The 144,179-nt window shown below is 32.6% G+C and overlaps 7 protein-coding genes, 4 non-coding genes and 1 pseudogene across 14 annotated transcripts; 4 read left to right on the forward strand and 8 right to left on the reverse strand.

The window, feature by feature from the left end:
- Positions 1–20,509: 20,509 nt before the first annotated feature.
- Positions 20,510–21,587, reverse strand: LOC126670063 (lipid transfer protein EARLI 1-like). The gene has a single exon (XM_050363718.2). It carries the CDS (start codon positions 21,476–21,478, stop codon positions 20,687–20,689), a length of 792 nt encoding a protein of 263 aa, XP_050219675.1. The 5' UTR covers positions 21,479–21,587; the 3' UTR covers positions 20,510–20,686.
- A 1,409-nt stretch (positions 21,588–22,996) lies between these two features.
- On the reverse strand, positions 22,997–23,193 carry LOC126670871 (U2 spliceosomal RNA). Its single transcript, XR_007638863.1, has one exon. It is a non-coding gene; the product is annotated as a U2 spliceosomal RNA (small nuclear RNA).
- Positions 23,194–24,339: 1,146 nt separating this feature from the next.
- Positions 24,340–24,458, reverse strand: LOC126670883 (U5 spliceosomal RNA). Its single transcript, XR_007638872.1, has one exon. It is a non-coding gene; the product is annotated as a U5 spliceosomal RNA (small nuclear RNA).
- Positions 24,459–28,143: 3,685 nt separating this feature from the next.
- On the reverse strand, positions 28,144–28,318 carry LOC126670873 (U2 spliceosomal RNA; annotated as a pseudogene).
- A 1,225-nt stretch (positions 28,319–29,543) lies between these two features.
- On the reverse strand, positions 29,544–29,662 carry LOC126670878 (U5 spliceosomal RNA). The gene has a single exon (XR_007638868.1). It is a non-coding gene; the product is annotated as a U5 spliceosomal RNA (small nuclear RNA).
- A 1,420-nt stretch (positions 29,663–31,082) lies between these two features.
- LOC126670815 (U1 spliceosomal RNA) lies at positions 31,083–31,243 on the reverse strand. The gene has a single exon (XR_007638811.1). It is a non-coding gene; the product is annotated as a U1 spliceosomal RNA (small nuclear RNA).
- A 2,386-nt stretch (positions 31,244–33,629) lies between these two features.
- On the reverse strand, positions 33,630–35,853 carry LOC126668278 (uncharacterized). The gene is made up of 2 exons (XM_050361482.1): positions 34,391–35,853; positions 33,630–34,299 (listed from the first exon to the last, which is right to left on the reverse strand). Exons 1-2 carry the CDS (start codon positions 35,851–35,853, stop codon positions 33,630–33,632), a joined length of 2,133 nt encoding a protein of 710 aa, XP_050217439.1.
- Positions 35,854–45,994: 10,141 nt separating this feature from the next.
- On the forward strand, positions 45,995–49,143 carry LOC126669035 (malate dehydrogenase, mitochondrial). The gene is made up of 7 exons (XM_050362312.2): positions 45,995–46,368; positions 46,527–46,700; positions 46,836–47,004; positions 47,278–47,339; positions 47,471–47,592; positions 48,265–48,382; positions 48,737–49,143. Exons 1-7 carry the CDS (start codon positions 46,105–46,107, stop codon positions 48,872–48,874), a joined length of 1,047 nt encoding a protein of 348 aa, XP_050218269.1. The 5' UTR covers positions 45,995–46,104; the 3' UTR covers positions 48,875–49,143.
- Positions 49,144–53,102: 3,959 nt separating this feature from the next.
- LOC126669565 (tRNA dimethylallyltransferase 9) lies at positions 53,103–61,550 on the reverse strand. 3 transcript variants are annotated; one of them, XM_050363065.2, is made up of 12 exons: positions 61,213–61,546; positions 60,449–60,502; positions 59,917–59,959; positions 59,650–59,758; positions 59,199–59,231; positions 58,488–58,686; positions 57,851–58,076; positions 55,667–55,761; positions 55,149–55,240; positions 54,781–54,856; positions 53,610–53,743; positions 53,103–53,527 (listed from the first exon to the last, which is right to left on the reverse strand). In XM_050363065.2, exons 1-12 carry the CDS (start codon positions 61,456–61,458, stop codon positions 53,446–53,448), a joined length of 1,389 nt encoding a protein of 462 aa, XP_050219022.1. In that variant the 5' UTR covers positions 61,459–61,546; the 3' UTR covers positions 53,103–53,445. The 3 variants fall into 3 exon arrangements, with proteins under 3 accessions (XP_050219022.1, XP_050219023.1, XP_050219024.1); XM_050363066.2 differs by lacking the exon at positions 59,199–59,231 and having other exon boundaries at positions 61,213–61,545; XM_050363067.2 differs by lacking the exons at positions 53,103–53,527; positions 53,610–53,743 and having other exon boundaries at positions 54,782–54,918; positions 61,213–61,550.
- A 24,590-nt stretch (positions 61,551–86,140) lies between these two features.
- Positions 86,141–95,331, forward strand: LOC126670681 (uncharacterized). 2 transcript variants are annotated; one of them, XM_050364491.2, is made up of 2 exons: positions 86,141–86,740; positions 94,899–95,331. In XM_050364491.2, the coding sequence occupies exons 1-2, from the start codon at positions 86,684–86,686 to the stop codon at positions 95,163–95,165; spliced, it is 324 nt and encodes a 107-aa protein (XP_050220448.1). In that variant the 5' UTR covers positions 86,141–86,683; the 3' UTR covers positions 95,166–95,331. Both variants share the same exon structure in this region; 1 of them encodes a protein (XP_050220448.1).
- An 18,334-nt stretch (positions 95,332–113,665) lies between these two features.
- LOC130015099 (ankyrin repeat-containing protein NPR4-like) lies at positions 113,666–121,281 on the forward strand. The gene is made up of 2 exons (XM_056104639.1): positions 113,666–114,253; positions 120,580–121,281. The coding sequence occupies exons 1-2, from the start codon at positions 113,666–113,668 to the stop codon at positions 121,279–121,281; spliced, it is 1,290 nt and encodes a 429-aa protein (XP_055960614.1).
- A 15,222-nt stretch (positions 121,282–136,503) lies between these two features.
- On the forward strand, positions 136,504–141,273 carry LOC126670680 (ankyrin repeat-containing protein ITN1-like). The gene is made up of 2 exons (XM_050364487.1): positions 136,504–137,133; positions 140,496–141,273. Exons 1-2 carry the CDS (start codon positions 136,546–136,548, stop codon positions 141,195–141,197), a joined length of 1,290 nt encoding a protein of 429 aa, XP_050220444.1. The 5' UTR covers positions 136,504–136,545; the 3' UTR covers positions 141,198–141,273.
- The last annotated feature ends 2,906 nt before the right edge of the window (positions 141,274–144,179 follow it).

Here is a 144,179-nt window from a genome sequence, read left to right on the forward strand (position 1 = left end):
GTGCAACGTGCGAGATATTCACGGATCATAAAAGTTTGAGGTATATCTTTGACCAACGTGAATTGAATCTCAGACAAAGGAGATGGCTAGAGTTGCTTAAGGATTACGATTGCACTATACAGTATCATCCGGGTAAAGCCAATGTGGTGGCTGATGCATTAAGTAGGAAGTCTGCAGGAAGTTTAGCACACGTTACAACAGAGTGGCGAAGGCCATTGATCAAAGAGATCTATACAATGTTCAGTCAGAACATCAGATTTGAAGTTTCTTATCTTGGAAGCTTGATAGCCCAACTAAGTGTGCGACCAACTCTAATCGACAGGATTAGGGAACTACAAGGTGAAGATCCTCAACTAAAGCGTGTAATGGATGAGGTAGAGAAAGGAAAGTGTCAAGACTTCAGTGTTGTTAACGGAACACTGAAGTATGGTACCAGATTGTGTGTACCAGATGTTGAAAATCTAAGGCAAAAGATCATGGAGGATACCCATGGATCAACTTATAGTATTCATCTGGGTTCTACCAAGATGTATAGAGATATTAAGGAGATGTACTGGTGGAACGGAATGAAGCGAGATATTGCGGAGTTTGTAGCAAGGTGTCCAGTGTGTCAGCAAGTTAAGCTTGAACACCAAAGGCCATATGGATTTTTACAACCCCTACCCATTCCAGAGTGGAAGTGGGAGAGGATTATAATGGACTTTGTGGTTGGATTGCCTAAGACGCAGAAAGGTTTTGATTCTATATGGGTTATAGTGGATCGTCTGATGAAGTCGGCCCACTTTATACCTATTAAGATATCATATACTGCGGCGAAATTGGCACAAGTATATATTGACAAGATAGTCAGTTTACATGGAATTTATGTGTCAATAGTTTCAGATAGAGGTTCGGTATTTACCTCTAGATTTTGGGGAAGTTTGCAAGAAGCGATGGGAACGTGGCTAGATTTTAGTACCGCATTTCATCCGCAAACTGATGGACAGTCTGAAAGAACTATTCAGACTTTGGAAGATATGCTTCGACTGTGTGTACTGGATTTTGGAGGTAGATGGGATGTGTATTTGCCATTAGTAGAGTTCTCATACAACAACAACTATCATTCCAGTATCGAAATGGCTCCATATGAGGCACTATATTGTCGTAAGTGTCGATCTCCTATCTGTTGGGAGGAAGTAGGAGAAAGAAAATTGACAGGAGCAGAGATTATCCAAATTACCTCAGAGAAGGTACCATTAATTAAGCAGCGATTGGAAACTGCTTTTAGTCGCCAGAAAAGTTATGCGGATCCAAAGAGAAAAGAGATAGAGTTTCAAGTTGGTGACTATGTCTTTCTGAAAGTATCACCAATGAAGGGTGTTATTCGTTTTGGAAAGAGAGGCAAGTTATCTCCCAGGTATGTGGGACCTTACGAAATTATAGAGCGCATCAGAACGGTAGCATATAAATTAGATCTACCGCCAGACATGTCACAAGTTCATCCGGTGTTTTACATATCGATGCTGCGAAAGTATGTCGCAGATCCTCATCATGTGATTCATCCACAAGCTGTGGAGGTTAACGAGGAACTTTCTTACGAGGAGCAGCCTGTTGAGATAATAGATACTCAACTGCGAAAACTTCGTACTAAGAAGATTCCTATGGTGAAAGTGCCGTGGATGAATCATTCTGTGGAGGAATGTACGTGGGAGACGAAGGCGGATATGCGTCAGCGATATCCTTACCTATTTTTACAAGGTACGTAGTTCTTATTGAAATTCGAGGACGAATTTTAATAAGGTGGGGAGAATGTAATACCCCGTAAAATTAAAGGATTAAATTATTCCACGTGAGGAATAATTTATAAGACCGGGAGAACGTAAATTAAATTTAAGGATAAATTTAATTTATAGTATTTTCGAAAATATAAAATAGTTATAGAAGTTAAAATATAAAATTTGGATATTTATATTTTAACTAACGGGAATTAAGAAATGTATAAGTCCCGTGTGAATATTGTTGGAGTCAATATTCAATATTTTTAGAAAGTTACCCCTAAAATTTTATAAAATTTGGAGATAGAAATTTTATTAAGTGGGTCTAATTTAGCCCTAATAAATCTTTAATAAATTATTAAAGATAAAATATAAGTCTCGTGACAATAAAAATTAAGTTTTTATTCTAATTACGAATTATGAAATTCGTGGTTAAAATTTCATAAAATTTGGAGTTCGTTGTCCGTTTTAGTTACGGACGAGTATTTAAGAATTTGGATTAAAGTAACGCGTGAATACCTAGAGACTAGTTTGGCTTTTAGCCAAACTATATATACAAACATTTCAAATGAAATGTTTCATTTGCACCAGAAATCAAAAACCTTAGGTTTTTGAATACAGAGAATGGCAATTGCGACTGCGACGGTAGGTTCGACGATTTTGATCCGATTTCTCGTTTCTAACTCAAATTTCTTCGGTAATCCATTAATAATCGAAGTTATAAACGTTATTTTGAATTTGGATATATAGAAAATGGATTATATTCGAATATATAACGGTTACCGTATCGAATCGAACGTATACGTAATGATTTTACGTTGCGATAGTGAAAATGGATAGATTGGTGTTTGTATATGCGTTTTGGATCGAAAAATGGGTGTAGCTCGATAGAAATCGGCCCGGGAATGGAGTTCCCGTGGCTGTGCGGCACAGCCCGACTGTGCGACCGCACAGTCACCTGTGCGGACGCACAGGGACACTGTGCCGGAGCACAGTGTCCTGTGCGGGCGCACAGGGCCTCGCGCTAGCGCGCGTTTCCGACGTGCTTTCGCACGTCGGGTTCCGAACCGACGAGTTTTGAACAATTCTGAACGGTACGTTCAATAAGGACTAAAAAGAACTTGGACGTTTAAGGAAGTTCGATTAATTAAAACTTAGAGACGTTTTAATTAGATTCTCTATTAATCAAAGTGATTAATAGTTAGAGAACTATGAGTTGAGATTACGAATGAATATAGACTAGATATGTTATATATCTAGTAATGTCAGTGTAGTCTATTCTTTAGAGTTAGAATTCATATTGCAATTGTGTTTAATAATTTTTTTTCTAATTAGATCCAACGAGCAAGCAAGTTACCGGAACAGGAGAGTAGAGGGTGATCGAGAACTATTTTGTGGATAACGGTTTTGTGAGTTCGCATATTTACTTTTGAATATTGATGCCAAAACATTTATAACTAAAAAATGTGTTTGAAATTGCATTGCATAGAGTCGATTTGAAACCAATATATAGATCCACTAGAACGTGCTATTTATTGGGCAACAATAGAACTGTGTGATCACCGATATTAATAAATCATTGCATTGCATACTAGTTGGGTTCTTTGGCCAGATGCTTGCAAAGCGGCCTAGACCTAACAGGTTATCCCGGGGAGTCAGTAATTCAGTTTACGGCCCAACAAACCTTACACAGAGATAAGATGATTTTGATAACATGAGTTCACATTTCATCCTGTGTTAAACGAGAGAGCATGTACTGTGGTATTAACCACAGTTAACCAAATAGGGTTTCTCTTAGGGTTTCATTTGGATCGGTTATTTGGCTGCACAAAGTGCGTTTACATGCGATTTCTGCTTTTATTAATAAGCTTGAGTAACTATGTGAATTCACTCATATTTGACCCCCGTTGATTTCCCTTTTCACAGGTAAATGATATTTTGACGTGACAAGACTTCTAATTCTTTCTCCGGAAGTTGTAGCTAAATAAAGGTCACTCTAGAGCTGCAGAGTAGTTCTAGCTCTGAGCAGTAGTTCAATTGTAAATGCTTAAACTCTGATATAAAAGTACTGTCATTATCATTTTGGGACAAAAGCATGTTTCATACAAAAAGGGCTTTTACCAGTTGTTTATATGAAACCTGGTTTTGATAAAAGTTTTGTGATTAATTATTTGGCATGCTTAACCCGGTTATATAATGTGATAACTGGTTTACACCGCTGGCATTGTTTTTGGACAGGGTTGTGACAAGATGTGTGCAGTGTACACGTATTACTCTGAGTCCAGAAATGCAATTGCATGGTTTTGATTACACGTTTATCTGAAGGTTTTCAAATACTTACCAAAAGAGATTGAGACCTTTTATGTTTTCAAAACGCGAAAAGTTTTTACTGTTTTTCCTAGGCTTGCCACGGGTTTCGAAACAACCATTCCCATTTCCTAGCGCCGGTCTCGACACGAGTTTCTAGGCGGAAATCGGGTCGTGACAAAATATTAATAATGGAACTTAAAAAAACATAAAAAGTAAGAAAAAGGTTTCAAACAAAGAAAATGTATCAAATACGTATCAGATATGTATTTGATATTTATTGGAGATGTATCAAATATGTATCGGATATTCATCAAATATATTTTTCAAATACAATTTGTATGTATCTTATATGCATCGGTTGATTCAATTAAAATTTTGACAAGTCGCTGATATGTATAAAAATATTATTAATAGAACTTAAAAAAAACATAAGGTTTCAAGAATATGTATCAAATATGTATTGGAAATATTTTAAATGTCTTTTGTATATATCAAATTGTAATACCCCAAAAGACTCAATTATCCAATTGGGCCACGTGTCCAGCTTTGAGTCGCTGGAGTGGCGATAACGAAAAGATTTTTCGAGAAATTTAGATAAATAAAATTTTAGTAGGTCGGTTTTGGGAAAGTAATTATGCGGAAATTAATGTTATATTTCAATTCTAAAGTTGGAATTAGAATTAAAAGGAAAAATGTCAAGAAAAGTCCCAAAATGAAGTTCAGGGACTAAAGTGGTAATTTAGCCACTACGTCTCAAAAATAGAAATTTATAAGTTTTGAGGGAAAATATTAGTATTGGGATTCATATTGTTTATTGGATATAAATAATACATATACGTTACGATTAAAGTATTAACCGATTTAGTTATGGACGAAATTGAACAAAAAGAAAGTTTAAAGAACATATTGTATTCATTAAAGAAAACAAGGATTAAAGTGTTCCATTAGCCATGACATATAAGATATTCATTTGAAATGAAGGATCAGAAGAAGTAAGAAAGAAGAATCCAGAAGATCGTTTCATTTTCACCGATCAACTATGGCAAGTCGCCGTTTCTTCGTTCGACGTCTGTTTCGAGCGATTCTTGCGCCCATCTCTCCGGAATTGACTGCTCTACTGATCTTAAGCATCATATCAAGGTAAGATTTCAGTTTTTGGTGGTTAAATGGTGTTTTTGTGGGCTGTTTCGTTTGAAAAGTTATGTTTGAATCGTTCAGATAAAAATCGAGTTGTTCTTGATGCGTTTGAGGTGTAAAATGATAAGTTAAGTGTTTATATGAGTTGGATATGACTTGGTATGAGTTTTGGATGATTTGGGGCCCTGGAAACGGTCCGTATACGTCAAACACGCCGCACCCGAAGTGGGCACGACGTGCTGCACTTCAGCACGTCGTGCTGGTGCACGACGTGCACCACCAGGGGTGCACGACGTGCACAAGGAAGGGAACGAAGTGCCCTTCACGGAAAATGAAGGGCACGACGTGCCCTACTTCGATCGTGACCTTCGGGGGACTTCCGGGAGTGAAAATTGGCTTCTGATGGCATGGTACGGGTGTAGAACTTTGACAAATGTCTTAAAATGAATATTAATAAGACATTATAACAATGAACATTAGCATGATGAGTAATCAAGATATGAATAGAGATCTATAGAGAAAGATACGTTTAGAGCACGACGGTTATGTTTCGTGCTTTTGCCGTGTTAGGTATCTAGTGCAGTTTTTAAGAAAAGGATTCTCTAAGTATATGTTTTAACGATAGAATCCTATGATAGATGTGACGAACTATCGAGCTACGAGTATGACGAACCAAGAAGCTCGACGAGGATTGACGGACCAGTCTCATGGAGCTTACGTTCGGATATAAGGAATAGCGGTCATTGTGAGTGGCAAATTTACTTTCGCGTATTATTATTATAAAAGTTATTATCATACGTTATGAATATTATTATCAATACATCCGTGTATATGATTTTCTCGTATAAGATGTTATGTTGGATGAATTTGATTGTATGAATGCTCTTATGTTCTTTGTTTTGAATTTGAGTATCTAGTGTGCGATCCAAAGAAACCAACTACCTATTGGGTGTCAATAGGCTGTGTGATCACCAATAAATGAGTCAGTCTAGCGTGTCTATATTGTCTTTGAGATTATGAGATGCGCATATGACACGAATGCGATACGAGAGTGAACTCGGTTAGAGTAACCTGAGCCCCGTATCTAGTGGGTTGGACCCACCAGTGAGTTGGACTCACATTTTAGAATTAAGAGATTGGTCGAGGTTGACGTGGTTGAGTGTGAACACTCCCGGATCGGACCATTGGGATTAAGTTGATTTGCTTGTATACATTTAGCAAGTCAAGGATTAGAGTTTCGATCAGGTGTGTTACTTAAGAATGTTTGATGTTTGCTTATATCATGTATGGAATTTACATGAGTATTAAGCATGCGATGCTATATTTTGATAATACCATTAGTAATTCGCAAACTCACTCAGTATTTTTCCAAATACTGACCCCTCACTCTAATGTTTTCAGGTAGCCGGAGTTGGATCAGACAAAATATCTTCGTTGTGCCAGAAGTCGTTGGACTTGCACAAGGTCGAGTTCTTAGAGCTGCAGTAGTCAGTAGGCATCAATAGAAGATTTATGAATTGATTTCAAATAATTGATTTTTAATGTAAACTCTGATATAATATTTTAATATCTATAAATATATTATTTAAAAGAGTTTCCTGAAAACGTTTTATATAATATATTATGTTTTTAATTGCGTAAAATTTATAATTGTTTTAGGCTTGCTACGGGTTTTGGAGCTACCACTCCCATTCCCTAGGGCCGGTCTCGGCTCAATAATTTGGGTCGTGACACAAATTGATTAAACTTCAATTTACTACATATAATTCACTTCTTGATCCAAGATTTTTTAAAAAATTAATATTAGTATTTTTTTAATTAATTCAATTATTTACATTTGTTAAATTAAATTAATATTAATATTTTTTAAATTTATATAGAACAAATTATTTTCGAGTTTATGAGATGTATAAAAATATTAGTAATATAATTTTTAAAGACATAAAAAATAAGAAAATATAAATAATGTTTTTGAATTTAAAAAGACATATTAGTAATAGAATTTTAAAACATGTTATTTTTCAATATAATTTAAATAAATAATTATATTTAAGAAAAAATATATAAATAATATTTTTAATATATATATTAAAACAGAATAAATATTTGTAATGTGTTTTGAATTGTTCATTGAACAATTCAAAAAAGGACATACCCTTTGAATTGTTCAAGGAACAATTCAACCAAACTGATTTGCGCATCATGCGAGTCGGTGTGCTAGTACACCAGCTCTGCTGGTGCACTAGCCAGCGTGACACGCGTCAGGCCTCTTGACGCGCGCTGATGTCAGCGCATAGTGATGCGCGCTGACATCAGCAAAATAGGTAGTGATTGTAATAATTTGGCGTTTTTGGTACATATGTAATACTTTTGAGAAATAAAGTAGTCATGTAATTTGGGCCCAAAAATGGCCCATTTCTCCTAGTTGTTTCCACCGGCCTAAAATGGCCCATTTCAGAGTGATATGGACAACCCAGTCCAAGACAATTCAGAGTAATGGGGTAGTCTAGCCCAAGGCGGGACATTTTACAAGCTAATATGAGAAGTTGAAGCTCCATCGAATTTAAGTTAAAATAGATCAGTTAACTTTCATGATTATCCCAATAAAAAAAAACTCTTATTAGGAGTTGGATTCTTGATTTAATTAAGACTCTAGGTAGGGCTATGTATAGAAATTGGACTAATTGCACTGTTTTAGAAGTTTATGGGTTAATTTGCAAGTTTTATGGAGTAAAATTGACAATACCCAAACTCATAGGGTCCCAAGAGTCGTTTTTAATACTTTCGAGCACCAAAACTAACTTTTAGCACCTTTTTGCTTAGCCACCAAGTGTAAATACGAGTTTGATATTTACAAATCTAAAATAAATAATTTAAACCTAATCCTGATCCTAATAATCTATCACTTAATACTTTTTTAAGTTTAAAATAAACTCTAACTCGGTAAATAATAATTTAAAACTAAATGAACCTCTAGCTAACCTTAGGTCACCCCTAACCACTATAAATAGAACCCCTAATCATCCTAGCCAAAGGTCGGCAATTAAACACCAGAAAAAGCATAGAAACCATAGGAAGAACCCTAACCTGGCCGAATACAACACACACACACACACACACACACACACACACACACACACCAAATCGCGCCAGTTTCAAGTCCTAGATCACCCTAGTACGTGTCAATTCTCCAAGAACGCAGCGCAAGCACCAGATTCGAAGCTGGATTCCGCATCCACTTCGCCAGCAAACGAGCCAGTGACTCATATCGGTAATTTTGAGAACCCTCTAATTATTTCCTTTGATTTTTATGTCTGTGTATTTGCCATGACCAATTAGGATGCATGTTAGATTTAAAGTTCTTATTTTGCCATAATTGCTATCAAATTGCCATAATTTACTATATAATTGCCATAATTAAACTTTATGTCTTTGCCATGAAATCGTTGATATGTGTGTTAATTAGCCATAATTAATCATTTTTATCCTTAAATCCAGAAATTCAATTAATTACAGCCTTAGCATGCATGTTTCTAGGTGTTCTTAGAGTGTTTTTGCCATTAAAACACCCTAAAAATAGTTGTTGTCCACATATATAATTTTGTCCAAATCACGTTGAATCACTTCAATAATGTTTTTTAGATTCCTTGTTCGGTTTTATGCGCTTTTGACTACTTTTGCATGAAAAACGGAGCCGAAACGAGTGAGAACGGACCAAAAAACGAATTCCCTTACCTACTGCCCATAACCGCCGCAGCCAACTACAACTGGTGGCGCCGCCACTCCAACCTGTCGGCGCCGCCACCTCCTCTTGGCACCGTGTTCTTGATGAATCTTGTTTCCAAATTGACTCCCAGATCTTCCAAATCTTCAACTTAGATTTTGCGGGCTCATTTGAGCTCGGAATTAGATTCTGTTTAGACCTAGATTTACTGATTTCATGTATCTATGTTGCTTCTTTGTAACGGGACAAGCCCGATATAAAACAGACTCAGAAGTCCCAAAATGTAACATAGTGTATATACCGGGCACACGAGTCCGAGGCCCAGTAAACCAACAACTTCTAGAGCCGATTTTGGGCTAACCCGAACTCGGGATCAACCCCAGATTAAACCAGTAGAACCGGATCGACGAGACGCACAACTCTCATGGTCTAACAGAGAGCCCATTCCGACCAGACCAAGTCAAAACCCGCGCGAGTGCCAGGCACTCAAAGTCAACGAGGTTAAAAAGTATCCCTAAACTTGTATGTATATGTAATACCCCGTATTTATTTTTACATTCCTCCGTATTTGTTAGTAATAAGAATAATAATAAGAATAATAATAGATAAAATAAAGTATATTATTAAAACTAAAACCCATGCAAAACCCATTCTTTTGATTATAATTTTTCCCACGTTTTAGTCGGCTATTCATTGTTTTTATTATTTAACCAAGCCCATGTGTATTATGTGGGCCATGAATTAAGTAAATTCATGATATCCCCATGCATTTTTTTTCTTTTGGAATTTGGCATTTGGAAATAGAAGCAAATGTTGCGACAGTTTCTTAAATTCCCTTACAAAATACGTTTCTTTTTCTATTAACCCTAAATCATTCTTTTATTCCTCAAAACCCTATCCGTCATCTCCTTTGATAATTCTCTGAAATTCGTTGCTCATCCTTCCTCCTAAACTTCCAAGAATTATGTAAGTTTCCGTTCTTGAAATTCTGTTTTGAGCTTATAAGCGGCACTTCCGTAATTTGGATCGTTCTCTTTTATTTTAGCGTTATTTTCAGTTCTGTTTCGTCCCGGCGATTGTAGACTCATTTATCTTCAAGACCGAGCTTCGTTTTCGTAAAACGGTACGTTATCTGTTCCGTCATAGCCGCCGCCGTTTTACCGTTTTCAAGTTATTTGTTGTTTTGATTTTTAAAACGATACCTTCGTTTTTTGATCCGTTCGTAGTCGTTTTTAGATCGAATTCAGGTTCGTCTAGTCCTCGTGGAAGTAGACTCATTCCTCTACAACTTTGCTTTTCATTTTTCGCCAAACGGTACGTAATTTACTCCGCTAGAGTCGCCGTCGTTCCATTGTTTCTATGCGTTATTGTTTGGCTCTGTTTGTTAAGGAAGTTTCTGCCAAATTGTTATGTTGATTCTTTATGTTCGTTGTCTTATTATTTCAAAAGGGTTGTTGATTTTCTTATGGTCATGGTACATGGGACTTGCTAAGTGTTTGGTTGTTCCTTTTATGGTCACAGTTTGGTTGTTTGCTACGAAACTGTGATTTTTCTCTTGATAATGTTACTGTGTCTTCTTAATGGCCATTTGGGGAAGACAAATATGTTGGCTCATTGTTTGAATTTGGGCGTTAAAATTGTGTTAAATGTGTTGATAAATGATTTCCTTCTTGACCACCAATTATATGATTCTTGGATTGAAAATTGTTAATGATTTTAATTATTTTTGGTTTCTGGGTTTTTTGTCTATGAAAGTTTATGTTTGTGATTTTGGTTTGAGGTGGCGGGCTCAAACATTAATTAAATGTTAGTGTTGGTTAAATGGCCATCATGGTCATGTTTTATTTTTCCCTAAACAATTGAATCATTGTATTATTTTAAATTAATAAATTGAATTCTTTAAATTTATTTCTAACTGTTCACATTTTACCTAACGATAATGAGTTTTAATTTTAATCTACGGATTCAGTTTCGACTTATAATTTGATAATTTGATAATATTATTATTTATAGTTTTAAATTACTTTGGTAATATTATTTTTAAATTTAGAAATAATATTACTCCTATCATAATTTAAATGATTTTAGTTTAAATTATTTATTTGATTTATTATAAAGGGGAATTTGATATTTTTATCTAATGTATAATTTTAGAGAATTTCGCTTAGCGTGCCAATTTAGCTAAATTTATAATTTAGCCTTTTATTTATTTATTGATTTATTTAATGAGATATTTTGCCGGTAATTTATAATTATTTGGGTTTCAAGCTATTGAGTTACATTTTGATATTAATTAATATTTTATTTATTTATAATTATAAACTGTGGTTTATAATTCTGGATTTATGGTTGGGTCGGGTTAGACTTGGGCGCCCGACATGTGGGTTTAGCTTGATAGTTTTAGAAACTCGGCTAACCCACTATTTGAGGAACTGATTTTAATTATCATTAAATATTATTTAAATAATATTTTTGAATTGGATTTTAAAGTGTGAACTCAATAGACTTTAATTATTTTTACGGCATTATAATTTATTTGAGAATTGTGTTCTCAGTGTGACCTTTATCTGTGTGATTATTTGTGCTAGTCCTACGTGGTGTCTAGTATTCTTAGAGTTAGGGGTTTGAGTGATTTTAACTTATGATTTATTTTTAGACTCTTCGACTACTCGCGCTCCGAAGTCGAACCAGGGTTAGCTGCTTGTCAAAGTTTCATGTGGATAAGCAAGCAGTGAGTTTGTAGTGCTATTTACCGCTTTATTAAGTACCGCATTATATTTTAATATTATAAATGCTTTTGAACTGTTGTAAGCGATTATGGATCTGGATGCGAGCTACTCGATAGGCTTGTATCGAGACTGTGTGCACCGGTAAGTACTCTGGGAATCGGCAGACTAAAGTCATGCTTACGCTGGTATATATATGACGAGGATTTGTTCCCGCCCACTCTGGGTTTATCAGTATGCTATGTCATACTTACGCTGGGATCATTTCAATACTGTTTTTCATAATCATATTATAGTATTATAAAATGTTTTGATTTAAGGGTTTTAAACTTAATAAATATAAATAGTATTGCGAACTCATCTCAGTATATCTGACCCCGTTGTTTTCCCAAATTTTCCAGGTTTATGACTTGAAAGCTGGTCCACTCCGATTCTTTTGATTCATCGGAGGTTTTTATGTTATTTAAACTAGTTACTGTTTTCGAACTCTTAGACCACAGTAGAACTAGTTTATATATTACATTTGTTATTGCACTTCGGGATTATCGATTTGATCGATTAATTATTGTTGGCGTGTTTACTCTGGATTATTTTGATATTATATTCAAGGCATGATGTTGAGCATTGTGGATATTTAAGTTATTTATATTAGAATTGTAATATAAATTGCTATACTTAGGTTGGAGTCTCGTGCCCCCGAGCAGTTTCTGCAGGTTAATGTATTTGATTGATTCCGCGAGGCTTGCTACGGGTTTTGGTACAAATTAATTACACTTTACTTATCATATTTTCTAAAAACAGAAATTATTATTCTCTCTTTTTCTTTGAAGTAAAAGATCAACTAAAAAATAAAAAGTCTCTTTCTTCTTCTTCCTCTTATAGCCGAACCAAAACCCTAGAGCAAACACCACATTTTTTTAACTCAAGCTTTTTAAGGTAAGGGTAAAAACTTGTTTTAGTTGTATTTTTGTGAAAATCCTTGATTTGGGATGTGTTATTTTGTATTTTTGTGGTTTTTGTGTGTGATTTTTAACATGTTTAAAAAGTTAATTTTTCTTACCAAATATGAGTTTTATAATGATCAAAATGAGGTGATGGGTGTTAATTAATTTGAGGAGTTTTTGGATTTTAAATAAAATTATGATTTTTATGGTTTAAAATAAACATGCAAGTGAAGATTATGATTTTGGAGGGTAAGATTAAACTTGGGCAGAAAGTATTTTTTAAAGAATGAAATTTTTTCATGAGGTTATGTTTTAATGATTTTTATACAACTAGGATAATTTTTAGTGTTTAAATAAAAACTTAAATGGATAAGTTGGGGTGTTATAAGATGATTTTTGAGAATGATAAATTATTTTGAGAAATAAATTAAGAGGTTAAATTGATAAAATTTAGTGACCGAATATTTTTATAAATATTCAAGAAATAGATCTTGAAATTTTATATCTTAAATTGATAAATTTCTTAAGAAAATTTATGGTTTAAAATTAAGGTTTGAAAGTTGATATTTTAAATGGATCCGAAAATAATAAGTTAAAGGTATTCACAAATCATATAATTTTGGCTAATAAAAATATAAAGTGGAAAAGATTGAATTTTTGTCTAATTAAAATAATTACCGAAATAATTAAAGAAGAATTAGTTTGTTTGTTAAACTATGATTTGGCTTAAAAATGTGTTATTTGGTTTAAAGTTCTCAAAAATAATTAAAGGGTGAAATTTTGCAATTAGGACATAAACATGTGGATTAAAGGTTGAGAATTTTGTTGAAATTTTAAATTAGAATTATTTGGTGTTTTGTTTGAAAAATGCCGACATATATATACGATTTTTCTATGATTATTGTGGTATATTTTATGTAATTTTACATGCAATCTAAACATGTTAAATTTGGTTATATGATATTATAAAATGTGATTGGTGTTAGAAATGTTTTAAGATTGTTTTGATGTTATTTATGTGTAGCCAAATATGTTAGAGAATTTTCTTGAATATATTTGAAAAAAGTTCTATGTTAAATAGTGATGTATGATTTTGTATAACATTCATAATTTGCTTAATATTTAATTGATTATAAGCATGTTGTATGTTGGTTAGGGGTGTACATTCGGTTTGAACCGAATCAAACCGAACTGAATTTTTGGTTTTTTAAAAACCGAACGGATTGAAAATTTAGAGGAAGAAAATATTTTGAACCGAACCGGTCGGTTTGGTCGGTTATTTTGGTTCGGTTCGATTATTTTGGTTCGGTTCGGTTATTTTGGTTCGGTTTACATGTAAAACAGTCCGAAATTTTTTTACACTCAAAACCGAACCGACCAACCAAAATTTATGTCCAATTTCCAACCAAATCAAACCGAATTTGTCGGTTCGGCTTGGTTTTTCGATTTTTCGGTTCGGTTTTGCACACCCCTAATGTTGGTTACAAAATAGAAATTAGTCCAATGGTAATTTTTATGTGTTGGCCGAATATGATTGGGGTAGATTTTATAGTTTGATAAATGATTTGGTTATGTACTTGTCACGATCCAATTTCATGGATCGCGAAGGGTATGGATATGGTCGTACCAAAACCCGTAGCTAACCTCGCGGATAACTTACATTCAATATAAACTTGCAATAAAACCAATGCTCGGGGCAACCGAGACTTCAGCCTAAGTCTAGCAGTTCATATATCAATCCTAATATAATCATTTGATAACAATTCAAAATTAAAAAACATGCCTCATATATAATAATCCAATGTAACATGCAAAAGTCATAATATAATAGTCGTACCAATACGGCAATCCAAAGTATGAAAATCAAACACTAAACTAGTTCTACTGCGGTCTAAGAAGTAGAATAGTTGACTGGTCTAATAACATAAAAAGACCTCCGAGGAATCAAAAAACGGAGATGAGCAACGCTCTCAAATCATAAGCCAAAGTGAAAACCAGAGTTTAAAACCAATCCTTAAATAAAACCAAAGTCATTTGAAAATAAGAACTCAATCCACAGCTTAACAATGCCAACCTTAAAAGCAATAAGTCATATAGCTTGCCAACGCTTGGAAAGTTTCACCCAAAGTATACATCACTTAAAAATGACACCTTAAATGCAATCAATAAGATTTAAACACCTTTTAAAGGTTTAAACTCAAATCTGAAATATTAACTTAGATCGCCATAACACCTTTGTAAAAATTCACCATAACTTATATACCATTTCAACCATCGATTACCAAACAACATAAGGTAAAACTAATATTTTATAAATGTCCAAAATAGTTTATAAAACGTATCTCCAGTCATAAACAATTTGATCGAAACCGAAATTAATCCAAAGCACTCAAATAATCAAATTTGGCAATTTTACCGAAAATTGCCTAAACTAGCCAAACGATTCCAAAACCAACAATCGATGAACCAAAGTATTTTACTACTGATTTTAAAAACATCAAAACATCATATATAAAATATTAGATCAGTAGATATATCATTTGAAAACCATTTTGCAATCGTAGCGTTTAAATTTTGTAGAATTGTCAATTTCGCAAATCGTAGAGATTTTTACAACATAGATCAAACCCAATTCTCACTTCTAAATCCTAACTCATTAGATCATTAGCCATTGTAGCACAAACACATAATATCCCAAATAACTCAGATTCAACATTTTAACAAATCGCTAAACGAATCAATTTCATACAAACCTAGAATTAGCCAATTCGTTGTTTAAATCATGAAAATCCAATTCCAATAATAATAAATCATATTATAATCATATTAAACTCCATTTAAAATATAATATTCAAATCATAAATCTCAGACCATCAAATAATAAGTTCCAAACTCCAAAACACCCTAAATCATGTCATTCTACGCAAAACACATGACAACGATTCACCAATACATAAGAGATGGAAATCTTTACCTTAGAATGAAGAATAACAAGATTAAATAAGTATTAAACCCTAGGGAAGGATCTGGGCCAGAAGCAACAAGAGTCACAATCACACCAACAAAGAACACCACAAGCAAATCGCATAGAAGTCGCAAAACAGATAAACAATCACCAATCAATTGTTAAAAACCATCAAGAATCATAAAGGAATGATAAAATAAGGTTTATCTGAGTGTAGGGTCGCATTAGGTCTGATAGGGTGAAAAAGGGCTGAAAGAATCGAGTTAAGGAGCTATTTATAACAAAACAGCGAACCCTACAGTGCTGCGTCGCGCCCGAGATGAATGAATCGCGCCCGTGATGGTGTATCACGACCGTGATGGTGTATCACGACCGTGATGCTCCTGTCACGCTCGTGATGCATCCACTGCTTCCAAAAATATTGTTTTTCAAGGTCGATCCACACGGCCCGAACCACTCTAAAAAACAAGCCCAAACATCGAAATAACTATTGTGCAACCCAAACCAAAGTTCCAAGAAACAAAACCACCAAAGATCAACCCAAAACACATCAAAAAACTCATCGAAACAATTCGGAAAAATACGGGGTGTTACAGTGCTTGAGTGATTATCCATGTGTGGATTAATTTATGTGATCTATGGCAATTAGATATTGTAGTATTAATTTTTATGATTTTTATTAATTCGATCTTTAGTGTTTAGGTGGTAGAGAGCGGGGTAGTGGTCGGCGAACCACTACCGGCCGGTGAACGGAGCACGGTGGCTATGTTTTACCGAGCCATGACTCGGTTAGATTAAAAACTAAACCGATAAGGACCCGGAGCCAAATGAGGCCAAAACCGAATGAGATAGATCCCGAAATTAGGACTTTGGACTTTATGACTTAGACTTGAACTAATTAAAGTTTGGACCCAAAATTTAAAATATGAGTTAGTAAATTAAAATTTGGTTATAAGATTAAAATGAAAAAGTTAAAAGTTACAAGGACTAATATGTCTTAAATGGAATTTTAATGGATTTGGAAGAAATTTTAGGCCTTAATGTATTTAAATTGAAAGTTTTAAGTGTTTAAATTTTTAATTTGGGCTTAGACCCAAAGGACTTTATTTTTTTAAAAAAATGGGTATGTATTAATTAGTTGGATATAAACTAATTAATTATTTAATTAAAAATTTGAGAATTTTAATTAAAGGATATATTTTTATAAAAGAGGGATTAGAAATAGTGGTAAATTATAAGACGAAAAAATTGAGGAATCCGATGAGATTTTTTTTAAATAAAAAACTTTTCTAAAGGGTAAAATGGTAAATTTGCCTAAGAATGTATAATGGACTAAACTTTGATTTTAAATTGGATTCCTAGGATTGGACCCGAATTGTTGAAAGATTTTCGTATGTGTGGGTTACGATGAATATCGTATTAACCGTAAGAGTTTAGAGGTAGAAACGTGAAAAACGTTCCCTTCCTACGAATTAATCGAACGTTAAAAGATTTGACGAAATGTCAATCTTTGATGGAACGCATCTATGGAGCGTTGGGTGAGAACACCGAGGAGCTAAAAGTGGAATATCGCGACTTAAAATTATTTGTGGACGACAGTCTGTGAGTTTGCATTTTTACATGCATATATTAAAGTAATAAAATTACTATTATTACTTTAATGTGAAAATTAATATCATAAAGCATTTTAATTATATCGTATATTTATTTTGATTATATAAAATAAATATGGAATGAGTCTACGAAACGTGTCACCCTATTGGGCGATAATACGACTATGTGATCACTAGTTAAAACGTGCATATTTATTTTTGTATGAGTAAAGTGGATAAAGTGGCAAGTCTGAGGCGACGGCCCAAATATAGCGGGAGAGTTCTGAGACGACGGTCTAGAACCCCGAACAGATTGATGGCGATGGAACGATAAAGTTCGGCCGATTGATATAAGGACTAACGACGTCATGGAACGATAATGTTATCGGTCGTTAGGTCTATGAGATAAGTTGGGAACAATCCAAAGAACGGTTTAGAGCTGTAAGGATGTTTGGCAAGTAAACTAGTAACGCGAGAATGTACGGATTTTGCCGACTAGTTTATTATGCTCAGTCTGTACGGAGACTTGGAGGAAAAGTGAGAATTGCGATAATTTAAATCATTACATTTTTGTGATTGAACCATTATTATATATTTTAATATAATTATTTTATAACGTATTAAATTATTTAATGTATGTTTGTAAGTTGTAAACTCACCAGTTAATCTAACCTCGTTGTTGTACCATTTTTCAGGTTCGTAGGCTGTCTTTTTGGTGAGACTTCATTTTTTGATCCGTGAAGTATCTATTTTGGTGTTGTGGTATTATGCATATTTTCCTATCGTACCACTGAAGTAGAACTGTCTATATACCTAAACTTTTAGCATGCTTTTGATTTTGCGATGGATTTCCACGTATTATTTTCATCGCATAATATTGTGTATATGTATGCATGCTTGTGGTTGTTTATTTTGCGATGCCTCTCGTGTATATGGGATACCGAGACTTATGTGGAAAACAGTAATGAAACTGTTGGCATCGAAATGATAAGTATAATGTGGGCCCAACGTGGCATTATGCGTAAATTGCATGTCTTACCCTAATGGCGGTTTTGAAAAAGGGTGGCGATAAAGACATGTTTTAAATTGATAAAGACGGTTTTTGAAACGAGTTGATTTACTGTGAATATTTTACAAGTTGAGAAAAGAAATATTTTATTTAAGCGAAAAATTTATAGTGAGTTTTGAAACATTTTAAAATAAGCGAGCTTTTATAGCTAAAAGTTTAACCGTTTAATTAATAAAGTGGATTTTATTTTAAGGCTTGCTACGAGTTTCGGAGCAAACACTCCCATTCCCTAGCGCCGGTCTCGATCCGAGAATCGGGTCGTGACACATGAAATGAGTAATAACGTGTGTATAGGAGACTCACTAATAAAATCAATCAATCAAACGTTTACATCGGGTTTAGACTTTGTGCATGTAAAATAACCAAACCAGGTAGACTTATGCTATTTGCTAGAAACCTCTAAGGTTAGATGTATGTTTAGGAGTACCTGCTACTTGCCTCAAATGCCGATCCAGATCGGGTCATATGCGCGTCAAACGTGTTTACTGCTTTCATACATGTTTATTTACAGCTTTCCTATCCCGTGAACTGCATATTGTTGACATGAGAATAAAACAAATATGTCAAGTGCATAAAACCGGTAACAGATAAGGCAAGCATAAGAGTTTCGGAGAGGTACACAAATCCTAGTTTTTGGTCCAATGCATGGTAATCTTACCCATAAGTGAGTAAGGTTACCTAGTCGGTTAAAAGGCATTTCCTGGTTGAACAAGGTGGTGATAAGTGTTTTTACAATACTTATTTAGGGTTTAATTAGTTTAGATTTTAGATTAATTATTTTACATTTTCAGTTATTTAATGCTCTATTTATGTGCATTTTACCTTTTATGTTTTAGTTTACTTCTTGTGCTTTTGTATAAGAATTTTGGGTTTTAATTTGTAATTTCGGACCTGCTCGACCTCACCTAAGTATTTGGACCATAATCGGAGCTACAAAAGTTGAAATGACCCAATTCTAAAGCCCACGGTTAAAGGACGCAATTGCCTACAACTCTTATGAAGGAAGTTATTTCAGATTCTATCATTTCCAATTCTAATTTCTGTTGTAAACAGGAATACGAAATCTGCCAAGCCAAATCTAGTTTAAAAATTGAATTCTAAACTATCTCCTAGGTTGTAAGATTGATCCTTATTGGATGTCAATAGGCTGTGTGATCACCAGTGTCGGGTAAGTCTTGGCAAGTAACACTAGACTAACTTATTTGTGATTGTGATACGAGTTCAGCATGGTTGAACTATCCCGCGGCATGTATCTAACGAGTCGCCATGGTTGAATTATCCCGAGACTCAGATTGATTGATTGTTGGATTTAAGATGGTATGAGGCATGTTGGTTGAACTATCCCGGTGCCCGACCAGATGGTTGGTTGACATGGTTGAACTATCCTGTAACCTACCATCAGGTTTAAGAAATTGTTATCGTTTACGAATACTAGGAAATGACTAGTTCACGATCGTTTATAAGATTAGGATTTCGATCGGATCGGATGTTTGTTTTGTTTTGTTATATGTTTTGATATATGTTTATGCGATTTGTATTTATAATACCTTGTGTAAATACGAACTCACTCAGTATCGACTGACCACTCCACAATGTTTTCTTTTCAGGCTTTGAGTAATTGAGGAGGTCGAGCTTCCATTCTTTGATCCGGAAATCTCAGTTGAAAGCTTTGGGTATTATTAGCGCTGCAGTAGTCCGTAGATGTTAAAATTACTATGATGTTTATGTATCGAATATATTTCTGTATTGTACTATGTATGTTGATATATACATAATTATGTTTTTGCTTTTGATCGATGTATGTTTGATCGTATTAAGTAAAGTTTCTTTGATCTTAGGCTTGTTACGGGTTTCGGAGCTACCACTCCCATTCCCTAGCGCCGCGGGTCTCGACCCTCAGATTTGGGTCGTGACAGAAAAATCGGATGATACGATTTGTAAAACATCACTCCCTTGCAATAAACTGACAAACAATGTTCTCGATTTAATCTCATTCTTGAAAACTCTTCTATTTCATGCCTTCCACAAATCTCAAACACCAAAGAACCAAACTAATTGATAAAACTCTCAAATTCTTTTCTTCGAATGACTAGACCATTGAATGTAATGTTTTATTATTTTTGCGACTTAAATGTAGCTGGTACAATTCACAAAATTAATAAATCAAAATGATAAAAAAATTAGTCAAACTTTTCTTGTCAATTTCGTCATAATTTTGGATATATCAATATGTACAATGATTTAATACTGTAAGAAAAGATAAGAATGAAATTGAACTTAAAAAAATATTTAATCAAAAATAGAATTCATTCATAAATCAAAAGGCATACAATTCAATTGAGTAAAAGATAATAATTTTAAAATGGATAGAGAAGATGCTTCAATCTATCACCGGAAACAAAATGAAAACTAAATGAACTTATGGCATAATTAACCAACAAACACACTCGAAAGAAAAAGTTAACTTAGGCACATTGAAATCCTTCCGGCAACTGTTTGCCACAATAGTTGAGCAACAAGCTCAGGTCAACTGGAAGTGTCAAATTAATTCCCAAAAGACTAGATTTAATAGTTGTGCAAAGGCAAACAGCAGCTTCAAGATCAACAAGATCACCAATAAGACTACAACAAGGAGTATGTGGTGGAGTACCAACTGTAACACCCAACAAACTTTTCAATAAGTTGACACATATACCTAATTTAAGGGTATCCCTTGGGCATTTAGCAGGTTGGGCATACGAGTGGCTAGAATAGTTGGGTTCATAGTTCATTGGCTCTGACGTTGTTGATGATGGGTGACTTGAGTAGTCAGGCGTAGAGTCCATTGGCTTTGGTGTTGCTGATGATGGATTGCTTGTATAATCAGGTGCATATTCTACTGGCTCGGGCGTTGATGATGGATGGCTAGTGTAGGTAGGTGTATAGTCTATTGGCTTTTGTGTTTCTGATGAGGATTGGCTATAGTCAGGTGCATAGTGTATTGGCTTTGATGTTGATGATGGTTTGCTAGTGTAGTCAGGCGTATAGTCTTTTTTCTTAAAAGTTGTTGATGATGGGTTGTTAGTATAGTCTGGTGCATATTCTCTTGACTTTGGTGTTGCTGATGATGGTTTACTAGTGTACTCAGATGTATAGTCTTTTGATTCTGATGTAGACTGACTAGTGTAGTCAGGCGTATAGGTAGAGTTAACCAAAGTGAAAAAGAGAAGATTGAGGGAGAAGAGGAGTGCCCCATAAGCTACAACTCTTAAAGCCATATCTAAAATAATTTGATGGGGTTTGTTTTATTTTCAGATAAAACTTTTTATTTGCTTCGAGGGGTGATGAGAATTGGCACTGAGGGTTAGGGATTTTATAAATGGAGATTAAGTGCAACATGCAGTTCTTTAAGTTTGGAAATGTAGTGGGTTATATTCAAAATACATAGGTAGTAGTGTGCACAAATTAGTTGCTGATGAGGATTATAAAATCATGTCCATTTTTAGTTTACGTGCTGGCACATCTTTAATTTAACACTATAAAGTGAATATTTAGAATATATGTACATATTGTTATATTCGACAGATTAGTTGGCACGTTATGGAGTCTGAGGAAATTGTTTTTTCGGGTGTAATATGATATTTGATAATAATTGTTATAATATAATTTAAAGAAAATAAAGTACATATTCAAAATCATGATTAAATTGATCAATATATATTAAATAAATAATTTTTGTAATTTAGTTCAATAAATTTATATTTTAAATAAAGGGCTATTTTTTTTTAATGCCAAATTTTTGCGGGTTTTTTCTGTTATAGCCAAATCTTTCAAAATCGTTAGGATTACTCAACTTTGGGATATTCAAAACCTTTTCTAATCATCTAGGCTAATCCTGCATGTAATAACTTAGGGTTAAATTCAAAAAATAGCTAAAAAAGATTCTGAATATTCTAAAATGGGCTAATCTTGACGATATTGAAAGGTTTGTTTATAATTGACAAAATCCGCAAAAATTTTTTACTAAGAAAAAGATTAGCACTTGAGTAAACTATATCCAAATAATAAATAAAAGATGATAAATTTAAGGGATAATTTGTCAAATTTATTATTTTGAAAAATATTTACCACTTTGTACACCATCTTTCCATAATTTCTCACTCTACACTAATAATAAACATATTTACAAAAATATCTTATTATATATAGAAGTTTTATCTCATTCTAGGTTAAAAAAATTCAATCCTTCAAGATTTTTGTTGTACATCGATCTAATCCACTTGATTTTAGTAACTTTATATGGACTTTATTGAAAGAAAAACAAGTTCAAGGTTCAAATTAAACTTTATTTTTGAAAAATAAGTATAAGGCTCTTTCATTAATACTTGAGTTCGGCTGGAAATTAAATTCCAATAGTTTGAATTCAACTTAAATTTCTTAAACTGATCTTGCTGATTCCGTAGAACTCGCGAATTGTTCAAGTCGTTTATGCTCCTACACACCTCTTCTCTTCACTAGTGATTTTGAGAGAGAGAAAATGATTGAGTCCACCATTTGCTATAATATGGCCACAAAATTGAGCTGCTCATCATATAACGATTCTTGCAAGAATAGAATAAGAAAAAGGAGAATGTTTCCATAACTATTGCTGTTAGCAGGAGTGTGCTGTCTTAAATTTACACTGTAAGGTTAGTTAAATTGAAGATACATTTTTCTTTATAATGGAGACAACACTGGATCACAGAAGGCATACAAATAATGGAGAATTAAACAGGTAAATTAAATAACTTGAATTGGTGGGGTGAGCCAAGCTAGTGCAATAGTGCAACACACAAGCGACTCATGAGGAGCTCCAATAGCAAGCTATTGTGATGAGTTCTACCCCTAGAAAAATAAATTTAATATCGTGTGGGCCGATGACCCACATATCAGATATTAAACTGATAAGAACAGATACTACACTTGATCTTAGCCAAAAGGCCGAGAAAGGTATGCTCACTAACTCATTGCAATTTTACTTTTATAGGCGCTCTTACCAGTCACTGTTTCGTTGGTTTTCGATGTGGGATTCTATAGCTGTAATTCTGTCATCTCATCTCTTTACCAGTATGAATCATTTCAACAATAGAATGGAACTGAAAACAAAATCTGGAACTTGGTCTGTTTCTTTTTGTGAATTTATTAAGATAGCAAACAGCTCCCGCATGAACACTGCTTTATCCAAAGGAGAGAGACTAGCTACTTCAATTGATACTAATTAAGTATGTTTATTTTTGTGTCCTTTATTCATGATCATGAATTCCCACAGGTGGAAATTTATTCAACTAAGTGTTCGAAAAACCGGACAATTGGCTGTCGATAATGAAAACGAGCTGGTTTTCACGGTTTAGCTGTTTTTTGTGATTTTTTGGTTCAAAGCAGTGGAGCTACCTTTTTAATTTTTATAAAAATCGAATTGGACCAGCCTCTAGTTCACGGTTGAACCACGGTTAATAACCAATCCAACTTACAATGAAAATGGAATGTACTCTGCAATTTGACTGTATGCACTGCTCGAAAGAGCATGTAAGAAAAAGATTCAACAGAATCCATTAAGTGCTCTACCAAGACTTAATTCTTATATGAAAACATGATGACAATATTGAGATATATTTTGAGGGCATTAGCAAGTTCTATTATCCAGTCTACCTCTGCAAAAGAACGGGAGACACCTCGTCGAGTTGCTGAATATTATCTCTCAGTCTGTATGAATGTGCGTACAGTAAGCTTGTGACACTACATGGAGCTTTGGCAGCAAGAAATCCACATTATATGAATCAAAACAGGAAAAACATCGAATATCAAAGCCACGGTGCGATGCAGAAAATGTCTGGTAAGTCTCGGTCATTCTGCTTCGGCCTTATCAAACCTTTCTTTGTTCTCTAAGGCATTAAAGACAACACAAACAAATTATCATCCATTTCCTCTTCATAATGAATTCATTTCCTCTTCGAAGAGGACATTAGCCACCACTTGCAAAACAACGTAAATATATGTGAGCTGGAAAATTTGTATCTGCCTTTGATACCAGTTCACTAATGATTAGATGATTTAATTAAAACAAAAATAAAAGTAACTTATACTTGATTTGATAAAGGGTGTCCTCCAGTAAAGGAGAGACCCTTACAAAAATGAGTGTATACCATTATAGGCGGCAAGCACACGGTATTCTTTAGTAAAAGGCGAAAGAATAGTTCGCTGTGTGCTTACCGCATGGCTGCATGAGATCTACAGGAGTGTTCTGCCAGCTATTTTAAACAATAGAAACAATTGGTTTGAGCTTTTAAAGTCGATGTGGGAAATAAAATCTGATCTACAAGACTACAACAGCCTATCGCTGACATGATTTTCATATCCTTGTATCTGCGACTCACTGCTTAATGGTCGTTGTAATAGACTGTTGCTAAAACTCACTTTTCTTGTAGCCGGCGTTTTTGTTCGGATGAAGGCGCGAATGTAACGTTTGCTTTTCAGATGTCAATGAAGAGTGTGTAACATTTTTTTAATGAATACTAACAATTACTCTGAAGAAAAAGCAGTTAAAGGAGCACAACAGAGTGCCTAAGCTTTTTGAAATTTTACAAGTCCACAAGTCCATGCGGCAAAATAATAAAATGTCATTTGTTACATTTGTTTCAAAATTATAGTATGGTATAGATATAGATATAGATTACTTAGTTCCTTCACGACTTAAAAAGAGTCAATTGTTTGCTCTCTTATGTTTAATTTAATTAAATGTTATCCTCTTTTTTTGTTTTGCTTAATGCGTCATTTTGTCAAACTTAAAACTTAATTTCACCTAGGAATTTATTTTTCTTTCAAATAAAATCATAAAATCATGAAAAAGTCCAAATAAAATTTTACAGTTTACATATTATGAGCAATTGATGTTTTTAGGACCCAACTCGCTCATGCTTATGGCACCCATAGTAAAAATGTAGTCTCCATCCAGCTAATTTAGGAAATATCTTTTCTACTTATCGGACGTCCCTCCCACTTATGGATGCATAGGACGTCGTGCATCGAACCAAAAAATTCGAATTTATGAATATAATTAATTCTTGTACTTAATTAATTTTTCGATCTATCAGGCATAGTCCAAATAAAATAACTCATGTTATACAGAAAATAGAAATCGCATCAAAATAGGGCGTCTGGAAGTAAATTCTGAAAAATAAATAACTGAAAAGTATAAGCAGAAATAAAAGTAAACATGCATTACTGCATATGACTCGACTTGGATTGCCATGGTGAGCGCAAAGCAAATATTCCTAAACAAGCATCTAATCTTTAGAGTTTTCTAACACATAACAAATAAAAGCAGATTTTATTCAAATTACATGCATAAAGCCTAGCTAAACTGGATGTAGAAGTGAGGTTGATTTTATTATTTACCATCTTGAAAGCCTATGCAACCATTAAATTACAGATTTCATGACAATCCAAGGGTTTCTATATGATTTGATTAATTTTGGACTTAAATTAACATGATTATCTAATTTCATGTTCATAATGGATATGAACATGCATTAAAAGTGATAAAAATTAACAACATACTCAAAATAGTAGTTGATATACAAAGTTAGATACTTTTAAACCTCTTTCTGGATGCTTGGTGGTCGTCTATCATTTATCGGCCAATACATTCAAAATCGGGATCTGGTCACACACGAAACTTGTTCCTCTAGTCGACATGAGTCCATTGGATAAAACTGGAGTCGATCCCGAGTCCGAACGAAGTAGAAAACTCCAAGTGAAGTTGCTAGATCAGAGATTTGACATCGAGGCCCATGATACCATTGATGACAATGGCATATGGTGCCATAGCTAATGTGGTGGCGGCATGCTGACTAGGATAGGTTTAGAAAGTTATAAAAATAAACATACAACTAATTACATGTTTTATGGTTCGATCAGGGGTGATTTCGACTTCGAATGAACTTGGAACCATAAAAACAAGGTTCAAGATCAATGATCTGGAGAGCTAGCAAAGCAGGGACCATGACGCCAATTTATCTGGTGGCGGTGGAGCCACAACAAAATGGCGCTGGTGCCAGAACTCCGGGGCTCACTCGGGTTCGGATCTCGACCAAAAAATATGCAAAACGATGAAAAAACACACAATTAGACTTCCGGAATCGACATTAAATCAAAATAACATATAAAAAACACCCTAAATATGGATTTAGAAGCAAAATCAATGACAATCATGGAAAAACATGGCAAATTATTCAAGAATGCTAAAAAATCTAATCATGCATACTAATGAATTTTAATAAAACATAATTGCATAAATGACAATAGATATGTATATAAGGACTGATTAGGGTCTTTAGAAGTACCGTTTTAAGACCTGAGGTCGTTTTTTGGTGATTTGGATGTAGAATCCACTATAAATCGTTGTGCAGCAATAAATCTTTAAAAATCTAAATCGTAAGAGCTTGATTTGATTCGTATTTAGTGGGTGGAAATTGCGTGTAAGGTGGCTGAAAATTGGGGTTTGTGTGTGCAAGCTAGGGTTTCGGTGTTTTTGTGCCCCCATTAATTATTGTGTTAAGGTGGTATCTGAAGAGGTTAGACTTAGGTTATTGTCTAGATTAGATTATAATCCTATTTTAGGTTATATGATTATTTTTTTTGGAATGTACAATTTGTGCATGAAAAGCAGTGATAAAGTGACTGTTTTCGTCCCTAAAAGTGTCAAAAAGGACTTTTAGGGCCGCTAGGGTTAGGTTTTGCGCAATTTAATCCGTCACACCTGGCATAACTTGTACGGAATGATAATTAGTCTAATTCTTTAGAATTCTATCATAATATTTTTGGAATTCATGGGTTATTTGCAACAATTGCGCTTCAGTCCTTCAAGTTTGTCGTTGTGCATCAATCTAGTCCACTTGAATTCTGACAAGCGAATTGCTAGCTCGTCACCCGAACGGGTGTCTTTAAAAATTATCATTGGACGCTTCATTCCCTTATCACTTTTCCACCTGTACGAAAATAGGTGTCTGCACATATAATGATTTGATAAATCATAATATTTATATAGTTATTTTAAAATATGTTTAATGAAAATTCAAAATTAAATTCAATTATATTTAAAAAATGAATCACAAATGTGTTGTTCTTTAATTCTATTTACAAATTATATAGTGCAATATGTTTTTAATATGACTTGATTTTGAGTCATAAAATTTTTATATTTTAAACTAAACAAAATAAATAAATAAATTGTAAAATTTATATGAACAAAATTACATTAACTTAATTATTTTTTTAATGTTTTTAAATTTATTTTCATATTTCTTATTCTTATTTTAAATAATTAAAATATTTATTTAAATATTATGGTTTGATAAGCAATTTGAAATTCTTTTAAAATTTATTTCAATTTTTTAATAATTTTATATGGACTTTTTTGAAAGAACTTTATTTTTAAGGTTCAAATTATACTTTTTTTCTGAAAAATAAGTTTAAGGCTCTTTAATTAATACTTGAATTAGGCTGGAAATTAAATTCGAATAGTTCGAATTCAACTTAAATTTTCTAAATCGATCCTGTTGATTCTGTACAACTCGCTAGTTGTTCAAGTCGTTTACGCTCCTACACATCTTCTCTCCTCTTCTCTTCACTAGTGATTTTGAGAGAGAGAAAATGATTGAGTCCACCATTTGCTATAATATGGCTACGGAAATTAGCTGCTCATCATATAACTATTCTTGCAAGAATCGAATAAGAAAAAGGAGAACGGTCCCATAACTATTGCTGATAGCCTGTCTTAAATTTAAACGTACTACCTAAATTAGTTTGCCTAGGTTAGTTAAATTGAACACACATTTTTCTTTATAATGGAAACAACTCCATCACAGAAGTCATACAAATAATGGAGATTATTTAACTTGATTTGGTGGGGTGAGCCAGGCTTGTGCGGTAGTGCAACACACAAGCGACACATGCGAACTCCAATAGCAAGCTATTGAGATGAGTTCTCCCCCGTGTGAGTCATTGACTCACATATCAGATATTAAACTGATAAGAACAGATACTACACTTGATCTTAGCCAAAAGGCCGAGAAAGGTATGCTCACTAACTCATTGCAATTTTACTTTTATAGGCACTCTTACCAGTCACTGTTCCGTTGGTTTACAATGTGGGATTTTATAGCTGTAATTCTATCATCTCATCTCTTTACCAGTATGAGTCATTTCAACAATAGAATGAAACTGAACACAAAATCTGGAACTTGGTCTATTTATTTTTGTGAATTTAATAGATAGCAAACAGTTCTTGCATGAACACTGCATTATCCAAGGGACAGAGACTAGCTACTTTGATTGATATAAATTATGTTTATTTTTGTGTCCTTTATTCATGATCATGAAGTCCCACAGGCGGAAATTTATTCAACTAAGTGTTCGAAAAACCGAATCGTTGGCCGTCGATAATGAAAATGAGCTGGTTTTTACGGTTTAGCCGTTTTGTGTGATTTTCTGGTTCAAAGCAGTGGAGCTACCTTTTTTATTTTTTTATAAAGAATCGAATTGGACTAGCCTCTAGTTCACGGTTGAACCACGGTTAATAGCCGATCCAACTTACAATGAAGATGGAATGTACTCCCCCGATTTGACTGTATGCTCTGCTCCAAAGAGTATGTAAGAAAAAGATTCAACAGAATCCATTAAGTGCTCTACCTAGACTTATTTCTTCTATAGAGACATGAGAATATTGAGACATATTTTGAAGGCATTAGCGAGTTCTATTATCTACGGTCTACCCTTCTGCAAAAGAACGGGAGACACCTCATCGAGTTGCTGAATATTGTGGTATGCATCTCTCAGTCTGAATGAGTGTGCGTACAATAAGCGCTACATGAAGCTTTGGCATCAAGAAGCCCACAAAACCTCATTGTATGAATCAAAACAGAAAGAACATCGAACATCAAAGCCACGGTGCGATGCAGAAAATGTGACAAATCATTTCCGGTAAGTCTCGGTCATTCTGCTTCAGCCTTATCAAACCTTTCTTTGTTCTGTAAAGGCATTAAAAGACAACACAAACAAAACAATCAAACAAATTATCATCCATTTCCTCTTCATAATGAAGAAGTCTTTGAATCTTTTCCCTTATACATGGCCATTACCCACCACTTGCAAAACAACATCAACCTATGTGAACTGGAAAATTACTTTTTCTTGCCTTTAATAACAGTTCAATAATGATAAGCTGATTTGATTATAAACTGAGCGAGTAAAAGACAGCTGACACTTATAAGAGAAATTAAACTTATACTTGATTTGATAAAGGGTGTTCTCCAATATAGGAGAGACCCTTCCAAAAATGAGTGTATGCCATTATAGGCGGCAAGCACACGGTATTCTTTAGTAAAAGGCGAAAGAATAGTTCGCTGTGTGCTTACCGCATGGCTGCATGAGATCTATAATAGTGTTCTGCCAGCTATTTTAAATAATAGAAACAATTGGTTTGAGCTATTAAAATCGATGTGGGAAATTAAATGAGATCTACCACGCCAATTGCTGACATTTTATGATAGTGATACTAGTCTTGTTATTCATGAATTTCATATCCTTGTGTCTAGGATTCAATGCTTTAATATCACATGGAAGTATACATCAAAACTTGCAGATAAAATTGAAATAAAATTAAAAGAAATTAATAGTGCATTTAGTCAAATAAATCTTATAAAATTATACAGAATTTATTCATAAATTAATATAATTATATTTAATATATTTATTCATTTGCTCATGTTTTTTTTAAACAATTATATCAAATGAATTATTAAAATCAAACACAGCATTACCTGATTCAATTTATTATGCAGGCGCCATTTTATTTCTATGAGAAATGCAATATTTTTTTTATTTTTTTGAAAGGAATGCAATAATATTTTAAAAACAGGATTTTTGTCTAGATTTGAGTAAGGGTGATTTGAGAAAAAAAAATTGGATTGAATTAACCCATCTATTTGGGTTAAGTTCGGAAAAATATTTTTGCTTCAATCAATCTTTTTTTATTAAAATGAGTTATTCTGTTTATTTGATTGCTTCGGTCAATAAAAAATTTAGTTTTGCTATGGTTAAAAATGAGGTTAACTGAAATACTGAAGTAATCAAAATTTCTATGTGTATTTTTTATACATTTAAGTTTCAACCATTTACCAAATTAATTGGTAAACAAATCGCCTAATTTGATCGGTTTGATCTTATGTTTTAATTCCTTTCATTAGTTTAAATTTGTTAACTCGATTAATTTAGGTTATTTAGTTTTTAATTAAATCTGTTAACAAAGAAAAATACATCAAATTAAATCAGCCGGATACCATTTGCTGAACATAGATTGGAGTAATCTCTCAGTTTAACCAAACGTAATATAAAATACTGTAAAATTAAGACATCTACATATTTTCACTAAGAGATGTTATTCAGCAAGTATTCTTTTGTTTTTTTAGCATAGAGAAACAGACTGTTCAGCAACAGCAATTCATTTATATGAATGTCACAGAAGGTATTTATTCTATATACATAAAGTATGATTTACACACATACATACAATTAGATACGCTTATGAATTTTAGTGATTAAAAAGCAAAAGAATACTTACTGCCATACTTTTGTCAATAAAAAATATCATTCAAAGTTCAAACTATTGATAGTGAAGGAAAACAGATTAAATAAAATGATACCTAACAAGCAAGCTGGGGAAGTAATGGTGTTCACTGTCCAGTTTTAATATTGATTACAAAATTCCCAATAGATAATTATTATTTCTCAATTGAAAAATATGATAAAATTAAATAAACAGAGAAAATTTAAGATCAAGTATTGAGAGGGGCCGCGCGAACGCAGGCCCCCGCTAGCACAAATTAAGACGTAAGCTCTTCTACTTGAGAAGACTTTAGGCAGTTGCATCTTCAAAGTGCAATGAAGACCAACAACCTAGGCCATGGACCTTATTGATCGCCAATAGACCCCGTCCAGGTAAGTATGTTGCTCTGTTGTATGTCCTTTGTTTTTATACTCCATCTTTCATACTTCTGTGGTGCACTCATTCGATGTGGGATTGTAAGTCCAACTATATGAATACGTGAATATTATTCATTCTACTCTTTCTTTTTGTCATCAACATAGTAAAAACCACAATTGTGGGTTCATTGATCCGGAGACATAGTGAATTACTCTTTCTTTTTTGTACAATTGAGGTTTACTATTTTTCAAACCCGACCCGGCCATTAAACCATTGAGTAGAAGCGGAATTACGGTGGGTTTTGGAATACTAGAGATTGATGAATATGAATAATCATTTTAAAGCGAATTAATTAATTATTTTTTTGAAATTCTTTTAGCCAAAAAACGATGTTGTTTGGTCTAAAAAAAATAAAAAAGTAAAAAATGTGTTCAGTCTAAAAAGTAGGTCTTCCGGCAAAAAAATAAAAAGTAGGTCATCCAATCTAAAAAAACGTTTTATGGAAAAAGTCAATCAATATGTCGTTTGGCATAAAAAAAAATAGTCGAACAATGTATCATTCGACTAAAAAAAATTGTCCCACCTGAATAATTTTTTTGAATCCGCCATCATCAGGGATAACAAAAGATGAATGATTAAAGATTTACTGGAGTTGAATCAAGATTGAATCGATTTTAAAAAATTAATATATTAAATAATTATATATGCAATTCCATTAGTAACAAGTACTTTTATGATTCCATTCAAAAAAAAATATTGTTATGATGAAATATACTAAAACGATAACTGCATATCACATAAATAATAACATAATATTAGAATGTTAAATAATAATAAAATAGTCAAAGGCTCCAAAAAAATCTCTATAAAACAATATATAGTTGTTTCCACCGGCCTAAAATAGCCCATTTCAGAGTGATACGGACAACTCAGTCTAAGACAATTCAAAGCAATGGGGTAGTCTAGCCTAAAGCGGGACATTTTACAAGCTAATATGAGAAGTTGAAGCTCCAGAGAATTTAAGTTAGAATAGATCAGTTAACTTTCATGATTATCCCAATAAAATAAACTCTTATTAAGAGTTGGATTCTTGATTTAATTAAGACTCTAGGTAGGACTATGTCCAAAAATTGGACTAATTACACTGTTTTAGAAGTTTATAAGCCAATTTACAAGTTTTATGGAGTAAAATTGACTATATCCAAATTCATAGGGTCTCAATAGTCGTTTTTAATTCCGGACACCAAAATTAACTTTTGGCACCTTTTTGCTTAGCCACCAAGTGTATATACGAGTTTGACATGTAAAAACCTAAAGTAAATAATTAAAACTAATTTTAATCCTAATAATCTATCACTTGATACTTTTTTAAGTTTCAAACAAACTCTAACTAGGTAAATAGTAATTTAAAACTAAATGAGCCTCTAGCTAACCCTATGTCACCCCTAACCACTATAAATAAAACCCCTAATCAGCCTAGCCAAAGGTCGACAATTAAACACCAGAAAAAAGCATAGAAACCATAGGAAGAACCCTACCCTAGCCGAATACAACAACAAACACACACACCAAAATCGCGCCAGTTTCAAGTCCTAGATCACCCTAGTACGTGTTAATTCTCCAAGAACGCAGCGCAAGCACTAGATTCGAAGATGGAATCCGCATCCACTTCGCCAGCAAACGAGCCAATGACTCGGATCGGTAATTCTGAGAACCCTCTAATTAATTCCTTTGATTTTTATGTCTGTGTATTTGTCATGATCAATTAGGATGCATGTTAGATTTAAAGTTATCTTATTTTGCCATAATTGTTGTCAAATTGCCATAATTTATTGTAGAATTGCCATAATTAAACTTTATGTCTTTGCCATGAAACCGTTGATAGGTGTGTTAATTAGCCATAATTAATCGTTTTTATCCTTAAATCCAGAAATTCAATTAATTAAAACCTTAGAATGCATGTTTCTAGATGTTCTTAAAGTGTTTTTGCCATAAAAACAACCTAAAAATAGTTGCTGTCCATATATATAATTTTGTCCAAATCACGTGGAATCACTTCAATAATGTTTTTTTGGATTCCTTATTCGATTTTATGCGCTTTTGACTGCTTTTGCATGAAAAATGGAGCCGAAACGAGTGAGAACGGACCAAAAACCAAATTCTTTGACCTACTGCCATAGTTGTCAAATCGAGATTCGACTCGAGAATCGAAATTGCAATTTTGTGAATCGAGAATCGAATCGAATCGTAAGATTCGGCTATTTTAAAAAAAGAAAAATTAAAAAATTTATATATAAAACTGTGAATATAAAATATTATAATAAAATAAAATAACTTAAAATACTCTAAAATAAACCAATATCATCTAATAAAAAAATTAAATCAACTATATTAGACTATCAATAAAGCTAGTTTCTATCAAGTTCGAGATCGTCGTCATCCTCATCACTATTGCTATTTCCTAAGACTGTCAAGTCTTCTATTTCCCCTTGTTCTTCAATTCCTTCTTCGCCATTGAACGAATCTAAATCAAAATCTTCCATTACCTCATCTTCAACCGTCTTTTCTTTTTCGTGTCTATCATGCCTCAAGTTTCTTGGTCCTCGTTTTCTTTGGCTAGTAGATTCCATATCACTCAAACAAATTGGATCATATGTTTCACCACGTTTCTCCCTCTTTGCTTGCCTTAATTCAAGTTGAATGTTATATTTAACAAACACGAGAGCATTCAATCTTTGTTGTTCTAAACGATTTCTCTTTTTCGAATGAACATGCTCAAATGTACTCCAATTTCCCTCACATCCTGTAGCACTACATGTTAAACTTAACACTCTAATAGCAAGACTTTTAAGCTCTTTACATTCTTCTCCATAGCTTTCCCACCATAAACCTGGTTGTTTTTTATCTCTAGTCGAAGTAGCCATGCTTATCCCGAACATTCCTTCTCCTTTTTTGAACTTTTCTAATTGTTGATCAACTTTAATTCTTGTTTCAATATCCGGAAACATCTTCTCAATTGTTGTGTATAATCCTATTTTGACTTTCGTATCAGCATTGAATGACTCGTCGTACTGAAACCTAAAAAAACAAAATTATTAAAGTTAATCATAGATTCTTATCAATATCATCTAAATATTAAACATTTTATTTTGATAAATACAATTCTTACTTGGGATTAAGAAAATAACCAGCTGCATGAAGTGGTCTATGGAGTTGCAAATCCCATCTTGTATCAATAATTTTCCAAACTCGCTCATACTTTGTCAGTTGCTTATTGAAATTGTTTGCAATTTGCTCCTTTGCCCTATCCATTGCTTCATAAATATACCCCATAGCCGGTTTGGCATCCCCATCAACGAGTCTTAAAACTATGACTATTGGACTCACACACTTTAGACAATACTTAACTGATTTCCAAAATCGATCATCAGATAACATAATTGTGCCCACCCTTTTTGCTTCTGGCTTGGAAGCATAGTGACTCTTTGCCCAGTCCTCTGAAGCAAACATCGCTCTAAGTGGAAGTTTATTTTCCTCAAAACTCTTCAATGTGAGAAAAGTTGTAGCAAATCTTGTAACTCCGGCTCTTTTTAACTCCTTCTTGTCAGAAAACTTTATAAACATGCTAAGAACCCAAGCATGCCTATAAATATAAACACAAACTTCCCTAGCTTTCTTTATTGTATCTTTAAACATCGACAATTCACCTATATCCTCCAATATATTGTCAATACAGTGAGCCGCACAAGGAGACCAAAATAATTTCTTTCTCTTTTCCATCAATAAGTCCCCAGCTTTTACATAAGCTGAAGCACTATCAGTCACAACCTGAACAACATTTTCCTCTCCAATTTCCTCCACTAGTCCATCAAGCATTTCAAATAACTTCTGTGCATCTTTGATTACAGCAGATGTGTCTATAGATTTAAGAAAAACAGTCCCACTTGGACTATTCACTAAAAAATTAGTGAGAGATCTAGATTTTTTATCAGTCCACCCGTCAGACATCAAAGTACAACCTGTTTTTTTCCATTCTTTTTTATACTTCTCTAGCATTGAATTCACACTTTCCACTTCTTTTTTCAAATAAGTGACTCTAGCTTCATGATAACTAGGAGGTTTTAAACCTCTACCATATTCACCAATTGTATCCAACATAGAAGAAAATAATGGACTCTTCACCAAAACAAATGGTAATGCATGTCCATATAGAAATCTACAAATACTTCGAATTACGGGTTCTCTTTTTTTTACCATTGCATTTAAAGTTTGTTGTTTGGTTCCTTTACCTCTAGTTATGAATGCATCCACATTCTTTCTTTTTTCACCTAAATTTAGATCTCCGTGAGCTCTTTCATCTACATCAAAACACTCCTTCTCATGTTGAGATTTTTGAATTTCGAAATCTCCTAAAATTTTAATACAAAGATCTTTCACTTCTTGTGGACATTGAGTGCAAGGAGCAACATTATCATGATCTCCCGCTAGATGATGTTTCATTCGATTTATACCCCCCCACCTTTGCAATCCACAATAATTACACTTTAAATTCATTCTATTGTCGTTAATTCGAGAACAATGGTTCCAAATAGGATCGGTAGTTGAAGATCCCTTTTTTGATTTTGAAGCCATATTTAATAAACAAAATAAAGTAATTCCTACAAAAAAGAAATTAAAGTGAAAAAATTAAAAATTTATTATGTATTAAATTTCTGTTTATAATTATATAAAAAAAAAATTATAACCACATAATATGTATTTCTAAAATTAATACATCAATATAATATTATAATATATGGTAAAATAGTTGATTTTTATGTTAAAAGAAGAGGTTGATATGTAAAGCTAATAAAACATTAAAAAGTAGAAATAAAGTTCTTCTAGAAAATCGTACCTGATGGCTGATTGTAATTGCTGGAATAATGATATATTATATAAGTGCTCAAAATAAAAAGATGATAGAAAATTAAAGAAGAGAGAAAATTAATTTGAGTTATGTTAAAAAAATTATATAACACCTCTATATATAAGAGAATAAATTTAGAATTGGAAGTAATAGAAAAGTCTTTTTCGTATTGGAATAGGATTGTTGTATTAGAAATATGGTTAACTTCAAAAACAAAAAGGAGTTTGATTTGACAAGTCAATAAAGATTCCTATTTTGCTCTACCATACAAAAAATAGTCCTACTAAATTTTAATTTCTCTCTCCCACGTTTTTTGTTTACAAATTCCAATAAAACTCCTTTTTGTACTAGACTCACAATATGATACTAATAAAGTAACAAAAATACATCATTATTTCTCTCTCTCTTTAAGTCTACCATCTTCATCTTCATCTTCTTCCTCCTTCAAGCTTCCTCCTTCTGCAACTATTATCTTTTTCTTCTCAAACAAAATCTGATGCTTTAATAATTTGCTGTTTTGTGCCTTTTTCTCCCTTTTTCACGAAAATTGCATAAAAAATACGAAACTTTATCCGAATCGGATGTATCGTCCGAGTCAAGCGAGTCGACCGAACCGATTCTAGCGATTCTAGACCGATTCTGGGTTACTTTCGGTTCACCCTATAGATTCGCATCGTTTTAGCTCTGACTCGACTTGACTCGTCCGAGTCGACTCGTGACTCGTACGAGTCTAATAACAGTGCCTACTGCCCATAACTACCGCCGCCAACTACAACTGGTGGCGCCACCACTCCAACCTGCCGGCGCCGCCACCTCCTCCTGGCGTCGTGTTTGATGAATCCTATTTTCAAATTGACTCCCAGATCTTCCAAATCTTCAACTTAGATTTCGCGGGCTCATTTGAGCTCGGAATTAGATTCCGTTTAGACATGGTGACATATGAGACGATCAAACGCCTCAATTTTCAGAAAATACAAGGCGTTTGGAGGAATATTCAGGCACATCATGTTCAAGTAGAAGAAGTTCCACTACCTCCAGTTTTCGATCCACTTGTTCCTCCTGCAGCTCTAGTTGACTTACCAGTGCCACCTCCAGCTCAAGCACGAGTTCCATTGCGCACTTTACTTAGACGTCAGACTCGCATCTGTCAGAATGTTCAGAGGGATGTGGCGGATGCTCGGGCAGTTGTTGATCGGATTGCGACTGACGTAGCCGAGACACGAGCAACGGTTCAAAGGATTGAACAAGATGTGCGAATAAACCGTGAGGCAATGGACGAACTTTGTAGGGAATCTCAATCTCGCCGAGGAGGCAGTGTTTGAGTTTGGTGTTTTATTTAGTTGCAGCACTTATTAGTTACTCTTATGTTTATATTTGTTTTTATTTTTTGTTAGCACTTTTAACTTTAATATTTTTATGTTATTTTAAACAGATTTTATTAGATTTTATTTGTTATCCAACCCAACACCACTATGCGCTCGAAAAAGGGCATTGTTATCAGACAGAAACGGATAGCAGATCCTTGCAGAGCATTTCGCTGAAATCCTAAAAAGGGAATAATTTTTATTATTATTCTTCTTCTTTTCTTGCACTTTCTCATACATTCAGGACAGTGCATTACTTTAAAGTGGGGGTGGGAAAGAAAATAAAAATAAAAAGTAACTAAATTGGGATAAATTATATTAATAAATAGTGTGAAGAGGGGTATTATTTTTACTTTTTGCTTGTCATTTTAATATTTTAGGCGTAGTTTTGAAATTTTGTCAATGGTTATCTCCTGGTCAATGAATGTCTTAAGTGTATTTTCTAGTTTAAACAATTAAATGTTGGTGCTTGTCTAATGAAATGCAATTTGTATGTCATGTTTTGATGATATTATGGTGAATTCTGATGGTTGGTTGTGTAATCTTGAGCATGACCAAAGTTACCTAATGCGGATGCATGATGTGCATTTAAATTGGTGCATTTTGAAAATCTTGGGCATGATTGACATAATTTCATATGAGTCAAGTATTTGGTATAACATCACCATCTTTTGAGCGTTTTGAGCCTTATTAATTTTTTTGTGAGTGTTGATTGCATGCGTAATTCCTAGAACTTACTCGGTGTCCGTTCGAGGCTATACGACTGAATTTTTGACAATTAAATGATTATGGCATTAGGATTATCCCATTGTTTATGGACCACTTTCAAAAACGTACCCTTTTTACCCTTAGTTTACACCCCTTGAGCCTTAGTCATTTCTTTGATTTTAACCACACTTGCAAAGATTTTACCCTTTCACACTTCACCTCTTTGAACACCCAAACTTGACTTGATGAACTTAGATTGAGAAAATATGAATCTACTTGACGATGAAAAAAAAACAGTGAACAAGTGTTTAAAAAAAATTAGAACAAAGGGTGAACGCGCCCCCTAAACTTATGACATGGGATCATCTACCCCAATTTATATTTTTTTGAGCAGCTAACCCCAAAACTCTTCATTTTTGGGTCAAATAACCCATAATTTATATTTTTTATTTCAAAAAATAGATTTAGGATAATTATATCGCAACAATTAAGGAAGTATCTAATTACTTTTTTGCATCTCTCACCTCCGATTTATATTTTACGCGTTTTAAAAATACAATTATGGGGTTATTTGACCAAAAAATGAAGAGTTTTGGAGTTAGTTGCTAAAAAAAGAATGAATTGGGTTAGATGACCCCATGTCACAAGTTTAGGGGACGCGTTGACCCTTTGTTTAAAAAAATTAATTCCTAGAAATAAAAAAAAAGCAAACAAGAGAAACAAGGAATAACAAAGAAAAACAAAAATAGCAAGAAATAACAAAATAAAATAAATAAATAAAGGCAAAGAAAAGAAAGAAAAGTTCACTTGTGCGAAAAATTGCAAGCTATTTCATTCTTTCATATTTCATAAAAAAAAAAATTCAAGTCAAGTTGTAGCCAAAATTATCCAATTTTTCCTACCCCTAACCCTTAGCCAAGTTACAACCCATTTAAAGTCCATGGCGAATTTGCATGTTTAGTGAGCTTCATTTTCACACCCGAAACACTTGAGTGTTAGAGTGATATCTTGTGAAAATTTGTGCTTATGCTTGATGCTCATGAATGCTATGCCATGACTTGCCCATTGATTTTAGACCAATTGAACGCATGTCCCGTAAATGATCGTAACCTTGTGATTGTCTTGAGTAGCATGATATCAATTCAAGAGTATTCTCATTGTCATCAGTATAAGTCATTATAAATTCACTCCTCATTTATTTGCATCACTTTTAGTTGTTGACATTAGACGATTGCATTCGTGTTCTTCATCGGTCGGTAGTAATTGTTGTTGACAAGTGTCCAAAGCCGCTAAGGTAGTTAGTTTTTGTTTATAAATAGCCATACTATTGCTTAAGGACAAGCAAGGTTTTAGTGTGAGGAGGTTTGATAAGCGTATATTTTACGTTATTTGTAGGTCATTTATTTACTATTTCTTAGTATTTTATTGTGTAAAATATAAGCTTATTTAGTTAATTTTACTTGCTTTGTATATTTATCAAAAATGTAAATATTTATTGTTTTTGGAGTATTTAGGAATAAAACAAAGTCAAAATGCAAAAATATTCAGAGCCAGAAGGATTCAGGTCAAGTTTAAGAAAGCAAACCAAGTTTCAAACCAAACCAATTTAAATCGAATCGAACCGAAAGTTGAGCCACAAGTAGCAGCTCAGCCGGCCAAGGGCTGGCTGAATACGGGTCTCGGGCAAAAATGATACGATCAATTAGGAAAGGCTCAAAAACTATGACGAACACTGATAGACCTTCCATAAGCAACATATAGTTGGTTCACACCCAAAGAAACTACCCTGGATGCACACAAAGAAAGAAGCATTGACTAAAGATCATTATGGAAAAAGAAATCAATGTTCACTTAGATCAATCCTCTTTTAAAAATGAGATAAGTCAACCTTGATACACTGAAGCTTCTTTTGGAAATGAGATAAGTCAATCTTGATACTCTCAAGCTCATTATGGAAGAACTTGATCATCACTCAAAGAAGATATCAAGATGAAATCAAGTTATCTTTGGAAATGAAATAAGTGAACCATGATTCACTCGAGATGATTATGGAAGGACTTGCCCACGACCTCGCTCTCTATGAAAAAAAGAGATACAAAACTTGATCATCACTCGAATTCCATGAAGAGAAGAGGGATTCTTGACTCGAGCTCCACTCCTAGCAACTCTATAAATAACTTATATTTGTGTAGATAAATAACACATTTTAGATCAGACATTTTGTAGTTGTAATACCCCGTATTTTTAAAAGTATTAAGTATCGTGCCACGTGTATTAATTTGGGTAATTAAATTGAGGAAGTCCAAATTAAGTTAAAATAATAAGGACATAGACCAAAGTGGGTCTTTTTTAGTAATCACAAAACAATAATAATTAGGAAATTATTAATTGTTAAAGCGAATTAAACTAGACTAAAGAAAGGCCATAAATTTAAATAAAGAAATTGGTAAGTCCCGAGCAAATTATTTTTACGTCAAGGTACGTAAAATAATTTTATTAAGCTATAGATAAAATTTGATAAATTTTAGACGAAATTTATTTTATCAAGCGAGAGCGAGCGGAACCTCAAATATCGGAAAAAATTTAATATAAAATAAACTATAAGCCCCAAGCGAATAAAAATTACATTTTTATTCGTATTATAAATTATAGGACTTTTGAGTAAAGTTTTGTAAATTTACAAAATCGTTGAAAAATTGGTTTTGGACGATAATTAAAGAGTTGATATAAAGTGCACATTTGAGGTGCTTGAGTTAAAAGGGATATTAACCACAATATATATATGTGATCAATAACATCATCTCCTTCCTAATGAAGGTTTCTTGAAACCTAACAAACTATCATCGTCATTTTCTTTCTCTTTTGCGTATGACTTACGACAGCGATAATTTCTTCCGTTTCTGACGACCGTTTTCAGTGATTTCAGCTCGGTTACAAAGCTAACATCTAAGAGATCAAGGTAAACTCTTAAGCTTTGTATTTGGTTAAGAATTAGGGGTTGTTTGATGGGTTTTAATCGGTGAATTTGTTGCTGTCATATATTGCTGGAAATTGTAGTTTTTATTGATGGTTTTGAGTGAGATTGAGGGTTGTGCTTGCTAGAATGTTTAGGAAATTGATTAGGTGCAAAAGGTAGCACGTCGGGGAAACCGAGAAAGGCTCGGTTCTGCTTAAAAGGACCAGAACCAACTCTGCTCATGTGAGCAGAATTCATTCTGCTCACAGCGAGCAGATGAACTCTGCTTACAACGAGCAGAGTTCGGCCATCTTTAGGGGACTTTTGAATAGTCCTCGATTAGCCAAGGACGACGTTTTTGGACGCATACTCGAGTTTAAGTAATAACGTATTTATCTTGAGGTTAAAATCATAGTTTATAGGGGTTCAAAATTGATTTAAGGGACTGCAGAATTGTAGCCCCAAAAACAGTTAAGATACCAAGTGTAGACCAAGTTTCGGAGGTCGTTGTGCGATGATTTTCGAGAAGGCTTGAGTGGTATATCTTAAGGGATGTATGGAGAGTGAAGTGTGGTAATCGGATTAGGATTTGAACGATTAAATATGGCTGAATTGATTGAAATAGATGCGGTGTTGAAAATGTAAAATTCTGGAAATTAAATAAATCAAGCTATAAAGGCTACTTTGCCTATAAAAAACGAATCTCGAACTATAATAATCTTAACCCGAAAGTGAGTAGAATACATAGAGGATGTTACATAGATGAGATACAGGTAAAATAATAGTGTTATTGTTAATTTAGATAAAAGATATTGATGTTTGAAGTTAAGTCAAAAACTGGAAATATAAGTTAGAAAAATAAACCAAGTGTTAAAACATAATAAAAGGGCAACTTTGGAATTGAATTGTGAACAAACGGTAAGTCGGAATTAGTTGAAATCTTCACGGATATTGTAGGTGGGGTTATGGAAAATAAGAATGTCAATTTTTTTTTGGAAAATATATGATGTAATTACCCTGTTCCGCTGTCTGAAATAGCAGCGTTAGGAGGCTGTTTTTAACAGCTTTAATTTCCAGATTTGAGGTACTAACTTCAGGACTAATTTCTGACACCTTCGGGTAGTAGTTTCAGTCCGAGGTCTAAATGAAAGTTTTAGACGACATTCCGAACATTAGGAATGCCAATTTTATTTTGAGTTTGGGCCACTGTAAGTCACAGTTTTAATAGCTCAAAGATGGTCCAAAAACATGAAAGAAATAGGACGTTTTAAGAAGTTAACTTTGAGCAATATTTCAGAGACCTTAAAGACATTGAATAAAGTCCGAGTCTAAATAAAATTGTAAGTGAGATTGCGGACTATAGAAATGTAAAATTTATTTGGTAAACGGGCGGTTTTAAATAAACGTTTTTGATAGCCGTAGTGGGCTAGTAAAGCGATTTGAATCAAGTCAAAGTTAACTTAAAAAATTTAAGTTATTTAAAGTGAATTGCCTTGATTAATCAAATATGATTTTGATTAACACATGGACTAGTAAGAAGAGCGTTTTATGATTTTATCGAAAATAATTCGATACGAGAACGGCGAGTTACGTTTATATATTAAACGTTAATCTCTAGTCAATGTAATTAATTATAAAGTAGGAATTTCTATTAAATATTCTAACGATAGAATTATACATTAGATACGACGGAATATCGAGATACAAATTTGGCGAATCAAGGGAGCTTGACGGGGATCGGCGTTATCTTATTTATGTTGGATTTGATAGCGGTTACTGTGAGTTGCATTTTACTTTCGCGTATTATTTGCAAAAGTTAATTTCATATATTATGAATATTATTATCAGATACATCGCATTTATATATATTGTTTTGAATATATGAATTTAGAGTGTGCGATCCGAATAAACTAATTACCTATTGAGTGTCAATAGGCTGTGTGATCACCAGTACTTGAGTCAGTCTAGCGTGTCTAGATTGTTATTAACGTTATGAATGCGCATGTTACGAATATGAAAGATGAAATATGAATGAGAGATACATGGTTGAACTCGGTGGAACTATCCCGGGACTCGTATCTAGTGGGTTTAACTCGGTCGAACTATCTCGGGACCCACGACTTGGGATTTAGTGATTGGTCGCGGTTGAACTCGGTTGAATTATCTCGGAACCTGACCACTTGGATTGAAATGATTCGATATGATATGATTCGATATGAATACGATATAGTAAGATGAGATAGAGCTTAAGATCTGGGTTTCGATCGGATCCAACGCTTGAGAACGTAATATTATTTTCTTATATTATGTACTGATTTATATATGTTTGAGCATGCGATGTTATATTTTCATAATACCGTTAATAATATGCAAACTCACTCAGTATTTTCCCAAAAATACAGACCCCCCTCACTGTTGATGTTTTTCAGGTGATTGGAGTCTGATCGGACAAACTATCTCCTTTGTGCCATAAATCTTTTAGCTTGCGCAAAGCACGAATTCCTATAAAGCTACAGTAGTCAGTAGGTGTCAGTATAAGATTAAGTTTTTGAATTCAAACGGTTTATTTTGAATGTAAACTCTAATATGATTTTGAATGTAAACTCTAATATGATATCGCTAACACTCCTGGTGTCGCTGCTGATATCAGCCACATCAACACCAGATCTGAGGTATTTTTGAATTTTTATTATTCCTTAGCATTTTTTTAATTTTGAATTTTAAAATTTTATGTTTAAGATGTTATTTTTCCTGATCTAAATATGAATCTTTTGTTCGGTTGGTTGTTTTTAAGACAATTTTAGTTGAGCTTGTATTTTGTTTGTCATAGGTGAAAGAGTACATAGGAGATGATCAGCTAGGGCAAGCATTAGAAGGATCAGATGTTGTAATCATTCCTGCCGGTGTCCCAAGGAAGCCCGGAATGACTCGCGACAATCTCTTTAATATAAATGCTGGAATCGTCAGAGGTCTCTGCGAAGCAATTGCCAAGTACTGCCCTAATGTGAGTTTCTATCCGTCCTTTTCGAGTTATTTGATTCTAATTTGATATCTTTAGTGTTAAATAATGCCATAATCGAGTGAATTTATTTTGCTCTTTTATAATCTTTCTAACTGTTTTTTGTAGTTTTGATTTTCCTCCATTACACGTGCAAATATTTATAAAATTCCATAGTTCTGTCTAAGTTCAAAAAAAATTGATTGTCCATGTATCATTATTTGAACAAAGGATCACTTTACCCCCTGAATTTGGCACAAAGTATCAAAAACGTGTAAATTGGCAAAACGGATCACTTTTTACCCCGAACTTGTCAAAGCCGGCTCAAAAAACACCATATGCTGATGTGACACTATAATTGGAGAGTGAGTTGTATAAATATCATAATTTACTCTAATTAAATTCTAATTAGCCATAATTAAACTCTAATTAATTCAGGCGCCTTTTTGAACCTTTTTAAAAAAATTATTTTCTGATCTCCTGCGAGGAGGAGGCTCCTCCTCGCCAGATCTGATGCGAACCCGTGTGCATTTGAGTTCGCCTCAGGCGAACCCGTGTGCATCTAGGCTCGCTTGATGCGTTTCTCAGGCGAGGAGAAGCTAGCTCCTCCTCGCCTGAGAACAGAAAGTTTGATTTTTTTTATTAAAAATATAACATATGGGGTTACTTTCATATTTAAAATTTTGAAATTAAAAGGATTAAATTGTATTTTTTTTAAAATTATTAGGTATTAATTTAAAATGTTAAACAAAATTTAGGACAATTTTAAATTTTTTACCATAAAAAAACTACCCTGAAAAACAAAACACTATCAAAACCGGAGAGTATCTCACTTTCTTAGGTGAGAGTGGGGAGGGGGGGTTTTATACCAAATTTGGCAAGTTCAGGGTAAAAGTGATCTTATTTTGCTAATTTGGACGTTTTTGATATTATATGCCAAGTTTAGAAGGTAAAGTGATTCTTTGATCATCTTTATTTTACGCATTTAAGTTTATGACTTACTTTTACCCGCGCTTGTTAAGCAAACATGAAAAAAGGAGAGCAAATTGATCCGAAATACTAAAAGTGCGGGTTTTTTCTCCACCTTTTTCCGGCGAGGATGTGTTTTTAATATTTTAGGTTTAAAATAATCTGCAGTCCCTAACTCTGTGACCTTCCATCACCACTATACTTAAACTTCAGTTTCGGTCCAAAACCCTCATATTTTTTCTGGTGGCGCTCACAAAACTCTTTTTTCGCAAAAAAGACTAAATACTCTTAAAAACTACTATTAATTAAAAAATAAAAAGTCTAACCAAACCAAACTCAACCCAACTAAATTTAAAACCACCCACTCAATCCCCTAACCGCCACCCATTTAACCTCTCCCCGTTGTCACCATTCAGCGCCGCCCTCGTCGCCCTATAGACACTTAAGGACAAGCAGGTCTACTCGTCTCAGACATATCTACTCTCCTGCTCGACCTCTGCTCGCCTGTTCGTCCTCAAGCGACGGCGGTGGGTGGAGCGGCGGTGGGTGGTGGGAATTGGTGAACGGGGGTGGCAGTTAGGGGATTGGGTTGGTGATTTTAGATTTATTGGGTGGTTTTAGTTTGGTTGGGTTGAAGATTTGGCTAGATTTTTTATTTTATAATTTATTATAATTTTTAGGAGTATTTTAGCCATTTTCTGTATAAAAGGAATTGAGTGATCGCCGACAAAAAGTTTAGGAGGTTTATGCACCGAAGTTATAAAGTTTGGGGATGTCGGTGATTGAAAGCCCCAAAGTCGGGGACCGTGGATGATTTTAAGCCAATATTCTACGGCAAGTGGAGGGGTGCAATTAATTGTTTGTTCTCAAGAAAATATCCTTACATTGTCACTCTCCTCGAGACTATCGCAAACATTTCCATCACTCTAAACCCTCTCTTAACTTCCACCTCTGAACCTCTCCCAAAGTAAAAACCACAAAAATGAGGTCATCACTGTTGAGATCCGTGAAAACCCTAGCAAACTCAACCACCACCACCTCATCTTCACACTTCCTCCGCCGTGGCTACTCTTCCGAGTCCGTTCCCGATCGTAAGGTGGTCGTCCTCGGCGCTGCCGGTGGTATCGGTCAGCCACTGGCTCTTCTCATGAAACTGAACCCCCTTGTTTCTAATCTCGCTCTCTATGATATTGCTAACACTCCTGGTGTCGCTGCTGATATCAGCCACATCAACACCAGATCTGAGGTATTTCCGAATTTTTATTATTTCTTAGCATTTTTTTAGTTTTGAATTTTAAAACTTTATGTTTAAGATGTTATTTTTCCTGATCTAAATATGAATCTTTTGCTAGGTTGGTTGAATTTAGGACAGTTTGAGTTGAGCTTGTATTTTGTTTGTTATAGGTGAAAGGGTACATGGGAGATGATCAGCTAGGACAAGCTTTAGAAGGATCAGATGTTGTAATCATTCCTGCTGGTGTCCCAAGAAAGCCCGGAATGACCCGTGACGATCTCTTCAACATAAATGCTGGAATCGTCAAAGGTCTCTGCGAAGCAATTGCCAAGTACTGCCCTAATGTGAGTTTTGATTCTAATTTGATATCTTTCATGTTAAATAATGCCAATATCAGAGCCTTACTAAGATATTTATTTAATTCAGTGTTTGATGGTGTTTTTATTAATGTTTTGGCATTGAACTGTTTATGTGGCTAGGCTCTTGTTAATATGATTAGCAACCCGGTGAATTCCACTGTGCCTATTGCTGCTGAAGTATTTAAGAAGGCGGGAACATATGATGAGAAAAAATTATTTGGTGTAACCACTCTTGATGTAGTCAGGGCCAGGACTTTCTACGCTGGAAAGGCCAACGTTCCAGTAGCAGGTCTGCCTTAATTTCCAACATATCACCATTGCATATTGCCATATTGTTTACAGAGTTATACCTTTTGGTGTAGGAGTACGAGGACATATATATATAGAATAGAAGAAATTACTTCGTTAGGATGCATTGTTTGTATGGTTTTCCGATGCATTCTCTTATGTAACATTTTGAACTATTTCTTAAACTTATCTGCTTTTGAACATACAAGGCACGCATATTTAATGTATGCTTGTGAAGATTCCTGTATTGACTTCTGCATGTCTTGCTTTGCAGGTGTGAATGTGCCAGTTGTTGGTGGACATGCAGGCGTAACCATTCTTCCACTATTTTCACAAGTAATTGGCCATCCCTGTCCTTTTTTTACCCTCCTCCCTTAGATTTACCTGTGAATGGATTATTTTCAAATGCTACTTATGGATTTGCTTTTCATTGATTTGATTTTGTTTGCTTATTACTTGTTTTGCAGGCTACCCCTAAAGCCAATCTGTCAGATGACCATATCGTAGCTCTTACAAAGAGAACTCAAGAAGGTGGCACAGAAGTTGTTGAGGCAAAGGCTGGAAAAGGATCTGCAACATTGTCAATGGCGTAAGTTTATATTGTGGTTGTACTGCGGTTGTTTTTGTTGGTCAACAATATATTTTGAAGTAAAGCTATTCTTTTAAAGACATTTTAATGCTTAGCTGACCCAATAAATAAGATTGATTAATATTTTCTTTAAATATAATTATAGCATGAAGATTATTATTTTCTGAAAATGTAATTGTAGCACACCAAAGTTTAGTTTGAAATGATCTGAGTTATAGGGTTGAGTTGAACTACTATTATGATTCGTGATAAGGTGACTGGTTGGCAGTTTGATTTTCCTTGAATACATGAATGAAGAACTAGAACACATGAACTCAAATCCGCAGCTGTGTGTCAAATAATTATTCTGTCTATTTAAGCTTTATCAGTAATTTAACATATTGAATTAAGGTTGATTTTTTTTTTAAAAAACTGCACCATGAAATACATGTCATCTTTTCTCATCATCAAACTCATCCTCAATTGAGTTTCTTCTACTGTGTACATCTGCTTAATGATTCCAGAGCCATTATGCTTTTTAGGATTCCTTTTCTTGAGTCCGCAAATCATTTACTTGATCTATTACTATAGAACGGATCTTCTATTTGAATTCCTTGTTTTTTTAAAAAAGTATTGATTTACTATTTACTTTTTTTTCCCTTGTTGCTGACTACTGTTATGGATTTATCTCAGCTATGCTGGTGCATTATTTGCTGATGCATGCTTGAAGGGACTCAATGGCGTTCCAGATGTTGTAGAATGTTCATTTGTGCAATCAAGTATCACTGAACTTCCCTTCTTTGCCTCAAAGGTGATTTAATTTGTGATTTATATTGAACAGCAGTATTAGTGATCCTTGAGTGGTTTGTATTGGTGGTTTTAACAATTTAGTGATCTTATTTTTAAGCAAATGAGTGAAATTCTATGTCAATTAGTACTATTGTCATGCTCTCCAATTTTCTTAATACTTCTGAAAACAGTGTCATTATTTGACTTGTTTAACCTTTGCTAGCATTGTGTTTTTGACCCGTGGTATGGCCAGACTATATTTATGTATATATAGTTTTATTAACGCGTGATGACCGTGATGAGTAAGTTAGCCTGTTAATATGTTATTTTCCTGCAATGTTCTCTGGTCTAAGCTCTGTAAGTATCTTAATTGCAGGTGAGGCTTGGAAAGAATGGCGTTGAGGAAGTTCTTGGGTTGGGTCCACTTTCCGACTATGAAAAGGAAGGCTTAGAAAAGCTGAAGCCCGAGCTCCTGTCCTCAATTGAGAAGGGAATTCAGTTTGCCAACAAATAGTAAACTACATTTTCATCGGCTGGTGGTATTGCGTTCCTTCCACCATAAACACAATTTTTGCAATTCTTTTCCTGTTAGTAAATGTTGCATCGTTGCTGCCAGAAGCACCGGCTTTTCTATTGAAAGTAGTATAGGCTTTACATAAACCGAAGTTTTATCAATAATACTCTTATGGGAGAGATTCGGATAGTGATGCGGATAAATTTTATTAAGTTTCTCAGAATTAGTGACTGAGCCGGCTTAAATTATAATATGAAATAATTCTGATATGTGAGAAAGTGTTTGACAATCAGGAGACTTGGCTAAAGAGCTAACAGTTATTTTTATTCCTTGTTATATTTGTATGCAATTACTTGTCTGTTTTGATGCTGGCCATTTAAGATGACAAATTCATTTATTAGAGAGAATAAAAAGGATCCGTTGTACGTTATTAGCTACACTCTAGGATTGATTGGCTTATAGTCGAAAAGAAAGCTTAATCTTACTCATGGTGCAGGCTGATGTTATGAAAAAAATTGAACACTGGTAAATTTGTATATAGGGAATGTAATCCTATTTTTTACTATGTATTTTGTTGAAGTTTTTTCATTTGCAGGAGGTCCAAAATGAATTACCGAATCGAACCGAACCAAAACTGACCGACAAAATTCGGTGAAATTATTTCGGTTTTAAGTTAGAAAATGTGCAATTTGGTTTTTAGTATCGATGTTATTCGGCACCATCAGTTTTCCAATATTCAAAATCGAACCGAACCAACTGATGCGCACCCTTGTTTTTTACTCCTCCAAACTGCTTCCATCCTACCTTATTAAAGAATTTCAGCCTTCAACATCTTACTCACACCTTTTAACTTATTAATCACCAGTGCATCTCTTTTATTAATGGCCTAATGGTAAAAAAAATCCAAACCTTTACGACTTGTTGCAATTCTATCCAAACCTTTTAATTTTTGCAATAATATCTGAATTGCATTTTTATTGTTGCAATAATATCCAAATTGCATTTTTTGTAGCAATAATAGTCAAATTGATGGCTAAACTTGTTGTTTTCAATTAAAATATTAGGCTATTATTATTTTTTGATTTAATATAGTAAAAGTCTCAATAAATAATAAAAACTCAAAACAATTCACATAAAAAGTGCAATTTGAATATTATTGCAACAAAATAATGTAATTTGGATATTATTGCAAAAATTAAAAGGTTTGGATAAAATTGCAACAAGTCGGAAAGGTTTGGTTTTTTTTACCATTTAGCCTTTATTAATTGATTCATTTAGATGCTGTAATTTTTTTTGAAATTATGAATAACAGAGTCAACATATAAGAGATAAAATGGGGGAAAAAATCGAACAAAGAAACCTATTGTTTCCTTACATCAAAGGAACGGCATCAAAAAAAGATCTTACTATTCGCCGCCCCTATTTACTAGGTACCGCCCCTAAAAATTATAATTTTTCCCTTTAACTAAAAAAAAGTTCTATCAACTTGATTTGAATACATCGATTATAATGACTGATAACGCTTACGATTCGTCGGAAAACTAGTATCAACAAACGAACGAGTGTATCCGGGTTTCAAGATAAATTACTTATTTTTTCGGAATTTTTATTTATTTTTATTTAATCTGTATGGGCCGACGTTCCTAGGGTGTCGGCCCATAAAAAAATAAAAAAACGCAAAAACAGTCTAAAACGAATTAACTATCACTTAGGTTCTCGTCCTCTATCTCGGCTAGATTCCAAGCAAATTGTAATATCTGTTTGTCGGGTTTGAAAGCAAAGTTAGATTATATTATGTAAAGCGTGCATGAAAAGTGAAGATAGATTAGTATGCCCCATGCCAAGCCTCTTTAACGCGTCGTTCCGATCACCTAAGCATGACTAGGTTTTATTAGTCAAAGTGTGCGTGAAAAATAAGCCGAGATTAGTATATCCCGTCTCAGACCTTTTTAATGCGTCGTTTCGATTACCTAAGCATGGTTAGGTTATATTACGTAAAATGTGCGTGAAAAATGAGTGTAGATTAATATTTCCCGGCTCTGACCCTTTTAATGCGTTGTTCCAATGACCTAAGTATGATTAGGTTAAATTACACAAAGTGTGAGAGGATTTATATATGAAATTTTTTAATTTTGAAATAGGTGAAAGGATATTTTGGTAAATTTAGAAGCGGTACTTAATAATTTAAGGCGATATTTAATAGTCCACTAAAAAAATCTCCTCTCTGCTTCCTCTAATTTACAATAACAAAATGTCAAAATCTAAAGGTCTAATTACTTAAAAAAACCCCATCTTGTAATATTTTTTCGTTTATACCCTCACGTAGGAAAAAGTTCATTTGTACCTTCTTTTTGATTTTTCGTTTTCATCTCTACCCTAAAATTTAAATTTTTGACAATTAAATTAATTAAACAATGAAAACATTATAAATGATTAATAATATTAATGTTTAATTAGAATATAAGCTAAATATAAAGGATCATTTTGAATATTTTTTTAAATGAAAAGAGGTCAAATTAGCTCTTTAGGGTAGAGACGAAAATAAAAAATTAAAAAAAGAGTACAAATAAATTTTTTTCTAGATCAAGACATAAACGAATAAATATTATAAGGTGGGATTTTTTTAAGTAATTAGACCAAACCTAAATGTCCTTCATAATCAAAATCAAGCTCCATTTCATTTTGCCCCAATAAAGTTTGAAAGAAATTGAAACAAATGAGCCATAACAACAGTTGAAAGAAATTATATTGGAAATTAGAGTTGGCTGTAAATTGAATTTTTTTACACCAATTAGGTTTTTGAGAAGGGGACAATGTCACAATGGTAACTTTGGTATATTTATCATTAGGCTTAATCACTCAAAAGCCCCTCACATTTAATTTTTTTCAATTGTATCCTGACGTAGGAAAATTCTCTTAAAACCCTCCACCTTTAAATTCTTTTTCAATTGTACCGCAAAGTATTAAATTGACCTCTTTTCACATAAAAAAATTAAAATAATATTTTATTTTTAATCTATATTCTAATTAAACACTAATATTATTAATAATGTAAAAAATCATTCTTCCTAAAATTATATCCAATAATTTTTTAAAATTAAAACCATAAAAATTTTCAATTTAGGGTACAATCGTTGATTCTTTAATAGAAATAAAAATATAAATAAATAAATTAAAAAAAGTGGTATGTTGCTGCCATTTCGAAATGATTCAAGGAAAAGATAAAGGATCCCGGAAAAAGATTCAGCAGCTATCGCATCTCCTGCTTCCTCAGGCGGAACTGGCTCTCGCATGGGAACTGATTAGATAACGCGTTCACAACGTTCAATTGAATCAAAGAAGCCTTCCCCAAATCCTTCTAGAGCCCAAACCTCCATTTCTCCGACTCGTTGTCCCCCTCGCTTGGCCCTTATCGAGCATGTTATCCTATTTTTAAATTGATCTAAAGATGGGGGATTTTGAGAGGATTTTCCTACGTCAGGGTGCAATTGAAATAGAATTTAAAGGTGAGATGGTTTTGAGAAAGTTTTCCAACGTCGGGGTGCAATTAAAAAAAAGTTTAAAGGTGGAGGACTTTTGAGTGATTAGGCCCTATTATTAATAAAAGTTTCCTAGCTTTTAGTTCTCATTTTGTCCACGTCGGATCCGTTAACGTGTGTGTTAATAACACCATTTGAATGGGGTGCTTAAATAACAGAATTTGGCAATATTAAGATCATTTTTACTACGGGTAATTTTATAAAAATGTATAAATTATACATGTTTTTTTAATTTAATCACGAACTTTAAAACGTTTCAATTGTATGCATGAATTTTTATTTTTTCTCAATTCGATATACGGGGTAATATGATGACGTGGCTGCCAAAAATAATTTCCACCTCAACAAAATTACGCCAATAAATGTGTGCCACGCTATCATATGCATCAAATTGAGAAAAAATAAAATGCATACAATTGAGACGTTTTGAAGTTCATAATTAAATTGAGAAAACATATATAGTTTATGAATTTATTTGACATTACCCCTTTTTACTATTCATATTACATTAGTATCAAATTTGAGATGTGGAAACAAAATTAAGGTCATTTTTACACCTTCTCCCATAAATATTTAAAGTTAGCTCAAAGAAAGAAATAAAACGGATGTCGCAACCCAGCCTGAATAATTTAGGTAAAAACTGAGGTTCAAAATTGGCAAATATCAGGACAACAAAATGCAGAACATGCTTAGTGCAAAACAATAGAAGACATTCATATTTATATCAAATGTCATCATTTTACACCCTAATTTGCCGGTCACCAACCCCGAAAAAGAAAAAAAATATATAATACCAAAAGAATGGTTGAAGTAATAAGCATAAATATATTCTTGCGGCCCTTCTCCGTATCACATTATCTGAGCTTGCAGTTCTGAAGGTGAAGGCATAAAGAATGTTCACTACGTACTAGAATCGACAAAGTAATGCTAAAGTCAAACTCGAATTCAGACCCCATTCTCACATTTGCGCTAAACACAGTAAGCTCATCTATGCTATCAAAATGCAAATTGCGAAATGAAGGCATCTCCAAGTCAAACCATGCTGCCCGTTACTGTCTCTTGTGTCCTTAACCAGTCTAAAATATCGGAGCAATCATTTCGGCTGACGAAATGCCTTCACAGAAAGGCTAGTACTTTAGCTTTTTGCAGCAAATAATATCAATGTGTTTATTTTTCAATTACGAATTAAATCATACCTATTTTTAGTGCGGTAAGTCTTTAGTTGACGATTTTCTTGTTGATTAGATTTATCCATTCGAAGAGATTCCGGTACAACCAAAGATCCAGTCTGATCATGGTATGCATCATAAATAAAGTTAAGCACCTTATCCTGCAATAGAGATAATTAGAATAATTAGCAAAAGAAAAATAAAATGCCATATCTACTATGACTAAAAAGGGTCATATGCTTTACACAGGAAAAAGCCAAATAATTATTGAATACTTTGTACCTACATTATAAGAAAACGGAAACACCAACAAGGAACACATTAAATTAGAACACAGCAAAAATATATTTTTAATAAGAATAAGTTGTGGTATAATAATGTTTTGGAGTTTCAAACGCATTTCCAGAAACGGAAAAGTACAAAAACGTAGGACTCAACTAGTTTCCATAGAACATAGCATTGTTCCTAATCTTATGTTATGAAGCTTTTAGCAGAACAATGTCCAAGATACGACAAATCCATTCTTTAAGTCGCAACTTTATAATAAGTGAAGTTGCATTATTTTAAGCAATTTTTAGATGTTCATTCTCACACATCATACTTTTATCTGACTTAAGATTTCCTCCAGGATTTTTATTTGACATATCTCAAGACTACAAAAACCCTGTACTGGAGTGGGTTACTCACAACTCTCTTAAGCCTTCACAAGTCTTTTCTAGTTCTACTCTCTTTCTCACACATGCAAACACAAATCTTTAACTGATCGACTGATGAGAAATTGAATGAGAGATGATAAAGCAAGTTACTCTGATACTTCTCTTTTTACTTTCACCCTCAAATATAACTTTTTTCATTATTTATGTCTCATAATATATATAATGATAAAAGATAAGATAAGATAATTTAACGCCAATACACCACACGGTGCATTTTACTTGTTGAAATCCAGATAGGTGGAGTCCAACACTAATTGTTTGTTCTTCGAAAAATATTTTCAGTTATCACTTTGTTCCTAATGCATGCAACACACAGAGACACACTGCATAACTAGTCCTTTAACATGAATGCAGAAGCACATTTATCCTCCTTCAATTCCAACATTAAAAGTGAATTTTTTTATGCCAAGCACTCAAGCCAACACAGTGCTGCAAGCAACTTCTAGTTATCTCCTTAAAGAAACAATAGTGAATTAACATACCAAGGGCTTAGAAGCATCGACCCAGTGATAAATATGTTCATTGCGAAACCATGTCATTTGCCTTTTTGCAAAATTTCTGCATCAAAAGAAGATTACTCATCAAAGTGCCTATCCTGGACTTATCAAGTGCTTAAGGACCTGCATATTATAGTGTAAAGTAAGCTTTGATGATGATGTGATGTGATACAGACATCAAAAAGGGAAAAGAAGTTTTCATATTTTTATTAACCACGAAAGGAAGAATATACTAATAACCTCTGAATTATTTTTAATAACAAGTCATATCTTTAAATTCTCTAATCAAGGGACAGAAAATAATCAGCCATTCAGATTGAACTGTTCAATAGCTTCTAAGTAAATTGATTTACCTTGATGCTTTTTGAAATTCAGATAGAAAAGCATAGAACTCTCCCGTAGAACTACCACCTTGTTGCCTGAACTGTAAGATGTACTCCATGGCCTGAAAATAGTAAATCATACAAGTGATGCTGTCATTTATTAAAACAATTTTGGTGCAGGATAGTGGTATCACATCAAATATACCATGAATTGGACATAATGGTGATATCAACACTGAATTAAACCTAAAATTTAGTTTAAAATCAAACACATCTCTCTCTCACGTGCATACTCATACATGGTTGCGCATGCATACACACAAAAACAAACCAAATGATTTGATTTAGCAGTTACAACTTACAAGTATTCCAAAAGAAAGATAGGTGCTATGAGTAATTAACCATCTAGGCAAAGTAGGGATTTAGGAAACCATATAAATGATATGCATATTGACCATAAGAGTCATTTAAACAACATTTCGGAAGAACGATATCATAATTAGCTTAAATAACACTAGAAATAGTAAACAACTGAGTAAACAAGATACTTGTCTATAACCAATTGCTCGAGTTGGTGAGTTGGACTTGGGAAGGAGACCCATATCAAGAAGCCATTTGGCCTCAGACAATATTCCATCAGTTCCTACAAAGAAAATAATAATAATAAAAAAACAGATTACTGACAGCAATTAGGAGTTGAACTGTGCAAGTATATAAAGAATTTACAAATACCAAGGTTTTAAGGATAAATCTTAGAAGCAAGAAGGTACGTAACATAATTGTGGGAAAATGTCATGTGCTACTATCTATTGATCAAATATGGAATACATCACATGTTATCGATATCAGATATGGTTGTCATCTCTTAGTATATAATGAATATGAAGTAATATATTATAATGAGCAAATTACTTAGAGGCCCCCTGAGGTATATCATAATTAACAGTTTGGTACCCCTTGTTTCAAAAGTCTACTTAATGGTCCCTCAGTTTTAATTCCGTTAACTGAGAGATCCTTATGTTAATTTGAGGGATCAAATTGTTTAACGGATTGAAACTCAGGTACTAAATCGTTTAAAAGTGAGAGACCAAATCATTTAATAAAATTAAAAGTGAGGGACCAAATCGTTTACAAAACTAAAGGTGGGGTATCAAATTGTTTGAAAATAAGTGTTGAGATTAACGGAGGGACCTAATAGTTAACAGAATTAAAACCGAGGGACCATTAAATAGACTTTTGAAACAAGGAGTACCAAACTGTTAATTATGGTATACCTCTGGGACTTTAGCATAATTTGCTCTATTATAATTATCAGATATAGTTATCTCTTCATGCTATTCTAGCTTGCCTCTTTACTGCAATGGGTGTCAAAATTACAAGAACTGAGGGGCCACAGTCGTAGGAATTAATAACCCAATACAAACTGCTAAAATAGTAAATATCAAGCTCATCCTAATAATCAAATCTGCCATAGATTTGTAAGTGAAAATAAATGCCCATATCTTGTTTATTTGCATGCAAAGTCTCCCTTGAACTGCAAGGTATTTTCACCGCAGTGATGTCTATCAAGGAAGAAAAATTAAGAACCCAACTCCATGATCCGATAGCTAAAAATTGCTAGATCTCTACTTAAATGTGACTTATTTTGTGGAAAGGATTGCTTGTTGTCCAGTTTGAAACTCAAAATTCATGTCTAGTTTTAAAAAAATTCCAAATGAAGAACTACAGCCAAACTTTCTTAGTTTCTTGAAATTATATTATGCTCCAGAAAATGACTGTAACATGTTCTCCGGGATTTCCTAGTAAAATCAACATTTAGTAAGGAATGTGGAGAACATAATTCCCCATGCAGACCTCAACCATAAGTCTAACTATTATTATTAAAATATTTAACTTATTGTCTTATGTAATTACATTTACAGTATGTAAACAACTAAATGTGGATTGATTGGTTTTTGGTGTTAAATACAAGTACCAGTGCCCACAATATTTTACGTGGCTTACACTCTTATCCTTTTCATTTTATTTTTACTTCATTTCTTTGTAGTGTTATAAAACCCATTGGTGTTAAGTGGAGATGCCCAACCATTATTTAAACACATGTTCATTCACACACACAATGTGGGATACTCATACTCCCACTTCAACACATGTACTACATACTATTGTGTTTCTGGTTTTCATGTTTTGTTTTATAATATCTAACAGTTATTAAAAGATTATTCCATCTTTAACTTTGAGTAGATTTGAACTGGTTTTATAAGGATGATTTTTAGATTTGACATGCTTACTAAAGTAATGAATTACAAGAAAAACTATATACATATCAACATAATACCATCTAAGGAAAACAAAAACTCGTTAACTTTCTTATAATCAAAATAAATGAAATACTGTAAAATAGACACATAAACAATTTTTTCAGTTCTCAAGTTTCCTTTTAGAAAATGAAGATTTGGAGGACAAGACAAAGGAAAAAAAATGGAAAATGAAAGAAAATTCATAATTAAATGGCGCATCAGTTATTTAGGTTTTGCAAACAATTAAGATGGTAAAACAGAACTCTTTTCAATAATAGTTTAGCCTTGGTATGAGAATAGAATAGTTATTATCAAACTTATCTCAAAAAGGAGAGTAGATAAGTCTATTGTCAAAAAAGGTTGAATAATGCGGAAGGGATGAGTTTAAGATCTCTAAGAAAAAGGAAATTACATTAAGTCATATAATTATACCTGAAAGCATATCTTCACATCTGTAATCAATTGATCTGTAAAGATCTATTCTAGGGCTTGAGAGGAAAAAACATAGGAATTCATAATCTAGATCCTTTGGTTTAGCTTTCTCGTATACATCTCCAACCACATTTGCATTGAGAGAGCTCTCAGTTAATCTTGTAGCTGATTGTTCTTTAAAGGAATCATATGGAACTTGAAAAGAAGATGGAGGAGATCCAGTAGCCTGCCATGGAAAAGGGAACAGTACTAAATTTTTATACGTAAATCAATTTAAAAACCATGACCTTCTTAAATCAATGCTTCAAAAACAAAATACGAGATCTAAAAGAAAGAATACGCAGTTAATCTTGGTGGACCGAAATCTGAGATAATAATATAGCATGAGAATTGTAAGAATGACTGCTATTAATACAATAATACTGAAAAATTCTTGATTATTTGATATATTTCAAGTATCCTATCCATGTGGGGAGAGAAAGTGGGAGATAGAGACATTGATACCAAAAAGATGTTAATTATTTGATATATTTCAAACACCCTACCCATGTGGGGGAAGAGAGAGGGAGATAGAGCTACTGAAGTTGTTAAACTGTTCAGTATTATATCTAGACTCTAAAGGACTTAACAAATTAACCTTGATTATCTCAAGGCTGCGTCGTAATCGATACCAATCGTTGGCAGGCAAAAATTCAGCCTTGGGATCACCTGCATTGACCACTAACTGTACAGCTGCATCCCAGTCCTGGTTTTCCTGTAGTTCTGCAAGCTCTGAGTATGATTCAGATGCAATCTCTGGTGAGGCTTTAGGAACATCTGGCTTCCCATATACAAACCTAATGGTGTCATTAAAGAGATAACAGAGAATGTATGCCACATAAGTTCTTTCCTTGCTCTTTTTAAAAAAAAAATATTACCACTATAAGTTTTGTCCCTCCAGTCTATTTCAGAGAAAAATATTTAATCTGATGACTTTACATTAACATTTCATGTAAACATTTTACACACAATGTGACCACAAGTTATCAATACAGCAAAAAAAATTGGTCAGATATTGTAATACATATATGACAAGACCTATGATCCCCATTTTTCATTTTAGGGCTGCAATGGAAGCATATTCCTTTTGTTTTGATTGGTGAAACAAGGGTGTGAAAGCACTACGTGATAGTATCTATGTTTTAATCCTTAGTTAAGTTCACAATGACAGTTGAAGTAGAAATTACAAGTTCATGTGCATTTGTGATAGCACAATTGTTAATTAAGCCAATATTACAAACTTCTGTACCGAACAATTAACTTCAAAGTACAATGCATTTAACTATGGTTTCATACATATAGCAATTACCCAATCTCATTGAAGAAAGAAAGTCCATGCGTCCTGACAAGCCCTCGTTGTTAAGAGAAATAAAGAGAGGAAAATAAGATGAAAGACAAAGAACTGTTTTATAAAGAAACAAATTAGAAGTTAAGATAAAAAAGGAGAAAAGGAGAAATCTGCAGCAGCAAGGGATGAGGAGAAGAAAGAAGTTTTTCTAAACTGGACTGCCCAAGAAATAATAAATATGTCAGTATGCACCTTATTTAAGATAAATTTAAGCCATCACACTTCTGTTAGCATTGAAGATATCAATTTATTAACCAAGGTTAACATAATAGATCCTACATATGCAAAAAGCTAGCCTGCTGTACTAAGAGTGATTCTATAGCTGGACTACTTTGAGGACCTTTTAGCATAAGCATTTTTTCCAAAATGGAAAAGCATTGAAAGAAGTTTGCCAAGACATGCAGAAACATACCATCGCAAATATAAACCAGTCCCACCAGCAACTATGGGAACACGGCCTCTGTCAAGAATATTTTGAGTGGTATGCCTAGCATCCTCAAAGAATCGTCCAACTGAATAATCTGAGTTAATATCAAAGAATAAGCATCATTAACCTATAATAGCACAAAAGTAAAATTTTATCTTCCATGAAAAGGCAACAGAAAAAATTACCACGATAATAGTAATGTATTAAATGATTATTAGCATCAGTTAGTAGTCTAGTACAGCAAAAACAAACCTTCAGATGGGTGTAATATGTCAATCAAATGGTGAGGCACTTCCTGGAAAAATGAGAAATAGTTATATAATTGCAGCTAGACATGGAAATTTACAGAGACTTAATCTTAATCAGCTCTAGCAACTGATTATATATGCAAGCAAAAAAAATAGGGATTATGTGATTTATTTCAATGAGAGAGAGATTATATTTAGAAACAAAATGGATTTCTTAGCTAATCGCTGCTCGAAAGAATCATGTGGAACCAAACAAAATGAATATTACCGCACATTTTTTCCTTCATTTAACTGAAGATAAGTTGCATCAAATTTCACTCTAACAAACTTATAAACTTCTCGGTTCAAAAGAAAAAAGACTTATAAACTTTGATCATTCCAATAAATGTTTGTATTTTCAGTCAATTGCACAACAATTATTGCAATGCTAAATGCAGTATCACCAACCTTGACATAACTGATAAAAAAATTTGAGTTAAACATAAATAAAAAGACATAAACAAGGAAACAAAGAACCATAAATCTAAACCAGAAACCTTTCTTTCACTTGGAGTAGGCTTTGCTGATCCAACATCAAGACCGCGATATACCTGCAAAATCAAGCCCCATGCTTTTAGAGTGAGAAAACAAGATGCTTGGCTAAAATATTACAAGCGTCTAAAAGAAACAAATCATCATCTGGATTAGGCATTGACACATAAATTTCTAGCCCAAATTCAAGTTAAAAAATGAAACTTTTCCATCTAACTAATAAAGTTCCACATTACAGAATGAGATATTCATATCCTCGAATATCTTTTATAACAGTGCAGAGAATTACAAAACCAAACAAGAAATACATGTTCATTTTCCCAAAACAAAAATTCAGAATCAGTAAAAGGCTAAACCCATCGCGATGCCCCTGTACTTTAACAGTTTTGTTCAAGAAGCCCCTACCTCGAAAAAATTTATCTTCCCCGTCCCTCTACTTGTCATTTTTTGCAATTTTGACATCATTTTCTATGTTTTTCCGGTCACTCTACTTATAATTTCCTTTCCTTCTATTCACAAAAAAAAGCATGAAAATCAAAAATTTGGCAAGGTGGTGGTTACAGTCAAAGTTCTGATTTATTTATTAATTATATTTTCTGAGTTATCAAATAATACAATTGAAATTCAAAGTATTGAATGATATAAGAACAAGCATTATCAAACTAAATTCCTGCTCAATTAATTCATTTCTTTAATTCGCATTTTTTCTTCAGAATTCAGTTCCACATATTTCCTGCAATTTAGACTACTCAAACAATAAAATTGCTACCTGTACAGAATCAGCGCTAATGATTTCACCATTAAGCCGCTTAGCCAGCTCCATGGCAAGGCGGCTCTTTCCGGCCCCAGTGGGACCAGAAATGACAACCACCTTCTCTTTTCTACTGGCCGCCGCTGAGCATGCGATGGTTGAAGTGGAGAATAGGCAGCTGCGGCGGCGAAGTAGTGGAGATGAGGAGGGGAGGAGGCAGCGGAGGCAGCGCGTGCGAAGGCCACACACTTCGCTCATTATCATTCCTATTTAGTGTTAAGAATGGGTTTGGTTTTTCTTTCTTCTACCAAAAGCTAAAGCTACGCTAAGGTTTAAGGTGAGGTTTTGGATATTTTTGCAAAATTTATGCATTTGTCTCAACTTCTAGAGCAAATTACTATCACACATTTATATTTGACATTATTCACAATTTAATCCCTTTTATTTGAAAATCAACAATATGCCACTCACTTTTGTTTCTGTCAACAACTTAATTCTTCCGTTCATTTTTTGTGTTAGTCAACGAAATTATATAGTCTCCACTTTTGATTTTTCAACAATTTGATTTCGTTAACTAATATCAAAAATAGAAGAAGGGACTAAACTGTTGAAAGAAACAAAAATACAAGGTTATATAATTTAATTTTCAAACAAAAAAATATTAAAATGTGGATTATATCAAATGTGAGGAGTTCGTAGTAATTAACTTTAACTTTTACTACAACAAGCAAATTTTTTTGAGTAGGGCTCTTTCCACTCCATAAATTAGTATTCGCACTACATTACTCTGTAAATAGATTGAATTATCCTTCATCTCGATTAACTTCCCTCTCATTTGAAATTCTAATAAAAAATTACTCCCTCCGTCCCAAATTGATCGGCAATATTTTGCATTTTTTTGTCCCAAATTATAGGCAGTAATTTATTGTTTAAATTCTTAAATGGCATATATGCCCTCATTAATTGTAATATATTACATTAAAAAGAGAGAAAAACCCACTGATAAACAAAATCAACATTGCATTAAATAGGGGTAAGTGTGGTATGTTTTTATGAAATTACTCATTTTGCATAGGTTTACTAAATTTCTTAAAACTTGTGTTTGTTCTAACCTGCCTATCAATTTGGGACGGAGGGAGTACATCACTCTTAAAATTGTTACAAATAAATGAAAAAAATTACATGAAATCTCTCAAAATTGCAAATATTTATGTTAGTGACTCAAAATTTTATTTTTTTGCAAAAATCCCTCAATTCTAAGAGATTGTTTTCATGCATACCTTTTTATATTTGTCATTTCTATTTTATCCCTCTTTATAGTATATGTTTTTTATTGTGTTTCTATTACACTAAATAATTTACCCCACTTTCTTCTTCACTTCCCATGACTTATCAACAATACAAGTGTCACGACTCAAATTCAGAGTCGAGACCGACGCTGGAGAATGTGAGTGGTAGCTCCGAAACCCGTAGCAGGCCTAGAACCAGTCTAATTTGTTTTCCCGGAAACATGAAATACTTTAATCACACAAACATATAACAACGAAAACACATTTGTAAATGCGACACGATACCATATATAAACACACTGTTGATACAATCATATTGGGCAGTAACTTTTGTAATATCATACGTATTAGCCTCATTTATCGATCTATACACAAGCACTGTTAACATGAACAGCATCAAAGACGATCATGCGATACTACGTAGCCTAACAAAAGACATATACAAAATAACAGGTACAAACATATAAAAGACATGTAAAAACCTGCTATACTAGGCCACGACTAGTCACCATGTTCTACTGCAGCTCTAAGAGAAGTCATGCTTTGTACAAGTCAAAAGACTCCTGGTAGATAAGAGAATGTCTGTCTAATCCGACATTTATCACCCGAAAGGGGTAAACATCAACGGGGTCAGACTATGCTGAATGAGTGTACACATTACTAATGGTATTACTCAAAAAATAACATCGCATTTAAACAACACATGAATATATGAACATATATTATATTCCAAGCATTTGATCCGATCGAAGCCCTAATCCCTAAACCAACCTGGACTAGGGTAGAATTCCTAATAGTAACGAGCGAATAAGATTTCTCAAATACTTTTGGTAAGGTCCCGAGATAATTCGACCGAGTTTAACCTATACCAAGTGGTACACCGGCCACCACCACCACCCTCCGTCAAGGCCGGAAATTTTTTCGGCCTTCTTTCTTGATATGTTCTTCAACGAAGAACATACCCAGATGGGTCTGTTCTTCGTTGAAGAACAGACTGAGGATGACCGGAAAATTTTCCGGTCATCTCGGAGAAGATGACCAGAAAATTTTTCGACAGTGGTTGGAGTGGCGGCGGTGGTTGGGTTGGTTATTGTGGTTAACCAAATTGTTATTGGGTTGATTTGTTTTTTTTGTCTTTTTCTAAATTAAATTAGGGGTATTTTGGGTGTTTGAAAATTTTAAAGTCTTTCACTGACGTGGCGCCGTCAGATTTTTTTTTTATTAAGACTAACAGTTGACTGAAAAAATGGCGCCGTCATATTTGGGGTTTAGGGGGTTTAGGTGGCGCGCCACAAAGATCAGGGGGTTTACTGATCGTTTTTTTTTATCAGGGGGTTTGTCGTAATACCCCTAAAGTCAGGGGCCATGGGTGATTATTAGCCACCAAAACACAGGACAATGAATAAATTAGTTAAATAAATTCAAGCGTTAAGAACAATAATTAAAACATAGTAACAACAACAATCCACAAATTCAATTTGTTTAAACATACATAAATCCCATTAATAATCCCTAATGAAGGGTTTAGCTACACATATTCAGAGATAATTCAACAATAATGTAATAAAAATTCATGGCTGAATAAGAAACAATAATAATTAATCTCTTAATAGTTATGTACCTTAATCGACAATAATCCCAAAACAATGATGAAGAAAATCCAGAATACAAGCTAAAACAATGAACAGTAATCAAAAGCTAAACTAAACTAATGTAAAACTAATGTCTAATGTGGAAAACTAAGCGAACCCTTGATTTGTTGTTTAGTGGGGTATTTATACGTCTTTCAGCTCAGAGAAGGGTTTTGACTTGTACCCATGTGTATTTTCAAAGTTGCCCTCAAGTTTAAGTGAATTTAGGTGATGTGGCAAGGTCAAAATGTCCATTTTTTACCGTAAAATCGTCGGGTGTGCGTTCGCACACTTGAGCTTCTAGGGGTGTGCGTTCGTACAATAGAGTGTGCGTTCGCACACCCATGTACTTAGCCAAAACTTTGCTTCAAAACTCCCTGGAAAGGCTAATCTGCTCGCACACTCCTTTGCACTTTAGTGTGCGTTCGCACACTTCAAATCTGCTGCACACTGTCAACTTCAAAATGCCATAACTCGATGTAGAAATGTCGGAATGAGTCGATTCTTGATTCTATGGAAAGATTAGGATGTCTACTTTATTTATTGTGAATAACATAAAGTCAATTGAAGTATCTAAGTATTTCAAAATCTTCAATCAATAAAGAGGGGTCAATTTCACAAGTAGAAACTTGTGCTCTCGGCGCCTATTTTCATCGGATCTTCGCACAACTTTCCTCAAAGCTTCAATTATGATCCCAATGACTTCCAAATGTCTTGAATATCATGAAAAACTCTCACATTATGTCTGAAATGCTCAAACACAAAAATGAGTACAAAGAAGTTCAAAACCAACATCAAATGCACATATATGACATATAAAACACACAGAATATAGGAGTATTTCTACTCCTATCACTTGTCGTATAAATCTTGTCGATTACCAATTACGTGTTATATTCATTCCGAAATCCTAATAAAAAACGTCATGTTCTATGTCCAAATTTTGTTATTTCGGAGTCCGAGGATCGATATCGGGTCGGGGCACGTCGTATTGGGCCTCGGCACGCCGTACCCGAGCTCAAATATGCTTAGCACATTGTGCCAAGCCTTCCTAACGTCATGAGGAGCTTCCTCACATCGTGAGGAACCCCAAACAGCCTGAAACTTAATTCCGATGTGGTTCCGACTTCCAAAAAACACCCCAAATCATTTTTTCATGCTTCTACATCATTACAACATAAAACCCAACTCCAAATTTATTAAAAACGTCAAACACGACGTGGTTTTGACTAGTTTTACTCGAACTCAATGTCATTAAACTAAAATAGCCCTTAATACCTCAACACCCTAACTCAAAACCGAGCTCTTACCTTGATACGAAGCTTGAAGATGAAAGGGAACAAATTTCTTGAAGTAATGAAACAAATATCGCTCGATTCAGACGAGAAATGGCGAAACCCTAGCTTCGTCTCCTTCGTCACCAAGTTGTTTAATTGAGAGCTGATTTCAATCCTCTAGAATTATGAATTCCAATTCATAAGCAAAGCATTATATATATACTTTGGCAAACTATCCCTTTTCATCCCTTTTGTTTTTGACTAAATCAACTTCTTCTTTCAACTTCTCTTTTTAATTAAACAGTCAATTCTTCGATTTAACTCAAACACTTACGTATTATTAATATCCAAATAAATAATCATATATATTATGTCGATAACCTTTTAATCAATATATTATGTCGATAACCTTTTAATTGCGATTCTCGAGAATTAAAATAATCATTACCAATTCGGGACTTAAACTCTATTTTTATAACATTTCTTACGATTTTCTTTAGTCCCAATCTCATTCCTTTTATTAAATTCTAATATCAAAATTTTCCTATTAGAATTTCAAAACCGACCTACTTGGAATCTTATTGTGTTTTAACACATCGATACTATTTTACTTTAATAAATGCTGATATACAATTTCCATCATGTAAGTCGATATTTATTATCACCCTACTTGGATAATATCATTTCGTAAATACAAAAAATTCATTTATTTTGCAAATCCGGCCCCTCCTCACAGGTACATAGCACAATCCAACACTTAAACTTACGGGGTATTATATTCTTCTCCCCTTATAAAAATTCGTCTTCGAATTTTCATACAAACTTACTTGCTTTAGTCAACCGATAACTTTACCACTATCCATAACGGGTTTCTCTATTTATCTTACGATACTTGTCGGTGCGTGGATTTTTTACTCCAACTCTTGCACTTCTAACTCAATAACATCAATTCTTATTGACAAACCTTTCTATAACTATATTAGTGTCACGACCCAAATTATTGAGCCGCGACCGGCGCTAGAGAATGGGAGTGGTAGCTCCAAAACCCGTAGCAAGCCTAAAACTACTATAAATTTTTTGCTAACCAAATCATATTTTATATATACCATAATAATGTCAAAATATGCACGACCCCTGTTTGAATCATAAATCAGAGTTTAAGCGCTTTACAAAATAGAGTCTGCCTATTCTAAACTACTGCGGACTTGCTAGAATGAGAGCATGGTCTCATGACTTGTACTACTTCCGAGAATTAAAACTTCGGAAGTTCCGTTCTCCAAATCGTACCTAACTCAACTTGTAAAAATTGGAGTAACAACGGGGTCAGTATAAAACTGAGTGAATATACATAATTACAAGTAATAATACATAAAGGGTGAAAACGTTTGTAAACCTCTTTATGTAGAAAATATTCTTTTTGGATCATACTACTTCCAAACATACTTCGTGTGTTCATTCATACTTTCATTGTACGTACGTGTCATAAACTAAACGTTTATGTTATAGACGTACCTGATATCTTTGCCTCATTCCTATATCTCATGTACGTTTATACTACGTACATACTTGTCATGTTTTGTTTACTGTTATGATTTTTGATTATCTTTGTTCTTCTCATTAAGTTTCTCTGACTTTATCTTTCTGACATCGATAGCAAAGCCAACCGATGTGTTTCATCTATTTGACATCGATAGCAAAGCCAACCGATGTGTTTCATCTATCTGACATCGATAGCAAAGCCAACCGATGTGTTTTACATACCTCACATCGATAGTAAAGCCAACCGATGTGTTTTATATCGATAGACACGCCAACCGATGTGTCTTATATCATATCTTAATTATTGCTCTTATCTCAAATTGATTCCCGATATATTATGCTTAATTTTATCTTCATATGAGTCCCAAGGACTATTATCGAGAATGGGTGAGATACAGGTCTCGGGATAATTCTACCAAGTTCAACCTCGTATCTCAGTTCTTATATTTGGCTGTACCATAGTACGATTCTCGTTCTATGTTTATTAATTGATTCTATATTTTTTTTATTCTGTTGTATTGATCCTTTATGGACCATGGCATGCGCAATACAATCTAACTATACATTCACAACACACGCACAGATAGGATTTATTAATTGATTCTATATTCGTGCTTCAAACGTAATTTTTTCCGATAAACGAATTATACTTCTTTCATTTCTTAATACTTCTCTGTTCAATCCTCAATAGAGAATATAGGTTTTCTTAATAAAACCAATTGATATCCATAAACGATCTCATTCCAAACAACTAGTCATATTTTACTCGTTTAACGTCCGAATCTCGCATTTTCGGAGTCCAGAAGTCGCTATCGGGTTAGGGGATCGTAAAATTAGGTTTTTATAGTCATTCCCCTTCAAAAGAAGGGTGGTGCATGTCGTGCACCTCCTAGTGCACGTCGTGCATTTTCAAATTTGGGAGGTGCACGTCGTTCCCCTGCACGACGTGCTCTAACCTTGAGCATGTCGTGAACCTTCGTGGGCACGACTCCGGCCGCTGAAAACGGCCATTCCGACGTGCTAAATCAATCCCGAACTCATCCAACATCCATATAGCATCCTAATCTATCCATAAACACAATAAAAACGTATAAAACGTATCGAATACGTAATCGCGATACGGTTTTGCCGTAACCTTATTTTCAATTTAAAAACCATCCAATAAACTCAAATAAACGGCGAAACGATGTGCTTACCGTGATTACTCGTTAAAATACGATCGATTTGAGCTATAGAACGTCGAAAACGGACGAGAAACGGAAACGTACGAAAGAAACGTAATTGATCGATGAAGAACGAAGGAAATGAATCTAATGGCTTCTGGATTCCTCCTTCTTCTTATCTCATTTCATATATATATATATACATATACTGGCTAATTTGCACTTTGGTCCTTGAAACTTTTCAAAAGTTACAATTTAGCCCAAAACGTATCCGCGTCCAAATTTGAAAAGGTCTCCGATTGACTCGAGACTTTTACCATAAATACTATAACGTATTTCGCGGACTTGGCGAAATAAATTCCATTACGGGATTTATAATTTATTTTATATTAATTTCCGAAGTTATTTCCTTAAATCCCGCTAATTAGGCTAATAAAATTATTCCAACTTCCCGATATAATTAAATTAAATTCTTCTTAACTTAATTTATCGGAATTCCTGACACGTGGCACGACTTAATTATTTGGGGTATTACATCCTCCCCCCTTATAAAAATCCGTCCTCAAATTTTCATATACCTTTCTTACATACCTTGTTCAATCGTATTTTTACAAACTGCCATAATAGTTTACGTTTTTAATCTTCCTCGATAGTGAGTTCAGTTGTACCCACATATATACTTTAACTTGCAACTCCTTAGTTTATCCTTTGTCTGATATCCACTACTATGGACTCTTTGTTTAATATTGATATCTAATGCTAGTTCGTTCTAGTGATACTTTATCACTAGGGACGACAATCTTCATCATTAGGCTTCCTCGTTTAGACAATCCTTTATTCTTCTTTGTTTGGTCGTTGTCACGACTTGATCGTGTTTTCCAATATCGTTTAACCCTATGATCATTCCTTATTGAGTGATATGGTCACTCAATTAATACGTGTTTCACTACTTACGTAGTCTTTTCGTATTACTGTTGTCATCATCCAATTCTAGTTGTCGTGATCTTAGGGGTTTAGTTTCATTATCCGCCATCTTCTCTTGTCTCGTTATTCCATTTATTGTACAAAAGTTCCTTCTTTTACTTGATTCATATTTATTATGAATCAATTCTCTTTCGTCGATCGTTTACGATAACATCTTATTTATATTACTTAACCAATCCTTATTCATATCTTATCATTCTTTTCCTTCCACACTTCCGCTGCGATACTCTGATGAATTATTCACTAACTGTTGACTTGCAGATAGGTTCATACGGTCTCTTATCTATTACTATTTCTAGGTGAAAGTGTCTCAATATACTTATCGAGTAACTTCCTATGCTAACAATCCTAACCATCTTATTACGGCTTGATTCATAATTATTATGAATCAATTTTCTTTATTCGACCTTTTTTAACAAGGTTTGTTTATTCGTAGGGTTCATATCCCCTGACGTATTTAACTTCTATATTCAATTTCCTCGTCTTAGAGGTAAACATGCTTCGAGTTTAAACGTGGTCGCTATCACTTTACATGTTTGTAAAGTAGCGTTGTTCTTCTTGTATTTAATATACAAGGCCGCCTTAGAGGTTTGCAATTCAAATCTCGATACGCTTCGTTATTCTACACACATATGTTCTTATGTAGGCCTAACAAGATTATCAGTCTTGTTCTATGCCTCTAAGTACAGAGTCATTGTCTGAGTTTACTTACGTTTAAAAACTCATCCGTTTAAAATCACGATTGATGGGTGTCGAATCCAACAAAAATAATTCCTACTCTCTAAATAAAAATAACTTGTAAATAATGACAAGTAGGGTCGAATCCACAGAGATTGGGTAGACTTATTTCTTAAACAAAATTCAAATAAAAATAGGGGGGGTTTAAATTTGGAATTAAAAACAAATTAAATTAAACTAAAATTCAATTCGAAGTAAATAATAAAAATTGAGAGAACAAATTAATATGAGAAAACTCCAACCCAAGGTACAATCTTAGTTTAATTCATTGAATTGATCATCGATGCAAATATAATTCCCAAATTTATCAATAAATTGGTTATAGTTGTTGAGACGGTCTAACAACCTAATTTCTCCTTAGTTTATCGTTAACCAATGGAAGCCATGTGATTAATTCTCTTATTGAATAAACAACCCTAGAAAAGCTTCTACGATTTAATTTACCAAAAGCAATGCAATTTAGAGAAACCCAATTCTAATCAACAAACTCAAAAGCTTGGTTCATTTAGATTAGATCATGTATCCACATAACATGAATATATTATTCTACCACTAATAATTAGAACAATTAAACAATTACGGATTTAATATTCTAATTTGGCATAGACTATCTTGATAATTGAGTAATAGGCCTTTTTACACAATCAACGAAAATAGAATTCCTAATAAACATAGAAGATACATGAATATTAATAATATTGAGAAAATAATAAAGAACAATTAAATCTCACAAATCATATGAATTCAAACCTTAATTAACCTTGGGTTGGAAAGAAAAGAGTTTATCCACACATAATTGTTGTAGAGAAAGTGAAAAACAATCGAAAACTAAAAACAATGAATGACCAAAAATTGGTTTGAGAGTTTGATTTTTACTAAACCTAATAATCCCTAAAATCTCTCCTTAAATCCCTCCAATAGAAAAACTAATCTAATTCAAAAATAATAAAAGTTGTGTTGCAATAGAAATCCTTTTTTTCCTAAACTAAACCTTGAATAATAAAGAGTGTTAGTGAATAAACACTTCCAAAAACGAATTAAGATGCCACATGGCAAATTATAGCTTTTTATGCTTCTTTCCACAAAATCCTGATTTCTGGAAAACGCCGTGGGCACGCTCTAACTGAAGAGATCTTCTGTTTCTTTTTTTCCTTTAGTCCAAAAATTCTTCAAAGCATCAATCTTTATAAAAGCTCAGCAAATATCATCTTTTCACCTTCATATTGCATCCAAACATTCCGTCTAACATAAAAAACAATAACCACAATTAAGATCCATGATTAAGCATAAACACTCCATAAACACCAAGAAAATATGGTAATTAGTATGCATAAAATTCACACTATCAAAACACCCTACACTTGAACAATGCTTGTCCTCAAGTATTCATTAAAAACATGCTCAATTTTTCAATCCACTCCTCTTATGACTTATTTATCCACGATTTAAATTATCAAGTCTCACTCTTTCAAATCAAAATATAACAAGAGATTATTGCAATCCACAAATGAATCTTTATGCAAGTTAACACAAATGAGTATTAATTTACACAATTTCTTTAAAATCAAAGTGTAACAAAACCTGAACACTCTCTCAAGGATTTCTCTCAATGCACACAAAGTGTTTAAGATAATAATAAGCTCTCAAGTCAATGTATTAAAAGAATTTTTACCATAAGCTTGCTTATATATCAAATCTCCACCACTAGCAATGAATCAAATGCAAAAATCAAAGGGTCTTGATACGGTTGTAATGGGGCTTGGGTAATGGGTAGGTTAAAAGAAAAAATCGGTTATTAACAAGTTGAAGAATTTTTACAAAAGCATACATACATGAAACTTAACATTTACGAACAAGAGCATTCAATTCAAGCTACATTTTAGCGCACAACATCTTTCTCATGAACTCCTTTTTATTCATCTTCTTCTTTTTTCGCTTTTTTATGATTTCTTTCTTTTCTCATTTCATTTTTTTCAACATTTTGAAGGAGACTTTATTTAGTTTCTTCCACAATTTGAGAAATAACACAAAGTAATCGCAACTTGAAATTCTACCAAACACCACAAAGTTCATGCATGTAGTAATTTCACAAAATCCTTCAACTTGGGTTACAAAAGAGGTAAAATGAAGAAAAAGGCTATGATGAGTTAAATGAGGGTTAATAAACAAAGAAAAGGTTTAAGGCTCAAAATTGGTTCGCTAAGGATAAAATCAAGGTGGTCTTTTAGACGTTCAAATTGGTTACCCTAATTGCCCTTATCATTTTAATGCATTCCATCCATTAATGTGACTTTAATATGCATAACAAAGCAAGTTCTAGAAAAAATCAATCCACACATGACATCACACAGTCAAAAGAAAATATAGAGCATATAATGATGGATGCTCTTAGGCTCAAAACCTCACAAAAAGTGATTGCGTGTTAAGTTCTATGCACTTTTTCATTTAAATCAATTGTACAAACAATACTCACAATGAAACACATAAAAACTCAATCATTTATGCAAATCTCTTATAACATTCTAACTTAATCAAGCAATTTTCAACAATTTAAACCATGGATTTACAAGTCACAGTCATAGAACAATACCCAAAAAAAAATAACATGCATGTACAATGCCAAAAACAATCCCAAGACACCTTACATTTATCTCATACATTGTCCCCAATGTATGTATATAATGCCTAACATATCAAATTGGAAGTAAAAAGAATAAGAATGGTGAAACTTTCCTGAATATGCTAGGCATAGCGAAAACGTCTAACAATGAGGTGGGTGTGGCGGAGTGAAATCCATGTGCTTGAAGAAAGCCATCAAGTTCACTTCCATTTCTATTTGACGTTGTTCAAGGCGTTGGAGTTGTTCAGTGTATCGCTCTTGAGATGATGTTCCAGGAGAGGACGGTTCATTGTCGGAAATTGAATCCTCATCGTTTTCCTCGTCTCGTTTGTGGGGTGGTAGGTGGCGGTTAGGGTGAAGGGGTTTGGTTGGGTTAGATTTGACTGGGTTGTTTTAGATTGGGTTGGGTGTTTTAGGGGTATTTTGGGTGTTTTAATTTTTTAGGGTAGTTTGGTGACGTGGCGCCGCCAATTTTGTTTTTTTCAAAAAAAAAATGTTAGTTGACCAAAAATGGCGGCGCCAGGGGTATTTTTGTTCAAAAGGGGTTTAGCGAGTGCCGTCATAAAGATCAAGGGGTTTACTGATCGTTTTTTTATCAGGGGGTTTGTCGTAAGGTACCCCTAAAGTCAGGGGCCATGGGTGATTATTAGCCGTGTTTTGGTTTTAACTTGAGAGAGTAAAACTGGAATATACCAATATAATTAAGATCGTAGGAGTTAATTGTGCGAGAGTGAATTGACGAGTACATGTTCCTAGGGTTTGCTTCATAAACATCAATTGATCAATAATTAGGTTAATCATTGTGCGAGAGTGAGTAATTAGCCTGTTTTAGTTTGCTGTATGTTTTTGCCTGCAATTGCTCGAGAGATAATTTTTAGGTGCTTACGATTAGCCTGAACCTTAGTAAAACAACCAAATCCATATTCCAATCTGATTGAACAACATAATGAAAGTTAATAATCCCTGCTTTTCCATTATTGTTAAAACCTTATTTTCATTACAGCTTTAGTTAAATTTAGCCATAATTGTTATTTCAGTTTATTTAGTTTAATAACAACATTCAAATTATCCTTTTGGCTATTCAAATCGAGTCTCCTAACTGGTTGTCTTTAGAAGCTTTCTCTATCGGTACAATATCCGGACTTCACAATCTGTATTACAAGTTGGCATACTTACGCTTGCGTATTTTCACCAACAACAAACTGTATTAGCTAAGTATAGAATATGATTAAGAAGTTATCGAATTCAAGAACCGCCTTAAGAACGAGATTGTTTTAACCTAAGTTTGTAACTTAGGGTCGTGGCATTAAGTTTATGTTTATAAATTAAACGTACGTGTGATTTGAATTTGTAATAGACGTATTGACGAGCTACGAAATCGACGGATTTGGCTTAGCGGGGTTCAATCGTCATATTGATATCGTATTTAATTGGATAGCGGTCTATGTGAGTTACACTTTACTTTTGTGTATTATTACATAATAACTAGTTTTGATATTTTAAGTATGAATATTAAACTACATCGCATGTTATAGTATTTTATCGCTATATATGAATTTTATGTATCGAATTATCGAATATATAGTTTGTGAAAACTAGTATATGATTTGGGGGGAACGAGCTACCTATTGGGCGTCAATAGGCTGTGTGGTCACTAGTGTCCGGGTAAGTCATAGACTTAGTCTTGATAGTTTTATAGAGTACTCTTCTTCTTTGATTAGATACAAGTTGAACTCGATGGATTACCTCTGGACCTATATTTAGAGTTAACTCGGTAAATTATCCCGAGACTCATCTTGATCGATCGTTTGGTTATAAGAATGGTACTAGTTTAACTCGGTCGAACTATCCCGGGTTCGCTTTGAAATGTTCGTCTTGATATGACATGCGGAACGAAAACAAGGCACACCTTCCTTCTTCCACACTAAGCCCATAGTCATTAAGCATTTTACATCTAAAGGATGCATATCACAAGCAACATGTAGAGCATTATTGTCACTCTCAAGCAAATGCGTGTGTATAGCCAATTGAGTAATCAAAGAACCTAAAATCATAGGACGCTTTTTCACAACAACATTATCAAATTGAGAAGCCAACCAAAATCCAAGGTTCACTTTAATTCCCTTTTGCATGCACCACAAGAAAAAAAAACTCAGTTTTGGTAAGTATACCAGAGTTATCTTTCCTACCTGAAAAAGTAAAAGCTAGAAACCTATGAATATATTTCAATGCTTGGTCATATAGATAACTAGCTTGTGACTTACTAGGGTTGTATCTGGTACCTTTAGACATGTGCGAATACAAACAGGATGGTTCAAATTCAGGTAAAAAATCACAAACAGACTTAGCATATTCGTCAATTTTGTCATAATCTTTCGTGATAAAACCAAAGGCAAGATTAAATTGTGTGATAGAGAATTTGAACTCCTTACCCAGCAACCTAAAAGACACTACCCCTGGAGTGTTCAAAGTGATATCACATCTTTTGTCAAACTCAAAAGTAGTGCAAAACTCACGCACAAGTTCAGTGTAACATGGATAATTGATTGAAAAGTATGTTTGCCATCCAATATTATCAATGTACTTGTTCACATCTTCTTTAATGTTCAACTTTTCTAATATCAAGTATTTTTCTAACATAAAAAACAATAACCACAATTAAGATCCATGATTAAGCATAAACACTCCATAAACACCAAGAAAATATGGTAATTAGTATGCATAAAATGCATACTATCAACGATACTTTTCATTTTCAAATCATGTCATAATTTTGCGCCGGTGTGATGATTTCTGTCATCACAAGAGTTGCAAAGACACTTTTCTTTTCGTTCAGACACACAATGTATATGATGCATGTCCTATTAGTGAATGCAATATTAATGTAGTGATGCATTTCTATTCGTGTCAATGCGATGTCTTTATGATTCGTGTCCGGGCACAATTATGTCTTTTCAAAACATTTCATTTCATTAAATACATTTTTTTTCACAAAACGGAATTTACGTAAGTTTCTATCGACATAAGACTCTGTACAAACTTTTTATTTATAGCAATTAACGCTCTATCATTCACAAACTAAACATACCTATTACATACGAAAAGATGTAACCCTATTCGTCTATTTCAGGCGTCGTACTAAACTCACGCCCTAAACGTTCTCCTCTGTACTAGATTAGCTCAAGAGGTCCAATCATTAGTGAGCTTCTTGTGTTTGGATTCCATAACTTCCACAGCTACTATGTGGTCTATCTTGTAATATTTAACCAAACATCATTGTAGAGACAAAACTGTTGGGCATTTCACATGATTCGTTGTATTCTGTTATATGGAAAGTGGGCATTCGCTCTTGTAGTGACCTTGTTGTCCACACTTAAAGCATACATCCCTTGCAGCCTGACAGATACCTAAGTGTCTTCTGCCACATTGTGGACATATGGGGTTTGTAAAGCTTGAACTTCCTTGCTCAGACTTTAGACTAATGGTTCTAGCCCTTTTGGCTGCTTTTCCTTGCCTGCCCTTCTTATACGTCCGGCCATGTCGTCGTTCAGTTTCTTCTCTCACTTGACTAGACGTTTGATGTCTGCAATTCAAACGTTCACTTCTTGTCTGATTAGAACGTGAAGGATCAGGAATTTCATCGAAATGGATGAGTGCTCGTTCCATTTGTTTCGCACTATCCACAAGCTGAACAAACTCTTTATGAGTACGACTCAATAATCCTATAAATTGAGATCCTAATCCATTCACGAATCTTGTATTAACTTGGACCCTATCTATCATTAAATCTGGAGCAAATCTGCTCTACCGATTAAACTCAGCGACATAATCGTGAACTGATCCATCACCTCGAGATAATGATAATAACTTATCTCTATTACCTTCAACCACAGCGAATGGTAGGAATAATTCTTTAAATCGGGTCACAAACTCTGCCCATGTTATTTGACCCATTATCGGTCTGATTACTTGTCGAAACCAATCCATGGCTGAACCTTTCATTGACATCTCGGTCAACATTACTGTTTGTCTTTCGTCTGCTTGGAGTCTACGAGCATTCTGCTCAACTTCTTCTAGGAAATCAAGTGCATCGCTTGATCCGTCAAACTTCTTTGAGTTTAACTTCGTATAAGCCAATAACAAATCTCTATCTGTGTTTCTCTCTTCGCGTTGATACTGTCGTTGTATCAACTGCCCCATCATTAACATACAATTCTGCATATCAGTTACCTCTGCTGCCAGTTTATTAACATCGACATTGGGTGGTTGCGGCACTCCTGGTGCCTGCACGTTCCCGACTTGGCCTACTCCAGGTTCCTCTTGGTCTCTGCCCCGTCTACGGCCTCTACCTGTCGATTGGACCGGGTTATATTCGCCCGTATTACCTCTGGCCTCCTCGCGGGCCTCGTTTATGAGTTGTGCGACTGCACGTGCTTGTGTAGTTCTTTGCTCAGCCATTCTATTCGTATAGAATTCTCGATGTGTCCCTGAAAACAAAGCATAAACAAACCATCACAAACAAGTTCCTTTTGGCCTAACTTGGCCACGTCACAAACTTGATAGTTTTGAGAATATTCTGCTCCTTGTAGACTTAGCGGAACATTAAGAACATATAGTCATACGTACATGTTTCTTTCCTATGCTACGCATGTCTATAACCATTCTATGTTGATCAAATCCAAAGAAAATCGGTGTCACCTAGATTTTTTTCCAGCTATTTTGCGTATTTTAAGTCTCACGAGCCTTCCGCTAACCATAGACTTAACAAAACAAACAACTTTCAATCATAAGGCACAATTCCTATTCATAACAATCAATCACCAACATACACATTCTACTTATCGCATAAATTATCACAGGCTTACATACCTGTGAACACATCACTCTCAAGATTGATCGCGTTTTACAGCGCGGCACATAACTTATCAATCATATGCTATCCAATCAATCAATGCAATCATATTCCATAACGATAATCTTATATAATATGAGTCTCGAGAGTATATAACTCTTTACAGATTATAGATACTCGAAAGCGTACTGCTTATTCGAGTAAACACAAACATGTATTGTGCTCACGCACACATCCAACTCGACTCCTATTAGCACATATAAGGGAACACATTTTTATAAAGCGTTTGAAAAACCGATGAAATCGATGATAACGTTCAAAAGACATGACTGGAAATCCCTATAATCCGCAGTAGTGCCTAGGTACTGACTGACTCTTTCCTAAACTCCAATCACAAAAGAACAATGGCCTAGGAACACTAAACCATTGCTCTGATACCAACATTGTCACGACCCAAATTATTGAGCTGCGACCGGCGCTAGGAAATGGGAGTGGTTATTTTATATATACCATAATAATGTCAAAATATGCACGACCCCTGTTTGAAACATAAATCAGAGTTAAAGCGCTTTACAAAATAGAGTCTGCCTATTCTAAACTACTGCGGACTTGCTAGAATGAGAGCCTGGTCTCATGACTTGTACTACTTCCGAGAATTAAAACTTCGGAAGTTCCGTTCTCCAAATCGTACCTAACTCAACCTGTAAAAATTGGAGTAACAACGGGGTCAGTATAAAACTGAGTGAATACACATAATTACAAGTAATATTACATAAAGGGTGAAAATGTTTGAAAACCTCTTTATGTAGAAAATATTCTTTTTGGATCATACTCCATACGATCTTACTTCCAAACATACTTCGTGTGTTCATTCATACTTTCATTGTCACGTACGTGTCATAAACTAAACGTTTATGTTATAGACGTACCTGGTATCTTTGTCTCATTCCTATATCTCATGTACGTTTATACTATGTACATACTTGTCATGTTTTGTTTACTGTTATGATTTTTGATTATCTTTGTTCTTCTCATTAAGTTTCTCTGACTTTATCTTTCTGACATCGATAGCAAAGCCAACCGATGTGTTTCATCTATCTGACATCGATAGCAAAGCCAACCGATGTGTTTCATCTATCTGACATCGATAGCAAAGCCAACCGATGTGTTTTACATACCTCACATCGATAGCAAAGCCAACCGATGTGTTTTACATATCTGACATCGATAGCCACGCCAACCGATGTGTCTTATATCATATCTTAATTATTGCTCTTATCTCAAATTGATTCCCGATATATTATGCTTAATTTTATCTTCATATGAGTCCCAAGGACAATTATCGAGAATGGGTGAGATACATGTCTCGGGATAATTCTACCAAGTTCAACCTCGTATCTCAGTTCTTATATTTGGCTGTACCATAGTACGATTCTCGTTTTACGTTTATTAATTGATTCTATATTTTTTTTATTCTGTTGTATTAATCCTTTATGGACCATGGCATGCGCAATACAATCTAACTATACATTCACAACACACGCACAGATAGGGTATTTGCTATGTTCAATAGTACACGTAAGAATGTACTATAATTTACATATGTATCTCATTCGATATTTTTTATATATAGTACATATAGGGAAGTACTATACTTTTCTCGTGCATATTTGGTTCGATACTCGTACATTATTCAATATTTGATTACGATATATATTGCTTAACCCCTTCCCAGTATTTTAAGCATATATGTTCTTTTCATCAATTTATGTTATTCTTAAAATAACACAGTACGGAAAGTAATCGTTTTCAAAGCATACATACATATACTTTTTCAAACTTACTATTAAACATATAAGTATTCATATAGTCATCCGTATATGAAAATACGCGACTTTATGAATATTAACGAGTAATTAAAATGTACTCACAGAAAACGCTTATCCAAAAACACTTCGGGGCTTAGAAACGTCAAGCTTCCCAAGCTCTTTGTTCAGCTGCATTCTTTCGTTTCTTAATACTTCTCGGTTCAATCCTCATTAATATCCATAAACGATCTCATTCCAAACAACTAGTCATATTTTACTCGTTTATCGTCCGAATCTCGCATTTTCGGAGTCCGGAAGTCGATATCGGGTTAGGGGATCGTAAAATTAGGTTTTTGGAGTCATTCCCCCTTCAAGTTTGGGAGGTGCACGTCGTGCACCTCCTTAGGGCACGTCCTGCCCCTGCACGACGTGCTCTAACCTTAAGCACGTCGTGCACCTTCTTGGGCACGACTCCAGACGCTGAAAACGGCCATTCCGACGTGCTAAATCAATCCCGAACTCATCCAACATCCATATAGCATCCTAATCTATCCAAAAACACAATAAAAACGTATAAAACGTATCGAATACGTAATCGCGATACAGTTTCGTCGTAACCTTATTTTCAATTTAAAAACCCATCCAATAAACTCAAATAAACGGCGAAACAACGTGCTTACCGTGATTACCCGTTAAAATACGATCGATTCGAGCTATAGAACGTCGAAAATGGACGAGAAACAGAAACGTACGAAAGAAACGTAATTGATCGATGAAGAACGAAGGAAATGAATCTGATGGCTAATTTGCACTTTGGTCCTTGAAACTTTTCAAAAGTTGCAATTTAGCCCAAAACATATCCGCGTCCACATTTTAAAAGGTCTCCGATTGACTCGAAATTTTTACCATAAATACTATAACGTATTTCGAGGACTTTGGCGAAATAAATTCCATTACGGGATTTATAATTTATTTTATATTAATTTCCGAAGTTATTTCCTTAAATCCCGCTAATTAGGCTAATAAAATTATTCCAACTTCCCGATATATTTAAATTAAATCCTTCTTAACTTAATTTATCGAATTCCTGACACGTGGCACGACTTAATTATTTGGGGTATTATCTGCACTGTCATGCACTTATGACTTTCCGTCCTCAATCTTTTCTCTTTATCCAATACTTATAGTTCTATCATCCTTTCTCATTTAATATTTAACAGTATGGACTCTTGTCCTCGTAATTAAACGTTTAGTTTAATTTCCGATAACTAATTGCCATTCGTTTAGTGATATCTTACCACTGTAGACAGTTATTCTTATCATAAGGCTTTCTCATTGATTGTCGAATGATGTAGACAATCAATTAACTCATAATCCACTACATGTGGTCGTCGCGGTTTGATTCTATTTGTCGTTATGCTGGGAACTTGATCCCATTATCAACCATCTTCTTATATCTTATCGTTTCTCTTATCATATACAAACATCATCCTTTACTATCGTCGTTTATCGACGGTCATTCATGAGATGAGTTCGCATGATGAATCGTTATAAGGTTTATACTTTCCTTATTGAGACTTGCTCGATTTACTTCTTGTGTTCTCATACTTCGTATACTCCTTTATTCATTGTATATTTGTTGACTTACGCTCCATTTCTTACGATGCAATGCACTTTCCTTTAAATTCTTGTCTTCCTTTCACTTCATAATCATCCGAGTGGGATCGATATGTTTGTCGTTGAATTCTTATCTTAACGAGACTACATGTATCCAATACTTTGATAAGATTTTTATGCTTATACTCCCTTTTTCACTTATTTAAGTGAGGATTTTTTTAATCCTTTATCAATTGTTCGCACACACTAGAATGTTCTTTGGTGGTGTTGTTACTTGTTCTATGCTCAATCACTCCATTCATACTTTACATATCATCTGATCTATTCAACCAATTCGTTTATTTATTTTCAATAAGACTTCTCAATCTTTTCAGCTCTACTCACCATGGACTGCCCTCGGTAGTGTCATTACTTTCATGATAATCACTTATCTCATTTACCTTTCATTAATCTTCAAGTATATATAATTAATTCATTAATATGTTCGCATTTGTCTCCTTACCTTTGCAAAGATCCTTGCCAATCCGTATGGCAAGCGTAAACATTCTTTACAATCTTTATGATAAAGGCCGATAAATTAATCCACCGACTTCACTTAATCCACAAGTTGTGAAGCCCTAGAAATTAATCAACTGAGAAAATTAATTAGTCGAGTACATCGCTAAAACCAAGCCCGAGAAACGTATACTATAACCTCTGATACACGTGTATGATCTAATCCTATTTTGATTCTTATCGGTGCGCACACAGTCCTAATGATGCCCATTCCACGTTTTCCATACAATTATCGAAACCCAATTTCGAAAACTGAAAGAACATACTTTGCGTATTAAAATACTTTTTACTTAACAATATAAATATAACAAAATATAACTCACTGAAACCGCGTAATAACGGTATAATCTCCATCACTGTATCGTTCCTCGAGATCTACCCCGACTCCGACTCCCTAGATATAGGCAGGTCTACAAACAATACAAAAACAACCATGCCTAATTCTAGAATTTCCAAACAACCAAATTCAAGGAGACAAATAACACACAAGGCAAACACTTTATAGCACAAAAACACGCATAAACACGTAAATCGAGTAAAACCACAAATTGCCAAACTTGTAGGATTTCTGAATCCCAACTACGCTCCGTTACAAAACCATCTTTCCGAAATAAAATCCACGTTAAATTCCAATTTTCTACTAACTTTTAGGGCGTCGACACGCTCATTTCGGCTGAAATCTCGTTTTGTAGGCCCGTAATCCAGATTCCCGTCAACACAGTACTAACATCTTAAAATCATAGTTAAAATAACTCACTTCCATTTCGAGAACGAGTTCTAACTACAAAAACTATTTCGGCTAAAAACACGAAAACTTCATTTCCATAAAAATACCAAAAACACATTTTTCGGAGCGCGTCTAGACTCTAGGACTAATCCAAAAACATTTGAAACTATTTTCCGTGAAAACCTTGTCTTAAAAAATTCTTTAAGGCTTCAAAACCAACACTTGGTCAAAATGCTAAAAACTCTCTGATTCATCGAAAATCGTCAAAATTGATTTTTGAAGCAAAATCCTTTAAATCGATTCTACAGAACTCCATAAATTATTTTGAATCAAAACATTTATCAAAACAACCTCTTGGAAAAAATCTCCATAATTGGTCAAATTACAAAATAACCCTTGAATTTTGTAAAAAGTGCACTTTAGTGTTTTACTTTGAAAATTGACCAAAACCACTCAAATCAAATCAATTTAAATCCAACAAACCAAATCACTCATACAAACATAACAAACTACCCCTAAGGAATCTAAAACTCAAGTTTATAAAAATTACTATTTAGCCCCTCAAATTGCCAAATAGTGCAATTTTTCGATTATGCCAAAGTACGACAAAACTCATAAATCGAGAATAACCACAAAATGTAAAACTTAATGAATTTTTGAGTCTTGACTACGTACTCTTCGACTCAAAACCATATTTCTGAAATAAACAACCACTTTATTTCATAATACGTTTCCTAACCTTTAAAACATTTTTCTACAGCGTCGACACACTCATTTCGGCCGAAACTTCATTTCTAGTCCCGAAATCTATATTCCCTCAATACGTTAAAAATATATCAAAACTAAATTAAAACTTCAGTTCTCTAGAAATGTACTATCCTACTTTTCATTTTGAAAACGAGTTTCAAATTTAAAATAATTTCAGCATAAAACAAGAAATCCCTATTTTTCGTAAAAACCGCCAAAATACATATTCAAAGCGCGTATAAGCTTTAGGATAAATCCATAACCTTTTGAAAATACTTTTCAAATCAGCCCCCAAGACTCTAAAATTATTATATGGTAAAAATTCCGAACACTCCCCGATTTATTGAAAATCGTCAAAATTGTTGTTTGAAGCATAACTAATCAATTCGAAACCAAAATTCTCAAATAAAACATTTTAATCAAAATATTTCAATAAAACAGCCCCTTGGGAAACCAATTTTCAAAAATAGCCTTCAAATTTATAAAAAGTGCACTTACTATACTTTTCAAAATTGAACAAACCACCCAAAACCATATTAAAAATCAAAATCAAACATTTCATATACCAAATCTGCCCAACAATTCATTATTTCGGATGATCGAGTATAAAATCATATGTCATTTAAAGTATTAATTGGCATAGAAATTTCTCAATCAAAGCAATAAAGTGAATAAAAAGAGTTCTATTCGTAAAAAAAAAGAGTTCCAATAATAAAAAAGAAAAGAAATTTTGAGTATTTAATCTTATTTTATTTGTCCTTATCAGTTAGGCCTCAATTTGTCGTTTATTGTAATTCTCGGGAAAGTTAATTTTTTCAGAAATTTATCAAAAATTACTTGTTTCGATTTTTACTTATCAAGAAGTACAAACTTATTTTTAATATAATATATTATATTTTAAATTAAAATACATAAATGCCTTTTCATATATCTTTACATTGTTAAACAAATAAACATTGTCCATTTTGTATAACATCAATAAATAATTTAATTTTCATTTATTGGCTCTTATCTCGCGATTCAAATACTATTTTAGTGAGTTTTTAAATATTAAAAAATTTTATTTTATAATTTGATTTTACATAATATAAAATTATCAATAATAATATTAAATAAAAATATTTAATTTTATTATAAATAACAATTATAAAATAAAGTAGATATATTTTATAAAGTAAAATAAAAATAATTTTTATATGAATTTTAGAAAAGTTGAAAAAGTTAGTTGAGGATAAATCAAAAAAATATATAATAAGGCTCGAGAAGCTTTACTTACCTGAATTGTACTGAAGAAGTTATTTTTCTAGTTAAAGTAAGTCAAACTATTAACTCTTCAGAAAGTAAAATGCATAAGTTTTTTTTTTGAGGGTCAAATAGAACTTTATTAATTTTCCAAAGCAGTTAATAAAATGCACAAGTTGAATCAAGTAAAAAGGATTTACTACTTGGGGCAAATTTAGTTTTTATCTAACGGTTGTCGTGCGACTATTTTTAATACAAACTGCATGTTATTTGACTTTTTTCTTTAGTTTTTTTAGATAAAATGATATGCCATTTGGCTAAAAAAATTGTACTCATCGATCTCCAACATTTCATAATTGGGATTGGCAACCGTCTCACCATAGTTCCGCCTTTATTTACTATATAACAATATAAAAGAACTAAAATTTACTTAATCAAATCAAATATATATATTATAAATTCAAAATTACATCTAAATAAACACATACTAAAAAAATATTACATAAAAATTAAATACAATAGAAATAATAAAAGAATATATGCAGATTTTCATATATTTTTTATATTTAAATTTATTATAATAGAATATAATAATAAAAATATAAAATATTGCACTCATTATATGAATTAATATTAATATTAATATTAATAGGTTAAATTAATAATTTATAATGTCAAAAAAGTTACAATCGAGCTATTATACAAACAATCTATTATAGATGTGAATAGAAAACTCTATGTGTAAAGTAAAAATACTAAAATTATAAAGGTTTTATGCCTTAAAAAACCCCGACCTTTCATCCCCTTTTCAATTATACCCTGACGTTGAAAAATTGTCAATTTTACCCCAGTTTGTATTTTTTCATTTCAATTATACCCCGAAGCATAAAATTGACCTTTATTTATTTGACAAAAGTTCACTAATTGTTTTTAAAAAAAAATTCAATTTAATATAATAAGTTAATTTAATGAAAAAGAGTCAATTTAGAGAATACCAAATAAAAAAAAATTCAATTTTATGCTTTAGGGTACAATTGAAATGAAAAATGAAAAATAGGGTTAAATTGACAGATTTGCAACGTCAGGGTAGGATTGAAAAGGGAATGAAATGTCAGGATTTTTTAAGACATTAAACCAATTATAAAATAGAGCAAGTTTATAGAGTTTGATTAAAGTTGATTTATTCTATACGGTGAAACCACGCTTTAAAATAAAATTGAGTGAAAGATGTCTTTATAACTGTGGTGTCATCATGGTCGTGGTCTAGATCATGGTGTCACCATGATCATGGACTAAGTCATCGTAGCTTTCAAACTGCTGCTTCAACATGATTTGATTCTTGCTTCACCACTGTCTACACTACGACTATGGTAGTATCTATTATGAGTTTCAGATCGTTTTTTTTTAAATTTAGACATCATAACTTAATATTACATTAATTTAATTACTTTTTCTAGTATATAATATATTTATCACTTATAATACTTGCTGTTTTAAAATATCAACAAATTATTTAATACTATTTTTTCAAATTTAACTTGTATTAGTAAGATTAAAAAAATCAAATACAAAAACAGTATTAATATGGACAATATGGTAAAAATGTCTTATCAACAAAAATATATTTATAGGAGTAAGTATAAGAATAAAGGGTCAACGCGCCACCTAAACTTGTGACACGAGGTCATCTAACTCAATTTATATTTTTTTGAGCAACTAACTCCAAAACTCTTCATTTTTGGTCAAATAACCCCATAATTTATATTTTTATTTTAAAAAACAGATTTAGGATAATTATATCGCAACAATTAGTGAAGTATCTAATTACTTTTTTGGATCCCTCACCTCTGATTTGTATTTTACGCGTTTTGAAAATATAATTATGGGGTTACTTGACCCGAAAATGAAGAGTTTTGGGGTAGTTGTTTAAAAAAGTATAAAGTGGGTTAGATGACCCTGTGACACAAGTTTAGGGGGCGCGTTGACCCTTTGTTCGTAAGTATAATACAAAGCTGACTTTCCTATATTATAGTATTATATATTTGGTGAGTAGTCAAAGAATATTAGTTCTTCTATCATTTTTGAGAAACAAGAAAAAGACTTTTGCAAATATATAACCAAAAAAAAGTGTCACAAATTCAAAAATTGCAAAGAACAACCATAATAGAAATGCAGACTAGGGAAGATGACATGAAGAATCTATACGAAGCATCAATAAAAGGTGATACATCTACTCTCAACATTTTACTCCAAAAAGATCCGCTCATTCTCCACAGAATTTCACTCTCCACCTTCATTGAATCTCCTCTCCACATATCATCCTTGCTCGGCCATGCAGATTTCGCCAAATCTCTTCTCAACCAAAAACCGAAGCTCACCGCCGAGTTGGACTCTCAAGGACAATCTCCTCTTCATATGGCTTCTGCTGAGGGAAATATGGAGATTATTAATGTGTTGTTGAGCATTAACGCCGGCGTCTGCTTGGTTTCTGATCAGAATGGAAGAATTTCTATTCATTTAGCGGCGATGAGAGGACGAACTGAGGTCATACAACAGTTGATCAGAGCTTGTCCTGAATCAGCTTGGGCGAAAACCAACGGTGGCGATACTGTTTTACACTTGTGTGTTAAGTATAACCATTTGGAATCGCTGAAATTGTAGGTGCCGTTTTTTAGTGAAGATGCCGAATTTCTTAACTCCATGGATAATGATGGGAACAGTGTCTTGCATTTGGCTGTGATTATGAAACAATTGGAGGTATTATCTGCAATTTACATATGACGCCTAAAATTTGATATATTATATGATTCATCCTTCAATTTTACGGTATTACACACTTAACCACCATATATATTTATCACCGTGTTTAATTCTTCAAATTTAATAAGATAAAAAAACATATAGATAAATAAAAAAACATTTTTAATTATAATTAGTATGTCCAGTTGTCAGAGACGGATGTAAGATAAGACCAAGTTGGGCCTGGGCCTACCTCACATTAAGAAGGGACGATGACAAAAGTACCTAAAATTTTAAAAATATTTACAAAAGTACCTGTAAACTTTTTTTATTTATAAAAATACGACTGATTTAAAATTAATTACAAAAGTATCAAAAAATAAAAATTAATTACAAAAGTACGATTTGTATAATGTCGGTATAATTATGGTATAATTTTGGAATATTAAAACTATAAATCAGATAATTTAAAAATAATATTTGGTTTATTATTGGTATAATTTCAGTATATTTTTGGTATATTGATTATAAATTTTTATATATATTTTCTAGTTGATATTTGTTTTATGTGTATTTTTCACTATAGTTGGTAATGAACTAGAGAATTTGTATACTCTTGGTATACTGATGGTATAATTTTGGTATATTATTAATTTAATTTTCAGTATACGATTTGATGTAATTTTGGTAAATTTTTATTTAATATTAATAAAATCTCAGTATGTATAATGTTGGTATAATTTTGGTACAATGTTGATATAATGTTAGTTTATTAGTATACTAACATTATACCCACAGTATACACCGTATGTTTGATATTATTTTTTATTTTTTTGTACTTTTGTAAATATTATTAATATTTTTGTAAATGAAAAAAATCAACATATACTTTTGTAATTATTTTCATTTTTTTTGGTAAATGGTGTAATTTCCTCCATTAAGAAACATATATTACCCAATCTAATATCTTAAGTTTATAGGTTAATAATTATCCAAAAAAGTTTGTGGGTTAATTATATTTTCTAATTCTGCACAATAGTAAAAGCAATGTACCATTTTACTATATTGCTCAGACTTGATTAAAGAAAAATTCAGTAGAAAAATATCTATAATAAAGTCTAATATACAATTTAAATTAGCCTCAAAAACTATTAAAATTAGAAAATATGTATCAGATATAATTATTATATAAATCAACATAATCTTTTTTCATATTGCACAGACTCTATTCAAATAAAACTCTAATTTCAAAATTTTCAACAAATATTTTTCAAAAACATACCCTTAGTTTTTTTAGTTCTTTTCCAATATAGTTAATGTGTTTTTTCCTTTTTATTAAGACAAATTCTTTGCATTTGAAATAAAATAAAATAAAAAATCAAATTGATTTTTATTGATATTGTTGATCTAATCAGAAAAAAATTATTTATTTAGTATAATTTTTTGTTTTATGATCCTTTTTTTAAATTAAGTTTGTGACCTATTTTAATTTTGGGGCTGGATTCATCACTACCAATTGTAATTTATTTTTATAATAATTATACATAGCAATACACATTCATGATATTATTATATTTTTATAATTTAATACAAAATAGATAAATTGAAAAAAAATCAATAATGCGTACTTATTATTAGTTTATATTTTATTATGTGTCATTAAGTGGTGCCTTTTATGAATTTAAAAATTTAACTTGAATGTATAGTTTTATTTTTTATTTCTCTTTATTAGTTACTTTTAATCATATTTAAAATAATATGAATAACTATACTTATAAACTACTGCTGAAATTTTCTTTAACTGTTATATATTGCTTTTGATATGATAATTTAATGGTGATGAACAATCTGTTTAATTGTTTTTATGCGTCTGTACTTTTATAAACAAGATAATCTATAGTTTTGACATGTTTTTTTTTATTAAAATATAACTTTTATTATTTTTTATTATTTGTAATATAAATTTTTAAAATTTCTCTTATTTTATGAAATTTTAGAAATATATTACTATTATTATTAAACACTTATTGTTATATGTGTTTATTTTACTTTAAAAGTCAATTATAGTACGACATATAATCAAAAGTTAAAAAAAATATTTATTATATATGTTTTTTTTTATCTTATTAAATTTGAAGAATTAACATTTTCAAAATTATATATAATAGTAAAATGTGTAATATTGTAAAATAAAAAGATCGATTAGTATAATATATCAAATTTCAAGGAGCATACAATATATTATTTTTCCTAACTAACGCTTGACTAGCGGAAAATATAACGGAAGAGTGTTTTAGTATTATAATATTACAAACCTGAAGGGTGTTTTTAGTTTTTTTTTTAAATGTCAAAGTTCAACTAGTATAATATGTCAAATCTCAAAAAATCGAAAGTAATTATCTTTTGTGTTAAATTATTTTTCCTGAATTTATTAATTTTAATCAGTTGGTCTACATTTTAACCGATTAATCCAAATTTTTGACTAATAAGCCTCTTGAGTTGTTTCAAAATTCGTACATTTGGTGTAATTGGTACAAACTAAAAGGTTAATTGGACTAATTGATAAGAAAAATTGGTATTATTTGTTCAGGGTCAAATTGACACTTAACTAGTTCTTAAGTTGATGAAAACAAGTTTTTAAAGACCTAGTTAAATTCTTGTTTTAAAGCTGAAAACTACTGTCCAACCTTTAAATTGAAAATGATTGAACTGGTTAACTAGTTCTTTATCTATACTATATATAAAAGCACGGATGGGGGGGGGGGGGCAGGCAAATTTACAAAATAATCCTTTAAAATTTATATTAATAATTGGTTTTATGGTCATTACTTATCCTAATTAAATTAGTAATTAATAAAGAATAAAATACTGTTAGAATAAGGAGATTGTGAATTTGATTTTAATTCACTACGTTTTCTATTTATTTCCTACAAATGCTCCTCCTAAAAAAGAAGGTTTCTTGCCCTCCTTTCTCAATTCTCAGGATCTAAAAAATATATTCCTCGGCATTATCAATCTTGTGTGGCACAAGTAAATACTACTAAATACTAATTGCACTCCATTAAAGCTCATCCTTGTTATATATATCTATTATTTATAATCATATAAGGAAATTAATTTGCCACTTTCTTAGGTAGAGTTTTATTTTGATATAATTGAATTATTAAAAAAATATTAATTTAAAAGTTGTTATTTGCATAGGAAACATATGATTAAGTAGTATGTTTTATTTGACGTTTAATATTTTATATGAATATATAAGGTGGTGTTTAATTTTGAGTTTAAAATTTCTTACAAGTAAATGTCTTTTATAAATAAAGAGTTTAATTTGAAGTCAATTGAAATTTAACTTGAAGTTAACCGGGAATTTAAAGATTTTATAACGATTTTTTGCAATTGTTTTTATGTAAAATTATGTATAAGTATAAAATCATCGTGACTAAATTGATTTACGGAATTAAAAATTATAATCCCTTTTCCTAAGAATTCTTTTAAATTTATTTATTAATTAATAATCTAATTTAAAATTTAATAGCTATTACTCCAGACTACTAATTAAGGATAAAATTAAAATATAATTATTTCATTATTAAAAATAGAGTTCTGTGTAAATAAGGAATTGAATTCCATTTCATAAAAATAATTTATAATTCAAAAAAAGTATAACTAATTTAATGTTAGGTATATGTAAAATATATGGTACTATAAATTATAAATAAATATTATTAAAATCAATTAATTTCAACGAATAATAAATTAATAAATATTATTTATTTTTAACAATTCTAACTAATGTTGGTTATAAATATATTAAATTGATATAATTATATCAAATTTAATTAAAATGACAAGTCACATTACGAGCCACGTGCGTAACACGTAATGCAAAACTAGTTTAATAAAAGGGTTAATTTCTAAAAAAATCACGAACTTTACACGAAGTTTCATTTTAATCATGAACTTTAAAAGTTGTCATTTAAAGGCACGAACTTTCATTTTGTTTCAAATCTATCGCCAAAGTAAAATCCGATGTATTTTATCGAAGCAAAAATTCCTAATCCTATATACTCTAACTAAAAGATAATAAAATTTAATGTCGATTTATAATTTGGGTCTTTCATTAAAGGTTTATTGAAGAATTTAGTCAATAAAAATACACTGAAATGATAGATTTGAAACAAAATGAAAGTTCGTGCCTTTAAATGGCAACTTTTAAAGGTCATGATTAAAATGAAACTTCGTGTAAAGTTCGTGATTTTTTTAGGAATTAACCCTTAATAAAAAGAGAGTAATCCATTTACTAATTTTCAACCTATTCATTAGTTAGAATTTATATATACATTATATTTTAATTATGTAGACTATTCTAAATTAATTTATTATGTATATGATGTATAAGTACATCTATTTTTTTTTTAATTTGTTCAACTAGTTGAATTGTGAACCAATAATTACGGGTCAAACACTTTATAGGTAACCAAATTTTTAGTTTATTGAATTTCAATTTATTCTTTTATGATAACCAAAGTTTACTTTTTATCTGAGTTAATTACCATCAGGTCCTCCAATTATATATAATTATCAGTTTTATACTCTCTTTTTTATATCCTACTTACAGGTTCGTCACTTTTAATTTTATTAATTATTAGACCCCTTTGCTAATTTCAGCACTTACTTTCAAAAGATTTGTTATCTCACTTTCAATTTCGTTAAACATTTGGTCCGTCATTTTTAATTTTATTAAACAATTTGATACCTCACTTTCAAACGATTTAGGTACTTTATTTTCAATTTCGTTAACATTTGGTACCTCAAATTAACAAAAGGGTTTAATAGTTAACAAAATTAAATATGAGGGACCAATAAATAGGATTTTCAAATAAAGGGTATCAAACTGTTAATTATGATAAATGTGAGGCGTCATAGTAATTTGCTTCTTTTTATTTCCTAAAGATTTTCATGATGTTGTTTCGCATGTGTGGCCAACTAAGTTAAGAATATTTATCATATCGGCAAACATATTTTAATGAGAAAACAACAAAAATGCCAAAAATTGAGCTTCAATTACACTAATTGCCATTTAACTCATTTATTTTACATTCATACCACAAAATACTAAAACTTTACATTCATACCATCCAAATAAGAAGAAGACATGTGGTTCTTTTTTCTCTTTCCCACGTGTCCCCTTTTCTCTCTCATGTGTCCCCTTTCTCTCTTTCTCTCTTCTTTCTCTTTCGTGGTCCCCCCTTTTCTCTCTTATGTGTTTCTCTTTCTCTCTTTCTCTTACCACATGGTCCTCCTTTCTCATACACACACACACACACCATATGCTATAATTCATTTATATAACAAAAAATTTAAAAATAATATTACTTTTAATTTTAAAAACTTAAATTTATTAAATTTATTAAATTTTAAAATTACATAAATACACAAATAATACAATTTTTACAAATTATTTAATTTTTACAAATTATTTAATTTTTATGTCATGTATAATTATATATTATGATGTATCTATCATGTATAAATATATAGCATGATGTATCTATAAAATACATTTTAAAAGTGTATCTACATGTCTAAAATATGTATAGGAAAATGTATAATTATATATATGAACCTATCATGTTTAAAATATGTATATTATGCATAAATTATTTATCAACGATATATCCATTTAATTTTAAATATTGTACCTAGCATGTATAAATCGTGTATCAGTAATGTTTCATTATTCGTTATTTCCGGGTCGTTTTGTTGCATTCACTTATAACAAGAAACAACCACCATCGTTTGTTGCAGCACCTGTATTTTGGTGTATTCTTCTTTTATTAAGTGCATTTAATTTTTTTAATCTATCATGTATAAATTATATGATAAAAATAGCATTATCATGTATAAATTATGTATCAACCATGTATCTATAATTACATTTGAAATGTATTTATCATGTATAAATTATGTATCGAGGATGTATCTATTAATTATATTTAAAATGTATCTTTTATGTATAAAATATATATCGGAGATGTATTGAATATGTATCAGAGATTTATCTATCATGTATAAATTTAGGAAAAAAACATATATCATTTATGTACCAAATATGTATAAAACAATATACATGTGATATGTGTAATAAAATTTTCAATACGTCAAAGATGTATAAAATATGTATAAAAAATGTATGTAATAAAAGTAAAAAAAAAGGTTCGAACAATCAAATATGTATCGGAAATTTACCAAATATGTATCTGAGATGTATCAAATATGTATATATATATATAATAAAACTTAAAAAGAAGATGTATAAAAATAAAAAAAGATTTGAATGATCAAATATGTATCAAATATATATCGGAGATGTAACAAATATGTATCAGAATTTCGGAAAAATTCAAATATGCAGCGGAAATGTATCAAATATGTATCGGACATGTATCGGATATGTACCACATATATATAAATGTGTGTCGCGGATGTATCTAATTTTTAATTACTAAATGTGGACTATATTTAAAAACAAAAAAAGTAATATATTGCAAAAAAATTAGGCAAATATAACTTTATACTCTCCCTTTACAGTTTACAATGTAATTAAATATGCTTGGAGAGAATTTATTATTCAAACTGTCAGAGATTATTGAAATATACTCAAATACAAGAATTACTATTCTAACTAGTTTTTATTATTTGCTAAACAAACTTATAAATACAGGCTCTACTTAAGAAAAAATAAAAAATATTAAGCAGATGTATACAAAAGCTGGTTGTTTTCATCGGTTAAAATTTGTGACACATGCCCAACCCTTTTAGTTTTGCACAAAATGGACAAAACAAAACCATAAAAATCATATAAAAGAAAAAGAAATAAAATCCATTGAAGCCTTATCATATGTAAAAAATTTGACAGGCACAAAATCAACCACACAAGTACCCAATTTGAGCACCAGATTCAATCTCTCTTATTTTTTCTCGATCCACAAAAACCTTTGAGAACACAGGTAAGACTTTATGCAAGTTTCATTCTTTTCCTCTCAATGTTTCAATTATTCTGAGTTTCTATAACTCAGATTGAAATGGGTTGTTTTTAACAATAATGCCGGCCACGATGAAAGTCCTGATGCTCAACGCAATCCATTGTAGAGTCTGTTCGCCGGATTTGGATGAGCTGTACCTGACACCGCCGTCGGAGGAGAAGCTGCCTCGCTGGATCTGCTGGTTGCTTCCGTCGGTCTGGAGAAAAGAAGCTGCTGGTTGCTACCGCCGGTCTAGAGAGAAAAGAGCTTGCCGCTGGTCTTCATTCAGAGCTGTTGCCTCCGTTCATGGAGATTCTTGTTTGTATTTTTGAAGATGATTATAAAGAGGCGCGTGTTCTGTGGAGAAGAATGTTAAGAATTTGAACAAAAATAAAAGAGATCATGACACCTGTTTCTCTATTATAGAAGAAGAAAAATGACAGTAGATGAAAAGAAATCATAAAAAATGGCAGTGATGAAAAGAAATTATAAAAAATGGTAGTAATGGAAAGAAATTAGAAAGTATGGTATTGTGCGAAAAAAGGAGTCAAATTGTGGGTTTTCTTGTTATTTTCTCTATTTTAATTATATATTTTAATTAAGAATGAGTACCAATTTTTATGGCTTATAATTTGATTTATTGACGTGATAAATATTATTTAAATAGTCTAATTTGGGTGGCCGCATCATGAAAATACTTTTTAGAAATAAAAATTGAAGTTTGATAACCTTAAAAAATAAGTCATTTTGAAATAATTTAACAGCTCGCTAGGATTTTATTTGGGCGAGAAGATAGAATAAACTAAAGAAAATGAAGGGACGGTAAAGAAATGTAAGAATTATGTTTAACCCTTTCACATTTGGGGAAATAATAAAATAACACGAGTTTATAAAAAAATCCAGTTAAAAATAATTAAACACCCAAATTTGGTGGGTTGGCATATGAGGATTGAGGAGGGTTGAGGAATATTTTTCAACCCTCCAAAACCTTTTAAAATAATTTCAATCAGAGGTGGATTTTTTTTACTTTGTCAACCTTTACTAAGTCTTCTCAACCCTCAATTCAAACAGAGTGTAAAACTCAATATATTTGACCTAATAGTCAAAGTGGTTCTGTTTTTAAAACACTAAAAAAATCTCCATATTTGCAGACAATCAAGTACTTGGTATCAATACCTGATATAAAAGTGGAAGCTACCACATTATCTTCAATCTTCAAAGAATACCCAACAAAAATCAAAAAATTCCCATCAGGACAAAACTCAAATAACTCAGAGAATGGTGGAGATTGGTTAGAAAAAGCAAGAGGAAATCTCATGGTTGTAGCAACTGTAATAGCAGGAATGGCATTCCAAGCAGCAATGAATCCACCAGGAGGAGTTTGGGAATCAGATAATAAAGAATGTTCTACATCATAAGGACAAATGAGAACATGCAAAGCAGGAACTTCAATATTAGCATATACTGATAAAACAAGACATCATCAATTTATCCTCGACAACACAACATCCTTTTCAGCATCATTAACAACAATTTTTTTACTTATTAGCGGAGTTCCTTTGAAGAAAAAGGTATATATTTGGATTTTGCTGATGGGTATGTGTGTAGCATTGGTTTTTACATCTGCTACTTATTCAGTCACACTTGCAGCCATTAAAGCGCCTGGTGATAAAGTGGTTGATCTTAGTATTTATACCTACTCATGGTTTTGGACTATGATAGTTGTTTTTGTTGTTGTATTTTACACATTTAAGTTCATGGTTCATTTCATCAAGAAAATATTTGTTAGTTTATTCCATGGAAAAGTTCCCTTGTTTAGTACTGTAAGCAACAAAGGCTCTGTGATTGTTTGAGAAGAGTAGTACGAGCAATTCTTATCTTCAATCTTCAAAATATTGAAAATAAAACAGCTTTTTCTTTCTAAAACCGTTTGTTCTTTCTCTGAACGCATGCTAAAAAACGATTATCTCCATAGTAAGCTCACGATCTTGCTTCGATGGCGAGGAAGAAAGCTCTGAAAAAGGGTTAGTTCTCCAGTGATACAAGATCTTAAAGAGTCTGATGTGGAAGTGAACAAGTTGAATTTTGATCTGAATCCAAAATCATCAATTTTTCTTGAGCAATTGGGATTTGTTCAGGAAATTGAGGGTTTGGAATTCAAGTCGAACCCTAGTTTGACATCTGATGTGAATTCTGTTGTAACATTAATACTGATTATTGATTCTTTGGTACCAATTGTCGTGACCGGTTCATGACTCCGGATTGGTATGCGCAGCGGAATCGAAACCATTTAGTAGGTATGTAATAATGGATTTGATCAATAAATAATAATATAACAAAATAAATAAATAACACAAGAGATTTACATGGTTCTGCATTAAAGCGTACATCCACGGGAGAAAGAATCGAAGCATCCACTAATTATCAAAAGAAGTACAAAATTGGTGGAGAATCACCAAATAGAGAAAATCTCTAGTAAATATGCCCTTAGAAGAAAAACCCATAAAGTGTTTAACTCTCTACAAGAAGTAACCCGAAAGGGTTAGAATTAACTTTTATTCCTCACACCACACACACCCCTTTTTCCCTTTATTCACATCAATGTCTACATTGTGTGTTCGATTTTTGGTGTAGACTAAAAGGTGAATAAGGTAGGCTATATATAGGGAATAAATAATCTATATGACATTAGGAGTATTAATCCTAATTGGATTTATACTTCCTAATTAGCCAATGATAACAAAGTTATCCTTCTCCCAAATACTTCATTAATTAGAATCCTAATACAAATTATAATTAGAATTCTAGGCATATTCCAATAATCTCTACCTTGACTTGAATTATCCAATAAACTGTGATTACTGTTGTTGTCACGACCCAAATTATTGAACCGAGACCGGCGCCAGGGAACGGGAGTGGTAGCTCCGGAACTCGTAGCAAGCCTAAAACCACTCTTAATTTTTCGCAAATAATAAACAAATAACATCAATACAACGGAAGCAAACATGAATATATACATATATGAATATTTACATTAACTTTCTGATATCCACGTGGGCTCTAGTTATTGTACCTCGTACAAACTGGCCTCACGGGAGTATGTACATACTAATATCTCAAAACATATCACTGACATCTGGTGTTGTGAACAAAGCATATCGTATGTAGCCTACTAAAAATATATAATCAAGACAGCAAGTAATATATATAATCAAAATGTACTGCTGTCTAGTCTACAATTCTGTCGACACATGACCACTACTGCAGCACTACGGAAGTCATAGAACTATACATACGTGGCCGACTTTCGGATCCCAAAACTAGCTTCTAGCTAGGTCCAGACACTAAGTACCTAAAAGACATCAAAAGTGAGGGGTCCGTATTTGGGAAAATACTGAGTGAGTTTTCATTAACTAACGGTATTATTATAAAAACATAACAACGCATTTCAAGAAAACAATAGTATAAAAATAATACATATAAACAGGTATTTGATCCGTTCGAAACTAATATCCTAAAATATGACATGATTTATGAATATTCAAATCATACTGATCCAAATGGCCCGACCCGGGAGTGTTCACACTCTACCACGTTGATCGCGACCAATCTCTTAATCCCAAAGTGTGAGTCCAACTCACTAGATACAGGGACTCCAGGTTACACCGTAACCGAGTTCTCGCTCGAATCGAATTCATTGTCCAACTTCGAAATTCGTATTCATATTCATATCATGCATGTAGATATCAAATCATTTATCATATGCAAACACACTAGACTAACTCGATACTGGTTACCACACAGCCTATTGACACCCAATAGGTAGCTAGTTTCTTCGGATCGCATACTAGTTTCTCATATATAAACTTGATAGAAACATATGACCTTTAAATCAATTATATCTAATGCGATGTGTATAAATAATACACGTATATATAAAATATAATACTCCCGTCCCAATAGAGTTGTCCACTTTGCCTTTATCACACAGTTTAAGAAAAGCAATGATTGCTTATGAGTTTTGTAAAATTTTCCTTACTTTTCTTGTCATACCCCTACTTAATATAGGGTCCACTTACAATTTACTCATTAGTGGATTGTAAGGGTTAATAAAGGAAAATTGAGTGTAAAAGTTAGTTACTTTTTGAAAGTGGACAAGAGTTTTGGGACAAAAATATTTCTCAAAATGGACAACTCTATTGGGACTGAGGGAGTATTAAATAACTTTAAACGCATAATACACGAAAGTAAAGTGCAACTCACTGTGACCGCTATCCAATCTATGACGTGGTCGAATGGAATGATATGCTCTCGCTAGCCCACGTCTAGTGCCCTCACTGCCCGTTGACGCGTCTGATACAAATTGATTAACGTTTAATAGTTAGATATTAACCTCGTGGTTTTACACGTATAATACTTTTAAGTTCTAGTGTTTAGATTCGTTCTTATTATTATTCTCGTATTCGATAACTCATAGTCGTACTTACGACTTAACGAATACTACTCCTTATATTCGAGAATCGTAGATTTTTCTTAACGTTTTCTATGACCATTAACTGTTCAAAACGTCGAGCTAATCTCAAAACTTATGATTCTCGAGGTCCGTAATTCGTCTTTAGAGTCAAATATTCAAAAACATCAAATACCTAGGTCAAACACGGTCCGTATGCACACCCGTGCGAGTCGGGGTGCATATACGTGCGCCTTGGCGGGTGCACGATCGTGCAGCCCTGGTGCACGTTCGTGCACCTCACTTGGTGCACGGTCGTGCACCTCTGGTGCATGGTCGTGCACCTCTGGTGCATGGTCGTGCACCTCTGGTGCATGGTCGTGCACCTCTGGTGCATGGTCGTGCACCACGTGCACAGCTCTGGAAATTCAATTTCCGGGGTTTTCCGATCATCTCGACATGCTAACGCACCCTTATACGCAAAACCCATATCTCTGTTTTCACCAAAATGCTAAAATAATTCAAAAACGTCAAATTTAACATTAATACTCTAATTCCACCAAAACAGCCAACCAAACTACTAATTCCGCACCAAATATCGACCTCTTACCTTGATATGAAGCTTAAGATTGATAGAGTTTCCAATTCTGAAGAGATTTCCGCGAAAATCGCTTGAATCGGACGTCGAACGGAGAAACGGCGGCAAAACCACGATGATCGAAGAAGCTTCTGGAGCTCTCCTCTCTACTCCTTCTGATTATCATTCTTTCAAATGAAACCTATATATATATATTGGTTAAAAGTATGTTTTAGTCCTTCTTTTCTTTCTTTGATACAAAATATCCTTTAAACTTTTCTTTCGTTCAATTTAGTCCATAACTAAATCAATTAATACTTTAATTATATCTTATACGTATTATTTATATCCAATAAATAATACGATCCGAGAATTTATATTTTCCCGTCAAAACTTATAATTTCCGTTCTTGAGACGTAATTGGCTAAATTACCACTTTAGTCCCTGAACTATACTTTAGGACTTTTCTCGACATTTTTCCTTTTAATTCCAATTCCAACTTTCCAACTAGGATATAATATTAAATTCCTTGCTATAATCTTTTCCGAAACCGACCTACTAAAATTTATTTACCTTAATTTTTCGGAAAACTTTCCGGTATCGCCACTCCGACGTCTCAAATCTGGACACGTGGTCCAATTAGATAATTAAATCTTTTGGGGTATTACAGTTGTGCTCCACCTTATCTATCTAAGTCCAAACTGAACTTATTCCAAAGCAGGTTTTTTGAGGAGGACCATACAAGCATCAAGAACTTCTTGAACTTGTTGAAACCAAAATGACTTGAAGATTTACTATCTTCGGGTGTATCAATCAAAATTTCACGAAGTTTCAAATTTTGTTGGTCTTAAAACTGATACCAGAAACAAACGTCATTAGTAACCTATAATGAATAAATAAAAAAACAAATGTTGAAGTCGTAGCATATCCCTTAATCTTAATAAGCCGACCAACCCAATGAGCATACATCACAAGTGCAACATTCGCTCTCACTTCATCGCCAAATAATCCATAAAACTCGTAGTTTTATATACTATGATACAAGACATGTGCATTTAAAAATCACGTTGAACATTCATTCTTGTTCTAACCGTCTCATTATGCATATTGCCCTTGATTGAACCAATATCTAAAATTCTGCATGTATTGACCGTTGCACATAACTACACTCCAATATCAACTCAGTTGTAGGCGGAAAACCAATCGAAATTGGCACATATGTGATATGAACAACCTGAATCTGCATAAATTTCAGATACAAAAAAATATTCTGCCTATCTCCAAACACATTGGCTTATGATCTATCCAATAATAACGCCATTCCAAATTACAAACTTTGTAATCCATCTTGTGTCTAATATTGCTACTTAATCAAAACAAAATCTCTTTTGCAATATCATGATTTATCACAATCTAACTATGCCCAAAAAACTCTTAAAAGCAATTATTAGATCCAAATCACTTATAGAGTTTCATGAGAGTATAAAGAGATTATCTCAATTATTAGTTGTGTGTTCAGAAAAGTCATACCTTTCTTCTTTTTGTTTAAAGTAACATATTGATCTCCATCACAAAATTCTCCTTAAGAATTTACATACCCAAGTCTGTTTTCAGTTTGAATCAACGATTTTCGGTACTTCAAACTGGTGGCTTCTCTATCTCCAAATAATCTTCTTTGCATCAAGTAATTGCGCCTTACAAAATCCTCCAAATAATAATTTTTCCATAAAAATCATAATCCATATTAAATCTAAAAACCTAAATGACTCTAATACAAATTGTTGTAACATTGATACCGATTATTGAATATTTGGTACCAATTGTCGTGACCGATTCATGACTTCGGATTGGTATCTATTATTTTACGTAGTTTTCATAGCATTTATTCGCTAGTTTATAGCACTTGTGCGTAAAATAAGAGCTTATATAGTTAGATTTTCGCGTTTTGTAGTTTTTATGAATAAATTTTAAATCTTAGCATTTTTAGGGGTATTTATGATTGAAACAGGATTAAATAGTCAAAACCAGAATAATTCAGAAAACTAGAGGCAAACCCAAGCACAATAGGTTCGACTTGAATCGAACCGGTCAAAGAACGAAAGACAAAAGGTCAGCCAGCCTCCAGCCATCCCACGACATCAGGCCGGCCAAGAGCCGGTTGAGACCTGGATACGCGTGAAATTGTGTTCGGATGAGAAAAAGGCAGGGAATTTCTGAAGTTATCACATCGGACTTTCCATAATGAACAAAAATTGCATTCACACTCAAGAGAAGTAATCCTTCTTGACTTGCACTCAAAGAAATGAGCTTTGACAATAAGTTAAAAGTTCATTAAGGGAAGAAGCTTTGACTTCTCTCATCACAAGAGTTGCAATGACACTCCTCTTTTTCATTTCCAAACAAACACAATGTATATGATGCATGGTCTATTAGTGAATGCAATATGGATGTAGTGATGCAATTCTATAAGTGTCAATGCGATGTTGTTATGAGTCGTGTCCGGGCACAATTATGTCTTTTCAAAACATCTCATTCAAATCAAATACTTTTCTTCTCATAAAACGGGTTTTACATAAGTTTCTTTGACATCAGACTCTGTATAACTACTCGTTCTTATCATTTATCGTACTATTGTTTGCAATCTATATACATATTTTGCATATGAAAAGATGTAGCTTTAGTCGTCTGCTTCTGATGTCATTCGAAAGTACGTCCAAAGCGTTCGTGTTTACACTAGACTAGCTCAAAAGGTTTAACCGCTATTGAGCTTCTAGCGTTTGGATTTTACGACGTTCGCTTCTACTATACGGTCTATTGGTTGTGTCTAACTAGAAATCGTCGCGACAAACTCCATCTTTAAGGAGATGGTTGGTTCGTGTCACCCGTTGTATCCTATCACATGGGATATTGTATTCCCTTGCAAGTGCATGGAACTTGCATAGTGGGAACTTCCTTGTTCCGACGACGAACTAATAGTGCTAGCCCTCTAGGCTGCCTTCCCTTGTCTATCGTTCTTATGAGTCTAGCTGCATCGCCTTTCGGTCTTTTCACTTTTATCATTCTTCTTGATCATCTCCTATTATATTCCTCGTATTAACTTTCATCGTATCTTATGGTCTATGTGACACTTCGTTTACTCATTCCCAATGAGTTTCTCGATTCATTCAACCTTTCTTACCATATGTTGCCTTTAACAGTTTCATTACCTCCATTCCTGTTACTTATCTCACTTATCGATTTTCGAGTATGTTAACCCACTCTCTTCTATTTATTCGAGTCTATCTCCTTATCCTTGCGGGGAGCTTTTCCAATTCCTATGGCACTTGTTAACGTCCTTTACAATCTTTATGATATCCTGATCCTCCTAATCACTATCGTGTTCGAATCCTCCTTGCCACCATATTGGCACCTTATAACTTATTTGCATCAATTTCCTTTAGGCTTTGCTTTTCTTCTTATTGTAATCTCACTATTCACCTTGTTGCGATTTGTCCTTTAGGTTACTATTAACTATAGCATTAATCCTTGGGTTATGCTTATCGTTAATATTTTACTCATTTGTCCAAACATGTGGTATTTGTAATTCGTATATTAACTTCTTATTTGACCTTCGTCAAAATAGACCAGTGCACTTTCCATTTGTCTAGCACTGTCAACAAGTTAATTAAATTCTTTATCAGTCTGGGTCAATTTCCCACTATAGTGATCCTAATCCTTTCACTAATATCATATAGATTCAGACTTGGTTTGTCATCATAGTCTCGAGTTTATTTGTCTCCTCGAGTTAACGACATTAGCTTTTCTTAATTGTCTTTACTCAAGGCAAACGGTAGAAATAATTCCTTAAATCGGGTCACTAACTCCATCCATGTTGCTTAACCTATTATTGGTCCAATTATTTATCGAAAATAATCTTTGGTTGGACCTTTCATTGATATCCCTATCAATTTCACTGTTTTTCCTTCGTCCGCTTAAAGTCTACGAGCAATTAGCTCTGCTCCGTCTAGAAAATCTAACGCATCATTCAATCCACCAAACTCCTTTAATCTTAACTTCATTTATGCCAATATCAGATCTCTACCTTGCATCTTTCCTCTTCATATTGATATTGTCCTTGTATCACTGTCTTATTATTAGCATACAACTCTGCATATCAGCTACTCCTACTGTTAACTGATTTACACCGTCATTGGGTTGTTGCGGCATTTCCGATGTCTGCACGTACCCCGCTTGGTCTACTCTAGATCCCCTTTAACCTCCGCCTTATTTGCAACCTCTATTTTCCGAATGGACTCGCCTTCCTACTTCTGGTCTCTTTTCGAGTTTCATTTACTTGCTATGCTATGGCACGCGCTTGAGTAGTTCTTCGTTTTTCCATACTATATATAAGGAATCTGAATGAATTCCTTAAAACATAGTATACGCCAGCCCTCTCAAATAAACGTCGTACGCGTAGGCTGAACCTTAGTAATACTTCATTCCTTTTGGCCTTCTTCGGTTACGTTCGTTCTTTAAGTCTCGTGAGTATTCTACTCATCATAGACTTAGCAACACAAAATCATGTACTCGTGTCGTACATAATCTACTCACATCACTATCGTAGCTGTAAGCACCTATGTTGGCTGAATCCAAAGAAAATAAGTGTTACCTAGATTTTCCTTGGCTACGTCGCCTATCTTGAGTCTTGCGAGCATTTCGCTCAGCATAGAATTAGCAAACTTTGCAGCATTTAATCATAAGAAACTATTTCTATTCATAACAATCGATTATAATATATATATATATATATATATACATTTCATGTATCGTATAAATTATCACACGCTTACATACCTGTGAGCATATCACTCTCCTGAGTGGTCGCGCTGCAAACATACATATCTTATTTGTTATACCACATCAATCGTATAATATCCAATCCAATCAATTTATAATCCATAATGACGTTCTTATATAATATGAGTCTCGAGAGTATACAACTCTTCACAGACTATAGAGACTCGAAAGCGTATTGCTTACTCGAGTAAACACAAACATATATTGTGCTCGCGGACACATCTAACTCGACTCCTAATAGCACATAAGGGAGAGGACGTTTTTGTAAAACTTTTAAAAAATCGATGAAAACGTTGATAATGTTCAAGAGACATGACTGGAAATCCCTATAATCCGCAGTAGTTCCTAGGTACTGACCGACTCTTTCTCATATTCCGATCATGAAAGAACAATGGCCTAGGAACACTAAACCATTGCTCTGATACCACCTTTGTCACGAACCAAATTTAGGAGTCGCGACCGGCGCTAGGGAATGGGAGTGGTAGCTCCGAAACCCGTAGCAAGCCCAAAATCCTGTGTAAATTTTTTGCAAATCAAATCATATTTCATATATAAAAATACATGTGACCCCAATTTACAAAAACATCAGAGTTAAAATGCATTATACAAATACACATACAAAAACATCCAGACTACTGCGGACTGCTAGAATGAAAATCTTCGTTTTCGTCTTGTACAAACCACTTCCGAGAATTAGAACTTCGGAAGATTGACTCTCCAAATCATATTATGCTATCCCTGAAAAATGGGAGGAGCAACGGGGTCAGTATAAAACTGAGTGAGTTCACCAAATTACACGCAATATCACATAAAGGGTTAAAACCGTTGAAAACCCATTTTATATATAGAAAATACTCTTTTGAAATCATATTGCATACCCTCTCTACTTTCCTTCATAACTCTTTGTTTATTTCATAAACTTGTAGTTTATACGTATTTCACATCTTTGATTTCTTATTATAGTGTTGATATTTTTTTTTCTCGTTTTGTTGTATTAGTTTTCGACCGAATCTTAAATCTTAGTTTATATCATCATGATTTTAAGTCGAATTAAATCATTGGCAAGTCTCTTGTGACTTGATCCTTATGGTTGGGTCCCGAGATAGTTCAACCGAGTTACCTTCAACCATGTGGAACAGTCCCGAGATAGTTCGACCGAGTTACTCATACCACTACTTAATCCCAAGTTGTGAGTCCCGAGATAGTTCAACCGAGTTACTCACCAGACACAGGTCCCGAGATAGTTCAACCGAGTTACCTTCTTGTCTACATTCGGATTCTGCACCCTGCAAGTCTTTTGAACTTAACTGTCGATTCATATAATTCCTATTAACATTTAATAGGAGTGTTTGTTTCGTATTACTTCGCGATCTTGGTTCGTACAATTTCTCGACGTATACTTACTTTTTATTTCGTATGAGTCCCGAGGACTATTATCGAGAATGGATGAGATACGGGTCACGGGATAGTTCTACCGAGTCCAACCTCGTATCTTAGTTCTTATTATTGGGTGTACCATAGTACAATTCTCATTTTACGTTTCCAGTTGATTTTGTATTTTTCGTTCTGTTGTATTGATCCTTTATGGACCATTTACTTTCCCGTTGATTTTGTATTTTTCGTTCTGTTGTATTGATCCTTTATGGACCATGACATGCACAAAACACTCTACAACATGCATTAATAACACACGCACATATGGGTATTTGTTATGATTAATAGTACGTATAGGAACATACTAAGTTTCTTTATAAATATTTGCATAATAGTACATATAGGAATGTACTATATTATTTTTATTTATATTTGGTTCGGTTCACATTATATTACTTTACCCATCCCCGGCGTTTAAACATATATATATATTCTTTTCATTTATTTAGTTTATTGTCAAAATAGCACAATACGATAAAACATCATTTTCGAAACATACATACGTGTACATTTTAAAAACAAACATTTCAAATATATAAATATTCATATAGCTTTTCGTATTAAAATACGTAGCTTTATGAATATTAGCGAGTAATTTAAATTGCACTCACCACTTGCTATCCAAATTCTTCAAATAAGCTTGACGATATTCGATCCGTTCGCCTCGAGCCTTATCGATAGTCGCTTCTTCGAGTCTTGGATTGTTGATCATGGCCAAACACTTCAAGCTCAAATTCACCATCAACTTTGCTTCAATTCAACTCAAGAACACCTTGAACAATAGGGCTAGATCAGTAGCTCTCCTTCTTCTCGTTCCGTGGCCACAAGAATCGTCCAATTTCGTTGAGAAACGAAGAAGTTATGCTCCTTTGAAATTTGGTTGATGATCTTCCATGGAGAAAGGGTGGAGTACGAAATTTGGGAGCTGAAAATGATAAGCTTGCTGAGTTTAAAATCATATGCAAGTGGCTTAAATAAATGAGACAAAAGTCTCCTTTAGTCCTTGAGTTTGCCACCTCCTCAACCTCTAACTTCTAACTTTTCTTTCGTCCAATTTAGTCCACTAATCCTTTAATCATTCGATTCTCGATGAATTCCGTATTATTTATTTTCCAAATAAATAATATTAGTATCATATCTTACAATATTACTTTTCAACAATTTATTTTGGCAATTTTGGCCAAAAACGCTCAAATTTCTATTTTGAGCTAATTTGCACTTTTTCTCACTTTTTCGTCCAATTTTCATATTAATGACTTTCGATAACCACTTTATCGATATTATTTTCTTATCTTGAGAAAATAGAGTAAAACACAACTTCCTCCGGAAGTTTTTGGTTAAAAGTCCACATTAGCCCTTAAAGTGGCTAATTTGCACTTTAACCCTTATTCTTAACTAATCGTCAAACTTTCTTCTAAAACGATTTCGTATACTTACGAAACTTTGACGATCATTTATTTGCAATATTTCACGGACCTTGACGTGAATATTATTAGCTCTGGCTTTCCAACTTATTTTATTTTATTCCCTTTTTGTCTCGATTAAATCCAATTTATCGCATAATAATTTTCCATTTATATTATTATTTTACGATAATTCCAATAGACCCACTTCAGTCTAAGTCCTTATTATCCAATCTTAATATGATATTCTCGTTCTTAAACTTTACAATTATGCCTCGTGGCACTACACGTAATACCTCAAAAAATTAGGTTATTACACGAGTATATCGCTAAAACTAAGCCCGAGAAAATTAATAAACCGACGTATACTATGACCTCAGATACACGTGTATGATCAATAATCCTATACTGATTCTCATCGGTGCGCGCATAGTCCTAATGATGCCCATTCCACGTTTTCCATACGATTATCGGAAACCAATTTTGAAAATGAAAAGAACATATTTTGCGTATTAAAATAGTTTTTACTTAACAATATAAATATAACAAATTACAACTCACTAAAACCGTGTAATAACGGTATAATCTCCATCACTGGATCGTTCCTCGAGATCTACCCCGACTCTGACTCCCTAGATATATGCGGGTGTACAAACGATACGAAAACAACCATGCCTAACTCTAGAATTTCTATACAACCAAATTCAAGGAGACAAACAACACACAAGGCAAACACTCTATAGCACAAAAACACGCATAAACACGCAAATCAAGTAAAACCACAAATTGCCATTTGTAGGATTTTCGAATCCCAACTACGCTCCGCTACAATTCATCTTTCCGAAATAAAATCCACGTTAAATTCCAAAACAACTTTCCAAAACTTTTCTACTAACTTTTAGGCGTCGACACGCTCATTTCGGCCGAAACCTCATTTCTAGGCCCGTAATCCAGATTTCCATCAACACGGTCCTAACATCTCAAAAACATAGTTAAAATAACTCACTTCCATTTCGACAACGAGTCTAACTATAAAAACTATTTCGGCTAAAAACACAAAAACCTCATTTCCGTAAAAATGCCAAAAACACATTTTCGGAGCGCGTCTAGACTTTAGGACTAATCCAAAAACATTTAACACTATTTTCCTTGAAAACCTTATCTTAAAAAATTCCTTAAGGCTTGAAAACCAACACTTGGTCAAAATGCCAAAAACTCTCTGATTCATCAAAAATTGTCAAAATTGATTTTCGAAGAAAAGCTCTTTAAATCGATTCCACATAACTCCATTAATTATTTTGAATCAAAATATTTATCAAAACAACCTCTTGGAAAAAATCTGCATAATTGGTCAAATTACAAAATAACCCTTAAATTTTGTAAAAGTGCATTTTAGTGTTTTACTTTGAAAATTGACCAAAACCATTCAAATCAAATCAATTTAAATCTAACAAACCAAACCACTCATACAAACATAAAAAACTACCCCTAAGGAATCTAAAACTCAAGTTAATAAAAATTATTGTTTAGCCCCTCAAATTGCCAAAGAGTGCAATTATTCGATTGAGCCAAAACACGACAAAACTCATAAATTGAGAAAAACCACAAAATGTAAAACTTAATGAATTTTCGAGTCTTGATTACGTACTCTCCGGCTCAAAACCATATTTCTGAAATAAACAACCACTTTAATTTCATATTACGTTTCCTAACCTTTAAAACATTTTTCTGCAGCGTCGACACGCTCATTTCGGCCGAAACCTCGTTTCCAGGCCCGAAACCTATGTTCCCTAAATACGTTAAAAATATATCAAAACTAAATTAAAACTCAAGTTATCCAGAAATATACTATCCTACTTTTCATTTCGAAAACGAGTTTCAAATTTAAAATAATTTCAGCATAAAACAAGAAATCCCTATTTTTCGTAAAAACTGCCAAAATACATATTCAAAGCGCGTATGAACTTTAGGACAATTCCAAAACCTTTTGAAAATACTTTTCAAATCAGCCTCCATGGCTCTAAAATTATTATATGGCAAAAATGCCGAACACTTCCCGATTTATCGAAAATCGTCAATAATGTTGTTTGAAGCATAACTAATCAATTAGAAACCAAAATTCTCAAATAAAGTATGTTGATCAAAATATTTCAATAAAAGAACCCCTTGGGAAACCAATTTTCAAAAATAGCCTTCAAACTTGTAAAAAGTGCACTTACTATACTTTCCAAAATTGAACAAACCACCCAAAACTACATTAAAAATCAAAATCAAACATTTCATATACCAAATCTGTCCAACAATTCATTATTTCGGATGATCGAGTGTAAAATCATGTCATTTAGAGTATTAATTGACACAGAAATTTCTCAATCAAATTAATAAAGTGAATAAAAAGAGTTCTATTCGTAAAATAAAAAAGTTCTAATAATAAAAAAAGAAATTTTGAGTATTTAATCTTATTTCATTTGTCCTTATCAGTTAGGCCTCAATTTGTTCGTTTATAGTAATACTCGGAAAGTTAATTTTTTTGGAGATTTATCAAAAATTACTTGTTTCGATTTTTTACTTATTAAGAAGTACAAACTTAATTTTAATATAATATATTATATTTTAAATTAAAATACATAAATGCCTTTTCATATATTTTTATATTGTTAAACAAATAAACATTGTCCATTTTGTATAACATCAATAAATAATTCAATTCTCGTTTATTGGTTCTTATCTCGCGATTCAAATACTATTTTAGTGAGTTTTATATATTAAAACAAAAAAATTAATAATTTTATAATTTGATTTTACATAATATAAAATTATCAATAATAATATTAAATAAAAATATTTAATTTTATTATAAATAACAATTAATAAATAAAACAGATATATTTTATAAAGTAAAATAAAAATTTTATATGAATTTTAAAAAAGTTAAAAAAGTTAGTTGAGGATAAATTAAAAAAATATATAATAAGGCTCGGGAAGCTTTACTTACCTGAATTGTATTGAAGAAATTATTTCTCTAGTTAAAAAAAAAGTCAAACTGTTAACTCCTCAGAAAGTAAAATGCACAAATTGGATCAAGTGGGCAAATTTATTTTTTATCTAACGGTTGTCGTGCGGCTATTTTTAATACGGAACTGCATGTCGTTTGACTTTTTTCTTTAGTTTTTTTTAGATAAAATGATATGTCATTTAGCTAAAAAAATTGTACTCATCGATCTCCAACATTTCATAATTGGGGTTGGCAACCATCTCACCATAGTTCCGCCTCTATTTACTATATAACAATATAAAAGAACTAAAATTTACTTAATCAAATCAAATACATATAATTAAAAAATTATTTTATAAATTCAAAAATTACATCTAAATAAACACACTAAACAATATTACATAAAAATAATATATAAATACAATAGAAATAATAAAAGAATATATGCAGATTTTTATATATTTTTTATATTTAAATTTATTATAAAAGAATATAATAATAAAAATATAAAAGTATTGCACTCATATATATGAATTAATATTAATGTTAATGTTAATGTTAATAGGTTAAATTAATAATTTATAATGTCAAAAAAGTTACAAACGAGCTATTATAGATGTGAATAGAAAACTCTATGTGTAAAGTAAAAATGCCAAAATTATAAAATAAAGCAAGTTTATAAAGTTTGATTAAAGCTGATTTATTCTATACGGTGAAACCACGCTTTAAAATAAAATTGAGTGGAAGATGTCTTTTATAGCTGTGGTGTTATCATGGTCGTGGTTTAGATCATGGTGTCACCATATGGCCTCCACCATGATCATGGACTAAGTCATCGTAGCTTTCAATGGATTTGATTCTTACTTCACCACTATCTACACGACTATGGTAGTATCTATTATGAGTTTCAGATCTTTTTTTTTTAAATTTAGACATCATAACATTAATTTAATTACTTTTTTCAGTACATAATATATTTATCACTTATAATACTTGCTGTTTTAAAATATCAACAAATTATTTATTACTATTTTTTCAAATTTAACTTGTATTAGTAAGATTAAAAAAATCAAATACAAAAATAGTATTAATATGGACAATATTGTAAAAATGTCTGATCAACCAAAATATATTTATAGGAGTAAGTTGTCACGACCCATTTTCATGAATCGCGGCCGGCGCTAGGATATGGGAAATGTAGTACCAAAACCATAGCTAGCCTTTCATTTAATACATAAACATATAAACCTACAGAAAACCAATGCTCGGGGGCAACCGAGACTTCAGCCTAAAACTAACAGTTATAATATTCAACAGTTAATATAACATACTTATTCAATTCCGAGACTAAAATAGATTCATCATAAACCAATGTAACAATATAGCATGCCAAAGCAATATAACCAGTCGAACCAATTCGACAAAATAAATAATAATAATAAAGACGTCTAGTTACTACTGCGATCTAAGAATAAAACAGTTTTACGGTTTTATTAAAAATAAAAGGAACCTCCGAGGAAAAGTAAATGCGGAGATCACCAGACTCTCTCAGATCATAACCCTGGGGAAAATTGGGAAAACAACGGGGTCAGATATACTGAGATGAGTTTATACCACTATCTACATTTATTAAGTGGAAAATCTTTAAAACCGTTTAAAACATTTAATAACGATATTACGAATAATAGTTGGAACCCTAATCCACAATTCTAAATAATAAACATAATCCAATAGGTCTGGTCCCGAGAGCTGAGCTACACCGAGTTACCACTGACCACACTTATACCAGAGTCCCGAGAGCTGAGCTACACCGAGTTACTCTACTTGGTCCCGAGAGCTATGCTCACACCGAGTTACCACATTACCATAATTACCTTTCCCAGATCATTACCGGTGCGCACGCAGTCCTAATGATGCCCATTAGGTAGCATGTTCCAACTAGAAGCCATAATATAAAAACAGTTCGAAATATACGTACAGTATATATTTAATATTAAAATAACAATTTACTTAATAAAGCGGTAAATAGTAAATACAAACTCACTGCTTGCTAATCCACGTGAATACCGGCAAGCAACTAATCCTGGTTCGCCTCCGGAGCACGAACAATAGACGGGTCTAGACAAATAAAATAATTATTAAAAACAGACCCTAACTCTAGAGAGTACTAGACACCACATAGGACTAGCACAATTAACACGTCGGAAATAAACAAGCCAGAACACACCAAAAATACCCATTAGGTAATAAAGCCCAATTAATATAAGTCTATTGAGTTCTCGCTTAAAAACCAATTTGTAAATATTATTTAATAATCTTTAAATAATAATTAATTTTCCAAATAGTGGGTTAGCCGAGTTATCATTAACTACCAAGCTAACCTCACTTGTCAGGTGACCCAAGCCTAACCCGACTCAAAACGTTTATCAAATATAAACCCGAGTTTATATTAATAAAAATAAATTCGTAAAACAATAGTCCATTTTAAAAGCGGAACTCAATAATCTTCAAAATCAAGTAACCCAAGTTACAACCCAAAATCTAGCCATTTTAAGTTTATAAAAGTTTAGGGACTAAATTGCACTTTAGCCAATTAGGGACTAAACTGTACTTTTGCCAATTAGGGACTAAATTGTACTTTAGCTAATTTGATATCCAAAAATCAATTTAATTGCTTTTGTTTATAATTAAAAACAAAATATAAAGTTACTAACCAAAAAACTTAGTTAAATAAGTTTTTAAAACATTTAGGGGCTAAATTTTAATTTAGCAAATTTCGTGCCAAAATGAAATTCGAATTTAATATAATTACCCGAGTAATTATATTGACTAAAATTATAAAACTATCATTTTTAATTTAATAATTATAAACCAAATCTAAATTCAAAAGTTAATATTAGACAATTGCTAAATTCTAACTTTAAGGGTTTAGTTGATTTGGTCAAAACAACTCAAGTAGTCAAAATGGCTATTAAGCCATCTCCTCCATTTCAAAAGAAAAGGAATTCCCACCCTCGCCTAAACCTATGCTGCCATTGCCGAACCTTACCAACCTTCAATGTTTCAACACCAAACTCAACCCAAAATACATAAGAAATCATAAGGAATCACTATAATCACCAAGGATGGCAGTAAAGCCATGGATCCAATGAACTTAGAATTAAACAAAGCAACACAGTAACTTATTATAAACGAAACCGAGAATTGTGAACATGATGGTTACGAAACTATGGATTCAATCCACAAACGAAAGCTAAATACAACTAACTAACATTCCATGATTCACAATCATGATCTTAGCAAAAATCAAGCCAAAAGAAGAAGAAAGCATTTGGCAGAAACTAAGAAAAATAAGAACAAATCATATAAAGCTTTAAAACGGAAACCGTACGGCGATTGAAACGAGATTGATTACGTACCGTTTAGCAAAACCGAGATAGGGAAACGTAGGTACGTGAGTCTAGAACGTCTGAGATCAAACGGTTCTGATTTCGATTAAGAAACGAGCAAGAACGAATCAGAAAACCGAAGGACGTTTCAAGAGAAAACTGAAATCAAATGAATCAAAGATACTTACTGAACAGCGATCTTTGGAGGATGATTACGGCTTCGTTTCTCAGCGAAAGAACAAACGAAAAACGTCTAGGGCTACCTTGTAGCGTGATCTAGGTTTTTTATGAAGAAACCGACTTAAAGTAATGCAAGGAAACGGGCCGTAAACGAGGTCGAAAAGGGCCAAACGAATGGGTCCAAGGGAAAATAGGTTTCTCGAACGGGAATGGCCTTGCAGGCCTGATTCCCGTTCGAGAATGGCCTGGTCTCGAACGAGACCAGGCCTGGAATTGGATTCTCGTTCGAGAATCCATATTCTCGAACGAGAATTCAATAAAACCCTTTTTTATTTATTTATTTTTATTTTAAAAATATAAATGGTTGAACCACCACATCAACCTATCACGAACCAACTCGAACCGGACCATTAACTTCAAATTCTTTAATTCATAACGACCAGAAAAGTTGTCGGAAAAGCGCTAAAATTTACGGGGTATTACATAAGTATAATACAAAGCTGAATTTCCTATATTATATTATATATTTGGTGAGTAGTCAAAGAATACTAGTTCTTCTATCATTCTTGAGAAACAAGAAAAAGACTTTTGCAAATATATAACCAAAAAAAAGTGTCACAAATTCAAAAATTGCAAAGAACAACCATAATAGAAATGCAGACTAGGGAAGATGACATGAAGAATCTATACGAAGCATCAATAAAAGGTGATACATCTACTCTCAACATTTTACTCCAAAAAGATCCGCTCATTCTCCACAGAATTTCGCTCTCCACCTTCACTGAATCTCCTCTCCACATATCATCCTTGCTCGGCCATGCAGATTTCGCCAAATCTCTTCTCAACCAGAAACCAAAGCTCGCCGCCGAGTTGGACTCTCAAGGACAATCTCCTCTTCATATGGCTTATGCTGAGGGAAATATGGAGATTATTAATGTGTTGTTGAGCATTAACGTCGGCGTCTGCTTGGTTCCTGATCAGAATGGAAGAATTCCTATTCATTTAGCGGCGATGAGAGGACGAACTGAGGTCATACAGCAGTTGATCAGAGCTTGTCCTGAATCAGCTCGGGCGAAAACCAACGGTGGCGATACTGTTTTACACTTGTGTGTTAAGTATAGCCATTTGGAATCGCTGAAATTGTTGGTGCCGTTTTTTAGTGAAGATGCCGAATTTCTTAACTCCATGGATAATGATGGGAACAATGTCTTGCATTTGGCTGTGATTATGAAACAAGTGGGGGTATTATCTGCAATTTACATATGACGCCTAAAATTTGATATATTATATGATCCATCCTTCAATTTTACGGTATTACACACTTAACCACCATATATATTTGTCACCGTGTTTAATTCTTCAAATTTAATAAGATAAAAAAACGGATATTAAACTCTATAGGTCACCAAACTTTGCTCAAATTACAGAAAGGTTACTAAACAAACTTTTCTTACAAAATGGTAACTTAATTATACCATTTATTACAAAAGGGTACACCCATTAAAAACGGATTGTTTTCACGCAAAAATGCAATATTTTTGCTTACGTGGCAAGTTGAAGTTACAAAAAGGAACATAGTTCAGTGACCTTTTTGTAACAATATGTTTAACTCAATGACCTTATTGTAATTTATAAAAAGTTTAATGATCTTTTAGTAACAACAGAAACATTTTTGTAACAAAAGGTATAGTTTGGTGACCATTTTGTAAGAAAATTTTGTTAAGTGACTTTTCTGAAATTTGAGAAAAGGTTAGTGATCTACAGAGTTTAATATCCATAAAAAAACATATAGATAAATAAAAAAACATTTTTAATTATAATTAGTATGTCCAGTTGTCAGAGACGGATGTAAGATAAGACCAAGTTGGGCCTGGGCCTACCTCACATTAAGAAACATATATTACCCAATCTAATATCTTAAGTTTATAGGTTAATAATTATCCAAAAAAGTTTGTGGGTTAATTATATTTTCTAATTCTGCACAATAGTAAAAGCAATGTACCATTTTACTATATTGCTCAGACTTGATTAAAGAAAAATTCAGTAGAAAAATATGTATAATGAAGTCTAATATACAATTTAAATTAGCCTCAAAAACTATTAAAATTAGAAAATATGTATCAAATATAATTATTATATAAATCAACATAATCTTTTTTCATATTGCACAGACTCTATTCAAATAAAACTCTAATTTCAAAATTTTCAACAAATATTTTTCAAAAACATAACCTTAATTTTTTTTAATTCTTTTCCAATATAGTTAATGTGTTTTTTCCTTTTTATTAAGACAAATTCTTTGCATTTGAAATAAAATAAAATAAAAAATCGAATTGATTTTTATTGATATTGTTGATCTAATCAGAAAAAAATTATTTATTTAGTATAATTTTTTGTTTTATGATCCTTTTTTTAAATTAAGTTTGTGACCTATTTTAATTTTGGGGCTGGATTCGGCACTACCAATTGTAATTTATTTTTATAATAATTATAAATAGCAATACACATTCATGATATTATTATATTTTTATAATTTAATACAAAATAGATAAATTGAAAAAAAATAAATAATGCGTACTTATTATTAGTTTATATTTTATTATGTGTCATTAAGTGGTGCCTTTTATGAATTTAAAAATTTAACTTGAATGTATAGTTTTATTTTTTATTTCTCTTTATTAGTTACTTTTAATCACATTTAAAATAATATGAATAACTATACTTATAAACTACTGCTGAAATTTTCTTTAACTGTTATATATTGCTTTTGATATGATAAATTAAAGGTGATGATCGATCTGTTTAATTGTTTTTATGATAAATTAAAGGTGATGATCCAAATTTTTGACTAATAAGCCTCTTGAGTTGTTTCAAAATTCGTACATTTGGTGTAATTGGTACAAACTAAAAGGTTAATTGGACTAATTGATAAGAAAAATTGGTATTATTTGTTCAAGGTCAAATTGACACTTAACTAGTCCTTAAGTTGATGAAAACAAGTGTTTAAAGACCTAGTTAAATTCTTGTTTTAAAGCTGAAAACTACTGTCCAACCTTTAATTTGAAAATGATTGAACTGGTTAACTAGTTCTTTATCTATACTATATATAAAAACACGGATGGGAGGGGGGGCAGGCAAATTTACGAAATAATCCTTTAAAATTTATATTAATAATTGGTTTTATGGTCATTACTTATCCTAATTAAATTAGTAATTAATAAAGAATAAAATACTGTTAGAATAAGGAGATTGTGAATTTGATTTTAATTCACTACATTTTCTATTTATTTCCTACAAATGCTCCTCCTAAAAAAAGAAGGTTTCTTGCCCTCCTTTCTCAATTCTCCAGGATCTAAAAAATATATTCCTCGGCATCATCAATCTTGTGTGGCACAAGTAAATACTACTAAATACTAATTGCACTCCGTTAAAGCTCATCCTTGTTATATATACCTATTATTTATAATCATATAAGGAAATTAATTTGCCACTTTCTTAGGTAGAGTTTTATTTTGATATAATTGAATTATTAAAAAAATATTAATTTAAAAGCTGTTATTTGCATAGGAAACATATGATTAAGTAGTATGTTTTATTTGACGTTTAATATTTTATATGAATATATAAGGTGGTGTTTAATTTTGAGTTTAAAATTTCTTACAAGTAAATGTCTTTTATAAATAAAGAGTTTAATTTGAAGTCAATTGAAATTTAACTTGAAGTTAACCGGGAATTTAAAGATTTTATAACGATTTTTTGCAATTGTTTTTATGTAAAATTATGTATAAGTATAAAATCATCGTGACTAAATTGATTTACGGAATTAAAAATTATAATCCCTTTTCCTAAGAATTCTTTTAAATTTATTTATTAATTAATAATCTAATTTAAAATTTAATAGCTATTACTCCAGACTACTAATTAAGGATAAAATTAAAATATAATTATTTCATTATTAAAAATAGAGTTCTGTGTAAATAAGGAATTGAATTCCATTTCATAAAAATAATTTATAATTCAAAAAAAGTATAACTAATTTAATGTTAGGTATATGTAAAATATATGGTACTATAAATTATAAATAAATATTATTAAAATCAATTAATTTCAACGAATAATAAATTAATAAATATTATTTATTTTTAACAATTCTAACTAATGTTGGTTATAAATATATTAAATTGATATAATTATATCAAATTTAATTAAAATGACAAGTCACATTACGAGCCACGTGCGTAGCACGTAATGCAAAACTAGTTTAATAAAGAGAGAGTAATCCATTTACTAATTTTCAACCTATTCATTAGTTAGAATTTAGAGAAAACAACAAAAATGCCAAAATTTGGGCTCCAATTACACTAATTGTCATTTAACTAATTTATTTTCTATTCATGCCACAAAACATCAAAACTTTACATTCATGCCATCGCAATAGGAAAAAGACACATAGTCCCTCTTTCTCTTTCCCACGTGATCCATTTTTCTCTCTCATGTGTCCTTTCCTCTCTCTTTCTCTTTATTATCACATGGTCCCCTCTTTTTTTCTCTCTCTTTTTTATCCTTTTCTCTCTCATGTGTTTCTCTTTCTCTCTTTCTCTCTCACTCCCTTGCCACGTGGTCCCCCTTTTTCATACACACACACACCATATGTCTAAATAATTCATTTATATAACATAAATTTTAAAAACAATATTACTTTTAATTTTAAAAACTTAAATTTACTAAATTTATTAAATTTTAAAAAATACATAAATACACAAATAATACAATTTTTATAAATTATTTAATTTTTATGCCATGTATAATTATATATTATGATGTATCTATTATGTATAAATATATATCATGATGTATCTATAAAGCACATTTTAAAAATGTATCTATCATGTATAAAATATGTATCGAAAAATGTATAAATATAAAAATGAATCTATCGAATTAGTCGTTTGATTCAATTAAATCGATAAAAATTAAAGATAAAAATTAAAAAATTTAATTAATTCGGTTAATTAAACTCCAATTTAGTACATGTAATTCACTTTCTCGATCAAAAGATTTTGAAAAAGATAAATTAATCCACCTACGCGTCTTTTAACAATTTTTTTTTGAATAATAATTTAATAATTATCTGATATACCTGAGATGTATCGAAAATGAATCAAATATGTATCGAAAATGATCAAATATGTACCGGAAATGTATCAAATATGTATCGGAAATGTATCAAATATGTAACGGGAATGTATCGAGGATGTATCAAATATGTATCGGAAATATATGTTTCGGAAATGTATCAAATATGTATCAGAGTTGTATCAAATATATCTCCATCATTTTTGTATTTTTTTTAATATCTTGAATATTTTTTAATTTTTTGACAGTATTTGTATAAATATTTTTCCGAATAGTTATAAAAAGCTTCTATTCAATAATAAATGGAAAAAAATATAATAAAAACATATAAAAAACATAATTTTAAAGTTTTTTAATTTTTAAATTAATTGACATGTCTTTTCCAACCTCCAGCTACCTCCACCACAACCACCACCCAATATCATAACTAAATAGTTAAATTATACTCTATAATTGAAAATTTTAGCTCATTAGAATGAACAATTAACTTTATACACAAAAGCTAACATTAAGAAAAAATAATAATTTCAGAATACTTCACCATCTTCTCATTCTTCTCTTTTAACTCTTGTACATCCTGTCAAATTTTTTTTTTTCAACAATTAAAAGCAGAAACATTTCTGGTACAATACACCTACCAAAAACAATTGGTTGGGGCTTGAAAAGACTCCACTATTTCTTTCATGCCAATGGCTTGAGAGGACTCCACTATTTCTTCACAGTAGAAATTTTGTAGCTACTGGTATGGACACTTTTTATTTCTTAATATATTTTTTTGGTAGTGGGTGGTTTGGAGGGAATGGTGGGAATGGTGGGTTCATCAGATAATAATAAAAGTAGCACTACTAGTTTAGGTGCATATTATGGCAATTAGTGTTCTTAATCAGTTGCAATTTTATAATAAATATGTATAATGGTTAGTAGCAGTAGCAAAGTGTGGTATCGTATAAGAGGAGAAGGAAAAGAGAATGGGGAAGCAAATCAGTTAATGTGGGTGGAGATTTGAACACATGTAAGTTTAAGGAAGATGGCAGTAAATGAAAACTAAATGGGTTTTGTGCTATTAATTGAAATAATAATGCTAACAAAGAAATAACTCTAACTAAAATGGCAATTGGTGAAAAACAATTGTGATTTATGATTTTTCTTGTTATTTTCTCTAGAATTTATATGTACATTATATTTTAATTATGTAGACTATTCTAAATTAATTTATTATGTATATGATGTATAAGTACATCTATTTTTTTTTCTTTAATTTGTTCAACTAGTTGAATTGTGAACCAATAATTACGGGTCAAACACTTTATAGGTAACCAAATTTTTAGTTTATTGAATTTCAATTTATTCTTTTATGATAACCAAAGTTTACTTTTTATCTGAGTTAATTACCATCAGGTCCTCCAATTATATATAATTATCAGTTTTATACTCTCTTTTTTATATCCTACTTACATGTTCGTCACTTTTAATTTTATTAATTATTAGACCCCTTTGCTAATTTCAGCACTTACTTTCAAAAGATTTGTTATCTCACTTTCAATTTCGTTAAACATTTGGTCCGTCATTTTCAATTTTATTAAACAATTTGATACCTCACTTTCAAACGATTTAGGTACCTTATTTTCAATTTCGTTAACATTTGGTACCTCAAATTAACAAAAGGGTTTAATAGTTAACAAAATTAAATATAAGGGACCAATAAATAGGATTTTCAAATAAAAGGTATCAAACTGTTAATTATGATAAATGTGAGGCGTCATAGTAATTTGCTTCATTTTATTTCCTAAAGATTTTCATGATGTTGTTTCGCATGTGTGGCCAACTAAGTTAAGAATATTTATCATATCGGCAAACATATTTTAATTATATATTTTAATTAAGAATGAGTACCAATTTTTATGGCTTATAATTTGATTTATTGACGTGATAAATATTATTTAAATAGTCTAATTTGGGTGGCCGCATCATGAAAATACTTTTTAGAAATAAAAATTGAAGTTTGATAACCTTAAAAAATAAGTCATTTTGAAATAATTTAACAGCTCGCTAGGATTTTATTTGGGCGAGAAGATAGAATAAACTAAAGAAAATGAAGGGACGGTAAAGAAATGTAAGAATTATGTTTAAGCCTTTCACATTTGGGGAAATAATAAAATAACACGAGTTTATAAAAAAATCCAGTTAAAAATAATTAAACACCCAAATTTGGTGGGTTGGCATATGAGGGTTGAGGAGGGTTGAGGAATATTTTTCAACCCTCCAAAACCTTTTAAAATAATTTCAATCAGAGGTGGATTTTTTTTACTTTGTCAACCTTTACTAAGTCTTCTCAACCCTCAATTCAAACAGAGTGTAAAGCTCAATATATTTGACCTAATAGTCAAAGTGGTTCTGTTTTTAAAACACTAAAAAAATCTCCATATTTGCAGACAATCAAGTACTTGGTATCAATACCTGATATAAAAGTGGAAGCTACCACATTATCTTCAATATTCAAAGAATACCCAACAAAAATCAAAAAGTTCCCATCAGGACAAAACTCAAATAACTCAGAGAATGGTGGAGATTGGTTAGAAAAAGCAAGAGGAAATCTCATGGTTGTAGCAACTGTAATAGCAGGAATGACATTCCAAGCAGCAATGAATCCACCAGGAGGAGTTTGGGAATCAGATAATAAAGAATGTTTTACATCAGAAGGACAAATGAGAACATGCAAAGCAGGAACTTCAATATTAGCATATACTGATAAAACAAGACATCATCAATTTATCCTCGACAACACAATATCCTTTTCAGCATCATTAACAACAATTTTTTTACTTATTAGCGGAGTTCCTTTGAAGAAAAAGGTATATATTTGGATTTTGCTGATGGGTATGTGTGTAGCATTGGTTTTTACATCTGCTACTTATTTAGTCACACTTGCAGCCATTAAAGCGCCTGGTGATAAAGTGGTTGATCTTAGTATTTATACCTACTCATGGTTTTGGACTATGATAGTTGTTTTTGTTGTTGCATTTTACACATTTAAGTTCATGGTTCATTTCATCAAGAAAATATTTGTTAGTTTATTCCATGGAAAAGTTCCCTTGTTTAGTACTGTAAGCAACAAAGGCTCTGTGATTGTTTGAGAAGAGTAGTACGAGCAATTCTCAGCACTTAACGTATCTTTTTTTTGGATAATAAAGCAACTATGATTCTTGAATATTTTTATTATTGTCATGTGTCGCATGATAAGTTTATTTCATAATTCTACATGGTCAACTTAGTTCACATAAGAATTTCACCTTTTTATGGAGAAATTGGTTTGTAAAACAAAACTAAATCAATAATTCCATTTCCGTCTGATTTTAAATTGTCAAAAAATTAGGTTCGGTATTTTAAATTAAAAAAAATTCAATTCCTTTTGATTCAAACTGAATCAAAATATTGAAAATAAAACAGCTTTTTCTTTCTAAAACCGTTTGTTTTTTCTCTGAATGCATGCTAAAAAACGATTATCTCCATACTAAGCTCACGATCTTTCTTCGATGGCGAGGAAGAAAGCTCTGAAAAAGGGTTAGTTCTCCAGTGATACAAGATCTTAAAGAGTCTGATGTGGAAGTGAACAAGTTGAATTTTGATCTGAATCCAAAATCATCAATTTTTCTTGAGCAATTGGGTTTTGTTCAGGAAATTGAGGGTTTGGAATTCAAGTCGAACCCTAATTTGACATCTGATGTGAATTCTGTTGTAACATTGATACTGATTATTGAATCTTTGGTACCAATTGTCGTGACCGGTTCATGACTCCGGATTGGTATGCGCAGCGGAATCGAAACCATTTGGTAGGTATGTAATAATGAATTTGATCAATAAATAATAATACAACAAAATAAATAAATAACACAAGAGATTTACATGGTTCTGCATTAAAGCGTACATCCACGGGAGAAAGAATCGAAGCATCCACTAATTATCAAAGGAGTACAAAATTGGTGGAGAATCACCAAATAGAGAAAATCTCTAGTAAATATGCCCTTAGAAGAAAAATCCATAAAGTGTTTAAATCTCTACAAGAAGTAACCCGAAAAGGGTTAGAATTAACTTTTATTCCTCACACCACACGCACCCCTTTTTCCCTTTATTCACATCAATGTCTACATTGTGTGTTCGATTTTTGGTGTAGACTAAAAGGTGAATAAGGTAGGCTATATATAGGGAATAAATAATATATATGACATTAGGAGTATTAATCCTAATTGGATTTATACTTCCTAATTAGCCAATGATAACAAAGTTATCCTTCTCCCAAATACTTCATTAATTAGAATCCTAATACAAATTATAATTAGAATTCTAGGCATATTCCAATAATCTCTACCTTGACTTGAATTTTCCAATAAACTGTGATTACTGTTGTTGTCACGACCCAAATTATTGAGCCGAGACCGGCGCTAGGGAACGGGAGTGGTAGCTCCGGAACTCGTAGCAAGCCTAAAACCACTCTTAATTTTTCGCAAATAATAAACAAATAACATCAATACAACGGAAGCAAACATGAATATATACATATATGAATATCCACATTAACTTTCTGATATCCACGTGGGCTCTAGTTATTGTACCTCGTATAAACTGGCCTCACGGGAGTATGTACATACTAATATCTCAAAACATATCACTGGCATCTGGTGTCGTGAACAAAGCATATCGTATGTAGCCTACTAAAAATATATAATCAAGACAGCAAGTAATATATATAATCAAAATGTACTGCTGTCTACTCTACAATTCTGTCGACACAGGACCACTACTGCAGCACTACGGAAGTCATAGAACTATACATACGTGGCCGACTTCCGGATCCCAAAACTAGCTTCTAGCTAGGTCCAGACACTAAGTACCTAAAAGACATCAAAAGTGAGGGGTCCGTATTTGGGAAAATACTGAGTGAGTTTTCATTAACTAACGGTATTATTATAAAAACATAACATCGCATTTCAAGAAAACAATAGTATAAAAATAATACATATAAACAGGTATTTGATCCGTTCGAAACTAATATCCTAAAATGTGACATGATTTATGAATATTCAAATCATATTGATCCAAATGGTCCGACCCGGGAGTGTTCACACTCTACCACGTTGATCGCGCCCAATCTCTTAATCCCAAAGTGTGAGTCCAACTCACTAGATACAGGGACTCCAGGTTACACCGTAACCGAGTTCTCGCTCGAATCGAATTCATTGTCCAACTTCGAAATTTGTATTCATATTCATATCATGCATGTAGATATCAAATCATTTATCATATGCAAACACACTAGACTGACTCGATACTGGTTACCACACAGCCTATTGACACCCAATAGGTAGCTAGTTTCTTCGGATCGCATACTAGTTTCTCATATATTAACTTGATAGAAACATATGACATTTAAATCAATCATATCTAATGCGATGTGTATAAACAATACACGTATATATAAAATATAATAGTCCCGTCCCAATAGAGTTGTCCACTTTGCCTTTATCACACAGTTTAAGAAAAGCAATGATTGCTTATGGGTTTTGTAAAATTTTCCTTACTTTTCTTGTCATGCCCCTATTTAATATAGGGTCCACTTGCAATTTACTCATTAGTGGATTGTAAGGGTTAATAAAGGAAAATTGAGTGTAAAAGTTAGTTACTTTTTGAAAGTGGACAAGAGTTTTGGGACAAAAATATTTCTCAAAATGGACTACTCTATTGGGACTGAGGGAGTATTAAATAACTTTAAACGCATAATACACAAAAGTAAAGTGCAACCCACTGTGACCGCTATCCAATCTACGACGTGGTCGTATGGAATGATATGCTCTCGCTAGCCCACGTCTAGTGCCCTCACTGCCCGTTGACGCGTCTGATACAAATTGATTAACGTTTAATAGTTAGATATTAACCTCGTGGTTTTACACGTATAATACTTTTAAGTTCTAGTGTTTAGTTTCATTCTTATTATTATTCTCGTATTCGATAACTCTTAGTCGTACTTACGACTTAACGAATACTACTCCTTGTATTCGAGAATCGTAGATTTTTCTTAACGTTTTCTATGACCATTAACTGTTCAAAACGTCGAGCTAATCTCAAAACTTATGATTCTCGAGGTCCGTAATTCGTCTTTAGAGTCAAATATTCAAAAACATCAAATACCTAGGTCAAACACGGTCCGTATGCACACCCGTGCGAGTCGGGGTGCATATACGTGCGCCTTGGCGGGGGCACGATCGTGCAGCCCTGGTGCACGTTCGTGCACCTCACTTGGTGCACGGTCGTGCACCTCTGGTGCATGGTCGTGCGCCACGTGCACAGCTCTGGAAATTCAATTTCCGGGGTTTTCCGATCATCTCGACATGCTAACGCACCCTTATACTCAAAACCCATATCTCTGTTTTCACCAAAATGCTAAAATACTTCAAAAACGTCAAATTTAACATTAATACTCTAATTCCACCAAAACAGCCAACCAAACTACTAATTCCACACCAAATATAGACCTCTTACCTTGATATGAAGCTTAAGATTGATAGAGTTTCCAATTCTGAAGAGATTGCCGCAAAAAACGCTTAAATCGGACGTCGAACGGAGAAACGGCGGCAAAACGACGATGATCGAAGAAGCTTCCGGAGCTCTCCTCTCTTCTCCTTCTGATTATCATTCTTTCAAATGAAACCTATATATATATATTGGTTAAAAGTATGTTTTAGTCCTTCTTCTCTTTCTTTGATACAAAATATCCTTTAAACTTTTCTTTCGTTCAATTTAGTCCATAACTAAATCAATTAATACTTTAATTATATCTTATACGTATTATTTATATCTAATAAATAATACGATCCGAGAATTTATATTTTCCCGTCAAAACTTATAATTTCCGTTCTTGAGACGTAATTGGCTAAATTACCACTTTAGTCCCTGAACTATACTTTAGGACTTTTCTCGACATTTTTCCTTTTAATTCTAATTCCAACTTTCCAACTAGGATATAATATTCCGGTATCGCCACTCTGACGTCTCAAATCTGGACACATGGTCCAATTAGATAATTAAATCTTTTGGGGTATTACAGTTGTGCTCCACCTTATCTATCTAAGTCCAAACTGAACTTATTCCCAAGCAGGTTTTTTGAGGAGGACCATACAAGCATCAAGAACGTCTTGTACTTGCTGAAACCAAAATGACTTGAAGATTTACTATCTTCGGGTGTATCAATCAAAATTTCACGAAACTTCGAAATTTGCTGGTCTTTAAACTGATACCAGAAACAAACGTCATTAGTAGCCTATAATGAATAAATCAAAAAATAAATGTTGAGGTCGTAGCATATCCCTTAATCTTCATAAGTCGACCAACCCAATGAGCATACATCACAAGTGCAACATTCGCTCTCACTTCATCGCCAAATAATCCATAAAACTCGTAGTTTTATATACTATGATATAAGACATGTGCATTTAAAAATCACGTTGAACATTCATTCTTGTTCTAACCGTCTCATTATGCATATTGCCCTTGATTGAACCAATATCTAAAATTCTGCATGTATTGACCGTTGCACATAACTACACTCCAATATCAACTCAGTTGTAGGCGGAAAACCAATCGAAATTGGCACATATGTGATATGAACAACCTGAATCTGCATAAATTTCAGATACAAAAAAATATTCTGCATATTTCCAAACACATTGGCTTATGAGCTATCCAATAATAACGCCATTCCAAATTACAAACTTTGTAATCCATCTTGTGTCTAATATTGCTACTTAATCAAAACAAAATCTCTTTTGCAATATCATGATTTATCACAATCTAATTATGCCCAAAAAACTCTTAAAAGCAATTATTAGATCCAAATCACTTATAGAGTTTCATGAGAGTATAAAGAGATTACCTCAATTATTAGTTGTGTGTTCAGAAAAGTCATACCTTTCTTCTTTTTGTTCAAAGTGACATATTGATCTCCATCACAAAATTCTCCTTAAGAATTTACATACCCAAGTCTGTCTTCAGTTTGAATCAACGACTTTCGGTACTTCAAACTGGTGGCTTCTCTATCTCCAAATAATCTTCTTTGCATCAAGTAATTGCGCCTTATAAAATCCTCCAAATAATAATTTTTCCATAAAAATCATAATCCATATTAAATCTAAAAACCTAAATGACTCTAATACAAATTGTTGTAACATTGATACCGATTATTGAATATTTGGTACCAATTGTCGTGACCGATTCATGACTCCAGATTGGTATCTATTAATTTACGTAGTTTTCATAGCATTTATTCGCTAGTTTATAGCACTTGTGCGTAAAATAAGAGCTTATATAGTTAGATTTTCGCGTTTTGTAATTTTTATGAATAAATTTTAAATCTTAGCATTTTTAGGGGTATTTATGATTGAAACAGGGTTAAATAGTCAAAACCAGAATAATTCAGAAAACTAGAGGCAAACCCAAGCACAATAGGTTCGACTTGAATCGAACCGGTCAAAGAACGAAAGACAAAAGGTCAGCTAGCCTCCGGCCATCCCACGACATCAGGCCGGCCAAGAGCCGACTGAGACCTGGATACGCGTGAAATTGTGTTCGGATGAGAAAAAGGCAGGGAATTTCTGAAGTTATCACATCGGACTTTCCATAATGAACGAAAATTGCATTCACACTCAAGAGAAGTGATCCTTCTTGACTTGCACTCAAAGAAATGAGCTTTGACAATAAGTTAAAAGTTCATTAAGGGAAGAAGCTTTGACTTCTCTCATCACAAGAGTTGCAATGACACTCCTCTTTTTCATTTCCAAACAAACACAATGTATATGATGCATGGTCTATTAGTGAATGCAATATGGATGTAGTGATGCAATTCTATAAGTGTCAATGCGATGTTGTTATGAGTCGTGTCCGGGCACAATTATGTCTTTTCAAAACATCTCATTCAAATCAAATACTTTTCTTCTCATAAAACGGGTTTTACGTAAGTTTCTTTGACATCAGACTCTGTATAACTACTCGTTCTTATCATTTATCGTACTATTGTTTGCAATCTATATACATCTTTTGCAAACGAAAAGATGTAGCTTTACTCGTCTGCTTCTGATGTCGTTCGAAAGTACGTCCAAAGCGTTCGTGTTTACACTAGACTAGCTCAAAAGGTTTAACCGCTATTGAGCTTCTAGCGTTTGGATTTTACGACGTTCGCTTCTACTATACGGTCTATTGGTTGTGTCTAACTAGAAATCGTCGCGACAAACTCCATCTTTAAGGAGATGGTTGGTTCGTGTCACCCGTTGTATCCTATCACATGGGATATTGTATTCCCTTGCGAGTGCATGGAACTTGCATAGTGGGAACTTCCTTGTTCCAACGACGAACTAATAGTGCTAGCCCTCTAGGCTGTCTTCCCTTGTCTATCGTTCTTATGAGTCTAGCTGCATCGCCTTTCGGTCTTTTCACTTTTATCATTCTTCTTGATCATCTCCTATTATATTCCTCGTATTAACTTTCATCGTATCTTATGGTCCATGTGACACTTCGTTATGAATTTCTCGATTCATTCAACCTTTCTTACCATATGTTGCCTTTAACAGTTTCATTACCTCCATTCCAGTTACTTATCTCACTTATCGATTTTCGAGTATGTTAACCCACTCTCTTCTATTTATTCGAGTCTATCTCCTTATCCTTGCGGGGAGCTTTGCCAATTCCTATGGCACTTGTTAACGTCCTTTACAATCTTTATGATATCCTGATCCTCCTGATCACTATCGTGTTCGAATCCTCCTTGCCACCATATTGGCACCTTATAACTTATTTGCATCAATTTCCTTTAGGCTTTGCTTTTCTTCTTATTGTAATCTCACTATTCACCTTGTTGCGATTTGTCCTTTAGGTTACTATTAACTATAGCATTAATCTTTGGGTTATGCTTATCGTTAATATTTTACTCATTTGTCCAAACATGTGGTATTTGTAATTCGTATATTAACTTCTTATTTGACCTTCGTCAAAATAGACCAGTGTACTTTCCATTTGTCTAGCACTGTCAACAAGCTAATTAAATTCTTTATCAGTCTGGGTCAATTTCCCACTACTGTGATCCTAATCCTTTCACTAATATCATATAGATTCGGACTTGGTCTGTCATCATAGTCTCGAGTTTATTTGTCTCCTCGAGTTAACGACATTAGCTTTTCTTAATTGTCTTCACTCAAGGCAAACGGTAGAAATAATTCCTTAAATCGGGTCACTAACTCCATCCATGTTGCTTAACCTATTATTGGTCCAATTATTTATCAAAAATAATCTTTGGTTGGACCTTTCATCGATATCCCTATCAATTTTACCGTTTGTCCTTCGTCCGCTTAAAGTCTACGAGCAATTAGCTTTGCTCCGTCTAGAAAATCTAACGCATCATTCAATCCACCAAACTCCTTTAATCTTAACTTCATTTATGCCAATATCAGATCTCTACCTTGCATCTTTCCTCTTCATATTGATATTGTCCTTGTATCACTGTCTTATTATTAGCACACAACTCTGCATATCAGCTACTCCTACTGTTAACTGATTTACACCGTCATTGGGTTGTTGCGGCATTTCCGATGTCTGCACGTACCCCGCTTGGTCTACTCTAGATCCCCTTTAACCTCCGCCTTATTTGCGACCTCTATTTTCCGAATGGACTGGGTATATTCGCCTTCCTGCTTCTGGTCTCTTTTAGAGTTTCATTTACTTGCTATGCTATGGCACGCGCTTGAGTAGTTCTTCGTTTTGCCATACTATATATAAGAAATCTGAATGAATTCCTTAAAACATAGTATACGCCAGCCCTCTCAAATAAACGTCGTACGCGTAGGCTGAACCTTAGTAATACTTCATTCCTTTTGGCCTTCTTCGGTTACGTTCGTTCTTTAAGTCTCGTGAGTATTCTACTCATCATAGACTTAGCAACACAAAATCATGTACTCGTGTCGTACATAATCTACTCACATCACTATCGTAGCTGTAAGCACCTATGTTGGCTGAATCCAAAGAAAATAAGTGTTACCTAGATTTTCCTTGGTTACGTCGCCTATCTTGAGTCTTGCGAGTATTTCGCTCAGCATAGAATTAGCAAACTTTGCAGCATTTAATCATAAGAAACTATTTCTATTCATAACAATCGATTACAATATATATATATACATTTCATGTATCGTATAAATTATCACACGCTTACATACCCGTGAGCATATCACTCTCCTGAGTGATCGCGCTGCAAACATACATATCTTATTTGTTATACCACATCAATCGTATAATATCCAATCCAATCAATTTATAATCCATAATGACGTTCTTATATAATATGAGTCTCGAGAGTATACAACTCTTCACAGACTATAGACACTCGAAAGCGTATTGCTTACTCGAGTAAACACAAACATATATTGTGCTCGCGGACACATCTAACTCGACTCCTAATAGCACATAAGGGAGAGGACGTTTTTGTAAAACTTTTAAAAAATCGATGAAAACGTTGATTACGTTCAAGAGACATGACTGGAAATCCCTATAATCCGCAGTAGTTCCTAGGTACTGACCGACTCTTTCTCATATTCCGATCATAAAAGAACAATGGCCTAGGAACACTAAACCATTGCTCTGATACCACCTTTGTCACGAACCAAATTTAGGAGTCGCGACCGGCGCTAGGGAATGGGAGTGGTAGCTCCGAAACCCGTAGCAAGCCCAAAATCCTGTGTAAATTTTTCTCAAATCAAATCATATTTCATATATCAAAATACATGTGACCCCATTTTATAAAAACATCAGAGTTAAAATGCATTATACAAATACACATACAAAAACATCCAGACTACTGCGGACTGCTAGAATGAAAATCTTCGTTTTTGTCTTGTACAAACCACTTACGAGAATTAGAACTTCGGAAGATTGACTCTCCAAATTATATTATGCTATCCCTGAAAAATGGGAGGAGCAACGGGGTCAGTATAAAACTGAGTGAGTTCACCAAATTACACGCAATATCACATAAAGGGTTAAAACCGTTGAAAACCCATTTCATATATAGAAAATACTCTTTTGAAATCATATTGCATACCCTCTCTACTTTCCTTCATAACTCTTTGTTTATTTCATAAACTTGTAGTTTATACGTATTTGGCATCTTTGATTTCTTATTATAGTGTTGATATTTTTTTTCTCTCGTTTTGTTGTATTAGTTTTCGACCGAATCTTAAATCTTAGTTTATATCATCATGATTCTAAGTCGAATTAAATTATTGGCAAGTCTCTTGTGACTTGATCCTTATGGTTGGGTCCCGAGATAGTTCAACCGAGTTACCTTCAACCATGTGGAACAGTCCCGAGATAGTTCGACCGAGTTACTCATGCCACTGCTTAATCCCAAGTTGTGAGTCCCGGGATAGTTCAACCGAGTTACTCACCAGACACAGGTCCCGAGATAGTTCAACCGAGTTACCTTCTTGTCTACATTCGGATTCTGCACCCTGCAAGTCTTTTGAACTTAACTGTCGATTCATATAATTCCTATTGACATTTAATAGGAGTGTTTGTTCTGTATTACTTCGCGATCTTGGTTCGTACAATTTCTCGACGTATACTTACTTTTTATTTCGTATGAGTCCCGAGGACTATTATCGAGAATGGATGAGATACGGGTCACGGGATAGTTCTACCGAGTCCAACCTCGTATCTTAGTTCTTATTATTGGGTGTACCATAGTACAATTCTCATTTTACGTTTCCAGTTGATTTTGTATTTTTCGTTCTGTTGTATTGATCCTTTATGGACCATTTACTTTCCCGTTGATTTTGTATTTTTCGTTCTGTTGTATTGATCCTTTATGGACCATGACATGCACAAAACACTCTACAACATGCATTAATAACACACGCACATATGGGTATTTGTTATGATTAATAGTACGTATAGGAACATACTAAGTTTCTTTATAAATATTTGCATAATAGTACATATAGGAATGTACTATATTATTTTTATTTATATTTGGTTCGGTTCACATTATATTACTTTACCCATCCCCGGTGTTTAAACATATATATATTCTTTTCATTTATTTAGTTTATTGTCAAAATAGCACAATACGATAAAACATCATTTTCGAAACATACATACGTGTACATTTTAAAAACAAACATTTCAAATATATAAATATTCATATAGCTTTTCGTATTAAAATACGTAGCTTTATGAATATTAGCGAGTAATTTAAATTGTACTCACCACTTGCTATCCAAATTCTTCAAATAAGCTTGACGAGATTTCGATCCGTTCGCCTCGAGTCTTATCGATAGTCGCTTCTTCGAGTCTTGGATTGTTGATCATGGCCAAACACTTCAAGCTCAAATTCACCATCAACTTTGCTTCAATTCAACTCAATAACACCTTGAACAATAGGGCTAGATCAGTAGCTCTCCTTCTTCTCGTTCCGTGGCCACAAGAATCGTCCAATTTCGTTGAGAAACGAAGAAGTTATGCTCCTTTGAAATTTGGTTGATGATCTTCCATGGAGAAAGGGTGGAGTACGAAATTTGGGAGCTGAAAATGATAAGCTTGCTGAGTTTAAACTCATATGCAAGTGGCTTAAATAAATGAGACAAAAGTCTCCTTTAGTCCTTGAGTTTGCCACCTCCTCAACCTCTAACTTCTAACTTTTCTTTCGTCCAATTTAATCCACTAATCCTTTAATCATTCGATTCTCGATGAATTCCGTATTATTTATTTTCCAAATAAATAATATTAGTATCATATCTTACAATATTACTTTTCAACAATTTATTTTGGCAATTTTGGCCAAAAACGCTCAAATTTCTATTTTGAGCTAATTTGCACTTTTTCTCACTTTTTCGTCCAATTTTCATATTAATGACTATCGATAACCACTTTATCGATATTATTTTCTTATCTTGAGAAAATAGAGTAAAACACAACTTCCTCCGGAAGTTTGTGGTTAAAAGTCCACATTAGCCCTTAAAGTGGCTAATTTGCACTTTAACCCTTATTCTTAACTAATCGTCAAACTTTCTTCTAAAACGATTTCGTATACTTACGAAACTTTGACGATCATTTATTTGCAATATTTCACGGACCTTGATGTGAATATTATTAGCTCTGGCTTTCCAACTTATTTTATTTTATTCCCTTTTTGTCTCGATTAAATCCAATTTATCGCATAATAATTTTCCATTTATATTATTATTTTACGATAATTCCAATAGACCCACTTCAGTCTAAGTCCTTATTATCCAATCTTAATATGATATTCTCGTTCTTAAACTTTACAATTATGCCTCGTGGCACTACACGTAATACCTCAAAAAAATTAGGTTATTACACGAGTACATCGCTAAAACCAAGCCCGAGAATATTAATAAACCGACGTATACTATGACCTCAGATACACGTGTATGATCAATAATCCTATACTGATTCTCATCGGTGCGCGCATAGTCCTAATGATGCCCATTCCACGTTTTCCATACGATTATCGGAAACCAATTTTGAAAACGAAAAGAACATATTTTGCGTATTAAAATAGTTTTTACTTAACAATATAAATATAACAAATTACAACTCACTAAAACCGTGTAATAATGGTATAATCTCCATCACTGGATCGTTCCTCGAGATCTACCCCGACTCTGACTCCCTAAATATATGCGGGTGTACAAACGATACGAAAACAACCATGCCTAACTCTAGAATTTCTATACAACCAAATTCAAGGAGACAAACAACACACAAGGCAAACACTCTATAGCACAAAAACACGCATAAACACGTAAATCAAGTAAAACCACAAATTGCCATTTGTAGGATTTCCGAATCCCAACTACGCTCCGCTACAATTCATCTTTCCGAAATAAAATTCACGTTAAATTCCAAAACAACTTTCCAAAACTTTTCTACTAACTTTTAGGCGTCGACACGCTCATTTCGGCCGAAACCTCATTTCTAGGCCCGTAATCCAGATTTCCATCAACACGGTCCTAACATCTCAAAAACATAGTTAAAATAACTCACTTCCATTTCGACAACGAGTCTAACTATAAAAACTATTTCGGCTAAAAACACAAAAACCTCATTTCCGTAAAAATGCCAAAAACACATTTTCGGAGCGCATCTAGATTTTAGGACTAATCCAAAAACATTTAACACTATTTTCCTTGAAAACCTTATCTTAAAAAACTCCTTAAGGCTTGAAAACCAACACTTGGTCAAAATGCCAAAAACTCTCTGATTCATCAAAAATTGTCAAAATTGATTTTCGAAGAAAAGCCCTTTAAATCGATTCCACATAACTCCATTAATTATTTTGAATCAAAATATTTATCAAAACAACCTCTTGCAAAAAATCTGCATAGTTGGTCAAATTACAAAATAACCCTTAAATTTTGTAAAAGTGCATTTTAGTGTTTTACTTTGAAAATTGACCAAAACCATTCAAATCAAATCAATTTAAATCTAACAAACAAAACCACTCATACAAACATAAAAAACTACCCCTAAGGAATCTAAAACTCAAGTTAATAAAAATTACTGTTTAGCCCCTCAAATTGCCAAAGAGTGCAATTATTCAATTAAGCCAAAACACGACAAAACACATAAATCGAGAAAAACCACAAAATGTAAAACTTAATGAATTTTCGAGTCTTGATTACGTACTCTCCGGCTCAAAACCATATTTCTGAAATAAACAACCACTTTAATTTCATATTACGTTTCCTAACCTTTAAAACATTTTTCTGCAGCGTCGACACGCTCATTTCGGCCGAAACCTCGTTTCCAGGCCCGAAACCTATATTCCCTCAATACGTTAAAAATATATCAAAACTAAATTAAAACTCAAGTTATCCAGAAATATACTATCCTACTTTTCATTTCGAAAACGAGTTTCAAATTTAAAATAATTTCAGCATAAAACAAGAAATCCCTATTTTTCGTAAAAACTGCCAAAATACATATTCAAAGCGCGTGTGAACTTTAGGACAAATTCAAAACCTTTTGAAAATACTTTTCAAATCAGCCTCCATGGCTCTAAAATTATTATATGGCAAAAATGCCGAACACTTCCCGATTGATCGAAAATCGTCAATAATGTTGTTTGAAGCATAACTAATCAATTAGAAACCAAAATTCTCAAATAAAGTATTTTGATCAAAATATTTCAATAAAACAACCCCTTGGGAAACCAATTTTCAAAAATAGCCTTCAAACTTGTAAAAAGTGCACTTACTATACTTTCCAAAATTGAACAAACCACCCAAAACTACATTAAAAATCAAAATCAAACATTTCATATACCAAATCTGCCCAACAATTCATTATTTCGGATGATCGAGTGTAAAATCATATGTCATTTAGAGTATTAATTGACACATAAATTTCTCAATCAAATTAATAAAGTGAATAAAAAGAGTTCTACTCGTAAAATAAAAGAATTCTAATAATAAAAAAAGAAATTTTGAGTATTTAATCTTATTTCATTTGTCCTTATCAGTTAGGCCTCAATTTGTTCGTTTATAGTAATACTCGGAAAGTTAATTTTTTTGGAGATTTATCAAAAATTACTTGTTTTGATTTTTTACTTATTAAGAAGTACAAACTTAATTTTAATATAATATATTATATTTTAAATTAAAATACATAAATGCCTTTTCATATATCTTTACATTGTTAAACAAATAAACATTGTCCATTTTGTATAACATCAATAAATAATTTAATTCTCGTTTATTGGTTCTTATCTCGCGATTCAAATACTATTTTAGTGAGTTTTTAAATATTAAAACAAAAAAATTAATAATTTTATCATTTGATTTTACATAATATAAAATTATCAATAATAATATTAAATAAAAATATTTAATTTTATTATAAATAACAATTAATAAATAAAACAGATATATTTTATAAAGTAAAATAAAAAATTTATATGAATTTTAAAAAAGTTGAAAAAGTTAGTTGAGGATAAATTAAAAAAATATATAATAAGGCTCGGGAAGCTTTACTTACCTGAATTGTATTGAAGAAATTATTTCCCTAGTTAAAAAAAAAGTCAAACTATTAACTCCTCAGAAAGTAAAATGCACAAATTGGATCAAGTGGGCAAATTTATTTTTTATCTAACGGTTGTCGTGCGACTATTTTTAATACGGAACTGCATGTCGTTTGACTTTTTTCTTTAGTTTTTTTTAGATAAAACGATATGTCATTTGGCTAAAAAAATTGTACTCATCGATCTCCAACATTTCATAATTGGGGTTGGCAACCATCTCACCATAGTTCCGCCTCTATTTACTATATAACAATATAAAAGAACTAAAATTTACTTAATCAAATCAAATACATATAATAAAAAAATTATTTTATAAATTCAAAATTACATCTAAATAAACACACTAAACAATATTACATAAAAATAATATATAAATACAATAGAAATAATAAAAGAATATATGCAGATTTTTATATATTTTTTATATTTAAATTTATTATAAAAGAATATAATAATAAAAATATAAAAGTATTGCACTCATATATATGAATTAATATTAATGTTAATGTTAATGTTAATAGGTTAAATTAATAATTTATAATGTCAAAAAAGTTACAAACGAGCTATTATAAATGTGAATAGAAAACTCTATGTGTAAAGTAAAAATGCCAAAATTATAAAATAAAGCAAGTTTATAAAGTTTGATTAAAGCTGATTTATTATATACGGTGAAACCACGCTTTAAAATAAAATTGAGTGGAAGATGTCTTTTATAGCTGTGGTGTTATCATGGTCGTGGTCTAGATCATGGTGTCACCATATGGCCTCCACCATGATCATGGACTAAGTCATCGTAGCTTTCAATGGGTTTGATTCTTACTTCACCACTGTCTACACGACTATGGTAGTATCTATTATGAGTTTCAGATCTTTTTTTTAAAATTTAGACATCATAACATTAATTTAATTACTTTTTTCAGTACATAATATATTTATCACTTATAATACTTGCTGTTTTAAAATATCAACAAATTATTTATTACTATTTTTTCAAATTTAACTTGTATTAGTAAGATTAAAAAAATCAAATACAAAAACAGTATTAATATGGACAATATGGTAAAAATGTCTGATCAACCAAAATATATTTATAAGAGTAAGTATAATACAAAGCTGACTTTCCTATATTATATTATATATTTGGTGAGTAGTCAAAGAATACTAGTTCTTCTATCATTCTTGAGAAACAAGAAAAAGACTTTTGCAAACATATAACCAAAAAAAAGTGTCACAAATTCAAAAATTGCAAAGAACAACCATAATAGAAATGCAGAATAGGGAAGATGACATGAAGAATCTATACGAAGCATCAATAAAAGGTGATACATCTACTCTCAACATTTTACTCCAAAAAGATCCGCTCATTCTCCACAGAATTTCACTCTCCACCTTCACTGAATCTCCTCTCCACATATCATCCTTGCTCGGCCATGCAGATTTCGCCAAATCTCTTCTCAACCAGAAACCGAAGCTCGCCGCCGAGTTGGACTCTCAAGGACAATCTCCTCTTCATATGGCTTCTGCTGAGGGAAATATGGAGATTATTAATGTGTTGTTGAGCATTAACGCCGACGTCTGCTTGGTTCCTGATCAGAATGGAAGAATTCCTATTCATTTAGCGGTGATGAGAGGACGAACTGAGGTCATACAGCAGTTGATCAGAGCTTGTCCTGAATCATCTCGGGCGAAAACCAACGGTGGCGATACTGTTTTACACTTGTGTGTTAAGTATAGCCATTTGGAATCGCTGAAATTGTTGGTGCCGTTTTTTAGTGAAGATGCCGAATTTCTTAACTCCATGGATAATGATGGGAACAGTGTCTTGCATTTGGCTGTGATTATGAAACAAGTGGAGGTATTATCTGCAATTTACATATGACGCCTAAAAATTGATATATTATATGATCCATCCTTCAATTTTACGGTATTACACACTTAACCACCATATATATTTGTCACCGTGTTTAATTCTTCAAATTTAATAAGATAAAAAAACATATAGATAAATAAAAAAACATTTTTAATTATAATTAGTATGTCCAGTTGTCAGAGACGGATGTAAGATAAGACCAAGTTGGGCCTGGGCCTACCTCACATTAAGAAACATATATTACCCAATCTAATATCTTAAGTTTATAGGTTAATAATTATCCAAAAAAGTTTGTGGGTTAATTATATTTTCTAATTCTGCACAATAGTAAAAGCAATGTACCATTTTACTATATTGCTCAGACTTGATTAAAGAAAAATTCAGTAGAAAAATATGTATAATAAAATCTAATATACAATTTAAATTAGCCTCAAAAACTATTAAAATTAGAAAATATGTATCAAATATAATTATTATATAAATCAACATAATCTTTTTTCATATTGCACAGACTCTATTTAAATAAAACTCTAATTTCAAAAATTTCAACAAATATTTTTCAAATACATACCCTTAATTGTTTTTAATTCTTTTCCAATATAGTTAATGTGTTTTTTCCTTTTTATTAAGACAAATTCTTTGCATTTGAAATAAAATAAAATAAAAAATCGAATTGATTTTTATTGATATTGTTGATCTAATCAGAAAAAAATTATTTATTTAGTATAATTTTTTGTTTTATGATCCTTTTTTAAATTAAGTTTGTGACCTATTTCAATTTTGGGGCTGGATTCGTCACTACCAATTGTAATTTATTTTTATAATAATTATACATAGCAATACACATTCATGATATTATTATATTTTTATAATTTAATACAAAATAGATAAATTGAAAAAAAAATCAATAATGCATACTTATTATTAGTTTGTATTTTATTATGTGTCATTAAGTGGTGCCTTTTATGAATTTAAAAATTTAACTTGAATGTATAGTTTTATTTTTTATTTCTCTTTATTAGTTACTTTTAATCACATTTAAAATAATATGAATAACTATACTTATAAACTATTGCTGAAATTTTCTTTAACTGTTATATATTGCTTTTGATATGATAAATTAAAGGTGATGATCGATCTGTTTAATTGTTTTTATGCGTCTGTACTTTTATAAACAAGATAATCTATAGTTTTGACATGTTTTTTTTATTAAAATATAACTTTTATTATTTTTTATTATTTGTAATATAAATTTTTAAAATTTCTCTTATTTTATGAAATTTTAGAAATATATTACTATTATTATTAAACACTTATTGTTATATGTGTTTATTTTACTTTAAAAGTCAATTATAGTACGACATATAATCAAAAGTTAAAAAAAATATTTATTATATATGTTTTTTTTATCTTATTAAATTTGAAGAATTAACATTTTCAAAATTATATATAATAGTAAAATGTGTAATATTGTAAAATAAAAAGATCGATTAGTATAATATATCAAATTTCAAGGAGCATACAATATATTATTTTTCCTAACTAACGCTTGACTAGCGAAAAATATAACGGAAGAGTGTTTTAGTATTATAATATTACAAACCTGAAGGGTATTTTTAGTTTTTTTTTTTAAATGTCAAAGTTCAACTAGTATAATATGTCAAATCTCAAAAAATCGAAAGTAATTATCTTTTGGGTTAAATTATTTTTCCTGAATTTATTAATTTTAATCAGTTGGTCTACATTTTAACCGATTAATCCAAATTTTTGACTAATAAGCCTCTTGAGTTGTTTCAAAATTCGTACATTTGGTGTAATTGGTACAAACTAAAAGGTTAATTGGACTAATTGATAAGAAAAATTGGTATTATTTGTTCAAGGTCAAATTGACACTTAAGTCATTTATCTAGTCTTTAAGTTGATGAAAACAAGTGTTTAAAGACCTAATTAAATTCTTGTTTTAAAGCTGAAAACTACTGTCCAACCTTTAATTTGAAAGTGATTGAACTGGTTAACTAGTTCTTTATTTAATAAAAAGAGAGTAATCCATTTACTAATTTTCAACCTATTCATTAGTTAGAATATATATACATTATATTTTAATTATGTAGACTATTCTAAATTAATATATTATGTATATGATGTATAAGTACATCTATTTTTTTTTCTTTAATTTGTTCAACTAGTTGAATTGTGAACCAATAATTACGAGTCAAACACTTTATAGGTAACCAAATTTTTAGTTTATTGAATTTCAATTTATTCTTTTATGATAACCAAAGTTTACTTTTTATCTGAGTTAATTACCATCAGGTCCTCCAATTATATATAATTATCAGTTTTATACTCTCTTTTTTATATCCTACTTACAGGTTCGTCACTTTTAATTTTATTAATTATTAGACCCCTTTGCTAATTTCAGCACTTACTTTCAAAAGATTTGTTATCTCACTTTCAATTTCGTTAAACATTTGGTCCGTCATTTTCAATTTTATTAGACAACTTGATACCTCACTTTCAAACGATTTAGGTACCTTATTTTCAATTTCGTTAACATTTGGTACCTCAAATTAACAAAAGGATTTAATAGTTAACAAAATTAAATATGATGGACCAATAAATAGGATTTTCAAACAAAGAGTATCAAACTGTTAATTATAATAAATGTGAGGCGTCATAATAATTTGCTTTTTTTTATTTCCTAAAGACTTTCATGATGTTGTTTCGCCTGTGTGGCCAACTAAGTTAAGAATATTTATCATATCGGCAAACATATTTTAATTATATATTTTAATTAAGAATGGGTACCAATTTTTATGGCTTATAATTTGATTTATTGATGTGATAAATATTATTTAAATAGTCTAATTTGGGTGGCCGCATCATGAAAATACTTTTTAGAAATAAAAATTGAAGTTTGATAACCTTAAAAAATAAGTCATTTTGAAATAATTTAACAGCTCGCTAGGATTTTATTTGGGCGAGAAGATAAAATAAAGTAAAGAAAATGAAGGGACGGTAAAGAAATGTAAGAATTATGTTTAACCCTTTCACATTTGGGAAAATAATAAAATAACACGAGTTTATAAAAAAATCCAGTTAAAAATAATTAAACACCCAAATTTGGTGGGTTGGCATATGAGGGTTGAGGAGGGTTGAGGAATATTTTTCAACCCTCCAAAACCTTTTAAAAAAATTTCAATCAGAGGTGGAATTTTTTTACTTTGTCAACCTTTACTAAGTCTTCTCAACCCTCAATTCAAACAGAGTGTAAAGCTCAATATATTTGACCTAATAGTCAAAGTGGTTCTGTTTTTAAAACGCTAAAAAATTCTCCATATTTGCAGACAATCAAGTACTTGGTATCAATACCTGATATAAAAGTGGAAGCTACCACATTATCTTCAATCTTCAAAGAATACCCAATAAATATCAAAAAATTTCCATCAGGACAAAACTCAAATAACTCAGAGAATGGTGGAGATTGGTTAGAAAAAGCAAGAGGAAATCTCATGGTTGTAGCAACTGTAATAGCAGGAATGGCATTCCAAGCAGCAATGAATCCACCAGGAGGAGTTTGGGAATCAGATAATAAAGAATGTTTTACATCAGAAGGACAAATGAGAACATGCAAAGCAGGAACTTCAATATTAGCATATACTGATAAAACAAGACATCATCAATTTATCCTCGACAACACAATATCCTTTTCAGCATCATTAACAACAATTTTTTTACTTATTAGCGGAGTTCCTTTGAAGAAAAAGGTATATATTTGGATTTTGCTGATGGGTATGTGTGTAGCATTGGTTTTTACATCTGCTACTTATTTAGTCACACTTGCAGCCATTAAAGCGCCTGGTGATAAAGTGGTTGATCTTAGTATTTATACCTACTCATGGTTTTGGACTATGATAGTTGTTTTTGTTGTTGCATTTTACACATTTAAGTTCATGGTTCATTTCATCAAGAAAATATTTGTTAGTTTATTCCATGGAAAAGTTCCCTTGTTTAGTACTGTAAGCAACAAAGGCTCTGTGATTGTTTGAGAAGAGTAGTACGAGCAATTCTCAGCACTTAACGTATCTTTTTTTTGGATAATAAAACAACTATGATTCTTGAATATTTTTATTATTATCATGTGTCGCACGATAAGTTTGTTTCATAATTCTACATGGTCAACTTAGTTCACATAAGAATTTCACCTTTTTATGGAGAAATTGGTTTGTATAAACCAATAATTCCTTTCCGTTTGATTTTAAATTGTCAAATAATTTGGGCTAATAATCACCCATGGCACCTCAACTTTAGGGGTACGGGCGCTAAACCCCCTGATGTTTAAAAACGGGCGCTAAACCCCCTGAACTTTGAGGCGGCGCTCACTAAACCCCTTTTGGACGAAATATGACCAAAATACCCTTGGCGCCGTTTTTTTTTTGTCAACTGACTTTTTTCAAAAAAATCTGACACTGTCACATCAGCTGCCACGTCAGTAAAATACCTTAAAAATTTCAAACACCCAAAATACCCCTAATTTGATTTAGAAAAAGACAAAAAAATAAATCAACCCAATCTAAATCAAAAGATTAACTCAACACCCGACCGGACCACACCGGAAAATTTTTCCGGTCATCTTCTCCGTTGAAGATGACCGGAAAAATTTCCGGTCATCTTCCGGATCTGTTCCTCAAGAGGAACAGATCCCGCAAGAGGAACAGATCCGTCGGATATGTTCCTCACTGAGGAACGATCTGTTCCTCAGTTGAGGAACAGATCTGTCGGATCTGTTCCTCAGTTGAGGAACAGATCTGTCGGATCTGTTCCTCAGTTGAGGAACAGATCCAAATCTGTTCCTCACTGAGGAATAGATCCAGATATGTTCCTCAGTGAGGAACAGATCCCGGCGGTGGTGGTGGTTATGGTGGCGGCGGCGGCGGCGGTTGTGGTGGTGGTGGTGGTGGTTGTGGTGGCGGTTCGGGTGAAAGTGGTTTGGTTGGATGTCATTGGGTTGATTTGATTGGGTTGGGTGTTTTAGGGGTATTTTAGGTGTTTTAATTTTTTAGGGTAGTTTGGTGACGTGGCAGCTGACGTGGCGCCACTATTTATTTATTTTATTTTATTGAAAAAAAGTCAGTTGACCAAAAAAACGGTGCCAGGGGTATTTTGGTCATATTTCGTCCAAAAGGGGTTTAGTGAGCGCCGCCTCAAAGTTCAGGGGGTTTAGCGCCCGTTTTTGAACATCAGGGGGTTTAGCGCCCGTACCCCTAAAGTTGAGGTGTCATGGGTGATTATTAGCCAAAAATTTGGTTCGGTTTTTTAAATTGAAAATAATTCAATTCCTTTTGATTCAAACTGAATCAAAATATTGAAAATAAAACTGTTTTTTCTTTCTAAAACCGTTTGTTCTTTCTCTGAACGCATGCTAAAAAAAACGATTATCTCCATACTAAGCTACGTTCTTGCTTCTATGGCAGGGAAGAAAGCTCTGAAAAAGGGTTAGTTCTCCAGTGATACAAGATCTTAAAGAGTCTGATGTGGAAGTGAGCAAGTTGAATTTTGATCTGAATCCAAAATCATCAATTTTCTTGAGCAATTGGGATTTGTTCAGGAAATTGAGGGTTAGTTCTCCAGTTATACTTCCTAATTAGCCAATGATAACAAAGTTATCCTTCTCCCAAATACTTCATTAATTAGAATCCTAATACAAATTAGAATTAGAATTCTAGGCATATTCCAGCAATCTCCACCTTGACTTGAATTCTCCATTAAACTGTGATTACTATTGTGCTCCACCTTCTCCATCTAAGTCCAAAATGAACTTATTCCAAAGCAGGTTCTTTGAGGAGGACCATACAAGCTTCAAGAACGTTTTGAACTTGCTGAAACCAAAATGACTTGAAGATTTACTATCTTCGGGTGTATCAATCAAAATTTCACGAAACTTCGAAATTTGCTGGTCTTTAAACTGATACCAGAAACAAACGTCATTAGTAGCCTATAATGAATAAATCAAAAAATAAATGTTGAGGTCGTAGCATATCCCTTAATCTTCATAAGTCGACCAACCCAATGAGCATACATCACAAGTGCAGCATCCACTCTCACTTTATCGCCAAATATTCCATAAAACTCGTAGTTTTATATATTGAGATACAAGACATGTGCATTTAGAAATCATGTTGAACATTCATTCTTGTTCTAACCGTCTCATTATGCATCTTGCCCTTAACTGAACCAATATCCAAAATTCTGCATGTATTGACCGTTGCACATAACTACACTCCACTATCAACTCAGTTGTAGACGGAAAACTTATTGAAATTGACACATATATGATATGAACAACCTGAATTTGCATAAATTTCGGATAAAAAAAATATTATGTCTATCTCCAAACAAATTGGCTTATGAGCGATCCAATAATGACGTCATTCCAAATTACAAACGTTGTAATCCATCTTGTGTCTAAGATTACTACTTAATCAAAACAAAATCTCTTTTGTAATATCATGATTTTATCAAAATCTGATTATGCCCAAACAAACTCTTCATTCAACAAACTCTTAAAAGCAATTATTAGATCCAAATCACTTGTAGAATTTCATGAGAGTATAAAGAGATTACCTCAATCATTCATCTTACAAAAGGTCTATAAAATCCTCAAAATAGTTGTGTGTTTAGAGAAGTCATACCTTTCTTCTTTTTGTTTAAAGTGACATATTGATCTCCATCATAAAATTCTCCAAAAGAATTTACATACGCAAGTCTATCTTCAATCTGAATCAACGACTTTCGGTACTTCAAACTGGTGGCTTCTCTATCTCCAAATAATCTTTTTTGTGTCAAGTAATTACGCCTTGCGAAATCCTCCAAATAATAATTTTGGAACAAAGGATCATTTAACCCCCTCAACTTGGCACAAAGTATAAAAAACGTCCAAAGTAGAAAAACCGGATCACTTTTATCCTGAACTTGGAAAAACCGGTACGAAAACACCCATATGCTGACGTGGCACCTTAATTGGAGATTGA

The sequence above is a fragment of the Mercurialis annua genome, linkage group LG2, assembly GCF_937616625.2.
Source record: "Mercurialis annua linkage group LG2, ddMerAnnu1.2, whole genome shotgun sequence".
In the NCBI taxonomy this organism is placed as follows: domain Eukaryota; kingdom Viridiplantae; phylum Streptophyta; class Magnoliopsida; order Malpighiales; family Euphorbiaceae; genus Mercurialis; species Mercurialis annua.

Excerpts from the sequence above, each read along its gene's own strand:
- LOC126669565 (XM_050363065.2), bottom strand. The coding sequence starts at position 61,458 with ATGATAATGAGCGAAGTGTGTGGCCTTCGCACGCGCTGCCTCCGCTGC. Across the intron at positions 59,759-59,916 it reads CATATTACACCCATCTGAAG|ATTATTCAGTTGGACGATTC; the intron begins GTTTGTTTTTGC and ends ATATTAACTCAG. Across the intron at positions 53,744-54,780 it reads TCGATGCTTCTAAGCCCTTG|GATAAGGTGCTTAACTTTAT; the intron begins GTATGTTAATTC and ends TCTCTATTGCAG.
- LOC126670063 (XM_050363718.2), bottom strand. The coding sequence starts at position 21,478 with ATGGCTTTAAGAGTTGTAGCTTATGGGGCACTCCTCTTCTCCCTCAAT.
- LOC130015099 (XM_056104639.1), top strand. The coding sequence starts at position 113,666 with ATGCAGACTAGGGAAGATGACATGAAGAATCTATACGAAGCATCAATA. Across the intron at positions 114,254-120,579 it reads TGATTATGAAACAAGTGGGG|ACAATCAAGTACTTGGTATC; the intron begins GTATTATCTGCA and ends CCATATTTGCAG.
- LOC126670681 (XM_050364491.2), top strand. The coding sequence starts at position 86,684 with ATGGATAATGATGGGAACAGTGTCTTGCATTTGGCTGTGATTATGAAA. Across the intron at positions 86,741-94,898 it reads TGATTATGAAACAATTGGAG|ACAATCAAGTACTTGGTATC; the intron begins GTATTATCTGCA and ends CCATATTTGCAG.
- LOC126670680 (XM_050364487.1), top strand. The coding sequence starts at position 136,546 with ATGCAGAATAGGGAAGATGACATGAAGAATCTATACGAAGCATCAATA. Across the intron at positions 137,134-140,495 it reads TGATTATGAAACAAGTGGAG|ACAATCAAGTACTTGGTATC; the intron begins GTATTATCTGCA and ends CCATATTTGCAG.
- LOC126669035 (XM_050362312.2), top strand. The coding sequence starts at position 46,105 with ATGAGGTCATCACTGTTGAGATCCGTGAAAACCCTAGCAAACTCAACC. Across the intron at positions 46,369-46,526 it reads ACATCAACACCAGATCTGAG|GTGAAAGGGTACATGGGAGA; the intron begins GTATTTCCGAAT and ends TGTTTGTTATAG. Across the intron at positions 48,383-48,736 it reads TTCCCTTCTTTGCCTCAAAG|GTGAGGCTTGGAAAGAATGG; the intron begins GTGATTTAATTT and ends TCTTAATTGCAG.
- LOC126668278 (XM_050361482.1), bottom strand. The coding sequence starts at position 35,853 with ATGGCTTCAAAATCAAAAAAGGGATCTTCAACTACCGATCCTATTTGG. Across the intron at positions 34,300-34,390 it reads GGTTATTTTCTTAATCCCAA|GTTTCAGTACGACGAGTCAT; the intron begins GTAAGAATTGTA and ends TTGTTTTTTTAG.